The sequence below is a fragment of the Halichoeres trimaculatus genome, unplaced genomic scaffold (genome assembly GCF_033239565.1).
Source record: "Halichoeres trimaculatus isolate MK-OKI-2021-1 unplaced genomic scaffold, fHalTri1.1 fHalTri1_scaffold_8, whole genome shotgun sequence".
In the NCBI taxonomy this organism is placed as follows: Eukaryota; Metazoa; Chordata; class Actinopteri; order Labriformes; family Labridae; genus Halichoeres; species Halichoeres trimaculatus.
The window spans coordinates 18,206,095-18,343,385 of record NW_027437186.1 but is presented as its reverse complement, the minus strand read 5'-3'; the positions used below and the strand labels follow the sequence as shown (position 1 = coordinate 18,343,385).

General features: G+C 38.9%; 9 protein-coding genes and 1 non-coding gene across 12 annotated transcripts; 5 read left to right on the top strand and 5 right to left on the bottom strand.

The window, feature by feature from the left end:
• Window positions 1-18,545: 18,545 nt before the first annotated feature.
• mrps5 (mitochondrial ribosomal protein S5) lies at window positions 18,546-42,575 on the top strand. Its single transcript, XM_074676551.1, has 12 exons — window positions 18,546-18,617; window positions 19,146-19,298; window positions 20,435-20,560; window positions 20,795-20,908; window positions 22,205-22,324; window positions 25,541-25,575; window positions 36,258-36,348; window positions 36,585-36,631; window positions 37,165-37,222; window positions 41,519-41,581; window positions 41,814-41,950; window positions 42,046-42,575. The coding sequence occupies exons 1-12, from the start codon at window positions 18,569-18,571 to the stop codon at window positions 42,268-42,270; spliced, it is 1,218 nt and encodes a 405-aa protein (XP_074532652.1). The 5' UTR covers window positions 18,546-18,568; the 3' UTR covers window positions 42,271-42,575.
• A 524-nt stretch (window positions 42,576-43,099) lies between these two features.
• On the bottom strand, window positions 43,100-43,193 carry trnai-uau (transfer RNA isoleucine (anticodon UAU)). The gene is made up of 2 exons: window positions 43,156-43,193; window positions 43,100-43,135 (listed from the first exon to the last, which is right to left on the bottom strand). It is a non-coding gene; the product is annotated as a tRNA-Ile (tRNA).
• A 2,176-nt stretch (window positions 43,194-45,369) lies between these two features.
• Window positions 45,370-49,870, bottom strand: LOC141795348 (myelin and lymphocyte protein-like). The gene is made up of 4 exons (XM_074676191.1): window positions 49,778-49,870; window positions 47,541-47,708; window positions 47,232-47,357; window positions 45,370-45,444 (listed from the first exon to the last, which is right to left on the bottom strand). Exons 1-4 carry the CDS (start codon window positions 49,868-49,870, stop codon window positions 45,370-45,372), a joined length of 462 nt encoding a protein of 153 aa, XP_074532292.1.
• Window positions 49,871-53,599: 3,729 nt separating this feature from the next.
• Window positions 53,600-60,271, bottom strand: LOC141795347 (myelin and lymphocyte protein-like). The gene is made up of 4 exons (XM_074676190.1): window positions 60,185-60,271; window positions 55,068-55,232; window positions 53,874-54,047; window positions 53,600-53,760 (listed from the first exon to the last, which is right to left on the bottom strand). The coding sequence occupies exons 1-4, from the start codon at window positions 60,269-60,271 to the stop codon at window positions 53,686-53,688; spliced, it is 501 nt and encodes a 166-aa protein (XP_074532291.1). The 3' UTR covers window positions 53,600-53,685.
• Window positions 60,272-69,130: 8,859 nt separating this feature from the next.
• nphp1 (nephronophthisis 1) lies at window positions 69,131-76,133 on the bottom strand. Its single transcript, XM_074675721.1, has 20 exons — window positions 75,933-76,133; window positions 74,920-74,981; window positions 74,648-74,708; window positions 74,244-74,377; window positions 73,978-74,170; window positions 73,534-73,635; window positions 73,141-73,238; window positions 72,978-73,026; window positions 72,760-72,847; window positions 72,432-72,526; window positions 72,191-72,319; window positions 72,007-72,081; window positions 71,748-71,858; window positions 71,473-71,555; window positions 71,207-71,283; window positions 70,990-71,089; window positions 70,758-70,870; window positions 70,592-70,665; window positions 70,408-70,452; window positions 69,131-70,202 (listed from the first exon to the last, which is right to left on the bottom strand). Exons 1-20 carry the CDS (start codon window positions 75,996-75,998, stop codon window positions 69,927-69,929), a joined length of 2,031 nt encoding a protein of 676 aa, XP_074531822.1. The 5' UTR covers window positions 75,999-76,133; the 3' UTR covers window positions 69,131-69,926.
• A 1,721-nt stretch (window positions 76,134-77,854) lies between these two features.
• On the top strand, window positions 77,855-79,980 carry LOC141795045 (C-signal). Its single transcript, XM_074675791.1, has 4 exons — window positions 77,855-78,198; window positions 78,728-78,905; window positions 79,095-79,189; window positions 79,379-79,980. Exons 1-4 carry the CDS (start codon window positions 77,872-77,874, stop codon window positions 79,568-79,570), a joined length of 792 nt encoding a protein of 263 aa, XP_074531892.1. The 5' UTR covers window positions 77,855-77,871; the 3' UTR covers window positions 79,571-79,980.
• A 1,905-nt stretch (window positions 79,981-81,885) lies between these two features.
• pank1a (pantothenate kinase 1a) lies at window positions 81,886-106,890 on the top strand. 2 transcript variants are annotated; one of them, XM_074675637.1, is made up of 8 exons: window positions 81,886-82,957; window positions 94,774-94,920; window positions 95,166-95,371; window positions 96,016-96,269; window positions 98,328-98,504; window positions 99,119-99,242; window positions 101,601-101,726; window positions 101,821-106,890. In XM_074675637.1, exons 1-8 carry the CDS (start codon window positions 82,678-82,680, stop codon window positions 101,878-101,880), a joined length of 1,374 nt encoding a protein of 457 aa, XP_074531738.1. In that variant the 5' UTR covers window positions 81,886-82,677; the 3' UTR covers window positions 101,881-106,890. The 2 variants fall into 2 exon arrangements, with proteins under 2 accessions (XP_074531738.1, XP_074531739.1); XM_074675638.1 differs by lacking the exon at window positions 81,886-82,957 and adding an exon at window positions 83,507-83,702.
• A 2,577-nt stretch (window positions 106,891-109,467) lies between these two features.
• Window positions 109,468-113,062, top strand: LOC141795301 (monocarboxylate transporter 12-B-like). Its single transcript, XM_074676132.1, has 8 exons — window positions 109,468-109,601; window positions 110,543-110,646; window positions 110,942-111,085; window positions 111,322-111,417; window positions 111,579-111,735; window positions 111,951-112,436; window positions 112,505-112,764; window positions 112,899-113,062. Exons 1-8 carry the CDS (start codon window positions 109,468-109,470, stop codon window positions 113,060-113,062), a joined length of 1,545 nt encoding a protein of 514 aa, XP_074532233.1.
• A 1,479-nt stretch (window positions 113,063-114,541) lies between these two features.
• gpr155b (G protein-coupled receptor 155b) lies at window positions 114,542-123,921 on the top strand. 2 transcript variants are annotated; one of them, XM_074675818.1, is made up of 20 exons: window positions 114,542-114,668; window positions 115,156-115,366; window positions 115,559-115,706; window positions 115,824-115,953; window positions 116,050-116,228; window positions 116,332-116,484; window positions 116,669-116,736; window positions 117,103-117,274; window positions 118,236-118,391; window positions 118,491-118,574; window positions 118,712-118,835; window positions 118,927-119,011; window positions 119,151-119,238; window positions 119,457-119,679; window positions 119,865-119,942; window positions 120,248-120,399; window positions 122,776-122,871; window positions 122,968-123,032; window positions 123,114-123,251; window positions 123,724-123,921. In XM_074675818.1, the coding sequence occupies exons 2-20, from the start codon at window positions 115,209-115,211 to the stop codon at window positions 123,770-123,772; spliced, it is 2,346 nt and encodes a 781-aa protein (XP_074531919.1). In that variant the 5' UTR covers window positions 114,542-114,668; window positions 115,156-115,208; the 3' UTR covers window positions 123,773-123,921. The 2 variants fall into 2 exon arrangements, with proteins under 2 accessions (XP_074531919.1, XP_074531920.1); XM_074675819.1 differs by having other exon boundaries at window positions 114,542-114,674.
• Window positions 123,922-127,574: 3,653 nt separating this feature from the next.
• LOC141795070 (transmembrane protein 41A-B-like) lies at window positions 127,575-134,643 on the bottom strand. Its single transcript, XM_074675820.1, has 5 exons — window positions 134,069-134,643; window positions 130,341-130,491; window positions 129,796-129,957; window positions 129,326-129,464; window positions 127,575-129,221 (listed from the first exon to the last, which is right to left on the bottom strand). The coding sequence occupies exons 1-5, from the start codon at window positions 134,200-134,202 to the stop codon at window positions 128,986-128,988; spliced, it is 822 nt and encodes a 273-aa protein (XP_074531921.1). The 5' UTR covers window positions 134,203-134,643; the 3' UTR covers window positions 127,575-128,985.
• Between the last annotated feature and the right edge of the window lie 2,648 nt (window positions 134,644-137,291).

Here is a 137,291-nt window from a genome sequence, read left to right as displayed (position 1 = left end):
TAAAGGGAACCCTGGCAACCAGAACGTCATTTTCCTAAATCATCAGTGTTTTTACCAGCTACACAAGAACAATAATAAATTCTCTCAAAATATCTTAGTTTGTATAAAACTTAAAAAAATATTTTCACTCGTAGGTCGCCATTGTTGTTTACGCCGCAATGACGTCTGTGTAGTGATGTCATATGGTTGCACCGGTCTCAATCTCATATAGGATTTAACCTCACGATGCAAAGTCATGTCGTCTGTTCAACCATTTCAGTTTGAACCCAAAAGAGACGTAAGTGAAAATTATAATACTGAAAACAGACAATCAAACTAACTTAAAAATGAAGACGAACGAGGACGCGAAGAGGCGAGAACCGGCCAAAGTCGCTGGTGTGCTTGCGGCTGCTGCGTAGCTATGTCAACGGAGAGGGAGAGCGTCTGCTGTAAGGAGGGTCACTTTCTGTCATCAGCCGTTCAAGGTAACAATATCTAACTGTCCTTTGATTAAATTAATGCTATCAAAAATAATTTCAGTCACTAGAATCCTCTGCTGTTGTGTTTTTTGATGACCGACGACTTGATGTTGTCCAATGGAAGTTGTTTACGCCCTCAAGCGATTTCCCACAACTTCCTTTTTTCTTGTCTTTTGGGAAGCTGTGTAGACTAACATCAGTCTCCTTGTTTCCTTTTGACTGAAAAGTGCACCCAAAAGCAGCGCAATGTGGCATTGTAATAGTTTTTTTTCGCTCCTGAAACCTAGTGACTTACGGCGACTAGTAGTGAGTAAACGGCGAAATCCAGACGCTCGGCACCAAGTAACCAATCTACGTCATCAACCAAGAATAAATCAATGGCTGCGCCCATAGGATAGAAATGGTGTTTTAAACTGTATTTCTTTTAAAGAAAAAACAATTCTTTTTGTCTTTTAACAACAAATTCTTGTTTGAGACAAGTATTTAAGCATTTTTATGCCTATTAGTCCTTACAGTTGGGGTTCCTTTTAAATATGTTCTAATATTTGAAGCTGAACAGCTTTAAGCTAAGTTTTCTGACACAATCTCATCCTTCACTTATTAGAACTAGACAGACACCATCTCCAAATGCCAACATGTCTGTGTAAATGCAAATGTACTGTTATATTCTAATCACGTCACACAACAATCCTTGAACTGCTGCCTGCAACACTACATACACACACAAATGCACATGCATACACACAAATACACACAGACTCAACAATTGTTTGCTTCACTGAAAGTTGGCAGAGGAGAAAGGTGAAGAGGAGCTTTTACAGAGATAGTGGCCCTATCTCAATTACATGAGTTTTTGTGAACAACTGACCCAAGGCAACGTTTCTGTTGACTTCCAAGAAGTCCAACACAAATTTGAGAACCCATCTCCAAAGGATTCCCGGAAATGCACAACCAGCTAAAGAGCTGACCACCACATGTCTACACAAACAAAGTTTATGTTCACTGGCTAACAATTTGCAAAGCTATGAATGAATTAAGTTAAGCTTGAGATGCACAGAATGCTTGTGTGTGTGTGCGTGTGTGTGTGTGCAGGTGTGTAGGATGGAAGATTAAACTGAAACTTAAACTAATAATGGGGAGAAGACATAGGAGAAAAAGAGATAACAGTAAACAAAAGTTTAAATATAAAGATGAATAAAGTAAATAGGAAACTAATGTGTTAGCATAAACAATTAGAATATCTTAATCTTACCCTGGAGACCAAAACAGAGATAAGTAGCAGAGGACACAGCAATTTGGAGAACTAATTTTTTTTTTTTTTTTTTCGTTCACTGATGGTCGAGAATTACACCTTGATTTAAAAAAGCACTAAGGGTTACATAAACTTATTTACCAAATTTTGTAAAAAAATAAATAAATAAATAAATAAATGAGAAAATAAAACATAAAAGTGGTGGCGTTAATACCCAAATTCTATTTTTCACTGTTTTCACAATGGTTTACTTTATATCTATATGTATAAGTAGGTTATATCAAATGTAACCTTTTATAAATTTAATTGTAAGTGACGTTTGGTGGAATAAGATACTGGGGGAAGGGGTGGCAACTGTAATGTATCAAGCAACTTGGGGCCATAAGACATAGCTTAGCTTACTACATTTCTGTAGGTTATAACTTCAGAAGCCAAATGTCACACAGAGTGACTGGTAGCTTAGCTCACTGCATTTTCCAAGTAGCTTGCTCAAAACTTATTATTTGACACACGCACCAACAAAACACCATGTTTCCCTAAATTGCACATCATAAAAGTGGCGACGGCGGCCCAAATACAGTTCAAAGACTTACCCTACTTGTCGTCCACAGGTACCTCGCGTAACTGCTGGAGTTTAAATGCCTCTCAAGAGTCTTAGTGTACCGTCTCAAAAAAGTAAGCTGCTGGTCTCCCCTTGTCGATTAACTCCAACTTTCCATGAAAAGCGTATCCAAAAAAGGCGCGGGATTATGTTTCCAATCTGTATCTTGCTCGACGCCGACCGCATGACATGAAAGGTTGATAACTGACGTTCGATAGTTACTTTGTGTACGCTGAAGCTAGCTCGTGATTGGTGCACCCAAATATGGGCGGGACATGTCATAAAATAAAGAAAAAGAAAGAAATCAATAAATGAATCACTCGCTAGCACTAGTGATACGATTGGTCAATTTCGCTGTCTTTAAAATTCGTTCCGTCACTGAACTGCTTTTACTTACAAGGCCCTCAATAATTTTATTGCTGGTCCACCAATCACAGAGCTGGAAGCTTAGCGTTTTCCTCCCAGCAACAGCAGAGATAGAAAACTCATGGTGAATAGGCAGACAGTCTGCTTATTTTCACCTTTATAATTCATCACAAACTGAAGAGGTAGCATTTTTACAAAAAGACGTGTGTGTCATTGTTAGATTATGAACAATCAAACGAAATTTTAAATAAAAGACTTTTTAAAAAATATATATATTTTTGGCCGTTTTTAGCGTAATTCCCACATCAATTTACTTTTTAATGCTTTACTAGTTAATATCTAAATTACCATTGCTCGAGTGGTTATATGTAACACTTAAAAAAAACTGACTGAATTGTCATGTACAAGGCCTAATATTTACGATGTGAGTCTTTTGGCTCCTTGTGTTCACTTTATCAACCCTAAGTCACCTTAGGTAATTATCAAAGATAGATGACCAGATGCTTTAACAGAGTATAGTTTGTAATGACTGAATATAGAATGTAAAATACCTAAAATTGAAACATTGTTAGCCAATGTTAACAACTATGCAGTTAAGTGGCATATACATAGCAGGAGCATTATTTTTTTACATTCTTCTAATTACTCAGGCTGGTAGGCTTGCAACCAGACCATGGTGTTCCCCCAGCTTGAACCCCTGCAACTCAGAAAAGAAAAGGTAATAATAGATTTTGTGGTAGAGGGATGGATAAATTGATGAGCCTTGTTGATGATTTATTTAAATGTGTTGTTTCAGCTATCACAGTTCTCTTCATCCTGTCACTCAACACTGCTGTCCTGTATAGTGTTTGCCATAGTTTGGACATATTTGGAATGATTAGAAGTTGTAGTTTTGTTAAATTGTACTACTAAGTTTTTATAGCATCACTCTCCCTTTTAAAAAGTATACACACACTGATTTCTCACAGATATGTCTTTCAAGGTAAAAAGAAACATTTATAATAAACAGTATTCCAAGCTTTTGGAGAGACCACAGATACGTCTTACATAAGTCTGGCTGTTCCAGTTGGTTCTTATATGAAAATGGGAAGTTGCATAGTTGTCTGAGGATTTATCCCACAGCCTTTTACATTTCATTAATAGGCTTTTACAACAGATGATAAAATTCAAAGAACTTATCTATGACCCTGATAAAGCACTCTAAAGTAAGGTCAAGACTTCTTCAGGCATTCATTGGCATTGGTTCTATGAAAAGACCTTCAAAACCTCCTGCTTTAGATTCCCTTCAGCATTAAAAATCTTATGAAAAGAAATTTTATCATACAATCTGTGTTCATATAGGCGTGAGTTTGGGGTTTTATAGAAAGATATGCCTGCATATGTTTCCACTGATATTGGAATGTGTTAAACATGGCATTCACAATCCTTTGAAAGAATTTTCAGCAGGCGAGGCTGTCTATTAAAGCTGAGTACTGCAGAATAGCTCAGGGGTTAAAAGCAGAGAAGAGAAAAAGGAGAGTGGGTGAGGGAGTTTATGTAAGAATACATCACAAGTTGAGAATCCCTGCAAAGTTAACCCCTGTGGCATTGCTGTGAGGTGTGTGATTAGATGTGTGACTGTGTGAGGCCCTAGATGACATTACGGACCTTTTAAGATCACCCCTCTGCAGCTGAGAATGAAGATTAGCTTTTCAGACAGGGCTGGCAGTACATCCTGACAGTTTAGATATAGATTAAGACAGATTTAATGGGTGTTACCTCAGATTGCTAAACAGCAATTATACCTCAAGATATGACACAATTTGCAGTCACGATGGATCACAGCTGTAATTTAACTGTGTCCTGTAAGGTAGAAGATAAATTGTTTCTGCTAAAATCTCTGTTAAGCTTAACTTGAAGAGCAGGTATTATGTTTTACCATATTGTTAACATGGATATAAAGTAACAGTGCTGGACATCCATGCTAAACATGCACATTTTTAACCACTACATATTCAGATGTCGTAGAAACTAAGCGGCACATCTTCAAGAATTTTATTGAGATAAGTCCACATCTTTGTGGACTTAATGCTGTGGCAGTGTTGTGCTGAAACAATTCCCTGTTTGAAGATAAAGCTCATTCTGATGCCAGAGTGTCATTACCATCACTCATTGACTACTCTTTGGTGCCTCATACATACAGAAGATATGAAATGGAGTAGGGTTTTTTTTTTATCTTTGGCACAAAGTATGCATTTAAGTTGAAATGCAGCAGTCTTAGGTGTTAAAAAGATCATTCAAAACAAATTTGCTTTTGGAAATCTAAACCTGTGGGTGTCCTTCTTAAAAAACAGCCCTGGACCCAGCCCTGTAAATGCAAGCACAATGCATTCATGTCAACACAGGGCATCATCTGTTATAGCTCTATACAACTGGGTTTGATCAGATGTGTTAAACACTTGGTTCATTAAACAACAAGATTTATTTAGATAAAGCCATTTTAAAGATCTGTTAACGTCATCCTCACGGTACTGTGAAAATTCATAATCTTATGTTAATCTGTGCATGGTTGTGAGAAATTGTTGGCTAAACAAATCAATCTGCAAAACAACCTCTTTGATATTTCACCAGTTTTTCCTTTTTCCTCTAACTCTGTGAGGATCCAATCTCCCTTCTGTCAGGAGGAAGTGTGGCGGTGATGGAATCCATAAAGAAAGACTCTAAATACGTTTTCGAATCATCAGGAATCTCGACCTTAACACAAATGTGTCCGCAGCAGTGATAAGTTCAGTGAATTTCATTTATCCTTCCTGGAGAGGGAAAGGTGGGTGGGAAATGTAAAGATTAAATGTCACTCCAACATAACATTGGTTTATCTTGGAGGTTTTCCATTTTTCCCAAGGACATCTTGTTGTTACAAAGACGCCATCCTGTGAGTTTGTCAAACTTTGCTGGTTGCATTTATACATGCTGCCCACTGAATCCAAGTTTTAATCATTATCATTGTTTTTTTAGACAAACTTAAGCTCAAACTGATGCTACAGAATTATGACAACTTTTTGCTGTACCATAGGACCGCTTCCCTATCCATGAATCAGTTAGAAATACCTCAGTCACACTTTATCATATGAGGACTATACACCTCCCTGTGACATAAAGAATGTTTCTGCTAAATGAAAACGATGATGGCTGTAAAACACTTTCTCCTGAAGTCCAACAGCCATTATCTGTTGGACTTCAGCCATGCATCACACACGGGATGTTTAATGCGACTGCTGGTTTGTGCTGTGTGAGTCATTCTGGATGGACTGAGCAGTATGACATGTCCTCTCTGGATTCATTATTGATCCAAGCTGGACATGATTAGATTAGAAATATCACCTTCTGCTGTGCTCTAGTGTGTTCTTATAAATATTTGCAATATTATGTTGGTCCTGTTTTATTGATATCAGTATTGTCAGCACCACTTATCTTTAAGTTTGGTTGTATTTTTTTCTCTTTCAAAGCTGTAAACAGCAGATCAGAGCATTGCAGGCAGAGGTGCGATAACAAATGAGCTATCTGATGGCAATTGCTGACATTTAAAGCACAAAAAAATGTCTAAATAGAGCATACATTTAGGTTGACATTATTGTATGGGTCAGACTCTTAGAATAAGACAAATCACATAATAGAGTTGTACCTTCAGGTCTCTGGTCAGTATCTCAGCAACAGAGCAGAGCTAACCTGGATAAACTGCTGGACAAGTTGCTTGTAAAGTTTTGATGCCCCATTTTGCATACTCATGTGATAAAGTAAAGGAAATTGAAAATTAGTGTTTTATCATCATAATTTTCCTCATTTAATCAGTCAAAGAGAGGTGTTCACTCCTCAGTAATAAATTGTGTCCCAGGTGTTTATTTTCAATGACATGCTACCAGAATCAGGTAATGCTACTTATGTAAACAAAATCATAAATATAACAAGAAATATTGCTTATTATTTTAGGTGAAAAAACGTGTCTTCTCTACATCCACCGACCCAGATTTTCTCATCATTTCTCCTTCACCTTGTTTTGTCACCATCATTTAAAGCCTGCTTAAATCACAGTCCTATTTTTCATGTTGAAACAGACGATTGTCTCTCCGTGCTGCCCGTCCCTGCGTTGTGTGGTACCCCCTGTTACTCAGCTAATTGTGAGCCCACAGTTAAAAGTGAAGCCATTTTTAGGTCTTCATAAAATATTTATCAGCCTACATTATTCAACAAGTGTAATAAGTGCAGAATGCTGGTTAAATGAATAATGGAATGATGGTCATTTAGAAAACACATTTCTCACCCAATCTTACTGCTAACAGCTTTTTTACATGACTGCAGGGTTTTCAGGTCTTTCAGGGCCACGCCAAGCTGACCCAGGCAGTGTAAGGTTATGGTCTAACTTGATAATGTGGTTTTAAATGAAAGAAAGAATCTGGGTCTGTTGTTGTGATGAACTCCACTAATGTACATTGTCTATATAAAATTAATGCCATCACGTCATGTAATGTCATCTTCCACCATTTATCTGGGTCCAGGTCGCAGAGGCAGCAATGTCATCAGCAGAGTGCCCCTGTCTGTTTGCAATACAGACCGAGCTCTCACTCTGGAAATACAGAGATTGAATAGACTGTAACAACAAACCACTTCATATTCCTGGAGCACCCTCGACATGATACCCCAGGACACGGTCAAAAGCCTTTTCCAGGTCCTCAAAGCACATGTGGGCTGGTTGGGCAAACTCCCATGCACCCTTGCAAAGGTATAGAGCTGGTCCAGTGTTCCAAGCTCAGGAAGAAAACCAAATTATTCCTTTTGAATAATGAGGTTCAACCAACCGTCTGACTCTCCTCTCCAGCACCATGGAATAGACCTTACCAGGTAGGCTGAGGAGTGTGATCCCCTTGTAGTTGGCGCACACCCTCTGGTCCCCCTTCTTAAGAAGTGAGAAGTGATTGGGAGGAATGGCACCTTTAAGTTCAAAAAATGGTGTGAGTTATACACAAACTGTGACTAACACAGAAGTCCAACAACTGAACACCAGATTAGTTCAGATTGGGCAAGCCATTCCTCCAAATCACACCCCTCAAAGTCCCGCTGTCATTGCCCACGTGAGCGTGGAATTCCCCTAATAGGACAATGGAGTCCCCAATTGGGGCATTTTCCAGCACCCATCCCAAGGAGAAGTGAACTGCTGAACTGCTGTTTGATACATAAATCGGACATCTGGATTAGGAAGAATTGGGATCGGTCCACACGTCCGGGGTAGTTTCAGAATAGGTTTGGTTCAAAAACCCAGATTATGTCTGGATGGGATTCAAACAGGCAACCTAGAAAAGGTCAGGATTGAATCCTTACCAGACGTCCAGATCAGGGTTCAGATTATGTTTGGCCCACACGTCCAGGGTAGGTTAGGAATGGGTTCTCTTCAGACAACTGGATTGGGGTTCAGATTGGGTTTAGTCCACACATCTGGGTAGGTTTGGAATGGGTTCGGTACAGACATCTGGATCAGGTCTGGATTGGGTTTGGATTGGGTTCGGACCGGTGATCCAGAAAAGGTCAGGATCCCCATGTCCAGGGTAGGTTCAGAATTTGTTCAGTCCAGAGAACCGGATTAGATCCGGATCAAGTTTGGAACGGCCATCCAGAAAAGTTCTGGATTGGGTTCTTTCAGACATCTGGATTAGGTTCAGATGGGGTCTGGGCCGGATATCTGAATTAGGTCTGGATTGGGTTTGGACCAGAAATCCAGTTCAAATTTGGCTTAGTTCGGGCATCAATCAATCAATCAATCAATCTTTATTTATATAGCGCCAAATCATAACAAATGTTATTTCAAGACACTTTACAAAAACATTTGCAGGTCTAGACCCGTAAATGTTAATAAAATTTTATTAGTAGAAACCCAACATCAAGACAAGATAAGGAGTCTTATCTTATCTTATCTTAATCCACCATGAGTACAGGACTTTGCAGCATCCAGATTAAGTCTAGAATGGGTTTGTTACAGACACCCAGAATAGATCGGGGTTTGCTTCGGTCAAGATGTCTGGATGAGGTCCGGACTGGGTCTGGATGGGGTTTGAAACGAATGCCTTGATTAGGTCAGGATTAGGTCAGGTCGAGACATCCAGATTGGGTCTGGGCTGGATGCCTAAATTAGGTTCAGACTGGGTTTGTTCTGGATGTCTAGATTAGGTTAGGATTTGATTTGTACTGGACATTTTACAGTGCAGCTGCCAGATACAGTAAAACATATATTTTGACCGCAAATATCTTTTGTGGTGGGAGGAGAACAGAATGTTGGGCAGAGGTTTCAGGATGGCATCAAACAAGATTTTTGCTTCGTTTTAAAGCAAAACAGCTCCTTTTGTGGGATTTGTATTCAGTGACAGCATTTGGTTAATTAATTTAAGAGTTGAAAATATCTCAACCAAAGTTATCCAGACTGTGATGTAACTTGGAGACATTTCATATGAGCCCAAACAGTGTCTCACAGGGTCATCTCCATGTCAGGCAGTGTTACTAATGATGAGTGATCTGTGCTGTGGCTGGCTCATCATCACTGCAGGTAAAAATGATGACGCTGTGTCTTAGGTTTAAGCTGCTCATTCACTCTTCCACTCCCGAAGTGAAAGATGACGCAGTGACTATGACATTCAGAGAAGCTGGCAGAGGAAGACAAACAGAAGATAATGAACAGTCATTCCGGAGGAGGGAGGAAGTTGGATGTGTGGATCAGGTGAGGTTGTGTGTTAATGTTATCTGGCGATATAGTTTACCTTCATCTCTTCCATACTGAGCAAATAAAATGAATGATGATGAATGATAGTGGTTAGATGTAAAATGTTCACCCTGTCAGGATTCTCATTTGTCAGGTCACTCATTTAATTCATTCTTTCTCTTCGTTCCCTTCTTATGAGATCCACTACCCTCTTTTCCCTGCTTATCTCTTTTCAGTGTTGTACTTTTGCAATTTTCTTTCTTCTTGTCTTGCCCTTCCTTAAATCTCCACAGGCGTCCATATGTTTTTCTCTCTCCCTTCCCTCTTTCTTTCGTCATGTCTCATTAGCTCTTGTCTCCTCTGCCTGGCACCTCAACACACGCACTTCCTTTTGCTGTTTCTTTTCATCATCCCTGTCAGCCATCCCTGTCCGCTGCTTTTGTTGTTTTAAAGCCATTTAATTGACGTTTAATCTGCCTGTTTTTCTTCGGGTGGTCAGGTCCAAAAATATACTTAAGCACTCACAATTCCCCTGTTTCCCTTGCACTCTTTCATCCTTTTCCTCACCATTTTCCTTCATCCTCAATCTCTCTTCTCACTCAAATTGCTAAATGCTTTCATTTACACCACTATTTCATTCGCCCCTCCTCCTCTAAAAACCCTCACCCTCCTTCCGTCAATCTTTTCCGACCGTCTTTTCTTCTCTTACCTAAATTATTCCCCTACATGCTTTCCCCCCCACTTCTCCCAGTCATTTTGCTCTTTCACTCATGACTTTATTTTGCATCCCTGTTGCTTTAGCGGATTTTTAAAATCTTGGTCTTCTGGTGTGATGTTGATGTCAAGCTACGTATTTCATAGTGTATACATCACCTTGCCTGTTTTAGTGTTCAGGGTGAATTCTTTCGCCTTTGTGGACAATCTGTTCAGCCTCTGAACATTTCAGTTGGTGTTGCCGTGAACCCAGTTGGATTTTTTAATGTGTAAGCAGATTTTTTTAATGGTACTAAATTCTAGCCTTGAAGCCCAGTTTTTCAGGAAATGAGCAACACCATCACATTCATTTTAACCTTATGAACCCTCAAGAGCAAGTTGCTCACAGATCCTGGTCACCTATTCATTCATTTATTATCTGGTTCCATGTTTCATCATTGGTGCACTGAGTATCTGTCATTTGTCAGTGCAGAGAACGGTAAACCTGCAGCTTTCCATGTCTGCTGAAACAAGATTAAAAACAAGGCAAGGAAGGACTTGGTGACAATTATTGGTTTGCGCAGTCACAGCCAGGTGTGCTGTCACCTCTTATCCTATCCCCTGTGGGAAGAACAGAGAAGGAAGAGAAAGGGAAGAGGAGGTGTCAGAAAGGAGACAGCAGGGAGTTAGAATATCGATCCACGTCAGGTAAAGATGACCTAAAGACAGGTCCATGGAGAAAAGCCTTTGACTCACTCTCTAACTAGGTTCTTCTTCCTATTTCCTGCTGCTCTCAGCTTTTTGTGTCACTGTTTTGTTTAAATGTAGGATTTCAAAAAGTGCCATGATACAAGAAATGGATTTCTTATCATTACTATGCAAAAACTAGACTGTATCGGTATGTATGCTTAACTGTATTTAGGACACATAGAATTTTATTACCTTAAGTAAAACTCTCTACTTAATTTCCAATTCTGTCAAAGACCAAGATTATCTGTTAAAGACCAGCTCAGATCACTGCGTTCAGTTTGGGTTTACTACAAATGATAGGACATTTAAAAATTCAAGGATGTATACAAACAAAATGATGAAGCTAGTGCCACAACACGGAACACTAAGACTGGGGAAATTTGTTGCGCTCAAGCTCAAGGCAATGCTATCCCCCCTCCTTTGTGATATGTTGTCGAGGGACTACCGTGACAGACTGAAGAAGTAAATAAATAAAGTAAAACGAAAAAGAAATGTTGGTGAGAAATAGCCAACCTACTTCAGCACTGTGGTGAGTAACTGGCTTGCCTGGCCCCTCTTCCTCCTAACATCATCACATCAGTCATGATGACTGTTGGGGTAAAGTCTGGTGCAGTTTGTTGTGTCTGCTGGCTAAGTCACAGGACAAATAAATGGCTCTCTGATGGCCTAATCTGACACACTGACCACTGTGGCAGACAAAAGACAATCTAGCCTTTACATAATTTGATTGTTTCTGATTTAAGTTGTTTCAGTCTCGGCCTCTAGAGATTGCTGAGTACACATGGCTTTGTAGTGTCACAGCCTTTAATGGGCAACAGAGTGGTGTCAGTCTGTGCAAATTGGGAACACCTGGCGTTTGCTTTATGCTAATAGAGACATGACATTCACCAGTTTTAACACGTATGTGTCTACAAGGCGAAGCCGGTTATTTTCAAAAATGAATAACTCCCCTCATAACCCCCCACCCAACCCCCAATCATTTTTTGTGGCTTCAGGGATATTTTTCCTATTTTTCTCCTATGCTGTCTGGAGATCCTACATGTAACCATGACTGCATTGTTTACATGTGAACTCAGCTGTTAGCAGCCTGTAGCACGTCAGTGCTAACTGGTGTAAGGCCTGATGTCTTCCCACAAGGTGAGGAGAAGGAGGTGAGGACGACACGCTGGTTCTCAGGTGTGAGCTAAGAAGTAATGACGTGGACCTCTTCTTCCATCCACTGTTATTGGGAATGTAAGATCTATCTCCAATAAGATGGACGAGCTAGCCATGCTAACCCAGCAACAGAGGGAATACCAGAGGGCAGAGTAGCATCATGCTATTCACAGACATGGCTAACGGAGCTGACATCAGACATCAACGCCACATTGGAAGAACTTCACCTGCTGTGAGCAGACAGGATCCAGGAGTTAGGGGCTGAACAGACTGCTGAAGAAGCTCAGTCCTGGACCCTGTGGAGGTGGAGGCTGGCTGAACTGGACAATGATGGTCAAGCTGTCGTTATCTATTTTTTATGGACCTTTTTGCACTTTCTATACACTTTCTTACTTTTGTTTTTCTTGATTGCTTCTGTGACTTCAATTTCGTTGTACTTGTTACCGGCTACGTGGGAAATATTCTCAGGGGTGCAGTGCATGTGTTTGAACTTTATTAACTCACCTTTTTTCTTAAGGAGAATGTCAAGTACTGTGAGACTCTGAGTGAGTGTCTAGTTTCTGTTACCAGTTGTCATCCCCCACTGTGTATTCTAGTGCTTTTAAACCGTCTGAAGTTTAAGACAGTGTACTTGTAATTTGTTTTTATTTTGTTTTATTTTGGGGCTTTTATTGCCAAAATCCAATGTCCTCAGATGCGTGAAGTATTGACAGTGATGAGAGTAACTCAAAATTACAGGATATTCAACAAAAATGACAGTGAAACATTCAAAACAGCAATTTCACTCAGTCAAACTGAACAATAAAGAGATGATGCCACATTATGAACAGTATCTTTTGACTTTGAGCTGTTCTGTGAAAACACTTACCAAAGAATAACTACAACAGCCGTCACAAATCAAAGATACACAAAGTTAAATTTGAAAAAGTAAACATCTTCACGGCTCCTCTTTTACTTATTACCCTCGTCTATTCTTTTTGTCTTCTCATTTTCCTACCCACTCCAGTTACTTTTGTTTTAATCACAAATTTGCCATTTTTTGCTGACAAAAGTAGCTGAGTATTCTCACACTCACTGCCCAGCTGCTGGTTTCCTGCCCTGGGAGAAACAGAGACAGAGAGAGATCTCTTTTCTTTGGCAGGCATTGTGATGTTTGCAAGTGAGTCTTTAATCTCTAAATCCACCTGGATGTGATGGATGATGATTGGACAGTTTAATCTCTCTTTCTGGTCCTTTTCCTGCATCAACACTCACCCACTTAGTGGCTATGGGGTTTGAGGCCAGATAAGCTTTGCTAGTTTTATCAGTGGTGTCAATTTTAGTTTGTTAGTCATCTCCATAAAGATCAAGAAATATTGTAATAATGCCCTTTGGATTTTTATTTTTATTTATTTTTTATTTTTTTGCAGTCCCTTCCTATTTTATCATGTCTTTTGCATTTTGTGTTAAACAAAAGAGCAGGACCCACATGCAGATGAAAAAAATAATTAAACAAAACAAAACAAAACAAAACCAGAAAAGCACTCAGAGAGAGCAGACCTCAGCCAAGCATATTGTGATTGTGACCCAACACTTTAGTCCTACTTTAATGTTATACTTCCTTTCAGCAGACTGTGCTACAATTTGGTGTTAGTTGCAGGTTTGTACAATTATTTGTTTCCTGACAGTGTTGAAAATTATGATGACCCAGGACAAATTTCATATTCCCGATCTTAGTATCCAGAATGTTGCTAGGATCTGGATCTTGCTTTTACATCTGTTAGAAACTATTGTGACCTTGTCTTGTATTGTTTTGCAAAGCAATCCAAGCATTTAGCATGGAGTTATATACACATATGGTGAAAACAGCCCTATCTCACAATGATAAAGAATCCTTAAAAAAAATCCTGGATCCAGGCGCTGATCCTGATCACCTCCAAAGTTTAATCACTTCTTCCTTATCCCATTTTGGACGTTTCCTGAAAATTTCTTACAGATCCTTTTGTTACTTTTGTCTTATGTTGTCCACAGTCAAACAAACAGACAGACAAACTCTCCATAAAACATAACCTTCTTGGCGGAGGTAACAATATAACAACAACAACAACAACAACAACAACAAAAAACCCTTAAAACTCCTCCTCGTTGTGATCGTATGTTCTTCTCTTAAAATGCTCTGTATGCTTCACTGGCCTCTATTTGATGGAATTTTTACTGAGGAAAAATTAAACAAAAAGATAGAAATCATGTTTTTGCATTAAATAGAAGCATTACCACTTGTAGCTGTTCTAGAGCTGAACATTTTGCCTTGGGAAAAATGCTGCAGTTAGTTTCTTCTCCATATTGACCTCTGCTTGTTTCCCTCAAAGTTGATAAGAGAAATCCCACCCCTCTTGATTTTTGATTGTGTCTGTGATGAAGAGGTGACACTGATTAGCACAGCAGTATTTTTCCACTACCACTGTGAGGGCTGCAAGTATTGTGCTGAGGATGTCGAGCACTAAAAAAAAAGCAACACTGCATTGGTCTTGTAAAGACAAAGGGCCCTGCCAGCACAATAAGAACAAATAAATCTGATATGGGGCAAAATGAGATTATCATGAACATCTTTGGAGCAAAACTGTGCAGATATTCAAGGAAGCCAAGTTTCAAACGAAAAACAGATCCTTTTATTTATCATTACAAAATAAAAACTGCAATGGCACTGTGAGAAGAGGAAGGCAGTGAGGAGGCATATGAGGAGGGTGAGGCAATGTTTAAACTCTATATAAGAGTGAAGTGGAGTGTAGAGCACAAGAATAATCATTGTTCTGCTGGCAAAATGGATTTGAGGTCTTACTTTAAGCCCAGAGATTTTAGTTTTGATGAAAAATGTGTCGTTAAAGTTCAAATGATAAGTGGAGTATGAGAGAGCAGGTCTAACACAATGTAACACCAGTCAGTCTGAGCCCAGTGTGTGCAGAGTGCTCAAAGACTGAAAGAGCTTTTCTTCTCCTTCTGTCTTTTTATACAACAGCATTTAAACACACCTACTTAATTTGGAGAGAAAAACAAATAAATTGAAGCCATTTGTTCTTGATGTCTTTATTGGAAGCCCCAGCACACCCGTGATTCACCTACAAATGTGTTTTCACTTGATTAGCCTGATTAGACCTTTTCCTCTGACTGTGTGCACTTAAAACCTCTCCTTTCTGAGCACCTGTGCACCTGTTAGGCAAACATATGTGTCATAACTCCAGCTAAGATTGTTTTAGTATGAACAGTAAAGGAGAGGTATTATTTTTTCGAATTTGTTAGCTGTCGCTCTGGTACCCTCTTTGAAGCTTTCAAGGATTTAGAGCTCAAACCCCCATTATTCTCACAGTAGTGTTTTAGGAAACCCTTATTTCATCCTCCGTCTGAAACACTGCATCCAAGTTGTTGTCGCTTTAAGCCCTTGGCTTCACTGGGGCCCTGTTGGGATAAGAGCTATAGATGAACCTTGGTGTTTGAGGCCCATCCCTCCAGAATGTAATGAGCCAGTTGGGAGATCTGTTTGCAATGACCTTGTCATTTCAGCAAGTCCCATGAAAATCTAATGAACATCTCATCCTACTTTTTAAAGACACTTTGAGGGGGATCTGTTTTAAGACTCCCTCGCCACCTTGTGGAGTCTCCACACACAGTCATAAATTACTTTTAGCGAGGCGTGTGTTTGTTTTGGTATTGGCGAGGTAAGGTATTTATCAGTACAATTACATAGCGCGACCAATTGAAACGTGGCATCAAGTAGCCGGCTATATGTAGCGATACCTTCAGCCTGGTGTTCTGACATATCTGTAGGCTAACATGATAACAAGTAAACAAGTTTGTAAGTAGTTTGGTAGCTGTTTATATTCAGCGCAGCTGGCAGTCCAGTGCTCTCAGACATGTCAGTAATGTGTAACTTTAGTAAATCCTGGTTAGCTATGTCCTGCCAGTCATCTACCAAGCAGAGCTAACGTAACCCCACTCTTCATTTTATTGATAAACTCTCAAGTTTGAACAGACCACTGCAGAATAACTGTAGCATGTGGGTTAGAATAAACATTATCACAAACAGCTTAGCCCCTGTGTTATAAAGTGATACAGCTCAAGCTAAAGGCTAATTAGCTTTTAGCTCTTATAGTTTTCAGCAGAGAAAAGCACAGATTGCAGCATTTTCTTCTCTTCTCTTTACTAAACTTTGGCAGCCAGCTTGGTGTTGTCATAGAGACCTAGACGTGTCATAAATCAATCCGGTCCTGGTCAACCAGAACTGGAAGCTGATTAGTAGCAATTTGAAATAACCTGTGACCAGCAATATTGGCGCTGATAATCACATTTAAAGTGTGGATTACAGTCAGGCATGTATCAAACTCCTTACAGCCCCTTTAAATAGTCCACTTTGAGCAGTTCAAACACAGATTCAGGGATTTCTAAAGTTTTAGATTATGTAGCTGTTTAAACATCTGCCCTTGTTTTGTATTAACGTCCAGCATTGTGACTGATCCATGTTTACAATATGGAAAAGCACGATACCTCCTCTTTAACGAATACCTCCCAAAACACAGCTGCATGAAGTACATCTCTCCTGGTGGTCTAACTGCCGTTCATAGCCCATCATCAAAGCATGAAATGAATCAGCCAAACAGTCAGTTTACCATTCATACATCCGATTTCTTTCAGTTTGAAAAAAACTCACTGAGTTAAAAGAAAACAGATGCACCAGCCAGATTTTCTTTTCTAACTTTTGTATTTCCAAGGCAAACTTTTTTGACCTTTAATTTGAGAATCACTGAGCAGCACTCGATTTGCCTAGAAAAATACTCTCCCACTCCACACTCCTCCACTTGCTACTGTACAAAACTCAGAAAGTGACTCAGGCTTTTACATAAAACTCTGAATGAAGCTGTCATTTAGGGGTACTTATTTTGAAAGGAAGAAGTAACGACATTGATTCTTCCCACCTACTGCTGTCACACAGCTGGGTGGCTGTTTCTTCTTCAGCAGGTTTTTGATTGCAGCTCTTCATCGTATGGGAAAAAAAGACTGTAATATCCAGGAAATTACCCTGAATGCTGAAATATTGAGACACATACATAGATAATAACCAGTCACTTTGCTCAGAGGAAATCTTGTCCAGAAGCTAGAAATTGTGATTGCTGGCCTGCCTCACATGTTCACCTATAAATTTGTGCTCAAGGCTGGTCATGCACCTGACTTTCACTCAGTTCAGTTTTCTTTTCTAAACCACTTCCATCCATCCCCCCCCCCCCCCCCCCCCCCCCCCCATCACACCTTTCTACCACCTTGTTTCCTTGTTATAATCATCGTGTTTCCTGTAGTCCCCATGTCATAATTAATATAGAGGAAAACATGTGACGACAAAGGCTCTTGGGGATTTTATAAATGCAGCCAATCAACAGACAGCCTCCTGGTGAAATCCCCCTAATTTGTTTTTCCTCTGATTTTCTCTTTCCGGAAACCGAGAGCTCTTCAAAAGCCCAAGCATATCATTCTTGATGAGATTATTCACAGCGTGGTTCATACAAATGATGCAACCCATCATGCTTGCAAACACAGCTTAATAAGCAGCAAGGAAATGGGTTCAGTTTTGATACATAAACACAATTAAATCTAACTGGTAGATTTAGCTACACAGCTAAGAGATAAACTCTGTGTCACTAATCCCAGTCCATGTGAGAAAGTACCAGCTGTAAAAGCTGCAGCCGTGATAAAGCTGTGCACACAATGCAATACAGTGTGGGAGGTGAAGATGTTTTTTGTTGTTAAACAGGAAATGAGGGCGAGAAAATAAGGAGGAAACACTTTTAGAGAGGCATATTTTCCATGTCATTTATAGTTTGAGAAATCTGAAGGTGAAAATAGTTTGTCAAACACTTATTATTTTTCATTTTTCCCTTTTTCCATTCTTAACTGAAAACAAAAATATTGATTTCATATGTTTTATGGCTTAATTGAGCTATATTGTACTGCATGCACACACTAAAAACTTCTTTCAACACTAAAAGGCTGGGACCATTACAATGACAGACTCACAGAGAATGTTTCTTTGAAAAACATCCCTTTACTCTTTCATGAGGTCTACATTTGGGTCAGTGCTGCTGACACTTCTATGGGGCAGGGAAATTGTTTAAATGTCTTTTCTTATTCCTACATTTGTTGTGCAGCTGACTTGGTTACTTGGATATCAATCTTATCAAAACTGCATTTGGACCACGAGAACTTTACCCCCAAGACTGAGGCAAAATTTAGAATTTGACTTGCCATTAAAAAAATGATTTAGTGGTTAATGATTGATTGATTGATTGATTTAACCTGGCAGAAACTTGCTTCTATAGTTTTTTTTCTTCATGTTGTCATTTTTATCAGACAAGTTTCCCCTGTTATTATTATTATTATTATTATTATTATTATTATTATTATTATTATTATTATTATCATTATTATTGCTGTGTTGTTGTTTTTTTGTTGTTGTTGTTAAAAAATGATTTCCACAAACATTTTAGTATTTTTGGTCAGGCATACTTCAGACGCCTTGTTGTTACCGAAAGACCCCTCATCATTCCAACATGGCGGCGTCCATACGGCTGTGCTGTGCCCTCCGGATCTCTGTCGGAGGTAATATATTTCTCCTACTTTCATCCCAAACTAAATTAAAAACGTTATTTGTTACGGAGTGCGTTACCTGTATTTATGTTTGTGCTCATGTTTTCGGGGCTGCGGTTCTGTAAACTGACTGTAGACATGCTAGTCGCGGTATCGGGATGTCATGGTCATGCATGCTGCGATACAGTAAATTTGTGCTTATGAACGTACAAATTGCACGAGGTGACTAACAAAGCGTGTTGCAGGCGTTAATTTTTCGGGTTACACAACTCAAATCTCACCATGCAATGTGTATGCCTGTCCTTGAAGTGAACTGGTGTTAAATCAGTCAATAACACGTCTATGTCATTGAAACTTGTTTGTTTTCCTCGTTGGCCTTCGACTTCTTTATGTCACAATCAGACGTCCTTTATTTGTATTTATACACATCTATTGTGATCAAGCCTATCATGGCTTTTCCCCAAAACATTGTTTTAAATTCATGTTTTCGTACCTCTGACTGTGTGCTAAACCTGAGCGATGGATGTCCGTCTCTTCCAGGCGTGGCCCCTCTGCGCACCTTGGGGGGAGCTTTGCAGGTATCCCAGTCATTGAACCGAGTCACAGCAGTACCTCTGCAGAGAAACCCTGCTCCTCCACTGGTCCACTCAACTGTCTGGCAACAAACGAGACATGGCAGCTTTTTTAACAAGTGTAAGTAAATGTAAAGGTTACTTTGAAAATCCCTTTCCCCTTGTTGTAGTTGTGAAATCCTTTTCAGATACATCACTCAAATTACAGCCATTCACCATTTTACTTGATGCAGTTATTTGTTACAACGAGGCCTCTACATCTTTTCAGTTGGAGGTTAATGTTTTATTGCTTCATGTCACTTCTGTCGTTAATGAATTAGTTGTTGCTATATGTGTTTTTCATGTGTATATGTGTTTACAATCTCTTTATTTACTTTATAAAGCAGATTATTTATAATTTTATTACACAGGACTGGGTTTATTCAACATCATAACTTTAGGGACTGAGTATGATTATTTCAAAACCCTCTTTTTTAGAACAGTGGGTCGTGTAGACCTGCAAATTTGGTCAAGTGGGTCAAAGTGTTAAAACCAATAGTCTTATAGCTTAGCTTTGGGCATGCACCGATCCAACTCTTCTGGTACTGATACTAATACCTGGGCTTTGGTTCTCTACTGATACTGATACTGATAATGATTCAATACCAGTGTTAAAATAATAACCTGTATCTCTTATTGTGGGATTAAACTGATAATGTTTTGATTAAAACACAACAAAATGACTACATATGGAATTAGTGAGGTTGATAATCTTTGAAAAGATATTGTTTAAATGTTTTCTGGCAGTTTGGCAAAAGCAATGCTTCAGAATTTACAGAAATCACTATTCAATGTAAACTCTTTCTACCCTGTGAACTACATCAGAATTTAGCCCTGGTGTCAAGTTTGAATCAATCCTTCCCCAGTAATAACTGTTTTCAGCTTTCAGGAGCTGGATTGGGCCAATACCTGATACCAGGATCAGGACCAGTGCATCCCTACTTAGCCTAGCTTTGATTTGCTATTCATAAAAAAAACTAGCAGCACTGACACAGCTATTCACACTTTGGTTTGTAAGCTCTTACAGAAATGTAAAAGATCATGAGCTTATTGTAAGTAACCTGCAGTAAGATTTGTGTGTGTCACATGATAGACATCTTTATTTCTGACACTTGCAGCCCACTGAGTCCATCAAACTTTATCTTAAAGATAAAAAATGGGCAAGACTCACTCATCTCATTGGCTCCTTCATTTATTTGTCTTTGTGTATCCTCACAGTGACTGCTGAGGAGCTATGGAAAGGTGTACTGGCAGAAATGGGTCCTGGGGCGAGGAAAGGCAGAGGAAAGAGAACCAAACGCAAGCTGAAGAGGGACCTGAATCGAGGACAAACCCTTGGAGAAGGTGAGATAATGTCTGTCTTTCTCATAGTTTCTGCACTTGTTCAACTTTACAGTTTGCTGTGATATTTACAAGCAATGCAACTACACAGTTTCTCATTTCAGTGAAGTTTGGTGCTGGAGCCTTTACTGACACCACAACCTTGAATATCTATACATTAAGTTCATCTTCTTTGTAAAATATCCTTCGTTATTCTTCCTTCAGTTTAGCACAGCCTTTGTTTACTTTCACCCACAGGTCGCGGAGGTTATCTGTGGCCAGGTCTGAATGCTCCAGTGCTGAGGGATGGGACGGTACAGAGCTTGAGTCGAAGAGGCGAGTCTGAGCAGCTGGAGATGCAAGCTGAACTAGGTATGAAGTACAAAATGCACTGAATACACCACAGATTGCTTCAGTTTCTGGAACATGCAGAAATCTATGATTCCACAAATGCATTCACATTTAAATTAAAGAAACTGAAGTCCTTAGTCATAGTTTTCCACTTGGAGCCAAGTTAGAGTCATATTTTGCAGAGATATGTGCCAGAATTTTTTTAAATGAATGGTTTAAAGACTGTGAGATCAAAACAGTTCTTTTTTTTTGCAAGGTTTCAGAGCAATTATTTGACTTAGAGAGTATTATAAAGAGTCACTTGGAAGGAGGTTTTCATAAAAACACAAAGATCCCTGTTTGAACTAGTATTGTCAACATTTGTGTGTATCCTTCATGTTCAACAAAGACATCAAAAGCATCTGTTCTTTATAATGCATTTAAAAAGCTTGTTTTTTTGGTACATTAAATCCAGCACTGTGCACACAGTGTTTCCCCTCGGCACAGTGGCACACAATGCCAACAAGACCCCCACCTACACAACATACTTGTCTAATCTACCATCATCAAATATGATTGTTCTTAGATTTTTTTCTATTTAAAAGCCATTGTGCGGTCTCTCACTGTTTCAAGCTGATTCACTTCTGGCAGCAGAGTAAGAGAGGCACAGGATGAGTCCTGAGAAAAATACTTTTATGCAAATTGTGTGCGTCAAAGTTTTTTGGGAACAAGGTGTTATTTCCTCTGATTCTTTCCCTCTGCTTCTCTAAGCTTGTGATATTTTTATAATAATTCCTCTCAAAACCACAGTTTCACTGTGTTCGTCTCATTTGCACTTTCAGTAATTCACACCATGTTATGATTTTTCACTAATAACTAAAATTTTATTTTATGACCAAAAAATCAGCACACTCAAAACCTTTATCATCCTCCTGCCACTGTGCCTGAAAAAGGATCCCTGGGAAACACTAACACAACTATGAAGACTTACACAGCCGTGTTCATGGCTTTCTGTTGGCATCTTGTTGCATATCTTGGCTGTCACTGCCACCTGTCAGTCTGTCAAACAGTGTGGTTCAGACCTGTGTTTGTCACTGGTCATGAAATCAATATAACACTGGCTAAAAGAGAACCGGCTCCTGAGCAGGTAACCTCTTCATTTGGTTGCAGAAAAAGCAGCAGCACTAGAGGTATTAGACAGAATGCATCACTCAGCCTCCGCTGCAGTCTCAAATGTCGTAACACACTCAGATGAACAATAACAAATAACAACTTTGATTTGTATCAAATTATGTCTTCAACTCTATTTTTGGTTCTGAATTTTGTGTCTGTCTGCAGTGCGTCAGAGAGACGAGTGGGAGAGAAGGAGGAAGACGAGGATAAAAAGGGAACGAGGATGGACAGGAAGTTCCTTGGGGGGCGTCAGTCTAGGCCACCCTGACCCTGGACCCAATGGAGGTAAACTTAACATGCACTGTTGAACAAATAAACGCTGTTGACGTCATGTGTCACATTTGGGCTGAATTTGAAGATCTCAGTCCAACAGAGTATGAGTGTATGGCCTCATGGAGGGAGCAAAAGGGAAGTGACAGTCAAGTATGGCGGCTTGTTAGGGCTGATGAAGATAAGAATGTGACCAAACTGTCAAGTGGGACAATTTCCTAATTTAGAAAGACATCTCTCTTTCTCTCTCTGTTTCTGTGCCGCCTTTTTCTTCTTCTTCTTCTTCCATCTCTATCTCGCATTTGTCATCCTCTCTCCCTCTTTCCATTGCCCCACCACCACCACCACCACACACACTCCTCTCTTTTCCCTTCTCTTTCTGTCTCTTGTAAAATATTTGGCCTCTTTCCCTGCTCCTTTAGTCACACTCTGTCTGTCTCTCCTTCTGTCTCATCTTTATCAGCTCCTTCATTTATCTCTCTCCTCCCACACACTCCTTTCTATTTTTTTATTTTCTCCTTTCTTGGCTAAAAAGCCCAAATGATCATGCTGTTTCTCTGCCATATGTTATATTTTTAGTATAGCTCAAGTAAGACAGTCTACCAGTTTGTTTCAGACTGAAATGTCTCGACAACTGTTGGAAGATTTCTGTGGTTTTTTTTTTCTTTACTCATCTGACTTTTACAGAAAACTATTGTTATCCTTCCAAGCAGCATCAGCGTTCTCTGTTTTCAGTTATTGCTAGCTGCAGACTCTGAAATTCTGTTTCTGTAAAGAAAACAAATTTAATTTTTTAATCTTTTAGAATTTAGATATTGGATTTGTTATTTGACTGTTGCACTCGTGATGTCTGGGCTTCAATTGAACTCCTTCCTGATATGACATCAGTACAAGGACACGTCTTAATGTTGTTTGTATTTGGGTTTAGTGCCAATTGTAAAAACGTTAGCATGCTTAAATGCTCTTCCAACAGATAACACGGCTGATGATTTTGTCTTAGCCCTCTCAGTAAAAACAGTCTAACTCCTGGAACACAGACTTCCTCATCAATGTCACTTATTGGTCACAGACCAATCAGAATTAATCATAAGTGGGACTAATGATACGATCTTTATGAACAGTTATAGCAGATCAGTACAGAGGAAAAAGTAACTACACTTGATTTTTAAAGTACAATTTTGCACAGTGGCACAACGTTAAGCACTGCAGCCTCACAGCAAGAAGGTCACTGGTGTGGAGTTTGCATGTTCTCCCTGTGCATGCGTGGGTTCTCACCAGGTACTCCGGCTTCCTCCCACACCCCAAAAAACATGTTGTCAGGTTAATTGGTCACTCTTAATTGTCCGTAGGTGTGACAGTGTATGTGATTTAGGGCTGAACGATTTTGGAAAATGATCTAATTACAATTTTTTATTAAAATCACAGTAGAATAATGACTGATTTAACTTCAAGCCTTGTAGATCATTCATTGTAATGATCATTCTTTACCTTGAGTAAAATCAGAGAAAGGCACAAAGCTCTACAGAACAAGAGGCCTGGTACGAACAATAATATGAAAAATAAATATAAATCCTCTCTTCTATGAATATCACACTAAATAAAGAGCAGAAATGTAAATAAGACCAAATCTCTGGCTCAACCGCTAAAATACGTCAACATGTGGAATGCACTTTTTTATAAAATGAAGAATGAAACACTGTGTGAACTTAAATATAAATAATAATTGTTTAAAAACCTTATTGATCTCTCATCAGTAACAAAACACAAGCTTAAGTAAATGCGTTTTAAACTTCCTTTTTTTTTTTTTTTAATTGCAGCCTTTGCGATTTGAAAATTGCACTCTGTTACATTGTGATATCGGTTTAAATTTGATTAATTGTTCAGCCATAGTGTGAATGGTTGTCTTGTCTCTGTGTCAGCCCTGTGATTGACTGGCGATCAGTCCAGGGTGTACCCTGCCTCTCGCCTAACGACAGCTGGGATAGGCTCCAGCCACCTGCGATAGCACAGGATAAATGGTTCAGAAAATGAATATATGAATGAATGAATTTTCAAAGTATAGCGCTTCTGCTAGGTTGTTACCATTTTTTATTAAATGAAAACAAATATTAGGCATGCAGAGCTTTTTAAAACAGGTGTTATAACAACTACATAGTGAAGTTGACGTGCCACAGCACAACTTAAGCAACCAAACAGGGTCGGGCCAACCACCTTTGTTGGGCTCTTAGCCTTGTCATTTTTTTCTTATGTTTTACTGACTTGATGTGTTTCTGTAGTGTAACCTTATTCTCCTCAAGAACAATCTTGAAGTTAATGTGGGCTAAAGATTTTAATATAACAAATAAAATTGTAGAAGGTTTTTCTTGCTGTAGCTGGAGTATTGTCTCCCAGCACTGTGTCTAAGGTTGAGTCTATTACTGTTGTTTTAAACTGTCTCTGAAGCACATAAAGGTGCTTCTTCAGTCTAATCAACCCCTCACTACAAACCCAGAGCAACATCACTGCTTAATTCCTCCTGATTCACTGAACACGCTCCTGTTCCCAGACTCATTACCTGCTTAAACTTTGCTCTTTGCTGACAGACAGAGTTCAGACAATTTAGCTCAAACTGCTGACTGATGAAGGCTGAGGCTCTGTACCCACACGACGTGTTTACTCCTCTCATCTCCTGTTCAGCCCTTTCTTTCTATCACCATTTGTGTCTCATCATCTTTCCTTTGTCTCTTATTAAATCTTGATGTTTCCTGCTAATAAGCTGTCGCACCATGATTTATATTTGTGCTGTCCCTGCTTTCTGTTCAAACATTCTCTCTTAAATTCACGCTCGAAGAAGTCACAATGGGCTTTGTGATTGTGATGTGCAGAGTGTTGTAACTAGGTTGGTTGTCTCTGATCAGGTTCAGTTTCTCACAGATGGTGGGCTAATGTCCCAGCTGAGTGTTTCATGTGTGTGTCTGTGCATCTGTGTGTGTGTGAGAGAGTGTTTTCTCCTTGGAGCCTCCGAGTCAGCTCTCTGTTGTTTGTCGTTAATTGGTTCGAAGTGAACCGGCTGCTGCTGGGAGACAAACATCCTTCAGAGGTCACTGACAATGAAAAGTGTCAACCTGTTACAAGGACTTCTGGGTATTAGTTATGCTTGCAAAGCCAGGTTTTATCTGTGTAGATTGTCTGTGTGTGTTTGTGTTAAATGTGTTTATAAGTAAAAGCTTTTTTATTTTTCTACCTCCACAGAAACTTATGAGGACTTTGATGCTCGTGTCATTGAGGTGAGTGTTCCTCTTTCCTCTGACTGAACAGACCACAAACAGAAACAAACATGGAGCTGAAGTGTGAGCTACAGTTTTGTTACTCAGTGGACTTAAAGACCTGTGATCCCCATTTTTTTCCAAACAGTTTCTTTTTGAGGTCAGTCTTTTTTATTTTGAGGATTTATTTTTCAGCTTGTGAAATAATTGATCCTTTATGATTTCTAAAACCCTTTTTCTCTTAAGCAAAAGGTCTTATTCTGCAAAGACCAGTATCCTTTTTTGTAATAATTTCCCAGAAGACTATTAACTTCTGCTAACTGACTATTGAATAATATAAATAATTTCTCAGTATGAGTGCAGAGGTTGTTTGTAACATGGATACATTTTATACATTTTTCGCTCAGATATTCAGATTTTTTTTTTAGCAGATTAAACAACCAAAATTTGTGAAGTTAACCTGAGGCTGGTTTCTTCTCAAGGCTGGCACACATAACAGGATTCTTCAAACCTTCACACCTTCACATTTAGAGAGCACACACTTGATGATAACAAGGGACAGATCACACAGATCTCTCTCTTCTGATCTTACAGTGTGTGGTGTGCACTCTGAAGCAAACCACACACAACCCGATTCTTCAGCAGAGTATCAGCTTCTTCATGCTCAATATTCCCAATCTCGCGTAGAAAAATGTGACTTCAGTGTAAACAAATGTGATGGATGAATGGGAAAAAGCGATGGTGATTGTTTTCAACCTCTTAGATTTAAAAAAAAAACAACACAACAAGAAAAGTGATTATGGGAAAAGTTGTGGAGACAGCGGAGATATGGGCTGTGTATAAACAACAGTGCAGATTGGTGGTGAGTTAAGTTGTCAGAAGTATTACAGATAGATTTGTTACTTCCTCTTCGCTCAGTCAGCTGAGTCAGCTTGTGTCTTGATTGGCTTTGCTTTGGCACACGTGACATTACACTCTGTAAGCGCTCGGCTCCCCTCAGAGCACCCCACACACTACAGGATTTTTAGTCGCAAATATTAAACATGTTCATTATCTACGATCTCTCAATTGGAGACCTTCTGAGCGGCTCCGACCGGAAAAATCACACTTAGCACCCCCCACACCACAGGAAAATCAGCCACAACGTCATTTACAAACATCCCACAATCGGGCCTTTGCTGGCTTTGATCGTAAGGGGAAGATCAGACTAAAATCAGCCTGAGTATTCTGTAGTGTGTACCCGCCTTTCTGTGCGTTACATCCTTAAACATGTTTTCAACCAGGGTTCCCGCAGATCCTTGAAAAGTCTTAAAAGGCATTGAATTCATAATTCTAAAAATAAGGCCTGAATTGGCATTAACAAGTCTTAAATCCAAATTTCAAAAGCCTTAAAAATTCGAACACATTGGTAAGATTTATGTTAGTTTAAAGTTAAAAAAAATTAAGTAACATTTATCTATTTTCTAAATAATTTCTTGATTTACTCTCGTGGTAACATCGCGTAATCACAATAGCGGAACTAACAAACGCTGATGTGATTGCATCAGGAACTTTTAAAGCAGACGCATGTCTTGGTTCTACCTGGGGGGGCCGGAGAGAAAAAAATTAGGAAAAATGGCAAAAAAAATCCAGAAGTGGCTTAGGAAAATTGATTATGGCAGCAAAATTGAGAATTAAATATGAAATTAAATTTCAAAAACCATGTAAAAATTCCAAAAATTGTTTTGACAGTGGCCAAAAAAGATGAATGGGGGCAAAATAGGCATAAAATTGTAAAAATTGGGTTAAAAAAAGGTAAAAAGGCATGTTTTATGTAAAATAAACATTGGGTTAAAATAGCCTCTAACCTGGGTAATTCATGTGGTGTTTTTGTTTGTTAATTTTGTTTGTTTCAATTGTGGTTCGTTGTCGACTTGTTTTTAAATTTGATTTCCAACGTCATTAAAAAAGTCTTAAAAAGTCTTAAATTTAACTTGCCTTGAGCTGTAGGAACCCTGTCAACTGTCGTAAAGTATATGATAGGGTTCGATTTAAATTGAGATTCTTCAATATTGATTTTTGCAATTTTCAGTTTTCTTTTTAACACCAGACCATGGGAAAAAGTTAAATGATGATAATGTCTACAGACTATATCAGGAGCCATGTTTTCCCATAAAATGCACACCAGGTGGGTCAGAGGGAAACGTTTCACCCTCTGCTGGAGAAAAGTGTGACCTTTTTCCAATCCATTTTATAAACAGACTGAAATGAAGAATTTGAATTTGACACAAAACAGGTTTTTTAAAAAGTATCCCAATTTTGATATTGTCAAACAAAAAATCTCCCTATATTGATTTTTTTCTCCCACCCCTGGTAAACAAGTAGATCTAGTTTGAAAGAAGTGCCATGTAACTGATTTACTTTCTTTGTTTCTGAGAGGATTTTGTCAAATAATTAAATTTGTGTGTGGGTAGCAGAAAAAAGTCTGCAAACAAGGCATCAGCCTGCAGTGTCCACAAATAAATCCAATGTGGAAGTTGAAAAAGCTGCAGTTCACTGAGTGTCCACTTGGGGCTCAATCCGAAAACAGAAAGCTCTCCAATCTGCCCCATTTTTCCCACAGTCTAAAACTTGTTTATTGCAAAGTGCAAAAAAAAAAACTCAAACAGATTGAGGCCCCAAAGTGTATTTCTTTACATTGGATTTATTTCATATATAATATTTAACAACTAGAGTTTGGTGTTTTAGCTGTTTGCCTGGCCTCAACTCAACCTTTCTTACATTTTACAAAGTGATCAGGAGTAAGTTTAGTTTGCATTCCGCCCAAAAACTTCCATTTTAGGGATCCATTACACCTCTTCAGACACCAGAGGTAGAAGCCACCAAGACGACATCATGTTTTGAATAGTCTACACTGAGAGCTAAACACCGACACTATCACCAGCTGCTGGATAATACGCTCTTACTTGTAGAGGAATGTGCAATGATAAGATCCATGATGATAAAATCTTCACTGTGACATTGAGTAAATCGATATCAGCTCACAACCCTGTCATAGAGAATAAAAGCTCTGACTGAATCAGATGGTACAGAATAATAACACAGAATGCCTCAGAGGGAGGAACTGTTTTCAGGAAACTCCAAATGATGGAAAATCCAGTGTTGCGTGTGCACATGGATGGTGTTGGAGGCAAATACGCTGCGCAGGGATTACAGCAGTTGAGCATTAAATGTCAGGTCATTTTGCTGCTGCAGTGTGAGGAGATCAGATGAATAATAACACGTTTTCTTTTTGACCTGTATTCTTAGGGTTTCTAGAGGCACAACAGTGTCATTTCTGCAAAGTCACATTTTCATCTGCATTTTCACTGATGTCAGCTTCACAGAAAGGAAGCTTGTCAAAGACTGTGATGAAGAACTTTTGTCTTTAGTCCAACAACAACGAAAGAGTGTTCGACATAGAAGTAATCTCAGAGATGGACATGATTTATTATTTTACACTTTGCAGTTAAGGATGAGGTCTCTGTTTGTATTCAGACAAATTTCTAGCGTGTGTGTGCATGTGTGTGTGCGTGTGTATGTGTGTGTGTGAGAGAGAAAGAGACAAGATAAGCTGTATGAATGGGCCCAGTTCATTTAGATTCACCCTCAGTCGTCTGTATTTTACCTTAATTCAATTAGCACTAATGGACCCTCCTAAACTAATGCAGGTAATATACCAAGGTCACAGGCACACACACACACACACATACACACACACACACACACACACACACACACACACACACACACACACACACACACATGCATGCCAGGGAGCGTATACACTGTGCAGATTCATTCAGAAGACCCAGATGTTCCTGTTCCTTAGGACACACACACACTCACACACACAAACACACGCACACGCACAAACACACACACGTTGACTTGACATGGATGCATATTTACACACGTTTCGATATACACATTCACTGCATTGGTCACACACGGTTTCTACCCACACACAGTAGGAGTGTGTGTGTGTGTGTGTGTCACATTGATAGTCTTCCCCAGTCCTCTCTCCTGCATAAATAAAAGTGGTGTCACAGACATTAGGCTTCCCCCTGGAAACTGACGGACGCTTTTATGGTGCCATTGCCTTCTATTAATATATCCAGTCTCTGTGTGTGTGTGTGTGTGTGTGCGTGTGTGTGTGTGTTGGGAGGATGTGCTCCACTATAAATTCAGGCCTAATGAAATGAAAAAGGCTTACTGGAATAAAAGGCTTGTCTCCCAAGGACGATGACGCCGGCATGCCATTAGTGAACAAGTCCAACAGGAGGAGGTTGGAGGGGGGAGAGGGAGGGGAGGGTAACAGAAAAGGGCCGGTAGAAAAGTGGAGAAGACAGGAAGGTGAGGAAAGTTGTGAGAGTGAGTTAAGAGTTCAAAGAAGTTGTGGGATAAACAGGAAGGTGAAAGGAAAGTTAGGGGACAGGTGAGCAGGAGAACAGGAGTGATGGAGGTAGAGTGTGTGAGACGCAAACAAGCTAACAACCCAAGGTTAATGACATTCATGCTAGCAAGGAAGTACATCATAACACACTCAAAAAATGGACCAATTCTCAAGATATTTTCTATATATAACAGGATAATATTGATAGTTGAGTAATTTTGGAAGATCTCTTTTTGATCATTTTTACTAAACAGTTTATAACTTTCTTTAGATTTCCTGGACAATTTAAATTTGCTGTAATAAAAGTTGAACATTTTCAGTGCCTTTATTAAAACTATTAACGCCAAAACTGTTCAAATGATAAAGTGGACCATTTTCAGTTTCCCTCTAACTTAGATGAATATATTTTTCCAATAAATTCCATGTAAAAGCTTAAACAGTGACCTCAGTTTTCCAAACTTAAAAGGCAGAAAACAGTTCTCAAGAATCTCTCTCTAGAGGCTATTTTTTAAAATCCCCATAATCTGACCCTCTTTCTGTTGATAACATGCCAAAAAATTACATTTTCAGTAATTGCCTACATGCAGACAAAGCATAAGACAAATAACTTTAGTTTCATGTTTCACGATTTCAAATCCAGGTTTGCAATGCAGTTCTTCAAGCTTAACAATCCAAATCCAAACTGTCTGAATTAGATACATACTTCCAACTCACTTGCCCAAGCTAAGTAATTCAATTTATGTCTGAATTATTCAAACTAAGTTTCTCCTGGCTTATTTTTCTGCCCATCTTTATCTAAAATTGGACCATATATTGAAAGCACTGCTGTTTTTAATTTATTGGAGATCCCTAAACTCCTTTAGAGGATTGCTGTTACATATTCACAGCAGCAGAAATACAAATCTAAATCAGTGACAATAAGTCTCAATTTCATCTCCATACGTAACTGTTTACGTAAATGCTATGTTAGCATAAATTGAAATTATGCAAACATTTGGGAACTTATTAAACAGGATCACATATTAGATAATGATATGTTAGAGCTGTGGCAGCAACTCATTTTTCCCCTGAATGTTAAAATGATCATTTCTGCAAGTGTAGACATGGATTTGTGAAAATAATAAAAAGATTGAAAGAGAAACATCCACTGTGATGAATAATTTTACTTAGCACAAAAAATTAAGAACCACCACCTTAAAATTTCCATCAAGTCTCTGTCCTGGTCTAAGGAGGATCTGTAATCAGCCTTTAGAGAGATGAAAAAGAGGGCGCGGGATGACAGAGAGAAGGGGGGAGGGAGGGGGTTAGAGCCACAGACAGAAAAGTGATGTTCATGGCCTCTCTCCAGCTGCTGCAGCCACTTGGACTGGACTCAGTGATTTCATTAACAGAGATGGACCGTTGTCAGTGTCAGAACAGGGGTTTTTATCTTTTTTTCTCTCACATTGAAGTCAACAACCTTGAAAAGTTTTGCTGAAAGTAAACAGACAAAGGGCTGGATGAGGGCAACTTTTGAGAGAACTTTCAATCAGATTAAATGTTTTAACAGCAGAGCAGGAGTCACAGAGGCATGTACCAAACAATAATATCTTAAGTAAACTTGATAAACATAGAAAGTATTGTATCTGTTAATGCAGGTGAAGTAACACTAAACAAAACTAACAGAAAACACTTTAAATGTACAATGAAACCCCTTTATTGGAAGCAGTAATGAGCTGTTATAACTACAGAAGAGAAGACGGTTATTTTAAAGCCCTGTTATTGCAGAGCTCATTTATACGAAGCCTTTGTGTTCACACAAGTTTCTTCCAAATTACAGTCGAAGTTCAGTTTAATGTAAAGTCTAATCTTCTTTAACTGAATCAGCTGTTCCCACAGAGACCTATTCATCACTTTAGTTTCATTTATTTTTGTCATCTTCTACAAACAAAGACACATACCCATATGTTTTGTTTACATTACTGGGACATAGTTTTTTGATTATATAGAACTCAAGCAGGTGTAACCTCTGAGGCCGCATTCGCACAACGCCAAAAATGGTCAAATCCAATAACATTTTGATAAGTTTTGGCTTTGCGTTTAGATGAGATCGCGTTGCATTTTGCATTTTGCATTTTAAACACAGAACAGAGCATTTCAGGGTGAAATGCTGACGTCACCGCATGCGCACTCGCAGTTTCAGGTGAAGGAGGCTCGCAGGCACAACTTCCAGTAAAGCCATTCGGGTCCAGTTGGTGGCGGTAATGCACCTCAAGGTTGGATTGCCAACGTCTCACACAATAAAACGGCAGAAAAGGAAAGAACAACCACAACAATGATGGCCGATTTCGGAGTAGTATATATATGCACATTGCCAACTACTGGCCTGACATGGCCACTATATCGTTGTGACTTGTCCTCTTGTAGTCGTATGATCATTTTCACACCGTCCTCATGTTAACGCGGGTGGCTTTTGGAAACGCAAAGGAAGAATCTTTGCGGGAGTCTTTGTGGAAACGTGGCCTAAATCTGAAAATTAAAGCTCATGCAGAATTACCTTCAACTTGCATCATTTCTCATGGCCAGCAGGGGGCGACTCCATTGGTTACAGGAAAACCTTAACGTTGTGTTATCACCAATCGCAAACAAATGAACTTATTTGTATGAGTAATTTTTTTTAAAGTCATTTTTGGGCCTTTAATCATAGAGGAGAGGGCAGTAAATAGAGTCGGAAAGGGAGCAAGAGTGGGGAACGACATACACGAAACAGGCCACAGGCTGGACTTAGACCCGGCCACTGGCTTGAGGGCAAACCTTATGGGGTGCGACCTAAACCACTAGGCCATCTGGGCCCCAGTAAATTATATTTAAAGTCAATGTTAAAGTGTAGATAAATAAGAGCTCTTGCTCCAAGCAGCAGCGCAAATTAAGCAAGTTAGAAATATTCACACAATTGTATTTGCACAAATTGTGCGATCATGTCCAGAGGGTAAAGAAAAAATTTTGCGACTTCTGGATTTTTTTTAACCCCAGTGTCTTGATTTCTGTATTTTGATCTCTCATTTCAAGCTTCTCTAAATTAGGGATGGGTACCGGATTAGGTACTTTTATAGGTACTGACCGAATTCTGTCAAAAGTACTGAGTGAAATCAAAAGGTACCATGTTTTAGGGCTGGACAATTAATTGGATTTTAATCGTGATTTCAATTTTGGCATCTGACAGTCATAAGAGTTCCTGTCATAGCTCTTCTGTGTTCCATGTGCAGCCACAGCGAGTGTGTGTGACTTATGTGTATCAATAATACTGTATGTGCCACTTGCTGGTTCTTTAAAGTTGTGTTTAAATCAGTACTGAAGTTTTTGAATGAATGAATAATTGTGTATATTAATTGTGATTTCAATTTCACTTAAAATAATCAGGGTTCTTATTGTTACCATAATCACCCAGCCCTACCATGTTTAGGTACCTAAATGCATCCTTGTGACTGTGAGGGAGAGGAAGAGTAGATTTTCCATACTAGACATGAACACAGCATTGCAAGGTTATATATTGAAGAGTTACTATGTTACATTGAAAAATTTTTTATTATTAAACAAACAGATATTTTTTACCACATAAACACATAAAAGTATCCAAAATTGGTTGCGTTGACTACCGGTACTAATAAGCAGGCATCAGGATTTGGTACCGTATCATTTCAAATGTAAAGGGACCCATCCCTACTCTAAATTCAACACATTACATTATTTAGTTTATCTTGGTTCCGTTTAAAGTGAAAGCAGTTTGATCAGCTGATGAGAAAAAAACTCCTTTTTTCGTTCTTTAATATCCTAAAACAATGTATGTGTCTCAATTCAGAGGCTGTATCTTTTGACCGGCAAATCTGAAGACCAATAGTGTTAAAATGAGGTGTCGCAAGCTGTCAAACCAAATGACTCGTAACTTATTGTGGCGCCATGTTTAAAGACAGGGACAGCTGGAAATGCCAACAGAAAATCTATCACTCACACAGGACTTGAAAGGATTCACATGAATTGGGAGCTAGCTATTATCAGATGCTGATGTTAGCCTGGTCATTGTTAAATACAAATGTTAGCTGTTGTATTAGATAGGCCAAGACTATAAATACAGAATTAAGAAAATATTTAAATTAAAAAAATAGTTATTTTAGAAAAAAACAGAAGTAAGAAAATAGAAAATATTGAAACATGTTATTCAAAAACATCAAAACAGGCCGAGAGAATAATTTGGCGGTAAGAAATGACACTAAGTACAGATTTAGAAAATGTATGAAAGTATTGATTCGCCAATGTGCATCAGTAAAGAAAATCCCTGTTCAGTTTGGTGTTGGTGGAGTTTTGTGCTCTCACTGCTCCCTCTGCCCCCATGTGGAGGAAATGCCTCCCCTGCACTGCTGCATACGGTCAAATACAGTGAGAGAGATGTGCAGCAACAGATTGAGAAAATAAGAGATGAAACAGAAGTGAGAGTGTCCTCCCACAGCCATGCTGTCGTTCATCCGGCAAAGAGAAACTCAGCCCATCTGCTCTGCTGCAAACGCAGCTCCGCCAAAACTGCTGCATGGATGTGAAGCCAAAAGCTCAAAATCACTGCAGACATTTCTACACATTTCTAATGCAAACTGGCTGTGAGTGGCTACACGTTGTTCTAAAACAGGAACAATGTTTAAGGTTGAATCAGGTTGAGATCTTTACAGAAGACACAAATTTTAAAATGTGTCAGTGTTGATGTTCTTATGGACTGCCTCTTGTCAAATTCTTTACTTGGTTGGACACGAGTGTTCGAGCATCCAGTGGCACACCAGTCTGTGTCTGTGTGTGTCTGTGTGTTTGAGCCTTGCAGGGTTGTCTTTTTGAGTGTTGCAGTGTTGCGTCTCCTCTGACCTGGATCCCTCTGCGGTGGCCCTGCAGTTAAATTACAACCTCTGCACTGAGCTGTGTGTTACATAACACAGTCAGGCTGCAGGAGCATCTTCACTTTGAAGTTCCTTTAGCTGAAATTCAACGCTGCTCCATCACTTTTGCTCTCTGTTTTGAATGAAAGCATGGTGATGGAGTGTTTGACCGCTGTAGGTCCCTGTTTCAGGCACTTAGGCTGTACTGTGGGCACAAACAGATGTGTAGCACATCCGGATCCAGCTTACACAAGCACACATGAGAGTTTGATTTTAATGCTGTGGATCACTTTGGAGGATCTTTAGAGAAATCAAATCTAAATCAATGGTCTATCTACCACGACAGGTGTTTAATCCACTACTTTCAATGCCTGTTTATATAACCGCCTCAAGGCCTTGACTTTTTCCTTGTTTGGCCTGACCCTGAGCAATTTTACAGTGAGATAATAGGAAATATAACAGTATGGATGAACTGCTGTTCTGCCTTGAGAGATAGATCCCACTGAATATTGCTGTTAGAGCTTCCAAACAGATTTAGACGCGCGTGATACAAAAATAAACTTTACTTTTCCTCAGGTTTTAGTTTAAGACCAAATGTGAGCTGAAGAGAGAGTCAGTATCTAAATTTAATGCCCTCAAAGATCAAATGTGTTTCAAACAAGACGGTAGGTACCGTGTCTTAAATGCTCAAAATAATTGTGATGGTTATAATTAAAAAATGTGTTAAAGCAAAATGTCTGTCCATCTTGTCTAATTAGCTGAACTCTGTTTAATGAAGTCATGGGTGATAAAGACTGCTTTTGCTCAGCTCATGCTAGCTTTAGCATGTCTTCATCTGTGTGTGTGTTTATGGATTTTAAAAGTTTTTGCTCTTTCCATTTCCTTTAAATCATACATTTTTTACCTTTACCCCTATCCTCTATTTGACCTCCCTTCTTCCTCTCCGTTGTATCTCCTCTCCTGCTCTTTTTTTCTTGTACCCTTCCTTATTGTTTCCTCTTTTTTTCAGTCAATGTCTGCTGCTTTCCCTCTTTTCCTTCCCAGCCTGTTTAATGTTTTAACCTGCCATAAGTATCTGCTTTACCTCTCCTCAGATACATGCCTTCATCCTCTTTTATCCTTTACTCATCAACCTTGCATCCCTTGGCTGCTTCCGTCCATCTGTGGTGTGTCAACTCTGCCCCCTGGTGCTTTAAGAGTGGCATTACAGATAATTGCTCATCCACATTGTTGCACACGAGTGGACAGTGTTATGTGTGTGTTCTTGTGATGGATGGACAAATGATGGACAAACACACTCGTCTTGGCACAGATCACCTTCAGCGCTCAGCCTGGCGTCATTAACCAAATATCAGAGCTCCTCATGTGTTTGTTTGATTTTTGTTGTTTTGCAGGTGAAGAATGTGTTCAACATGACAGCCAAGGAGGGCAGGAAGAGGTCTGTTAGCTGTCTGGTCGCTGTGGGAAATGGAAATGGAGCTGCAGGTACAACTCTTTGGCAAATAGAGCTTCCTTCCTGTGTGAAGCTTCAAGAAACCTGTAGGCCTGTTGTAGGAATTGACTTTCAAACTCTTCTTCTTCTTCTTCTTTAACCTCTTACAACACAGTCTGTCAGGGCAGCTGTATCTAAAACACCATCATGATTCAGCCTTCATATCAAACCTGTTACTGCAAATAAACCACATTAAATGAGAATTCACGTGTCTTCTCTCCCTCACCAGGGTTTGCGTTGGGTAAAGCTGCAGACAGAATGACAGCTCTGAGGAAGGTAAGGCTACAAAGTCTCTGTAAATGTTCTTTGAGTCATTTCAGGTCATTATCCCAAATGTACACAAATTTAAATTCCTTCAGTTTGTTCTGATTCTTTTCTGAAAAAATAAGTAAAACTGAGGATTGAACTAAACTGTTCTTAGCAATTATACTATCAGAGTTCAGCTGTTCGAGTTGAATGTTTTAGCAGTTGTAATGAATTTGATCTATGATTAGACACTTTGGCTGGACTAACAAACTGATAATTCTGCCTCTTTCTAAGCTTTAAGAGACATTCCACTAATTTGGGAAATTAGCATTTTGATTTTATTAGTATACATGCAGTGGACCTTGGGGTGTGGATGAAGCTGGGGGCCAGCACCTCTTGTACATTGGACAGCTGTATCCTGAGCTTTGCCCTGTGATACACCCCCCCTCTCACTTTCTCACGTTTTCTGTCTCACCTCGTTTTGATGAAGACAGAAGCTTAAAAAAAATGCTCTTGCATTTCAATGAAAAAAAATCTGTATTTTTCTTGTAACTGATCCACAGGCCAAGAACAGAGCAATCCACTACTTATACTATATTGAGCGATACAACAACAGTACCAGTGAGTATTTCCTCTCCATCCTCTCCATCTTTCATCCTCTCCTTTGCAACTTCCTTTTTTATCCTCTACTTTCCTCCACAGAGTTGTAAATCACTTAAAAACACACATTCAAGATGTTGCTAAAGCTTTGTTTCATTTTTCTACTTAGAAACAAAAAAGGCATTTTGGGCAGAAATACAATTTGATAGACACCTGTAATTATTCATCCATTATTCAAATAGTTTCCCATCTCTCTGCAGACATAAGGAGATAGAGATCTATTCAGTGGCTGTGCAAAGTTGCTGGTTAGATATGATTTAAGGATGGATGGGATCTGAGCATGTATTATAGTTTAATGAGCATAGTTTGCCCTTTACCTCTTAGCCCCAGAAAAGAAGGCTTTTGTTATTTAAGTAATAGCAAGAAGCTATCAGATAACTTTTAAACACTGTCTGACTGTTACCACATCATGACCAGTGGTCAGTAAAAACAATTAAAGATGATTTAAAGACCACATGAACTGTTCAATATTTCATTATTAAGTGATTATTAGAATATTTGAAAAAAATCAACTAATTTTTAACAAAAACCTGGGACTTTGTTGGATAATGCTCAGGCCTAGAAATGTAAAGTATTCCGCCTGAGATTTGACTTTAGAAGAACTTTAAAAAAAAAATCTTGATTTTAGTCAAATGTTTTGTCACTTTGAGAAAACCATCTTAGTTATTAACAGGTTTTGACATAACCAGCCATAAAAGCTTGCTTCCTCTAATCAACTGTGATTTAAATACACCCGTTTTGTAGTTCTCCATAATTATTCCATCATCTGAAAAAAAGTGTTTGAAACTCTTAGGATTACAACAAAATGTTTTCACTATCTTTGACACATACATTGGAAAACAAACTACAAACATTAGAAACAGTCACCCATCTCTCACACTTTATTTCTTTTGTTTCTATGATTTAACCAGGAAAGTTCAATGTAGATTTTTGCTGTAAAAGTGCTTCATCTGTCGGTCAGGTAATGTTGTCTATGAGAAAGGTCAGTGGGACTGGTCTTAAAGAATCAGAGGCTGTGAGGTTTGCTTTCCCTACCTCACATCTCTAAAACTACCTTTGGTTTTTGTACTTTTGTTTCTCTGTCTCTCCCTCCAACCACCACCCGACATCACCTGCAAGTACTCCTACAAGCAACATTATGTATAATTTATTGCTTTTTGCATAAAATTACGAGGGTTAATAAGCAACTGTGTACTTTTCTTATTGTAAAGCTCCCACTTGGCTTCTCCTGCTGCTTCGGCTGCTGCTGGAGAGCCAAGCTAGATGATTTAATGTGTGTGAGTCATCAGCCTCCACCGCGCCCACCAGAAGAGAAAGTTACCGTGTTTTTTTGGCACAACACCAGATGAGAAGAGTGTGTGTGTGTGTGTGTGTGTGTGTGTGTGTGTGTGTGTGTGTGTGTGTGTGTGTGTTTTAGGTTTTCTTTCCACTCCGCTTGGGCTCAGAACTGTGGTATATTTGATTTTTGCAGGTTCATGTCATCCCAGCTCTTGCTGTGCAGGCATCTTTTTATTTATTTTAATTTAACCTTTATTTAAAGCTATGGTGTACGATTTGGAAGCTTTGCACATCTTAATAATACCGGTTACAGGGCTGTAATGGTCCTATGGTCCAAAACAACGAAAAAAAACTTTCAGTATATCCGCTGCAAAGCTGCATACGAGTTGACCTATCCGAACCGCGCATGGTATTCTCCCTTGGGAAAGGCTGTCGTGGCATGGTATATGCGGTTCGGAAAGGTAAGTGAGTCCATCCAATCCATCTCCCTCGCTTCGCACCGTCATGCCCATGGTCCCACCTCGTCCTTCCCCACTACCCCTCTCACGTCAGCTAGCTGCTCCGCTACCGAAGCGTCATGGAGCCAGAGAAGACCGACTGACTCCGAGACAGCTGAGTTTTAGTTGAACAGTGAAACACTCAGTTTGACCTTTCAGGCGGAAAAATTATCACTTTCTCTAATTTCCTCACTAGCGGCCATGGATCCAACACAATCACAAACATTTCTCCCCCAAGCCACAGTGCCTCTGTATCAACAAAAGAAATAAGTGTGATCTTACCGGCTGTCCGTTCAGCTCATGGATTTCGGTACACACACAGCTCAGTAGATAGCTTGATGAGAAACCCGAACTGATTTGACCTGCTCACATTTACCGTCTCCTTTCCTCCTGCTTGATTCGACACAGCTGAGCAATTAACGTGCACATGAACCAGCTGACAGGACGTGTGCGCTCGCCGCAACAGTTACACATAGGGCTAAACACAAACTAATTAGCTTTAACAGTGGATACTACTATTCCCACTGTAGCCAAACTCTATCGAACTACTTAAAAACCCACCGGAAGCGCTCCAGGGTGGAGACAGGTGCCTACCTGCTCTGGTGAGTGCTTCCTTAATAACCATAGAAATCTTAGACAGAGTTTGGCTGTGTGTTGTGCGCGTCACGGGGAAACCAAGGCTGCGCATCACGTATCAGCTGGCAAACAGCTGTTTGCCGCAACAGGTAATGACTTTGTCTACCACAGTTGGAGATGTCAACTGAATAACTCTGGTTAGTCTGTGCCTATACTGGCTAATGACTGAACGCTGCTGGTCGGAACGGGTCGGCTCTGTCAATAGATTTTAGCATAAGTTAGCCACACATCTTTAGCATCATAAACGGAGCTGGTGAAGACATGCTGACAAAGGTAAAGCCTCGCCCACAGTCGGCTCTGCTCTGATCAGCTGGCAGTGGCAAAGCCAGACCTGCTTCGCCGGCTAATTCATGGTTTTGATTGCGCTGGTCCAATTGAAAAAGCTACCACTGTGTGTTACAAGGAAGATGACTGTCTTGTTTGTTACATTTTCTGCCGGCCAGCTTCTTGCTCTTTCGGAGGGGGCGTGTTGTTAGGAGGCAAAGAAGGGTGATACGAGCTGGGGGGCGGGATCTTAGAACACGGAGGGGAGGGGTGAGTGAGGCTGCGTTTTTCAAATGTGTCTCATCAGCCAAACTGGGTTTCAGATCGTAGACCATAGCTTTAAGTAGATAAAAAAGACTTTTTTTGAAGGGCGACCTGGCCAAGCGGTCATCAACACACGTCATTAAAAACATATCTGCAGCCTGTCTGACCCACCACATCATTGGTTGTTTGTTTACTTCTTTCGTTTAGGTCTTAAAACCTGTCTTTGTTATGGTTTAGTGTCAAAGTTGTACTGTTTTAAAAACATTTCGCAAAAGAAAAAAAAAAAAAAGGCTGTCTCAGGTTTTTACAGTACTTGGTCGGAGAGACTCTTTTATTTCTGTTTATCCTCCATGAACAGAAAATAAACCTAAAAACCTCAGGATCAATTAAGAGGTTACAAAAAGGAGGACGCAGTTTTAGAAATTGTTTCTATCGGATGTTTGAGCTTCACTGACCTTCCAGTTATTGTTGTCAGCTCCAGTATTCCCTCTGAATACTTATGCAGCTTTAGTTTCAGTGAGAATCAATATGAGGCTAAAATGAAAAGAAATACATTTAAATTCTAAAGCACGTGTAGTTGTTTCTGGAAAAACAAGTTGCATCTTTTTTTGATGGCAGAACAACAAAACAAACCTTTACCAGCCATTCTGAATTAGTTTTTCATTGTGCGCTCAGCTTTGAGTTGACAACAAAGAGACTGAAACAAATGGAATTTATAAGTGTGAGTCAGAGGGATTATGTTTTTTTAATCTGCTGTCCCTTCTCTGATTCACTGGTCACTGGTCACATAAAAGATGCTCAGAAAAGAACCAGGGCCTCTCGTCCATCCTCTCTCTTTAGTCCTTGTTCCATAACTCTTTTACTTGTTTGCAAAGCCAGGTTTATTTGGTGTATCATATGCAGACTTGATGTCAGGAGGGTGTGGGGAAAGCAGACGGCTTTTAAGAAACAGAAAAAGTTAGCCCCCATCGTGGAGTAGTTCTCCAGTCTTCTCATTCTTCATTCAGTGGCTCACAGCCCCCACTCAGGGGCTGAAAGTGTCTGAATAACTAATGAACCACAGCTGCTGCTGCAGGGAGCGACACACACGACCATGTGGAGGGACATCTGGTGGGCAGGTAGAGAAACACAAGACCTGAGGGAGAACAGGAGAAAAGATGCACAACAAAACACAAATGTCTTCTCTGTGAAACAAATGAGAGAAGATGATTTGACTTTCTGGAATAATTAGGTCTGTTTGTTTTGACTCAGTTTGGCTTTTTATCCTGGTTCAAATCCTGAGAGTGTGATTCAGTCATGATTTTTTTCTCTCCAACAGTTTATCATGACATTGATTCAAAGTTCAAGAGGACAACGCTCCGCATGAAGAAGCAAAATGAAGGTAGGCTTTTGATTCATTAAGCTATATGACATTAAATCCTGTGAAAGTAATAAAAATAAAGGTGTTGATTTGAGTTTTTCTTTCAAAGAAACTTCTGAAATCAAAGTGGGAAACAGGAAGACACTTATTTTACCTATAAACCCATATTGATTTTCTTTATTAAATTTCTGTTTCTTGTCCCCATACACGACTCAGTTCCCTTGTGCTCATTTGATCCTGACTCTCTCTGCAGGTTATGGTTTGCACTGTCACCGAGCAGTCATCACCATATGCAAGCTGATCGGGATCAAGGACATGTATTGCAAAGTGGAGGGATCTGTCAACCTGCTCAACATCACCAGGGCCCTGTTCAAAGGACTATCCAACCAGGTGAGGAGGGGAAGTCCTGGTGCAAGGGGTCCTTTCTGAAAGTAGTTTTAAAACTTAATTTTTCTAACCTCTCCCATGTTTTCTCCTTCCTGCAGGAAACCCATCAGAAACTGGCTGACAAAAAGAAACTCCACGTGGTTGAGTTTCAGACACAGCGAGGCCTTCTGCCCGTGGTGGTGGCAAGTCCTAAAAAAGGATTACGAGTGGACCCCGAGCCCGAGGATGAGATCCCAAACACCAAGCTGCACTGGGACGATGTGAAAGCCGCACAGGGGACCAAACGCTCGATCTGGGCGGGTGTCAAACGCACCATCTGGTAGCGTGGGAGTGAGATGATTGGATCTGGCCAAAGGACGGATGAGTTGACTCACAGAGGCCACATGAGTCAGAGACAGGGGCTCACATTAGGCTTTAAAAGAAAACATGAACATATGCGCAACAGATACATTTTTCAGTTTGTCAATCTAAGACAAAAGCCTCAAGATCAGGTGAATTTGGGGGCTTTTGTCACCCTGTGAAATAAAAATGTTCAGGATGTAAGATCTTCCATGCAACTACAAACTTATCGCTCACTCATTCTTGTGGAATTGTTACAAAATACTGTATGTACTTAATAAATAAAGCAGAGATCTTTAAAAACTGTGATGTCTGGTCTTTTCTGTGTAACATTCAGTTGCACATAGTGTGTATAAACTAATGAACTCTTATGAACAACAGAAGGCAAAGAATAAGTCGTGGAAATATGAGACAAAAAAGGTTAATCCATTGCTCTTCTTATACCTGTTTTTAAAGGAGAAAAACATCATTGATCAGATCAATGAATCACTTCAGTGTTTACTGATCTGTAGCAAGGAGCTGATGAACCTATGACTGCACCACCCTCAGTTTGAGCTGTTATGTAACTCAACCTTAAAAATGAATCAAATGTGTTTAAAGAGCACATTCCTGTTTTCAGAGTCAGATCTTTGGACCAGAGAGGAAAATTTCACTGAAACAAGACTTGGACACATTCCCGTTGCTATTTGGATTAATTTCAATGTTTGTGCTTTTTTACTGCAGCAGTGATTTAATGACACACTCTACAATACCACATCCAGCCAACAGCAGCACAGTCTAACTATTAAACAACACAGCTGGGATGAACAAACATGCTCCAGGTGAGGCTCGAACTCACAACCTCGGCATTGCTCCACAGCGTACTGTCTTATAAGTACCGCGCGCTAACCGATTGCGCCACTGGAGCTTGGAAGTTGCTGGGGTCAAATCAGGATTGAACGTGGTGCAGTGATGATGTTTATGTTTACGTTTGGAAAACAAACTTCTTTTCTGTCAGATTTCAACCAAAGATAGGGAATACATTCATAAGTTTGTCCATGAAACTTTTAAGGGGATGAAGTAGATCATTGTTTGAAGCTGATGTGAATGTTAGGAATAAACATTACAGTAAACTAAATGTCTCTTTACTCAAAGCTCTGTGATGGTGTGATCTCTTCTTATGAGGCACAGTACACTTTAGAGTAATACTGAGGTTGTGAGTTCAAGTCTCACTCAGAGTGTTGTGATGCTACCCTAAGTATCATAATTCAGATGAGGAACATACAAAGATGTGGTTTCTCCTCTGTAGAGAAGTTCTTCTTTTATTTTATTTTATTTTTGTTAGGTCTTCAGACTTTATCCAGCCATGGTTGGGGATTTGTCTCTGTTTGGGTTATATCGAAGGAAAAACTACAAAATATCCTTTCACATACTGAATTGTTGTCAGATTGCTTCTGCTGCTTCTAGTCCTTGAAATTGATTTTCCCAAATGTCTCACTGGCTTTCCTACTGTGAAGGTTTGCCTCTGACTGTGAATATTCTATCATATATTTGTCTTCAACATTCAATTTAAACAACAATGTAAAGTGTAGATATTGACCTACAGTTCTATGCATGACTGCACTTACACTGGACAATCATGCTGCAGGAAGTGTTCATTTTTAAAGCAGTTACTGTAAAGATTAATGTGTCAATGTACATTAAAAACAAATCAAACTTAACATTAGTTTTATGCATTCGTATTAAAATGAGGGTTTGATATAAATGAAACCAGAACTCAGTCATCTGTAAGCTTATTTTGGTTTAATATTGGAAATAAAAAAGCAGATTACACAAATATTGGGCAGAAGTCTTTAACCAAAACAAAATAAAACAAAACATAAAAAAACTAGAAGTTTTAGTTTCTGAATTCCAGAGATTCTGATTGACCAAAAAAAACACGTGCAGTGGTTAAACAAAAATATCAATCAGTAAAAAGCATTTTACAACTTTAAAAAACAAACAACCACCTGACTGTTTGTAATTCACAAAGGTAGAAAGCTGTTTGCAGTTTTTAGAGCATATATTTCTACAATGGGTTAAAAAAAGTTTTGACAGAAAAAAATCATTGACATTTTTTAAGAGTCACTTTTTTTTGTTTGTTTTCGTGGCTTTGTCTCCAAAGAGGTCAGTTAGCTTAGCTTTGCAAAGGACAGAAGAGACAGGACAGAATGCAGAGGGAATCAACTGACCGTGCCTTTTTTTCTTTTTTTTTTTTAAAGGAACAAATACCACCCTTTGAGCAGCTGTAAAGCTGTCTGACAAATTCTGTCTACAAAATACAAAACTGATGAATCTATCAAGTTGTCTCAAGGAGGAATTCAGGACAGTCACAGAAATCTTTGTATCCAGTAAAATAATAACAATAATAATAATAATAATTATTATTATTATTATTATTGTTGTTTCCAGTCTTCATGCTAAGCTAAGATAACTGGCTAACTGGTGTAAAGGAGCTTTCACATAACATCATCATCAGTGAACAACTTTATCTTTATTCTGTTTCAGTATCACCATCATTGAACCATTATTAACATCTTCGAAAATTACATTTTGTTTCAGTCCATTATTTTTTTTTTGTAATAAATGCTTGAAAAAATGTTAATTATATCAGCTGCAAAAAATCATTGTGGTTCATACTTGATCATTTGATGGAAAATATTATATCCGTCATTTCAGTATGTCGACAGTTTTTCCATTTTCTAAAGCTCTTCAAAAAAGCATAAAATACTCTGTCTTTTACCCATAGTCGCTTACTGGAAAGGATGTAACAAACTAAAAATAATAAACTCTTGTAATTTTGTTTGAAAAAAAATTAAAACTTTTTTTGCTTTCGTTATTAAAACTTTCCGACATGATTCATAGCATATTGTAATTCTTTAAACTGTACATGACCAAGAATTTTTCTTCTGTTGTTTGTTTTACTACACACACACACACACACACACACACACACACACACACACACACACACACACACACACACACACACACACTTGACTAACAGGGGCACCAGTGATAAACGTCTGTTCTTGGTTTTACAGCTTTAGGTTCAGTGTTGCTCTTCAGAAGTTTTTCCATCGGATGGAGGACATGATGGCGTGCATGAAGTAGAGTAAAAAAGTCACGAAAGCAAAAACCTGAGATAAACACAAACACAGTTATGAACACGAGGCACAGGTAAAATCAAAGAACAGTGAATACACATCTTTTGTGTGCACCTGCTCTGATTTGTTCAATACAAATGTGAAAGTGGTTTGACCAACCCGCTACACGTTGCTGCTCTGCTTCAGGCTGACTTAATGACAGATTCAGATATTGTCAAACTAGCTTGTTTGCTATCTTGAAAGTATTCACATGATATTGACATAATTCCTAATTTTTCAGTTAATGTGAACCAAACAGGCTGTTAGCTTAGCTTAAAATAAAGAACAGAAACACAGCTAGCCTAACTCCTGCACTCCGAAGTCTTTTTGCTAAAGTTGTTGTTAGCCAATTTTTGGCCTTGCTAGCTTGTCTCTCTATCGGTCTTTCATCTTTGGCAAGGCTCTTATTTCCATTTAGTCTTGAAAACAGCTTTAAAGAGTCAACAAGCATTCTTCAAAAGTGAGGAGGTGATTTTTTTTTTACCTTACGATAGAGCAAAGCTAGCTGCTCCACATAGTTTCTATGGTAGTATTGTGAGCGAAACAAGCCTCCCTGCTAACTTTGGTTCATATACTGTTTGACAGAAGAGGTCTGAAGGTCTGGTCTTAAGGTGGTTAGGGCCTTAACTTGAATAAGGTGTGATAACTAGTGGAAGAAGCTAACCACCATTGCACCAAGGTTATAATAGTTTTGGATTTGTCATTGTAGTTTAGTTTTAGTTAGTTTTGACATTTTATTTTCCATTGCAGTTTAGTTTTAATTAGTTTTAGAGCAGGCATTCTAGTTTTTGTTTAGTTTTGATTTTTGCAACAAGGCTTAGTTTTAGTTTAGTTTTAGTTTAGTTTTAGTTTTTTCATACCTTATTAACCAGGTGCAGGATTCAAAAAGGTCAGAGTAAATATTTTGTCATACTGTTTATTTTCAAGTCCAACATAGTGCTCACTGCTCAGTCAATGCTGATACTGAACTGTTGGCTGCTGCCTTAAACACATGAAAATAATATAAACTTAGTGTAAAAAATATAAGCATACATTATATAAAATAATGTTGACATAAATTACATAAAAATAATATAAACATAAATTATAAAAAACAAAATAATATGAGCTTTAATACTTGGACTCTGTAACAATTAAACTATTACAGATGCTCTGATTCATTGCTCCACTACGTTTCGTCGCAGCACAGCGCACAGCCAGTCAGTGCAGTGAACAAGCTCGTCCCTATACGCTGCTATGATGGTGCTGTGCGGCACTGACAACTGCCTAAAACTGTCTGAAATTGGTTGGGAAAATGTGTAGGGTTAATTTAAATCCTAAAGGCTATTAATATTGTCAAAAACTATAATTAAGGACATTTTGTCTATCATTTTAGTTAGTTTCAGTTAGTTTTGTGAACACAAGATACAGTTTTAGTTTACTTATCGTTTTTGTTTTCTTTTCTAGTTTTTATTAGCTTGAGTTAACTGCAATGTATTTTAAATTTTAGTTTTCGTTTTTAGTTTCGTTTTAGTTAACTATTATAACCTTGCATTGCACTTGATTTCTCACGTCATTAGTATTTTTAGCTGGTCTTATAGCTGCAGTTATGTTTGGCTCCTCCCACAAACCACAAAAATAACCAAACTCGTTGTAAATGAAAGAAAACATTTTACCAATAGAAAACAAAAAACTGCAGCTATCAATTCTCTAAGTGAGGGATTTTTATTTATTTCTTTATTTTTTTTTAAATATTGTGCAGATGAACATCTGTTTCTTAACAAAAATAAGTTGTTTCTCACCACAGCAGCGATGTCGATCTTGTAGATTTTCATATCACCTCCTGTTTTCTTCCCAAAGGTGATGTGAGCCAGAGCCACGCCCGCACTGAGGTAGAATATAGCTGCCAAGCCGTGGTAAACATAGTCCTGGTCATACACACACACACACACACACACACACACACACACACACACACACACACACACACACACACACACACACACACAGGCACAGACAGAAGAGTTGAAACAAGATTAGCAAAGCCTGTCGTTTCAGCTTGCTGTTTTCATTAAAAGATGTCAAATGTTTTTATCTCTATCATTTCTCACAGCAGCAGCCCAGCCAGAGCCGTTCTTATGACATCCAGACACAAAGATGATCAGCCAGAGGAAGGTCATGACGAAGCAGAAGACAGACACAAACATCACCCAGCCCAGTGGGTTTGGAGGGTCCACGTGGGTTGATGCAACCAAGATCCAAACCAAACCACCAAACACCTGCAGAGATGGAAAGGGAGAGTTAGTGTGAGGATAAATCCTTTATTTTTTCCTCTTGAGGCATTTTAATGGCTGTCATTGTCTGCCTGTGACAGTAGCTTAAGGAAGGTATTAAATCATGTCTGAGAGATTTTTGTTTTACAGAGGACCATGCCCTGAAGACATGAAATCAACCATTATGTCTTCTGATCTTTCTGGTTTCAGCTCCTCAGGCGGTCTACACTAACACCTGTATGACATGCACACGTTCCCTATGCTATGAGGTCTGTTGTCCCTCCTTGATTTTACCTCTCATGTAAGCCATAGCTAAAAAAGAGGCATAACCATCTGTTGGGAGATCTTTGCAGCCTGTGCAATTGAAGGTAGACAAAGTGTACTCTAAGCCTGTACTTCAAAGTGTGGACCTGTTTCTGACAAACCAGTTTTCAGTCATAAAACCCTCAGAAGAGGCCAGAGAGTCAGCGCTTTCTTTTGTTTTGGCCTCCTTCACTACCTCTATTTTTATAGCAACTTGAACAGCACTCAACACATCACCTGTATTATTGCTGAAACATCACCCGGGGGCAGACTGATTTACACAGACATGGATCAGATAATGTAGGCCAAAAAGAATATTGGATATGTACCAAAGGTTTTAAATTTTTAGAGTTTCCCACTAAGTCAAGTTTAGCTGGTGCTTTAATGTATGCTGTTCAAACTTCACCAAACTTAACTCTCAGAGAAAAATCAGAAGAATGGTAAAGCAAAATCTGAAATGAGTCATAGACATATATGCAAAGGCACAAAGCTGCAGTGAAAAGCAGTTAGAATACATAACAATGACTTTAATCTAAAAGCTTCTGAACACAGACAGGGCACTGTTTATTTTTCTCAGACTGCTTTGGATTCAAATGCTAACCACATCTGAAATTCACTAAACATATTTCACATCCAACCAAACAGCATCCATGCAGCAGGTAATTCACAGGGTTACTTTTTAGAGAAAATAATCATAAAAGTAAGATCATTTCACTGATATTCTGCAATTGTATGATAATCCAACACAAAGAGAGCTAGAACAAGACTACTTTGATCAAAACCAAGTGCCTTTTGTGATTTTTCAGGGAAAAGCAACAGCTACAGCCCCCAATCTTATTTTTTAACTCCATCCACAGAAACTGTTGTATTTGCTTTATTGCAAGGCATTTAACCAGCATCTAGCAGAACGATAGTTAGACAGTTTTATCCAACTGTGATGCAGTCCACGGTGTCACAAAACTTTCTTGCACTCTGTGGATGTTTGGTATTTTGGTTGCCTTATGAGCAGTAGATGAGTAAAGTAAAAGAAAAAGAGCAAAAATGAAGTAAAATAACATAAAAAAGTAATAATAAAAATTTTGGTCACAGACACACAACACCTTCTTCAGCCAGTTTTTCCTCCAGCAGTCATATGAGCACTTTCCCTCTTTTGTCATCATTCAGAGCAGAAAAAGAGTTGGCCGCATTTTTTCCTTAGATTAGTGACACAGACACAATGTGAGTGAAATATGAGCTGTGAAAAGACATGGCTGTGAGAGGAATATATGTCATCATCTCCCAGATGACCAAAATGTACATTTTTACATGACACAGTTATTTAAAGGGTTTGAAATCTGTCCCTACCTAAATATCCTAAGAAAAAAAAAAGTTTGTCTCTATTTAAGAAACTGCCATTTGATTTATGAGATACAGTAAGTACAACATGTCTATAGTTTACTTACTCAATTTGTATATTTTCAGGTTAAGAAGCTGGTATTATCATATGGAGTTATTTGTTACCTTTGCAATGTGCAGTCAAGAAAGAAACTACAAAAGTAGTGGTAATGTGTCTACAAACTGCTTTTTTCCTGTTACAATCAACCTTTTTGCACATAATGCATAATTTTGTAAGGGTGTGAGATCTGTCAAACTAGTTTTATCAAATTTATGAAAACATCTTATAAACACATTCACTGCTGAATTGTTGGGATCAGTGCAAAAAAAAAGAGGAAAATCTCTTTGTCACAGACTTCAAGGTCAGCGTATCTGTCCCCTCTCCGTCTTCCACTCACCAGTTCAGGCAGGTAGAATATATCAGGGGCCGTGGTGCAGATCCCCATCCCGCTGGGCAGGCTCCCCATGGGCTGAGCTGAGGTTGCAGCCATCTCTGCCTGTTCCTTCACCCTGTGCCGAGTCTTCACAACACCCTCTCCTCTGGACCAACAGAGCACCAGCAGGTGTAACTGACTCTTATAGCTAACCCAAGATAGCAGACAAACCCGTTCTGCTATCCCATCCCACAACAGCTCCTTGAAGCAGACACACCCTCCATCCTTCAGTACCTGAGGCTACCTGTGTTTAAAGTGAGTTGCTGACCTGTGAAGAGATTTTGTAAGAAGCAGAAGAGGAATTTTTGTACCCTGTGGCTACAGTTAAACCTGTGTTAAATGTTTATCTTTGTCACAGCTGAGTAAAGATGGAGTTCACTGAGTTTGGGGTTATGTTGGCTGTATGAGCCTCTGCGTTGAGTTAGCCAAGTGCCTTTAACCTGTATTTGTACTGCACACAGGAGCTTTAACGGGAGTGTCTGCTGTCGGTGGAGTCGTTGCTTACCGGCATCACCAAGCATCTGCTGCTTTTATTTACTGTTTGTGAATTTCTGCTGGTGTTGTGAGCACCACTGTTGCTGTACATCTTTATTTACAACAGGTTACACACTCAATTATTGATTTAGTGTGTAACTCATGGAATCACTGTGTGTGATGTGAAATGGTCATCTATGGTGACTAACTGAGGTGCCATTGAATTATTATATTTTTTTTTCTTTTTTTTTCCTTTTTTTTTTGGGGGGGGGGGGGGGGGGGGGGGGTTAGTAGTAGTAGTAGTAGTTGTGGTAGTAATAGTAGTTGCAGAAGTAGTTTGGTGTTTCTCAGCTCCTTGTTTTGGTTTTACTGCTGTCGATAAATTACTGCACTAATCAACTCAAGCAAAAAAAAAAATTCCATCTCTCTGATGACTGTAAATAATTTAAACTCAGAAACACACGGGACATCTACGCAGGAGTTGATTCAATATTAAACCTTAGCTTGATAGAGGCTAAATAATATCAAGATTGTCTCCAAGTGACATCTAATGTGTAACGTTTGAGGTGTATCTACATTTCACTCTTTATACATTTTTTTCAACAACCTAGAAATGTATAAAGATCAAATATGTTCCTAATTTTGAAAAAAGAAGACTAAGGAAGCCCCAAAAGGTCATGATTAAATAAAAAATGTTAAGTTTTACTTTTATGAACATAAAAAAATAATTTTCTGTTTTCTTGAGATCTAATGAAACAAAGTCTATATATATATATATATATATATATATATATATATATATATATATATATATATATATATATATATATATATATATATATATATATATATATGTATACACACACAATTTTTTTTGCAAAATGTAATTATTTTGGGTGGTCTAAAAAAAACCCAGAAAGTACACCACTCTACCTGTGCCAACATTACTGAAGTAAGAGAATTTTACTCCTGTGTTGTTGTGTTTTTTTTTAATGTTTTCATTGATAGCAAAAACACAAAGAAACTCAGAAATGTGCAAAACTTACCTCAGTCATGTGGAAAACAGAATTAGTTGGGTTAGCACTCCCTTAAATGACCAGAAAATTATGTTGTCATGGGAAAACAAGATTTGTTTTCTTGAGATAACAAGAAAACAAGTTAAGATCTTGAACTGTAAATAACTTGGAAAAAAAATATAACGTAATCATAACCATGAATCATGAGGTTATATCACGTAATTTTATCAGATATAATCCAAATTGTATTATGAATTTGATGCCAAGTTAGGAGAAAAAACTTTCAAAAACTTAAATCAACTCTTATCTAGTGAGTTTTATTGTTTGTTGCAATTTGAAAGACTCTCTTCCTTACCACAAATGGGTCACAAAGTTGGAACATTACATTTATTTGGTGCATATCAAAGATTCACAAATATAGCCTACCTGTGATGTGAAATCGTATTTTATTTACAGTCTTCAATTTTTAAACATTTTCTTGTAAATTTTAAACAAACAGTGCCAAACAGCCTTCTGCATCATAATGGGTCTCTGAAAAAAGGAAACGGTGCACTATGCCTTTGCACTATAAAGGGGGGGAAAAGAATGACAAAGACAAATGTTTTAATTTTGAATTTTTTACTCATATTTTACTCATGAACAGTTCTTCATTTCTGTTTCTGTGTTTTTTGGGTATTCAAAAGGATTTTATTAACAAGTAAAACATTGCATACTAAGAATACATGTATCAAAAGTCTCCCATTACTGAAATGCTTAATTGTTAGACTGCTGATCAGACACAGTGTTAACTTGACTAAAGTAGGTAGGGATTGGATCAGTTGAGGCTTGGATATTTCTTCTTTTTTTTTTTTCTAGATTTAGGTGAGTGTGTCATAATAAAAAAGATTTAAAAATTAATAGATTAGATATACAAATTTCTCATCATTTATTTATTTTTTTGTATCATCAAATGAAAAGTTGTGTTCACACCAGGCAGCACATTTTTAAAAAAAACATATACCTTTATTTGACACGCTAGTTGCTTTATTCACTTGTTTGCACAAGTTTGCTACTTTTCTGACCTCAAAAACCACTCGTGCCATCCTAGCCAATCAGTTTAGAGATCCACAGGTAGTGTTTGAATGGATGGACCGCTGGAGGTTTATTTATCTAAAAAATATGAGGCAAATGGAACAGGAACAAGTCTATGAGGGGGGCTGGTTATTTGGTCAGGTCTGAAAGCCTTCACCAATTACTTGGTTCCACCTATTGGTTGCAGTAGCAAGTTAGCAATGCCATAACAGCATAACCAGCTTCACCTGGCAATGTCACCTGGCTCAACCATGTTTAATGACTATGGACTAAAGTGGTGTTTGAATTAATCTCCTTCCTCCTTGTGAGTCTTTTGGTACTTGTGAATAGAGTGAGTTATTTGCGGAAATGAAGCAAGTTAGGACCAAACATGTTGGCATTTCAATTTCATTTAAACAAGTAAATTCATTTATTATTGCTAGGTGTGAATACAACATTAGAGGTGCAGTGTTTCTTTAATTCAACTCAGTTTTTTGTAGCAGATAAAAAACCTCAGTAATTCACCTTTTGTCAAACCACAAACCCTCACAAACTGCCAAAATACATAGAAGTACCATATGAGTATTACTGCAATAACTGTGAAGGGCTGTTTTTACAACATGAGTCTGCATCAAAATCTTGATTCTGTCATCCACTGCAGTATCAAGCCAGGCAGATGTATTGATTTTTTTTGCAATGACCAAGTTTTCAGAAAACTTTCTTAGAAGAAGATCCCTTTGCAGAGTTGCAACAATGGAGAATGAAACGTGCACTGAAATTGTTGGCAACCCAGAACATTACTGAAACATTCTTTTAAAAGTTGCAAAAACTTTCAGAACAAAAACAAAAAAAAATCAATTATGTTTTACATACAAACCACAATAAAATAACAAGTTGAAGAGTCAAACAACTATTCTACTGCCAGGAAGGAACTGTAGTGTGACCTGGAAATGTGATGGACTGAAACTCCAGGGAACTTCTTATTTTGAGAAAACAACACAAACTTTTCTTTGATATTCATTTTTGACCACGTATTGTCGTTTGTGCCACATGGCTCATTCCAATGTTTAAACAGTTGTTAAGATGTGCTGAACTAACTGCTCCTTTCTGTTCAAACAAAGTCAAATGAAGGTTGATTATGTTTTGGCTAAATAATAATGTTTTTCCTTTATCTTTTTCTTTTCTTTATAAAATCTGTGAAAATAACAAAAATAGAAAAGGCCGCTCTGTGTTAAGTCCAATGACAGATCAGCTGCTGGTTTGGTTCCCTCTCCTCTTCCTGTTCGGACTTCCTGTTCACGCCTGTGATTGGTCATGTTTTTCCTTTTTGAATTAAGAATTTTTCCATCGGATGGCGGAGAAAACAGCATGGAGGAAGTAGAGAAGAGTGGCCACAGAGCACATCACCTGAAAGCACACGGAGATGTATGTTTGTCAACATGAGGAGATTGGAGCAGGCTTGATGACGAGCATTTCTCAATCTTTGGGTTTGTACATCTGTGTGGGTGTGTCTGACGTACCACTGCAGCGATATCCAGGCGGTAGGTTTTGAGATTTTCACCTGCACCTAGACCCGTAAGAATCGGGATACCTGACACGAACGACATGCCCCAGCCTTTCAAAACCGTGATGTAGGCCAGATCCACTAAGGCACTGAGGTAGAACACTGCTGCCACAAAATGATAGATCACATCCTGCAGGGCAAAGGAAAGCAGAGGACAGTCAAATTAAGAAGTGGTGAAAGGGGAAATAGAAATCAGTCTTTTATTTACACATTTGACTGGGCTTCCCATTTATGTTGTTATATATCTATGCATTTTATAAATATTGAAGCTGCTAAAGTTTCTAGTAATTTCTCTATCAGCATATGGATTTTTTTCTATAACTATTGCTTATTTTTTAATTAATTACTCTAAGCTTTTCTAAAATAGCTTTATAGGCTTCGAAACTCCACATCAAAAACAAATGTGTGATGTCACAGACTACATCCATGTATTTTACTATCTATGAGAATACCACTTGTCAACCCATAAAGCTTGTTTTAGTATAGTCCTTTTTTTTTTTTTTTCAAAGATGTGTGTTCGTTTACAGAGCAAACCAAATTTTTGCATTGTCACAAAACACACTCTGAAACCAGTTTTCAACAATAAGTGTTTTTCAGTTGCTCAAAACACTTATTCCAAGTAAAGAGCTAATTTGCATCTATAGTTTAACATTTAGATTGGAAACATCATATAAACAGGGGCCTTCTCAGAGAAATTGTACCAGACCTGCAAACTTTTTGAGCTAACGTCAGCTCTGTGTCCTCAGTGAAAACATTTAACTTCTGTGAGCAGTTTGATTGGTAAACAAAACACAAACTAAAAAAGCAAAGTGTGTTTAAGTGTATTCTCTTTGGGGTGAAAGTTTAAAGTGTAGATTTAGTCCCTCTTATCTGAGACAGTTAGCTCTGCTGAACCATGCAACGACACGGTTCAAGTTTTAACGGATTTCTTCCACTACAGCCTTCTTTACTTCACTCCAGCTTTATGAGGAAAAAAAACAAACTTGAAAACATGATAGGCTTCATTTTTTTAGATTAAATGTCCTTTCAAAGTAGTGAAAACACTGAGTTAATGACTGTCTGTTAACCGTCTATCTTACTATCAAGTCCGTGCTCAGTTATTAGAGTTATTATGACACAGCCAGTTAGTCTTATTGTGGGCATGTCTCACCAGAGGGGGCCAGATGCCAGACTGGTTGGCTCCGCAGAGAAAAATTAAGAACCAGAGTGTTGTCAGCACAAAGCAGAAGACAGACACAAACATCACCCAGCCCAGAGGATTGTCTGGGATGACACGAGTTGATGCCACCAGGATCCACACCAAACCTCCAAAAACCTGCATGGTCACACAGAAGAAGGAAGGTTTGGTTGAAAAAGATTATAATGTCTTTTAACTTAAAACAGTATATTCAATATCTTTAGAAATGACGTCATGACATAATTCATACCTTAGGGAAACACATTTGTCAGAGTTATTTTGCCAGTATCCAGACCTTTAGCTGCTAATTTCTCCACTACATTGATTAATAAGTCGTTTTTGGGTCTGCCCGAGTATTTGAACGATTTTTCACTGAACATAGCTGCCTGTTTTGTCTAAAAGTGTTGCTATGAATTAGCAAAAGCAGGAAAGATACAGGCTAGATGGTTAACAAAAAAGCAACAGAAAAAGGATTAAATTCTCTGTTTCTCTGGTGTTCCAACATTTAGCATCATGTGTCAGTGACCATTAACTTGACGCAATTCAGCCTTCTTCTCCTGGCTCCAAACACATGAGATATTTTTCAGCAGAGTTAAAACAGTAAGTGAAAAAAATGGTCAAGGAAAAGTGGTCAAATGAAAAATTATAAATGGTTTGCTTTTCATCTTTTCAATACAGTCATAAATTGCGCACCTGTGGTGACAAATCTCTTTAAATTTTAGATGAACTGAGAAACAGACTTTATTGTGTTCATTTCAAAAAATTAAAAAGTACTTCCATTTGTGCTTTCTGATAATAATAAAAAAACCTGGCAGTGTAAAATAAGGGTTAGATCAAACCAGGCATTTGGAAACACCCTTGTACACGTCTGTAATGTTGCCACCCTTGAGTTTACAATATTTCACTCTTCTCCTTCAACAAACAGCATTTTCAGTCTCTGGCGTTTAGTGTGAGAATGAAACCCAAGTGTTTGTGTTCTGATAAGAAGCAGTTTGAAAAACTGTAGAGGAAAAACTATCAAGTGTCATTTGCTTTTATTGTGCAATAGCTGTCAAAGTTCGACGGTTTAACACATTTCTGTAACTTCAACATGGAGATATTAAAAGAAATGATTCACTTTTGTCTGTTCTCACTACCTTTGTCAATCACTTCTGTGCAGCTTGCAGACTTTCCCGCTGTGACGGCTTATTGCAGGGGTGGTCAACCTGCGGCTCGCGAGCCACATGCGGCTCTTTGTCTTTCGGTGTGCGGCTCTTTGATCCATTCATTATTGTTATGAGTAGTGGTGTACCAATCAATCTAAATTATTGATATATTGATGTTGTGGTCAGTATTGATCAATACTTGGGTGATGAGATTGATACTTAAGTTTCAGTTTCTTTTCTCAACATCGCACATGTGCTCATAGCTATCTAGATAGATAGATAGATGGATGAAACTTTGTCTCTTCTGCAGTAAAAACAAAAATTTGTCTTTGACACGGCTCCAAGTATGCATTGAAACACACTTACAAACGCAATAAATGTCACTTCAAAATTTGGAAATCTTTTGATTTTCATCATATGTCTTTTACTTTATGTGTGAGAGGAAGTGTGTGTGTGATGTGGCTCTTTGTAGTACTACGGTAATTTTTGTGGCTCTTGGTCTCTGACTGGTTGGCCACCCCTGACTTATCGAATCAGTTAAAAAGAAGAAATAGTCGTTGCTATCAACACATGAGTTTTTTCCCGCACAGACAGGAGAAAACAATGCGGCATCTTCTGTCCTTTAAGCATTATTTTCAAGGTTAGCAGTTCATTTCTGCACAGGCTACAAAGATGCAGCTACAGCAGTAAAACTCCCTCATAAAAACTCATGCCTGCAACTGACATTTTAGGACGTGTAGATGACAGGACTGGTAACCTGCTGGTGTGTGTGTGTGTGTGTGTTTGCTGAATAGTTTATCTGCTCAGACACTTTTCATTTTGTTGGTTGTTAAACATGCAGAAAAACCAGGCTTCACTCAGGTGTGCAAACAAACCAGGTATCAGGAAGGATGGTCCTTGAAAGGTTCAAGATTCCAACTTTCAGTCTAACTACGTATGAAAGATTTTAACAATAGACCTGTAGGTACAACTTCAAATATTTCTCAGTGACTCATTATAAGTTGAACCCAGATTTTTTACCCCCAGAGACTTAAAAGACTTATTTGTCATCTATATTGTGTCTTTCAGCACATTGAATGGTTTCAAGACACCATGAATTCCCTGGACCTCTGTCATGATCATGTGAATTTTGATTAACTTTGGATCGAATAAACTTTCTCTCATTATTATTAAGGTTAAGTTTTAAGTATTATGTCTACCTTTCAATTTGCATATGCAGCATCTAAAAATGTATTGTTTTAGGTCTCTGATGGGGAGAACAATAAGTTAACATTAACATTAGGTCAATGGTCACTCCAAAACACCAGACCAAAGCATAAAGTTATGTGTTTCCGTAGAGCAGTTAATATCTAACTCCTTATCCTGTTTGGGTTTTTTTATTGCATTAGTCATCTTATGTGCATTACACTCTTTGATGGAAAGAGGCCAGATTATTCAAATACCAGAAAGTGCTCAAGCAGAAAAGTGTTGAGCAAGTCTGATGCAGAGATTAAAAATGCTTCATAACTTCATGCTTCAATTAGTTTACCTACCAGCAATTATTAAAATATACACTAATCTCTAAATCAGATATCATTAAATCAATTTAATTCGTCCTGCAGGTTAAGCTAACATTAAGGTAAATCAAAACATTCATAATCCTCTAAACCAGTCCACTAGCATTATCAACCTACATACAACAGACTTTGTATTACCAGCACATACCAACATATTCTGCTTTTGAAAAGCTTTATAATAGTGGTTTTATTGTATTGACGTTGACTAACTTTGTAATTCTGAACTGCTGCCTCATTCATCCAAATGTCACTGTTTGTTTAGTTTGATTGCTTTAGAAACACCAGTACATTTCCATACCTGAACAGCAGCCTGTTTTGTAAGAAGGTGCGTGGCAAGCAGCCAGTAAAAAAGACCCAAGACAGCAAGTAAACGATGTGGTTGGTTTAGATTTACACCTCCCTCTGCAACTTAAGCTGTTTTTCCACCTGTGTCACAGAGATTTAATCTGTCGTTCCCTGTACACAAACTGCAGAGTGTTTCTGAGAGATTCACTCAACGTGTTGAAGGATTTGTTGAATCCTCAAGGACCTAACCAGAGAACTGAACCCCCCTCTAAGGACAGATGGACCTTGGGTTAGGCATCTGTGAGATAAACAAAAAATGGCTTGGAGTGAATTATGCATGAAGAGAAACTAAACCAAGAATTAAATAATGTTTGACTTGACCAGATCTGGTTGGTTTTAAGTTCAGTGTCCTTCCTCTTTCTACGACATCCGTCTTTCCTTTGTCACTCCAGTCTCAATTTAGGGAAAAAATTATTATTGGAGAAGGCGGCAAAAATGCCTGTTATATCTTTGATATATCTCGCTAATATTCGATGTTTCCACCACCAAAAAGTTTGGCATGACTTAACCCTGAGTCATGTGCTTTAATTTTTAAAGACTAGCTCAAAAAGCCAGTGCTCAAACCCACCCATCTTTGGGGACATATAGTTTCCTTATGCCTCATGGTGGAAATATAATAACTTAGCTCTCCTTGAGTCCAAGAGATTGCAGTTAATGTTCTGATGTACTTTTAAAGCAAACAGGTTAAGCAATATAAATTTCAAAGCAACAAGAGTGCTGACCAAATGACTTTGATGTAGTAAACCGTATCTCATTTTCACCACTTTGACTTTAAAATGAGCTGAATAAAGTTCAAGCTGTCAGCTTTTGTTTTGATTTTGCTTGTGTCATGTCCCAGTACGTTTTTCTGTGACAACCTTGCAGGGGGGATTTTTTTCTTTTATAACGCATTCACTTTAACCACATGGGGTCTAAGTTATGCCAAAGAGTTGAGTAATTAAGATAATTAGAGTCATGGCTGATTTGACTTACAGGTATTGGCGATGGAGCTTCCAGTCAGGTGACAAATCTCAATCAATCCCTTCTTAGAAGTTATTCTCCAAAAACTAAATGGAGTCAACATTTATAATTTGGCAGCCATCGTCTTTTGGCTAAATCGTGACACTTCAGATTTAACGACTGAAGCTGCTTAGACTACGTCCTCTCTTGGTTCAAAGTCAGACATAAATCTAAACCCATGACCTCTCTTTTCATTATTGTTAAGCACAAGTGTGTATGTCTGAGTGTGTCTCATACAGATAGAGCAGTGCAAATAAACCTGAAGAACAGCGCATTAAATACTTAAAATATAACTACCTATAAGTAATCAGCAGAGAACAAAAGTTAACTTATTCGTAGGACTTTTTATATAATAATTCTCATACCTTTTCGAAGTTGTGCTTAAGTTTCTGTTGTTGTGTTGTGATGGCAACCTACTTTTTCACTCAAGACATTTTGCCCCATGGGAACAAACATCAGTCTTAACTCAGACAGTTGCCAAGCGAAAAAAAACTTGTAAGCCTGTGTCACATGGAAAGTAAATAAGTTGTTTTAACCTCTGTGATAGGATAAATAAGCTTTTACTGATCCCAGGTGAAGTCACAGCAGCGGCTCAGAAGTCTGAAATCTATACACTGATATAAGATCACTGTTAGCTGTAGCTATCATGAAATAGTTTGACTTATTGTGGTTAAGTTTTCAGACAACACCAAACCTCCTGACTCATCATTAATGGTCTGATTGTCACTCTGCTCTTTCACAGCTTATCAAACACTTATGCCTGCAACTAACATAACATGACAAGACTGGGTCCTTTCAGAAACAGACTCAGTTCACTGCAGAAACAATAAAGAGGCAAAGAAAGAGAGAGAAGGAAACAAGATCATTATCTAAGTGATGCTGACTGACACAATAGCAGAGAGTTTATGAAAAGGAAACAGAGATGTCTTTGTCTGTGTCTCTCTTAGGTGAGCAAAGCAAAGGTGGAGAGATTAAAGCCAAGAGGATTTTTTAAAAAGGGTACAAAAAATGTAAATGCTATGATAAAGAAAGAAAAGAAACTCACAAATTCAGGGATGTAGAAGATGTCAGGAATGGAGACAAAGATCCTGCCACCTGAAGGCAGGACATCAACCGCAGTGGTGGAAGCCATAGTCCAAAACACACTATGTATGTATGTATGTGTGTGTGTAATGATGATTTCAACTGAAATGAGCTGTGTATCCTGTTTAAATCTTCTTTTTAAAGGCAGTCTTTCTGTCTTTCCTTCCCTCCTCCAGTACCTCCCTCGAAGTCTCGTCCTCTCCACTCCACCCCATCCATTCCTCTACTCGAAACTATACCAGTCGGACAGGTGCCTTTCAGCTTTGTTTGTGCAGCAGGAGGATGTCTCTGTTCTGTGTGTGTGGCTTTAATGTGTTTGTGCCTACCCTCATATGTTTATAGTATTTGTGTGTGTCCTTTGTAAACGGCAGCGAGCCCGTTTACATGCACACAAAAAAGTGGTTGTAAGGCAATTTCTGCAGCTTTCATGTGGGATGTGAGGAGTTGCAGGTAAAACGTCATTGAACAAGCCGACTTAAAAAATGGATGACGTCACTTAAACTATACACTTTTATATTTGGGTCAGACAGAATTTATGGTTTCAGATAAGCTTCAATGTGGTTCTTCATTTTCCTATAGATGCTATGAAGAGGATCTGTTTTAATTGCACTCTCACCACCTTCCAGCTAGAGTCTCATGCACACTGTGGTAGATTACTTTTAGCAAGGTGTGTTTGTTTTGGAATTAAATGGAAATTGGATTGAAACAAATTTTCTTTGTTCAAGACAATGTTTTACTGGATGCAACGTGCTGAGATAAGGTATTTGTCAGTATAGTTACAAGTTACGGCTATATGTAGAGCTATTGGCAGCCCGGTCCCCCAACATATCTGTAGGCTAACGTGGCAACAAGTAAACACTGTGAGTTTGTATGATGTTTAAAAGCTGTCTATATTTAGCATAGCAGATAGCCTGAGCTCTAAGACATGCTCATTTATGTGTAATGTTGGTGAATCCTGGCTATGTCCTACCAGCCATGTACCAAGGCGAGCTAATGTAACCTCACTCTTCATTTTATTGATAGACTCTCAGTTTTGAACAAAGCACTGCAGAATGGTGGCTGCAATTGGAATTGCATTGAAAATGCCTCACTTTCTTCACAGATGAGCAGCTATCATCTATTACTGTTTAACAATAAGAATTTCTGGGAATCAGTGCCTACTATTCTGTATTATTGGCGTAGACTTCCTGCTTTCCTTGTTGTGTATACATCTCAGACACCAAAACTGTCTTTTTGTGGTCCATTACAGCCCCCAAAATAGCATTAATTTATATGATCCAACTACCTGTAGGTCTGAGTTAAGTGATAAACACATAGACACTCTGGTTCACTTCAGCAATATGAGCCTGAGAACAGAACCTATGTTTTTGTGATTTACTCACTGTTATGGGTTTTAGGTCTGACAAAAAATAACATCATATTTGTTAGGAGGACAAGTAAAATTTTTGTAGGGTCTGTCCTCAGCAGGAAAGGGTAACAAGTTGATAGATGTATGTTTGGTGAATGGAGTTTCAGATTGACTTATCCAGGAAGCCAGGAATCTGTTGTCAGGGCACTCCTACAATGCAGCGTGGAGCAGATTTATCGCTCAAGTGGAATATTTTATCTTGAACAGTCTGTTAGCCGAACAAAATATCTATTTATATAGATAAATATAGCATTGTCAGATAACAACCAATTAACACTGGCAAAAATCATACTAAAAGTATATTAAGTCTGCTGAGGCTTGTATATTTCAATACAATGGCATATAATTAGGACTTTTACATTGTTGAAAGTTTCCATAAGAAGCTGCAGTGTTTGTGCTGAGATTGTTGTCTTGACACTTTAAAGTATCTACCAGCCACATGGGAGCTCGACTTCATGATCTTTTTTTGGAGACTGTGCCAAATGTGTTTACATGGAAACCTACAGAGCTGCATTCCTGCCAAGTTAACCTAAAGGCTGGGAGAAATTGACGGAGGGAGGGAAGGTCAGTTTGTTTGTTGATGTAAAGGGCACTTGTAGGTGAGTAAGAAAGAATGATGGATCAGGGCAGTTAAAGGAGAATGGGCGATGGTAAACAGGGACACACATGTAGATGAATGGGTTTTGAGTGAAACGAGAGAACAAGCAAAGAGCAAACAGAGAGGTTGGGAGCAGTTAGAACATAATTCATTTCCTGTAATACCAGAGTTTTCTGAAATGTAATGCTCAAACAGTCTGCTTCTAACTATAGAATAGATTTTTTCTGGTTTTTTTTTTTTTTTTTTTTTTTTTTTAACTTTCCATTAGCATAATGTTACTTGTTTAATGAAGTGTAACTTAAATTGAGACCTCCACAACTTTTTCGTTTGGCCGTAACAGTCTGTGGGACAATTTTCTATAAATCTGGGTTTGAGAAACAAGGAAAACACTATGGATCAAACAATGCCTGACACCGGCTAACCTAAAAAAAAAAAAAAACACACACACACAAAAAAAACTACCCTTTACACAAGGCATCAGATCATCTGTACTCTGCTTGGACATTCTGTAATGTGTTTGCAGTCAGGAGAAAAGTAAAGAAAAACATCATCTGATGCTTATTTTTAATTCACAGAACATTTGATGTGGTGTAAGCTAATATTTGTTTGCTAACATAACATGACAGAGGGCTATTGTAGCTAGTTAGCACAGCAGGACACTGTTTTTGAGAGCTAATTCACTGCACCCCAGGCTGATTAGACAATCTAATAGACAAGCTAATAATTTAATGATTATAGTAAATAGAAGGCTTGCATTTAATCTAAGATTTGTCTACTCAATTAGCTAACTTTTGAAAGCAAGAAACACAAAATCATGTATGCTAGCCACTAACAGGACTAAGTTTGTTTGCTAACTTTGCTAATATTGAAATAATCCAAGATAAAGGCAGTCCACACACATTTTTCTCTGCCTGCTAAAATTATCCAAAGTCACAGTTCCTCCACAAGTTCACAGAATTATTATTTGGTCACACTAAAGTATTTTCGCTAATGGCACAATGCAGTAGTAGCCACAAAACTCACCCATGATGTATGAAGAACAGCTAGCTTACAGCAGTAAACACTGGAGTGCCACAGGCCACGAAACACCATCACATTTCACCTCTAACATATTGAAACCAGCAGAGTATAGACCTGACATGTTAGCTAGTTTAGCTAGGCACCTAGCTTCAGTAGGGCTGGTGTGTGTGACTGACATCAAAAGGTATACAGATTTGAAGTAACTGTGAGTATCAAATTATACTTTTCAAGAACAAACAACTGTCACACTTTGTGTATTGGTTGTCAGAGATGTAAAGTGTGAATCTGTGTGTTGTGTTTTTGTCACCTGGTGTTTTAACACATGTCACAGCTAAACACAGCTAAACACAGCAAGGTGGTTTCTAGGCAGATGGATTAAAACTCAGCACAATGTACAAAAGCTATTGTATAGGATGACTGAATCAAGTACGCAGTTAGTGCTGTGAGATAATCTTCTTTAGAACATCTTGTGAATAAAGTTTGTGTCTGGTATTGACTTTTTAAGCTATTTACATGTTTCAGATATTGGATGTTTGCAAAAGATACTGTGCTTCACATTAGTTGTGTGCAGTATGTTTTCATGATACAGCTCTGGACATTGTAAGGACTATAGATATTATGCTAGGAATGCGGAACATGATCTATTTATAACTTTTTTATTGCAGGGCTTCATTTATGTTGTGTGTGTGACCCCACACATTTTTTCTTACTTTTACATTTTAAGAAAGCCTCAGTCAGAAGTTTCATGAAATGTGCTACCATCACAATTAACTTTAAAAGGGCACCACAGACTTATCATTTTGTTCAATGAGTCACTCTGTAAGAGCAGCTTTCATGTGTTCTAATGGGGAAATGTGTGGTTCACAGGGAGAAACTTGCTTTGTTCTGGAGATGCTGACACACCCTCAGTCAACCTGTTCAGCTGTTAGCTGCTCTTGAGGTCAATGGAGTGTGTTTGGAGACCCTCCTCCTGCTAACAAGCTGAAGCTCAGTAACAGCACTAAATCTAAACAGACATGAGTGGAGGGAGACTTCCAGAAACTTGTGTTTATTATAGCTACAACATTTGCTCTTAAAACTTCCAGGAACAAGAGTAGGAAGCAGGGTGTGATGCAAAGCAGCTTTGGGGCAGGTGTGATAAATAGAAAAGAAAGCCCAACACTGTGGATGTGACGACCTTTGTCTCTTAAACAGAAATATTCAATCCACTTTTTTGTAAATGACCTTGCAGTGATTCCCCATTTATAAATGTTTCTTCTGATAAATTCTTCATCTGTAGGAAAGTAATGGATGGATTTATAATATATCAGGACTAGTTGTCAGCAGCTTCTAAGCAGTTAATCTATCTCTGTTTAATTTGGAGGGAAAGCCTGACAGGCGACTCCTCCTGCAGTTCAATGATCACACCCCTAGTATCCACGAAAGAGCTTTTTGATGTGGTTGGTCTCATGACAAAGTCTTTATATGTCTTCACAGAGGCAAATTTCCAATGTGAATATCTTGATCTACAAGTTCTTTGAGTAACATACTCACAGGAAGTTTATGGTATACCGAGCAACACCAGAGATTCCATATTTCTCCAATTTTGATCATTATCGATGGTAAACAGTATCACAACTCTTATTATTTTTTATAAATGTTTGTTGCAATACTGTTAGAGGCACACTGATTGTGTTCCTGACAAATTGCAAATATAGCACCACTAGGCTGCAGCACCTTTCTCTTAAGCCCTCTGACCTGCAGTGATCACAGTCATTAGCTATTAGTCAACACACCACACATCCTGTAGGTATTAAAACAAAGTTTAACAAATAAGTAATAATGTAAACTTAGAAATTGACTCTTACAGCTTGTAACCAACAATATGATAAATATGTAAACAAAAAAAGATTTTGGGGAACATATTAGCAAACATTAGCTTACAGTCACTTGAGGCATATGCTAGAGACTCTGCCGTTCAATCAGAACAGTGATTTTCAGTGGTAGATTTGTAAGGCAATACAGAGGGAGCTTGAGGCTACTGAAATGGCTCGAGGGGGAGGTAGCCAAGTCATTACTTTTGTCAAAAACCCTGACATCAAGCAACTGTTACTTTGCCCGTTTGATTTTTTCTTAATTGGTGCAGCTTTACAACCAAGACTGATAGCACCAAACCTGTCCAATCCCAATACCCCATCATCTCACATATCTTCTCTCCTCAGGTTTCACTAAAAAGAGTCATTGTCAATATATATTTTAAGAATTTGTTAATTTACTCTGGCTCCCTCTGTCTTCTTATTTGATGAAATGGGACTCCATCTTGAGATGCAATCACCAGACCAAAACACACAGAAACTGGGTTAAGCTTTACAGGCTGCCAACAAGTTGTGTTTGGCCAGCATCAAGAGAGACACACCTTGGACTAGCTCTTCCACTGTGGATCTGGTTACAGACCATGACAGTTACACACACACACACACACACACACACACACACACACACACACACACACACACACACACACACACACACACACACACACACACACACACACACACACACACGTCTATGGGAACCCCTGCCAGGTCTGCCAAATTACAATGGCTATTTGTCAGCGTGAGGTGTAGTTACACATCTTAACTCTAAAACATAAACAACTGTGACAAATGCGTCACGTTTTGCATCCTTTTTACCAAAATAACTCATTTATACACTTTTATGTTGAATGAGTTGCTCGAACATTTCAGGACTTACCTTTAGGAGTTGAGTAAAACCCTTATGTTGTCTAGTGTGAAATGTTGAATTTCAACCTTGCTCCAGGGGATCTGCTCTGCAGCTGAACCTGGTCCTTGCAGGAGGAAAGCAAACTCAAATTCTTCTCCAATGAATGACAGGCATGTATTTAATGGCTGGGATGGCCTTCATTTGTCAACCCAGAGAAAATGATGGCATGACCTGACTTTTAATGAGTGTGTCTGTTATTCCACGTCGACTGAACATGTATAATAACAAGTTTTTGGTTTTACGCTTTTAGAATTATAAGTGTAAATTCAACGTTTGGACAGGCAACAAAACAGAACTTGATCGTGGATAATTTCTTCATTTAATTCCTGTTTCAAATCTTCTGTTGATATGAGCTTATCAAGAAAAATACCAAGATCAAAATCAGAAACTTCTCTAGCTTGTCTCCAGAAGTCTTCTGAATTTAATTTATTTTCTTGTTATAATGAATCATGTAATAAATCTGTGTTTACTTTGTCAAACGCACCATTTCTTGCTCTCCTGGATCATCTTTCCAGCTTCTTTGGATGCTCACATTTTCTTGCCTAACTGGTCCTGACCTGCTCTGCCCTCCGCCCCTCCTCCTCTTTCGCAGACACAATGGTCCATCTCTGACAAGCATGGTGAGAATTGGGTGAGAGGGTCTCAGTGTTTCCAGGTGATAATAGCAATCATGTTCGCAGTCAGGTTTTCTGTCTGTGGCTGAGAGGCATTCCCCAGCACATAATCACCATCAATACTCAGTGATTTGCAGATGGGCCTCCTTGAGTTTGCCTGAAAGTAAGTTAACAGTATTTTAGCTGCATGGATGAGCCTGGTTCTCCCTGAAGATTAAATACTGATACTTGTTGCTATAAAAAGTTATCTCTGCACTTTTTTTTTTTAACTTTAGGTGCATTAGATAAGTCCTGTATATTTTGATAACTATCTTTGAAGGGACAGGTTTCCCACATATCCAATGCAAACCTAAACTGTATAAGCAAATACTGCATATACTGTAAGAAGTTTGGGTTTCCTTTTGTTTGTTAGAATTGCACTGATTATTTTCATCCCCAGGTTGCTTTTAACTGATATCTATTACTAGGGATGCAGAGAACAAAAAAGATTTTGGTGTAACATTACAAGATTGAAGTCATTACGTCACTAGAATACAGTTGGTATGCTAAAAGCAAATATTTATTAATATTGTATTGTATTTATGACAACTTAAATCTCACAATTCAACGACTTCAGTCTCGCTATACTATGATTATATCCTCAAAACCTTTTTTTCACTGTCCCTAATCTTTTATCATTGATATCTTCTAGTATATAAAGTATAAAAGTCATTTGCTGTAAGTCATACACTTAGTAAACTTTGGAGTCAAGTTCAGAAAAAAAATAAATAAATTAAAGGAGTTATTCCAGACAGCAAACCTTGTGATTAATCGTAGACAAGTGTGGGCTTCAAGCTGAATCTTTAACAGCAGCATCAGTGGCTCTTTTAGTTTTGTAGCACCAATGTTGTGCTGTGAAATCAATAGACCTCTTAAATGCTGTTTAGTTTCTTGCCAGCCATGAGTCACATTAATTGCTACTGATCCATACTGAGCTTAAAGCCTCCGTTAAGTGTAAAATGTGACTGCCTGCTGATAGGTTGTTTTTTCTTTCTTTTAAATGATCAAATAACTCAGAGGCGTCAAACACTCTCCTATAAGTGGCCTTATCAAATGTGTTGAACTTCCTCTTCATTCATCAGAACAGTGAGGCATTCAACAGGCAACTTCTCTCCTGATGAAGTTCGTTGCTGCTCACAGGTATCATATTACTTCTCACCTGATGGTTACACAGATTTTTTTTAACACTACACAACGCTCTCTGGTCAACCCGGGCACGGTCGCCATGACAACAACACTGGAATGTGGAAATACAGGATGTGTTATTATTCACCAGCAAACACTACACCCAATGATGGCTCAGTGTGTTTGTGCACATTTGGGAAGACTTGAGGTCAAGTGTTAGAGGGGACAGTTTGGTCAGTGGGGCAAAGTGCTGTTTGATGTGAAGAGCTTTATAAGTGTTGGTCAGGTTGTGGTTTGGTTTTATGGAGAGGGGAAGATACTTTGGTTAATGATGTGAGAGTCTGTGAAATCTGTTTTTTGTAGGTCCTTAAACATAAAATAAACATTGTGTGAGCTAGATTTGTGCTAGCACTTTGGGGGTACACAATTATTGTTATTATTATTTTGCTTGTGCTTGACTGCTGTAGAACCATAGAAGCTCATTAATACAGGATTCAAGTTTGAAGGGTTTCACTGGTTAATCACTATAGACTTAAAATCAATGAATACTTCATTGTATTCCCCTTTGATTGTACTTGCCACCCTGTTGGTTATCATAAAAATGAAACCTTACATATAAAAAAATCTAAAGTATGCCTACTGATTTATGAGCTGATATATTGTACCAGCCTTTTCCCTGATAATGTTACTATTGATGCAGAACTACAACCGAAATATAACCCAGCCCGTCTGCGCCCAGACTGATCCAACCTCTCTCTGCTCTCTTTCTTTTATACCCGGCTATAAATGGCGACAGCGGGCCAATTATTAACCCTGAACACAGCTCTTATGCTCTGTAACTTTACACTACAAACACACAAAGACATTACAAATGTTGAACTTGTGGGTGGAGAGGAGCAGAGCAGCTCAGCGATCAGAGGGTGAAAACAAGTCTGTTACAAAATTAAATTTAAAGCAAAGATTAGTTATAAAAGAAAAAAAGATTGACTATAAAAAGAACTTTCAAACCTGTAAAACTGTTTTATCACATACATCGTTTCAGTATCTTTATCTCTCATTACTGTAACCTTTCTTGGTGTTTACTTTAGCGCAGCAGTGACTCGTGGTAACGTTCAATGTGGAGCTATTATCCACTGATGATGTTTGCATTGACTACATTTACTCAGTCTCTTTTTTTCACAACCCTTCAGGCAGTATCTTCTCATTTTCAGTAATGAATGTTCAGGAATTCACATGGTGTTCATGCCGTCCTGTTTGTGTTGGTGAGAAACGTGAAATGATTGCCTGATAGACAATATCAAAACATACAAAGAAATGAGCTTTTATATGAGTATTAACTGTGTGATCTAATATAGTTTAGCATCATCGGACCACAACGTTACACTGGGTACACTCTTCAATCAGTATAATCTCTTGGGTTTTTATTTTCTATTTTTATCCTTGGTTGACACCAGTAATCCACATCCAGGTTGGGGAAGTTTGAAAGTACAGAAAACAGACTAATCTTTTAAGAAATGAAAACCATTTATAGAAAAAAAATCCAAAGACTACTGGTTCTATTCTCCAAAAGGCTTGGTTGGTGCTCTTCAATTCATGAAGGCAATATAGAATTGTATTTGTATTTTTTATTCTTTTTAAAAAGTGTGCACACCGAAGACATCTCTTCAGACTTTTGGGAAATTTGGATAATGTATTCCATATTTTATAGGATAAATAAATAAATGTGAAAAAAAAACAATGGCAGATGAAAATAATTATTGGTCCTGCCCTTGATTTACAGTTTCAAAAGTACAAATACCACCAACAATATCCTGTAAGCTTACAAATGAATCCGATATGTTGCAAAGACTGAAATCTAAACATATTTTTGAGTCTTATTTCTAGAGAAAAATTTCTAATTAGACTTGTCTTTACCAGTCAATTTTCTTAAAAACAAACAATGACTCAGTTTAAGAAACTTCACCTGTAAATATTTTGCACCCCATTGGCAGATTTTTTTTACTCTTTACACACAACTCAGGCCTCAATCTTGGCTTTTGAAATCTTGTGGTCAGACATTTTCTAGAATTTTTAGGTGAATGTGGCTTGTTTTAGTCCTGATTGTACCAATTCTCTCTCTCTTTCAAGCAATGAGATGTCACCGCACCACTTGGAGGAGGTCAAAGGTCAGTTCTATGACATCAAAAGCGAGATGCTGTTGCATAGGGTCTATAAAGAGCTCATTGCCTCCTGATTGGCCGGTGGTTTGCTGGCTCTGTTTGAGAGCATCCAGGGTGGAGAAGATGACTCTGGCTCGCTGCTCCTCTGAGGGTGGGTCGGCCCAGCGATAGGTGGGCAGCAAGGGTGAGTAGAGGAGGACATAGATGGACATGTAGACTTTACTGAACTCCTGTTTTAAATAGGACAGGTCTCTCTGCAAAGATAGGGACAAGAATCGTTTACACACATCTTCTAATGTAATATGCAGATATGCAGTGTATACAGTACATGCACACACACAGTTTCACTTCTAAGGAGGGGGAGGCTACCAGGTTACTCATACTTAAAGCACCCTCTAGAGGTTTGTATTGGCATTATGCAAAAACACACATTCACAAATATTCATTTAGCTCACTGACCTTCTGTGCCCTAGTCATGTTGGTTTCAACACCCAGCCAGGCACTCTGAAAAAAGGACAAACACAGTCATAAAAAATTACTTTTTTGATTTCACTCTTCTTTGTGATTACTCCACATCATTCTTATAGCTTTTTGATCTTTATTTAATCCGAAAAATGACTGAGTGTTTTTAACTGTGACTGACCCTGAGAGCATCCAGCAGGTCTGGTTGGTCTAACAGCTTTGGGAAAGTAGCAAGTATGGGACTGCATATTGGATCTGAAACAGTGAGAGAAATTATATAAAATTCTGTTTTTCATGAACTGTGAGCATCTATGTTTTGGATAGGAGGCAGTTAAAGTGTGCATTACCGGCATTCTGCATGGTTGGCCTGTCCAACAGGAGCGCATCAGCCAGAAGCTGCCTGTGCAGAGCCAGTAGGTGGACACAGTTCAGACTGTACATGAGAGTGTCAGGGAGGAGGCTGAAACAGGAAAATCTATAGCATTATGCACTGTAGCACATAAACAAAAGTCTAAAAATGAATCATTTATTGTTACTGAGACATATAATATCATCATCTGCACAGACTAATGATCTCACCTGAGCTGTGTTCTGGTCCTGTTGTTAACTGATTTCAACTTCACGATGAGTTTGGGCTGCCGCCTGGCATGTAGCATCTGCTGGAAAACACCCGCTGGAGCTAAGAGAAGAAGAAAGACACTGAGTGCATGCCTATGACTTCAGTTTTACAGTAAAAATTACTCTGCACAGACACTTCAAAACGACTTGATGTGACAACAAGTGGTGATCTTCTTACACCCTCGAGTGACCGTTGCCTCCACCAACACATCTTTCTCATGTGGAGTTCCTCCATTCACTGGCAGCTCATAGGTCCTACACACAGGTTGAATTAGATTAGGTTAGATTCACAAGAACTGAGAGCGAAATGATCAACATTTCATACAATTGGGTCCTACAGTCATTATCTAAAACATGACAGTTTTTGTACGAAAAATGTTCATGATGTGAATATGTTAGGGCTGCTGTATGCAGGGCATGTCTTGAGTGGGTTAATGTTTTTACCTATATGGAATTGGATTTCCAGAGTCATCAGTCAGTTTGAGGAAAGCCCAACCACAGCTCATGTCTCCCCTCTCACCTGTGGACTAAAAACACACACAAAGGATCAGACTGCTGATTTAACAGGGAGTAGTTCTGCTTCTTTCTCATCTATATTAAGAAAAAGAGATCTGGATAGCAGTTTTCTATTTTCTGTGTGATCAGATAAACCCTGTTTGCACTGACTTTATCCTATAACAATGTGGGTATCTACAGTATATACATGTGTAAGACCTTACATTCCTTATAAAGGTGACTCCCAGTTCAAAGAGGATACCAAGGTCAGGAGAGGAAGAGCTGCAGCGTAAGAAACAGTCTCCATCCAGGAGCGTGGGTAGGACACCTGCTACCTGTGACATTACAGATCAGCTTTCAGCACAATATTTGGTTAAGTGCTAAGGTCTAAGGGTGCTAGAGTTGGAAAAAATTGGCAGAGGTGACTAAAAAGACAAAACAACAACAATGTGTAAGTTAATGTTTATGCTGCTGTAACCATACCCGTGGAGAAAAGGTCCAAGTCTTGGAGTTTTTTGAGTTGTAAGTTGCCCTCACAGTGTGGATATTACTTAACACCTATTAAGCAAGAAAAACTCATTCAGAAACCTGTGATTGAAAAGTAGAAAAATTAAAAAATAAATAAAAAAATAAATAAAACAAAATTGAATGAGATACTGTCTTTGACCTTGGTTCCATCAGAGGCACAGATTCGGATGTGTCTGCTTAGCACCTGGACTCCAACACCTGGAGTAGGAATCATCCTGCAGCTCCACAGAGAGAAACAAACACATGTTTTGACCTGTCGAGCTCGCACCTGTACAACAGAACAAGAGAATTGGATGATTTGAGGTAAAAAATCTGCCAACATTATCTGTGTGCTTTATAGATACACTCAGTATCACACATTTGCAGAGAGGATGTCTAACCCTGCCAGTGTCTGGGTCCAGGAAGAGGTCGCTAAAGGAGAGTTTTGAGTCACTGAGTTTGGGCTGAATGTAGTGACTTCCTCTGTATGTTTCCCCTGGAAAAAATGATTATAGTATTTTAATTCCACTGTATTAATGAGTAGAAAGTATGAAACTCAGTCTGGTTATTAAACGATCATGCAAGAGCCTCTTTCGCTCTGTTTCTCTTAATGTTAAAAACACATAGAGTAAGATCACCCATAGGGCTTGTGAAATAAATCAAACACTAGAAATATTGTACAGTTGACATGAATTCGCTTTGAGAAAAATGTATGTGTCTGACAGAGACCTTCTTCCACCAGCAGTTTATTCAGGGTTGATGGTCTGAATCCTGATGGTATGGCCCCCATGGCAGCAAGCACATCTGTGGTATCAATCTGTCTCACACACAGATAAATACACCCATGGTGAAACTGATCAACAAACTCACCTGACTGTATATTTTCATTTTAAAGCAGCATCTCTTTGAGTTACAGTAGTTGTCATACCTGTCCAGTTTGTATTTACCTCAGTTAAAGCCTTTTTAACTGGACCCCAGTTGGAGTGTGAGATACCACTGTAGAAGGAAAGAAATAAAGACCTTATGAAAGCTGTTTTACTTTCACTTTGGGAGGCAGAAATACTGTTAAGAGTCTCCTTGACCAAATGAAAAAGTTAAAAAATAAAAAACCTCTGTTTCGCTCCATCTTCACTCAGTTCATCATCCTCTTCTTCCTCCTCGGACTCTTCCTCATCATAATCATCTTCATCATCAACACGAGTGCCAATCTGACCAAAGTGAATTTCATTTTACCACTGTTTCACAGCAACACATTCCTGTTTGTTAGATTTGAAATCATTACAGAGAGGTGTGCATATAGCTTTGAACCTACTACAGGTTTCTGTCAGGGTGCGATCAGATAAGACCTTTACATAAACTTGAGTTACTACAGCATTGCAAAGTTATGAATTCACAAATGGAAAAAATCACAAGTTGGAAACAAAGCTTCTATTTTGCTGTTAATAATATTTAAATGAGTTTTACTAAGCCAATACTTGTCTGATGTTTAGGCAGGTTATGTACCTTCAGGTAGGTTTTTGGAACCACCCCTTTGTTGCCTTTACTGTCCTGAGCCAGCCACCATCCATCTGCTGTCCTGTTGATGACTGTTAACACCTCCCCTGTCTGGAAGCATGACAAATGACGGACAATTCGTATAGCTTTACAATATATGAGAGTTCAAATAAGCTCTCATTATGCCTGTAAGCCTGTTGACATATGACCAGCTGGGCAAGAGCACCCCCTGCTGTAAATAGCTGAATACAAAGACAGTAAGAGAAATAAAAAAAGAGAAGTCTTTTTGTAGATATCAAGGTAAGATTACATTTGAGTAGCAATAAGGGACACATGCAACATTGAATAAACAGGGCACTGACAGAGCATGGGCCTGAGATCTGCATGTTGTTCACATGAAGCCTGACTATGCTTGAGTATCTACGTATGTTTCTGAGACAAAAATGACTTTACCTGCACAGACAGATCTCCCTCCTGTTCTCCTTTAAAGTCACTGAGGACTGTGTAGAGACGAGGCTCTGACTGAGTGGGTGGTTTCCCGGATTCCCTCTCATCATCATCATCATCATCATCATCATCATCATCATCGTCGTCATCATCATCACTGTCTTCGTTTTCATCCATACTGTCACCCTTTGAATCATCACTGTAAATATAAATGAATGGATTATTGTTGATGTTGACATTAGTGTAACTTTTTCAATCTGCAGTGAACTGACCAAGCAGCAGCACTAGGTCCTGGAGGTGAAAGCTCCTCAGAGAGTGTATTTATGCGCTCCAGCAGGTCCTGCAGACGTTTTTCCTCTTCCAGCTTCCTCTGATCATAGTTTCCCACAGGGGCCAGCTCATCAGCCTAAAAAAATCAAGAAAAATTCAAAAGTAGATATTTTCAAATCTACTTCACAAATACAGACAGAACACTTAGTCCAGAAGTCCCTGGTTTCTGTCTTTTTTTTTTTTCATTTTAACAGTAAACAAACACACTGCATGAATGAACTTATAATCAAAGATTTATCCGTCATTAAACAGGTCACATAACTGCTTACCAAAAATCTGTTTAACTTTCATCATCCAAGAGTTATTACAAAATTAATGAATTGGGTATGAACACCTGATTACTAACCTTAGTCAGATTTTTCAGTGTCTTCTGTATTTTCTCCGCTGATATCTGCAGCTCTTGACACCTGTTTCAAAAATGTTAATTATGATCACAGCAAACCCAAAGCATCGATTAAAACTGTGATTTATATTTACTTGTGGGATTATAAAAAAAACAAAAAAGAAGACAAAAGAAAGTAAACATATGCCATAACAGATCTTGTGAACATGAGGGTCAGCACTAGACTAGTAAGAAATGGGAGAGGGAGCAGTTCTGAGTCTATATCAGAGGTTTACCTTTGAAATGACTCCTCTGTGGATCCATCCTTACTCTGCACATCCTTCACCAGACTTTCAAACTTAAATGCAATGATAAAAATGTAAAATAAGATTAGGTTGGTAAGATTGCTGACACCACTGTAAAGTCCCTCCTTTTATATTTTTATGTGCAATGTATAATTAGTGTTATATAAACTCCTTTGCAATACGTTAATCTTGACCAGCCAATGACCTTGTTATTATGATGCTCTTCAGTGAACCTGTGCTGCTGGCCAACTTACGTTTCACATTTAGCTTAGTAAACATTCTTTTATTAGAGCTTCCAATGTAGTGAGTCACACTAGTTTCTCATTAGTTAAAAGCACTGACGATTCTTTTTCTGTATGCTTCATTGCAGGGCTTATTTCATTGTAAAATTTGCATATGTGTTTAAATTATGGGCCATGATTTTCTCCCTGGAAAAAAACCCCACTTTTACCATTCAACATACAGTTTAGACACAAATGTATTCCATTCTGGTCTGAGAAATTTATTTCAACCCCTTATTGGAAGATTGGCTTCTAATTGTTTCTTAAGCAATAAACAATCATAACTTACATATAACAACACTGTGTTTCTGATTCTTTAAGTTTTTGTTTCCACAGAGAATAGCACTAACCATATCTTTATTACTTGAGTTTTTTGCGATAGAAGACATTAGCACCCCTAAGCTTTGACCAATCCCTGAAAAAACGTTTCATTGCTGTTAGCTCATGCAGACTAACATTTCACATGACTGAAACTTGTATGTGATCTGTTGTAGGATATTCTCATCCTATGCCTGTAATTCGTGCCTCCTAAATGAAGTTATCGGACGGAGGAAAAAAACAGATGCAGAAAGTTGTGGACACTTATTTGCTTCCTCTGTTTTGGATTGAGAGTGGAAACTTGGATAAAACCAGCGCTATTTGAGGACGAGGAAAATTTGCAACAGCAACCAATTCCACGTTAAATCAATGTAGTGAACATATTGAGGTCATTCGGCGGCAAACCTGTTTTTTGATGCCGTCCACTTCTCCCTGGACGACTTGCAGGGCTCCTCTTCTTTTTGGTGGCATTTATATGCTCTTTAATGCAGTATATTAGCATAATCTTTGGCTATAATCCATGTGATAGCTGATCGCCTAGCAAGTTAGCAGACGCTACACTTCCTCTGGTCGCTAGGCAACTAGTTTCCGCTTCAGACTTCTTCTTCTTGGCGTTTTATGGCGGTTGGCAAATAACGTTTTGGTGCATTACCGCCACCAACTGGTATGGAGTGTGGATCGGGAATCTAACTGAAATGTACTTATTCTACTATCTAAAATTAATAATAATAATAAGTATTCTCATCATCAAATTTGCTGTCTTAAGATACTGAAATAGTGCATCATAACATTTATCACCTGAATTTCTCTGTAAAATATCTCTCAAGTCCAATCTCAACTTCATTTTTGTGAGTTTGAAAATAAGTTCCCTTCTTTCAACTTCATACTTTGGACAATAAAGTACCACATGCTGTTTCCTGCTGTTCACAAGAATCACAGTTTCCTGAAATATGCTTCTTTATTTTAAAAGGTGTGCTGTTAAGTCCAAAGTGACCAAACCTCTAATCTTGAAATTACAGTTTCTTCTTTGCCAGATCTTGCTCTGTCTCATCACTCCTACTTGCCTTTGAATTCCATAGTACCATCTGCCTGTTCTTTCTTCTCCCCATTGTTTTTGCCACCTTTCTTTCAATTTGTGCTTAATTCTGGTCTTCATCTCTGTTTTGCTAAAAGGAACTTGTATGTCAATGTGACTCTTTCTTGTTGCTTCTTTTGCACACCTGTCAGCTGTTTCATTTCCACTCAAGCCTATGTGAGATGGGATCCATACAAATGGTGTTCTTAGTCCCATCATTTGGATTCTGAATATTGTTTGTTGTATTTCCAGTAAAATATCTTTTCTGCTGTCGGAGTGTCCATATTTAATGCTGGTCAAAGATGAGCTGGAGTCAGAGCACATCACTGTTTTCCAAGGTCTGACCTCTTCAACCCACTGAAGTGCTATCAATAAAGCCATCATCACCCCAGTATACACAGATAACTCGTTATTGATTCTTTTGCAAACTTTAATCCGCTAAAATCATATGATTTAATCCATCGTCAACAGTAAACGATTCCTTTTGTATTCATGACAAAAATATGTAAAAAAAAAAAAAAAAGAAAAAAAAAAAATGTTGGCGGTGGTTTGATCTGTTTCATTTCTTTCCCGAAACACTTAAATTTGCATCAACTTCAACTCTCTTCCTGAAAGTGTAAATCTGATGTTCGCTTTAAAGGTTGTCGGTAAGCGACCGCCACCTAGACATTGTCTAGTAAAATTAAATATAATTACAAATGCTATCCGTCTAATATAAAGAAGATCAAAAAAGTTATCAAGTTATCCATAGTGTATGTAACATGAATTAGGTTATTACAACAGGCAGGCTTTGAAACGTATGCTGACTTAATTTTTTTCCACAGGGAATGTTCAGGGGGATAATTAGGGGTTACATGAAACCAGAATATTTTCTGCGAAAAGCATGCTACTAAGGCAATGTTATCCTTGGTTTAAAAGCAAGATTTTTCACTCAGATTTCCTGTGCTTTCAGAGTTTTGTAAGTGCCTTTCTCGTGACCTACAGAGGGCGTATTCTTTATGTTGTGAAACATGCTGCCTTCAGGGTTTTCACGTAAGCCTCAAATTTGCAATAAATAAATACAACAATAGCTTGACATGTAAATAATTCTCAGCCCGTTCAGGGTATAGATGTTAAACTAAAACCCCGACAGGTCATCGAAAGTTCCGTTTCTTCAAATGTCTCTCCTACTTTTCTTTTAACATCCACATTACGAGGATTTTAGGAGAGCCTGAATGTAGCAAACACTATTTCTCCTCATTCACCACCACTGTCACGTCATTAACTGTCATGGCGGCCCCCGTTGCGCTTATTCAAGGGGCCAGCAGAGGACTGGGGCTTGAATTCTGCAAACATATCTTGAAAAGCAAAAGCCCGGCTGCTGTTATAGCTACATGCCGTAATCCGGACGGAGCGGCAGACCTGCGGGGGCTGGCCAGCCAACACCCCGGGAGAGTGACGGTTCTCCGGCTGGACGTTACCCGGGAGGAAGACGTCCGCGGGGCTGCAGAGCGCGTTAAGGAGAGCTTTGGTCGGCTGGATCTGATCGTCAACTCCTCGGCAATGCTTCATCCCTCTGGAAAAGGAGAGACTAGTCTCAGGGATGTTTCTGCCCAGGTAAAGCAAGTTGACACGACAGTGTTAAGCTCCACAAAGTGTAAAATGAAAGATAGGGCATCTGACCTGCAGTGCTGATGTCACATGTGTCTACAAACATGGCGTGTACCAGGTTTCAGTCTGCTGGTTACTGAAGTCCTGCTCTACCAATAAGTTGGATCTGGTACCATCATAGCATGCACAGACCCTGTGTGAAATCTGAGTCATGGGATCTGCTTTCAAAGTCATGGCATACATCACACGTCTGATTTTGAAATAATCATTAATTTTAGATTACATAGGGCTAGTGAACTTTTATGCAGAAATCACAGTCATCAAATAGATCTATACTTAAAGAAGAAACCTCATGTAGGCTAATTACATTTCTTTGATTTTAAAGTGTCACACTAGGTTGAATATTGATTATTCCTTATTACGTAACTCTGGGACAAACCTTTCTAAATTAATTAATTTTCCTTCACCATGTGCCCCTCATAAATGTAACATGAAACTACTGATCTGTGTCGTTGACTTCCTTGCTGATTTTCAGGGCACCATTGCCACCTTGATGACCAACACAGTGGGTCCCCTGGTGATGGCCAAGTATTTCGCCCCTCTTCTCCAGAAGGGTGGAGGAGGTTTTGGTCAGCAGCCAGCAGAGAAGTCCAAGCAGCACAGTGGTATCATTGTCAACATCACTGCCAAAGTGGGATCCATTGGGGACAATGGTAGGAAATATGTTTCCAGGATTTGAGAAACACTACTTTTTAATTTTTGTTATGTAGACCACACCAGATGAAATAGATACGGTACATTGATTATTATAACCCTTAATTGTTATTTAAGTATTCTCATTTAAATATTTGAGTTGATGAGTGCATTCTGCTTCGGTTTAACTTTATCCTCTCTCCTCTCAGGCCTTGGTGGTTGGTACAGCTACAGAATGTCTAAAGCAGCCCTCAACATGGTGACCAGGAATCTTTCCATAGAGCTTGGTCGCAGTCGACCAAAGGTAAGTTTCATTGATGCTTAATGTTGGTTTTGTTAATAAACTAAATAAACGACACCATAGAGGAGACAATTTTTAGCATCTATGTCTCTTGCAGGGATACATATCATATAATAGGTGATGATTTCTCATTAGATTATGCAAAATATTTTTGTCATGTGAAAGCTGATGTTTTTTTTTCTGATTTTGCAGGTAGTGTGTGTGTCTTTACACCCAGGAACAGTAAACACAAACCTGTCTCGGCCGTATCACAGGAATGTGCCAAAAGACAAGCTGTTCAGCACTGAACACTCTGTGAACTGTCTGATGAGCATCATAGACGCACTGAACATCGAAAAAACTGGCAAGGCATACAGCTGGGATGGAACTGAACTTCCTTGGTAGAGTCAATAAATCAACAAAGAGGGGGTGAATTTACCTGAATACATTCTGGTGCTTGAGTCAAAGACAAACTTCTCCCTCTACCTCAACCTGCTGAAGTGCTCAAATTAACCTAATACTTATAATACCTTCAAAATGAGGCCTTTTTCCACCTTGGGATATGATGCTATGTGTGCTACACTCATTTAGTTTAGCAACACAACCATCTAATATGTAATTTCATTTGAAGGATTGTTTTTTGTTATATCAGTCTCTGTTACTAGTGACTTGTGTTACATGATTATACAATGACATAAATACTATCAAATGAAGGACATGTTTATGAATTAATTTAGGGGGGCAAGGGCTAAATCCAATGGTAAAAGGGGAGTAAGTATTTTACTCTTCTTTTTTTCCTGTCTGTTTCACTTTATTTTATCAAATGGATTCTGTCAAAAGTGTCTGAGGTTCACATCAATCCCACTTACATTAGTCACTCAGTTTAGCAGTGGGACTGGATGAAGCTAGCCTGACTCAAAGCAATGTAAGAAATCACACCAGACAGTAAAAAGATGAACATGTTTGACTGGTTTGTTAAGCCTGACAATAGTTTGAGTGTAAAAGTGTCAGGTTCTAGTTTTGCAGGGAATTATGTGTTATACTATCCTTTAGCTTGGCCCAGTGACCTCTTCCTCATCCGTGGCTTGACAACTTGAAAAGGACAGCAGAACTCCACACCGTGACAGGATGTGGCTGAAAAAATACAAACATGCTCCTCTTTTTAAAACTCACTTTTCTTAAATGTAGGGAAATGATAAGATTCATACTTAACAGAGAATGTTATACTTCTTACTGAAGTATTAGCAATTCAGCTTATGAATGTTTTTTTCCTTATAAGTTCAGCAATCCAATCACTGTCTTTGAAAACATTTAAACTCAATAAGACTGAAACAACCCCATATCTAATGCTGAATATGAAAAAAAAAGTTGTACAAAACTACTCTCATTTTAAATTTGATGCTGGGGACGTGTTTCAAAAAGTTTGCATATTTACTTATGTGCTGCAGAACCCCTGCAACCATGTCGTAAAATGCTACTCATGCAAGGACTTTGACTATTTACATGATGGTAGCCTGACTGACTAACCAATGAACAGTAGTAGAGCTTTAACATTCCATTTTTCAACCATTTTTCCCCATGTGATGAAACAGTGAACTACAACGCATTTACTTCTTGCAGACTTTTTAGAAATTAATTATTTGTTGTTGTAGAGAAGTGTTGTCAGTAGCAAAGTGGCAGGCACTGCTTACAGAGGAAGAGAAGGGAGGGAGGCTTAAATCCCTGTGGGCTGTGTTTAATTGCCCAGGTAATGACTGAACTCAATCCTGTTAAGGGATTTTTACACAACGTTGACCTGATTCTTTTCAAGTCTGGGTTACTGGGTGAATTTATTTTACTGCTATAACCACTCTGTGATGTTAACACGTGAATGAATCTAACTTATTTCTTATGGGAGACTGAGTTTTCCCTTAATACAGGGCTAAGCCCAAGTTTTTCAGAACTGTTAAAAATTCCCCCACTTTTCTGTCAAACATTTAGTGAGCAGATAAAGCTCACACAACATAGATTATAATTATTTTAATGACCACTTGATGGCAGCATTAGGAGTCTCTTTATGAATCTAAACTGTGGTTTGTAGACATAATGGAAATGATACTTTCACAGTGCCAGAGTTTGAGTTTGAACTAAGGTGGTTGATACTGTGGTAATAGCAACACATCTGCACTTGCAACCCTGAACAGGATAAGCAGTAGGAAATGGATAGATAGACAGTAACATGCCCTTAGTGACTGACATTGCTAAACCAATAAGTTTCAAACTAAGCCTTTTTAATCTTTTCTTAAAGTATGAGCTTCATTATTCAATTATTAAGTGCTACTGTAAGTATAACCTTTATATGTTTCCTTTTGTCTTTTCAATTAAAAATAATAACATGCACATTTACAACTGTTTTTTACTGTATGCTGCATGTTTATGGTACGAATATCAACTGGACTCCATCTTCCCTATTAATTACAATTACTATTAATTGTAGGACTGTATTTCTGGACTATTCAGAGATAACTAATTGACATTAATGAAAACTCTCGTTAAGTGACCTTAATATGTTTTGGTTTAATATCAGGTCTACCTTGAATATTAAATCATTGGGCCCCTAACAAAGATTCAGAGCAAAACATTATTACCAAATAAACAGGCATTAAATTTTTTATATGTAGTCTATTTGTGAATTTCAGAACTCCACACAATATGTTTTTTCAATTCTTCCCTGTGTAGTAACAAAGGCGCTTTTTCGATCCCATATGAAAGACATTGCTTTGATTTGTTGTGTTTTTGAATGCAGCTGCAGGGTTACTACAGTACATTTTCTTCACTGACACTGACTGGCAGCTTTGTGCACACAGCACACAGCTCCCTGAGAGCACTGCGGGGAATGAGGATGGTGGTGAACAGCGACTTTTATAAATAAAGCGCACACAGCTGCACGGACTGGTACTGCGTGCGCGTGTCTGTTTTTGTTTGATACACCAAGGGGGAGAAACCGAGGTTTATTGTTGTGCTGTGTGCGGCCCATGTCGATTCATTTCTTGCATTTCTTTGTGGCAAAGCGAATAGAATTACAGTGTAATTTTACCGCAGAGAGATAAAACCGGTCGGGGGAGGTAAACGAGTTCGGGCCTCAGCTTGAGGAGCTGCTGTGACGTAGCCGTCAACCAACACATACACACACCGGCTGCCGCTGCGCCTGCTACAGTCTCTATGTGGAGAAATGACCGCGAGTGACCTCAAAGGAAACACTGTATTTTTGCGACAACTCTCATTTACATTTTAGGTTACATTGCAGGTAGACGTTTTTAACTAGATATTCCGAGGTTATATAGGTCAAATTGAGAAAAATAATACAGCCTGACGTTCAGTCGCGCGACTATCTCTCTAGCTTGAAAGCGGCGGTGCTAACACTAGCTAGCTAAGCTCAGTGGCCCGGTCTCTCGTTGCTAGCGTCGGGCTCCTACATCCTACTGTCCTGCAGATGCTAAGCTAGGCTAGGCTAGGCTAGGCTAGCTTCTGCCATGGATAAAGCCAAGTCAATGATGGACAAGAAAGGAGCGACGGGACCCTTTCATGTCAACAACGGGCAAAGCCAGAGGGGATTTCACGGACACGTCGCAGTGGCCGCCAACGGCAGCTGTTGCAGCGGCAATGCATTCGGCACGAGCACCGGACCGAACAACGGACCGTTTGAGAGCATGCATCTGCTGCACCGCGGGGACGATGCCGAGTGCAACGGCTCCCCGGCCAAGAGATGCAGGCTACGGCGGAGGACGGAGTCAGTGAGACGACACAGACCCCGTGAGTGTCAATCAGCGTTGTCGAATCAAGTTTATAAGCCACTGTAGTAAATGTGTGCACATGACGTGATTGTTTTATAGAGGATGAGTGATTTTATGATAAGGGAACCTCGGGTATGTGCAGCCCTTTGCTGTGTCACAACAGATTAGCCGGGTTTGCACAACCCATGTCGCAATTACAGTAACAACCCCTCGCGTTGTCACATTATTGTGTTTTTGCGTTATTTTCCGTTGATTATTTATTTTTAAGGCCATAATCTCACACTTCAGGTCTTCTGATCAGATTAAATGGCAGGAGACTGGTTGGCAGATCTGTCCAATGTTCAAGCCTGCCGTCGTCAGGGAGACCCTTCTTGTTTTCACGAGCCCTCAGGTTGCATTTGGTGCCCTCTGATTGGTCGGTTCCCAGTGGTGAAAAAGCTCCTGATAAGTGGGCTTGGCTTGCCTCAGCCAATCGATACCCGACTTTTGTGTTCACGAGCCAGGGTGAATGTGCCGGGTCTCCGCCCCGGTATTTACCCAGCGTTTCAGGAGATGTGAGTGAATATCACCCGGGGAAACTTTGCATTTTTAACGCAGGATGTAGAAAAGTGTAGTTTTCTTCGCTGTGTGGAGTCACTTTGAACATCCAAGACTAAGAAGCTTTTTTCAACGTAGTTTTAAATACATTTTTAGATTATTCTTTTAATGCACATTTGAGCTGATATTCGGCATCACTATGAAGCTTATAAGTGAGAAGAAACCTGGTAAGTTAGAGTTAATTTGTGTCTTTTTGTAGGTCTATGCTTCAGATTTTTCTTCACTGATACTCTTATACTAAAATTTTAGTCAGAAAGCTCAATGAGAAAGTTACAAGTTTTCAAAAACTGTTCACAAATAGTATTTAAATATGAAGAAACAACAGATTTTACTCATTGCATTATACAGTCATGCTATTGCAGAGAGCTGTCTGCTGTTCACAGCACAGTTATTCAACAAAACTTCCCCCTGGAGTGAAATACCCAGGGTCTGTTGTTGTGATGGTCATGGTAAACCTTGTTTTTGTTTATAGGTTTGCAGAGCTACCATCTGCAATAGTAGGGTCCTTGTTGCTTAGTCATCAAGTCAGCATTCCTTGCATCTACCAATAACTGTGTTAGAGAGAGATGGAAACAGGAAGGAGGGTTAGCTGGGGACATAATTTGTAGTTTCTGCCTTCAAAGAAATTTTCGTCAACAGTGAAAAGCTGCCAGCATTTATCACATTCAGTGCTGCCTATGCCAGAAGTTAAACATTATCTTTTTTATTATTGTAACCCTGTAGTTACACAATTCTGTCATTGAGATATGGTTGTCAACCATTCCAAAGGAAGAACAAGACATCTTGAGTGTTCAAAGATTGTGTTCAAAGCAACATAAAGAAATAATTTGATATTTAGTTTAAATCAACACAGTAGTATCACATTTGTGACAGTGTTGTTTAAGAAATCCTTTTTCCCTGGTACAGTCAATGCATTATTATGTAACTTCAAATACAAGTGTTTACATTTTTGCTTTTTTTTTTTTTGAGACTCAGCTTTAGGCTGAATACTCTATAATATCCTCACAGAAGTGTTTGTTAAAGACCAACATGTCCTCTGGGTCTGACTGGTTATACCTGCACCAGACCTTTAAACTCATCTTTTGCCTCAAGTTCTGCTTATATAAATGTTGACTTGAGTCAATAAAAGCGAAACCATCAGTTGAGTGAGATGGCAAATTAAAATCTGAAATTAAAATGGTTGTTTGCAGCAGAAAGGATTTCAACAGTAACCAGTGATTTTATTTCTGCTGTAAAATGTGAAGGTTTATTTATTTTATTTTTCATTTTTTTTGGAAGAAAATGAAACAACAGAAGTCAAGACTGAATCACTTTGTGCTAAAATGTACAAAAACTTCTTTCCACAGTGACAGACTGTGAGACAAAACACTGTAGATGTACAGCTTGTACTCTGCATCCGCTATCTGAGAGAGAGGTTGTTTTAGTTGCACTGAAGTGATACAAAGCTAAATATACAGACAGAAATGGAAATATTGATGAGAAGACTTCCCTGATGAAGAATCCTTCACCGTCTTCCCTCCTTTAATCTGACCTTTACTGGCGTGGATGGTCAGAGAACTTGATACATGTGATGTTGTCACCACACACAACAGAAAGCCTGTAATGCTGTTGTTCTTTGATGTGAGTCATTGTTGTCTGGCTTTGGAAAGGGCTTGACACTAGAACTATCCCAGATTACATAATTTAAAGGGACTTCTCATTGGTAAACTTTGAAATGTGTGGTCAGAGCTCTCCTCTTTATGACTGAGTTATCCTTGGATGGAGGCCAGCTGTCCTGATAAACCCGAATAACACTCTAAGCTTTTCCCCACTGAGAGCTGACACTGGAATGCATTTCCCCCTGGGGATGTGATTTCTCATACTTTTGATTTTTTACTCTGCTCAGGGTTTCATGTGGGGTCAGATTAGGATAAAACTGCTTGTTGTGCCTTTTGTTTACACCAGCAGCAGCTTGGCTTTGGCTTCCATTGACTGTCTTTTGCAGTTGTTTTAACCCTGAGTCTGATCCTCATACTTTATGATAATGAAGGGGAAATGTTCACATGACAACAGTTATCATTTCTCATCAGTGCTTTCAGCCATAAAGGTTTTGTAAGAGTTATCTGAGCTCAGCATGCTTAATGCACAGCTGGAAATATTTACTTCCTTTTCTACCAACAAAACGCCAAACTGGCGTGGCTTCATTTTGGCATGCACTTGGTGGTCTTCCGGGTGTGGTCACTGGTATGTAGAATAAGAGAACGGGCAGAATCCAGCCAAGCAGGGAAGCGTAACAGGAGGGCGAGCTTTTTGTGTGTCCCCGTGGTAGTGGGACACACAGCTCTAAAGGCAGCACCTTAAAATAAAATCATAAAGCTCAGCAGTTTCAGTCTTCTCTCTGTCAGTCACAGTAACGTTGATGAGAGCAGTTCTGATTGAAGCTATCACAAAGACATCCTGGAAACATTTCAAAAATTAGGTTTTATGGCAAATATCTTTTTTTTATTGAGCAGTTTTGTCAGCAGTCTCGCCCATTTCCATGTTTTTCACATCCACGTGTGTGTTTTAGACTCATAGTGCTTGAAAAATCTTTTGTGCACAGACAGGAGGTTGGTCCAGTTGTGTGCAAAAATGTGGCAAGAGCAATATGATGTAAGCAAATGTTTTGACTGCAGTCCACGTTTTGTTACAAGGTCTCAGGATGGAGGGAGAGAATGAAAAGACAAACTTCTTGGATTCTGTATTGTGAGAAATTTCAATGTGACACAAGCAGTGAAGGTGGTTTTGTTGAGTAAATCAGAGGAAAAAGGTTTAACCCGTCAAGATAAAGCAAATCGGAGGAAAATTAAAGAGCTCAAACTCAGAGCTCAGCAGGAGTTTAAATGTCTAACATTAAATCTAAAGCTCTTTCTCGTTGGGCTGGTGAGTTGAGTAGCAGTATGTTGATTGACATCATGATCAGGGCGTGCTTACGGGTTTCGATGAGGGCGGAGGGGTTTTGAGAAGAGGGTGTGCCTGTGTGTCAGGAATCATGTAAATTTAGATGAAGAGAATCATTCAATCTCAGGAGAAACCAAAAAAAAGGCAGCTCTTTTTGTGTGAAACTTACTGCTGATTTTTTATTTACTCAGGGACAGAAAAGAAAAACCAGTAGGCAACTTGCCTGTTTTATCAGATATAGAAATCAAAGTTTATTCAGAGTCTTTATTTTTGAGAATGAAATGCAGCTGTGCAGGTGGGGGCAGTGGTTGCCATCACTTTGATGTTTGCTTTCTCTAAAGTATTTTCCCCAGTAGTAAATTAACAAGTATTATTGATACATGAATTTATTGTAGTTTTTTACAGATTTGATATATAAAAGATATATTCTGGTGGAAGCTTTCGAAATGTGAACAGGTTTCTTTTTTTCTGTGGGAGAAAATGAGTTGTGGACAAAAATAGACTTCTGTTTTGTTTCCATCTTTGGAAACAGTGATCGAGAATATCAATCAATTGTGAACTGTTTTTAAAGAGGCTGTGAGGAGTTTGAAGGTGATCTTGAAAAAGGCTCTCTTCTAGATATATGCCAGATCGTAATCCACACTTTAAAATGAGATTATCCGCAACAATTTTACAGGTTCCAGATTATTCTAAATTACTACTTCTTAGCTTTCATTTCAGGCCGACCAGGAGTGGATTGATTTACGGCACGTCTAGGTCTCTATGACAACACTACGCTGGCTGACGAAGCTGAGTAGTGAGAAGAAGATATGTAGCCCGAGTTAAAGGCTAACACAGGGGCTAAGCTGTTTGTGATAATGTTTATTCTAACATATGCAGCAGTTATTCTGCAGTGGTCTGATCAAACTTGAGAGTCTATCAATAAAATGAAGAGTGAGGTTATGTTAGCTCTGCTTGGTAGATGACTGGCAGGACACAGCTAACCAGGATTTACTAACGTTATGCATTACAGACTTGTCTCAGAGCACCAGGCTGCCAGCTGTGCTAAATATAGACGCTTACTAAACTACTTATTAACTGACAATATTGACTTGTTCTCATGTTAGCCTACAGAAATGTTTGAGCACTGGGCTGACAATGTTGCTACATAGCTTGCTACTTCAACATTTACTGGTGTCACGTTACAAACCCTAGCGCTACGTAACTGTAGTGACAACTACCTTACCTCAGCATTGTATCCAGTAAAAAGTTGTATTGAACAAAGAAAATTTATTTCTATCTGATCTCTATTTCCAAAACAAACACACGCCTCGCTAAAAGTAATTTACAACAGTGTGCAGAGACTGCAGGCCAGAAGGTGGCGATGGAGTGCAATTAAAACAGATCCTCCTCATAGCATCTTTAAACACAGGAAGCAGTGAGCTAATGTCACACTGAACAGGAAAATAAACCGTGATTATTTTTGAATAGTAACATGATATTCAATAAGCATTAGTCACATTCTTAGTCAAACTATTGGTGTTACTAAAAATGTAGAAAAGACAGAAAGTTGCTGCTTCTATCAGTTAAATAAGTGATTAAACAACTGATCACAATAGGTTTAGTGTTGTCAACAAAGTAAAAGAAAACAGAAGATTTGTGATTGTGATTTGATTTTGACCCATTAGTGGTGATGTCATGAGGATGCTCAGAGGAATTTACAGACATCAATAAGGAAATGTGGTGTGATGAAGACGCTCAGAGAAATTTACGGACATCAATAAGGAAATACTGAATGAGTCATAAGAATAACGAGTGGACACTTCTTGTACTGACTGTGTAACATCACTTTATCCTTTTAATACACTGTGTTCATCCGTCTGCGCTGTGTTTTCTCATCTTATCACACAAGTGTGCTGTGCACGAGTAGGTTGTGTCCAGTGCTCTTCTAGTGAAACACACATATTCAAACACACACACAAACAAACTCACAAGGCTGTCTGTGTAACTGTGGATCAAAAGTTGAGCCACAATAAACTCAGAGGGTATGTTAGACATGAATAGTTAGCATGGTGAAGGAAAGACACATCAGAGACCTTTTGGAGTTGACACTTCATGTGAAGCTGTACACACAGACACGTGGGGAGTTCGAGGTGGAGTCTGTAGCCAGAAACCTTTCACCTACATGGATACAAATCACCCCCACCCCACCTGACCCTGCTCCTTGTCACACTGCCCTTTGGCTGGACCCATGGTGTGAATGATTGGCTCGCTTTTTAAATAGAAACCTTGGATTTGTCAGACACGTGAGCAAACGCAGGGATCTGAATTTGTTTATCATCCTCATTTTGATAGATGAGGTTGAGCAACCGGTTTCCCGGCATCATCAAACAACCTCTTTACAAACAGCCTTCAGGTGATCACACTTGACTGCAGAGGATCTAAAGGCCAGGATCACAGAAACCTGAGCAGAAATTGCTGAAGCACTGTTCTCATATACTTCACGGGTTGTTTTATGATGATTTAGAGTTTCAGGGAATGTTTCCAGACATTGATGATTGCATTGCATTGATTGCATTGATGTAGCAATCTTCAAGTAGCAAATATAATCACTGTTTACAGTCAGTATACGGGTGTCAAGAAGACTAATGTCAGGCTGGATTACGTCATGATACAACAATGTGTGACTTCAGCAAGAGAAGGAAAAAATGTATATTTTTTTTATCACATACATGAAATAGGAATATTTCATGGGCTGTGTGTGCGTGTGTGTGTACAGGTGTGTTCTTCTGGCGGCAGCTGTAAAGGAAAATGTGATTGTCACTTGAGGCAGACACCGTCATGTACCTTGGCAAGCTTCTAACACTGTCACAACACCTCTGATAGAGTTGGAGGAGATCATATTTCTGTTTCCACTGTGTTTTTTTTTTTTCAACCTTTGCGTCGGTGCATGTGTGAAATCTTTGCTTGTTATGAACACAAGGATGAATCCACCCGACCTTCATAACCAAAAGTATCACTGAGCAGTTTGGTTAAAACTAGAGTGACACCCAGAGATGTTAAAGCAATAAAAGCAAATTCAGAAAAATTTGTAAGTGTGTCAAATCTTTGCTTCTCAGCTCATGTTTACTGAGATCAGAGAGGGTCAGTGGGTAAGAGGGCACTGTAACACAAAGTCATCCAAACATCAGAAGAGGTGACAGGTGACATTCATGCAAAGAAACTAATCACTGTGTAACTCATCAGTAAATATCAGCTACCAGGAGCAGGAGCAGGAGTGATGCCCGCTAGAATATGTTGCTTTTGTGAAAGACAAAGTGTGAACATGTAACCCTGTTCAACACTGCACACCACAAACCATGGCACAGTTTTGACAGGAAATAAGCACAATGAGGTGCAAAGAGGTTGTTATCTAATAACTAGCCACTTTGTCGACTTCTTTAACTTCTTTGACTTCTTGTTTTTGAGTCATTTTTTAAGAAACATCTTCAGATTCTGTTAGTCAAGTTTCATTCATATCAATACTTCCTGGTTTCTGTTATGCACAAGTTTGTATGGCTGAAGAAATTAACTGATCGCTTCAAGGTTGAACTTGCTTCTTGTCTGTAGATGCTAAGCTTAGACAGGGTGTCCGCGGGGTCTTAAAAAGTATTAAAAGTTGATAAATCAGTTGTGGGAAAATTAAATCCCTTAAAAGTATTAAAAAGTCTTGCTCTTAATGTTTTGAGTTATTAAATTTTATTTGTATTCAAGCTTTGACTCCAAAAGTATCCATGAATATTTATTTTACTCCTTGCGACTGTTACGAACTAACCTGACACCCCAGTTGGACAGTTCCATATATCCACCACAGAAATAGTCCATCTGGTTGGAAAATGTTTTCAGGGTCTGAACCTTCAAAAATAACCACACCTGGTGATTGGACGATCATCCTGCTCGTCACACTCATCACAGACCAGCGTAAGGATCTAGAAAAACTGCTGTTACTTTTTGTGAGAATGGGAATGTCAATTAATCTGCCTTAAGTTTCATTTATTCTTTCAAGCTTTATTCCTTCTCAGCTTACCTAATTTTTTTGAAAATGCAAACAACACTTGTCAAAGATCGGTTGCCAACAACAGCTTTAAGTTGTGATAAGGTCTTAAGACTTTTTGAAAGGTTTTTTAAAAAGTCTTAAAAAGGAATTGAATTTAACCTCAGGATTTCAGCATATACCCTGTTAGAGGCTAATCAAACATTCAACACATGTTCGCATGTGGTTCACCCATGGCCTTCAATTCCACACACACATCTGTGGCTCAAATCTGAACGTGGACTTTGGCTCAATAGACCAGACAGAATTGTTCTGTTCCCTCTAACTGTCTGTTGTGAAACAGTCACATCTCCTGATCGTCATGTCATGGCAGACTGAAGGCGCAGAAAGGACCAGCAGAGGTTATAGAGTCACCAGTCACATGCAGACAGCTCTGGTTTGCTGCCTGACACTTAAGTTCAATGTTTAACCGTGGTAAACCTGCCAGGGAGGAAATAAAGCACAACTTTCCGAGTGAGCTCAGATTTATGCAGAGCTGTCTAAAAAGAATCAAAAAGATTTTTTTTGATGATTGCTGCTTTAGTTCAGTGTTTTCAAATGTAAAAAAAACACCTCCACTTCTTTACACAGACTCTTCTTTTCCTCTATTCTTAGCACTCTTACATCTAATAAATCAGGGGCGTAATCAGCTGTTGGTGTAGAGGCACTTGACAGGTTCAGACAAAACTGGAACCTTTTGCATCCATTTTTTCCACTTTTCTGCAACACTTTCAGTTCTCATCTGAATATTAATTTGTTGCTTCACGTCTTTTTTGTCCGTAATGGGTGAAAATCAAAATCAGACTTACTTGTAATCATCTTCTGTAATTATGTTGAAAAGCTGAGCACACAGCATTTAACATATAGAAATCCTGTGACTTCATTCCACTACTTCCCAATGTTCTGTGTGTTTTTTGGCTTGTTATAACAAGAAATCAGCACTGATGTCACAGATAAATGCTCTTTTACTTTACAACTCTTGGGATTTAAACTTGAGATGTTCTCAACATTTCCATACACTGTGCAACACCTTGGACTACCTTTATAGTCAAATTATTTGTAGTACACCAGGGTTTAATAGACTGGTAGAACAGCAACAGTAACATTTTAGTGACGTGAGGTAGTTAAACAAGGTTGAAGCTGTGCCAAAGTACACACATACCAGTTATCATTTTCTCACCTTGAACCAAAATGAAAATGTGAACATGAAAGACTCAAAGGACGCAGAGAGACTCCCTGTGATTACAGCCTTTGGAGTTCATTGTCACAGCATGATTGTCAGCAAAGCAAATGTTTGCAGACAAAGCGCTCGAAGCTTCTTCTAACTGCTCAACCAGTTCATCGGTATGCCAATGACTGCCAATGAAAAGAGACGTAGATCAGTGCAGGTGGCAGCTAAAAATGGCAACATATAATTTCTATCCAGAATGCAAGTATTACTAAGTCAGCAATAAAATACTGGAAACATTTCAATTTTTCTTTATCATGGCAACTCATTATTCAATCCAATGTACTTTGTTTGACTCGATCATCATCCTTATTTGTTATTTTGTGCCCTTTTGCCTTCATCATACATAACAGCTGAAGAGAGACAGGAAATAAGTGGAGGAGAGCGTGGGTGACGACATGCAGCAAAGGGTTGTGATCAGGACTCCATCCATGATCTGCTGCAATGAGGGCTCTAGTTGCTGTACAGCTGGTGCACTCTTAAACTTTGGGGCCAGCTGTAGCTTCTTGATTAGCTTTTAAATGCTATTAATATATTGCTTAAAAAATCACTGCAACTTAGGTAGAGCTGAAACGATTCCTCGAATGATTCGAGGTACTCAATTACACAAATTACTCGAGTAATTTTCTCTGCCTCGCAGAATAGTTTGATTTTAAAAAAGATCAAAGAGTGGTATTTCAAATAGAGCTGAGGCCATATTAAGAGAGTTTTCAGACGCCTCAAGCTACCTCTTATACAAAATAGCAACTAGCAACAGATCTAGCTTCTTTTCTGGAGTTTGGAGACTAATGGGTCATTCTACGAAACAGGTGCCATTTGGGTCCGCAACATTTGATGAGACACAATACACAAAAAATGTGTCAAAGTGTGTTTACAAATTTTGGAGCTACCCAAGCAAGTGCTCTTATTGGCATGCTGTATCAGAAAATTCTATTTCTTCAAGAGAAAAATTTTCATTTGAAAAATAACTGCTCTTTAACTAAACAAAAATGTATTTTATCCGATTACTCGATTAATCGATGGGATTTTCAGTAGAATACTCGTATACTAAAATATTCGATAGCTGCAGGCAGCCCTAAACTTAGGGCCATCAGAATACCAATATTCTATTATGGGATGACAATACATAAAAACAGAAATCACAACTTAAAACTTTACTTGGGGTGAATTTGAGATGTTGCCAGTATCTTACAATAAAAGATGCAAATATTGCTGTATTATCACAATTTGTTCAACGCTAAACAAAACGCCTGCATGTTACTGTTTTTGAGCTGTTTGCAGCATTGTATTTCTCTGGTTCAGCGTCACTTCCCTCCCATGCAGGACTGAAAATGATACTCAAATTGAGTTAGTGTGATGGAGGAATAAGAATGGGAGATGCTGTGAGAGGATGACAAAGGAAAAAAAATCAGAGCTTAGAGATTGACAAAGGAGAAATAACATTTGAGAATGGAGGAAAGCAAATGGTAGAGTGTGATGTTGGTGTCGACCCAGAGGCGGAGATAGAGACTGAAAGAGAAAGAGAGATGGATGGTGTGTATGAGAATGTGAAAGCTTCATAGAGATGGAGAGGAAACACTGAGTGGAAGAGAAAATAGGAGGCTGAGGAGTGTGAGAGAAGCAGAGATGATGAAGGGGGGGTAGTTTGTTACCATGGCGACAGTGGCTCTTGTGGAGCTGTCTTTTTTTTTGTAGCTGGTTGTGCTGAAGATTTTTTTCCTGTACAGAACCCAATGTTCTTCCCAACTATTCCCTCCCTCCAAGCCTCGGTGCAGAAAGTTATATTATGTGTCACTTAAACCGCTGTGATAGAGGAGTTACATGCACAACGCAGGTCTGCTCTGCTCAACATGGATTTGACAAGGTGTGACGGGGAAAATTCAGTGTTAGAATTATTTTCCACAGCTATTTTATACTCTAAATACAATTAACCAGATTGTACAATCTCTCAGTTTTTTTAAAATTCAAACATCTTGTTCGGGATTTGTTTGTAAGTTTATTTTTCTTATCAGAAAAAAATCAGCACACGCTGTAAAAGTTATCTGCAGGTGTTGCAGATGTTCTTGGTCTTCAGGGCACAGCATGACCCAGCTCCAAATTCAGTTTTCATTGCATCTGATGCAATTAATGGCTCCGAAAGAACAACTACCTATCTAAAAAATGAAGAAAATAGAATTCATGCCAGCTCAGATATATATTAAGCTGTTTTGATGCTCAGATGTAATTGAAGCATGTCTCTCCTATTAACATTGCATCACATCTAGGGCTGCAGCTATCGAATATTTTAGTATTCGAGTATTCTACTGAAAATCCCATCGATTAATCGAGTAATCGGATAAAATACATTTTTGTTTAGTTAAAGAGCAGTTATTTTTCAAATGAAATTTTTTCTCCTTAAGAAATAGAATTTTCTGATACAGCATGTCAAAAAGAGCACTTGCTTTGGTAGCTCGAAAATTTGTAAACACACATTTTTTGTGCCTTGTACATCTCATCAAATGTTGCGGACCCAAATGGCACCCGTTTCGTAGAACGACCCATTAGTCTCCAAACTCCAGAAAAGAAGCTAGATTTGTTGTTAGTTGCTATTTTGTATAAGAGGTAGCTTGAGGGGTCTTAAACTCTCTTAATATGGCCTCAGCTCTATTTGAAATACCATTCTTTGATCTTTTTTAAAATTAAACGATTCCTCGAGGCAGAGAAAATTACTCGAGTATTTTTTGTAATCGAGTACCTCGAATAATTCATGGAATCGTTTCAGCTCTAATCACATCACTAAAAAAGGGTTAGGTAACTTGGTACATTTGTTTTAAATGGGTGAAAATTATGTTCTGTAAATTAATTTTTGTTCACCTGATTTCATCAAACATTTAAACACCTGACTTTATTTGTTACACTGAAAAGACATCTTTCAAGTTTCTTTGATTGTTGGCCTTGTCAGGTTGCTAATTTTAGTTACTTGATGGATTTACTTATTTAGTATTCCAAGTAAAGAAGTGATAAAGGAGGTCATCTAAATTTGATGTGTTCCCCTCTGCAGCCTTCCCCTGGTTCGGCATGGACATTGGAGGCACTTTAGTCAAGTTGGTGTACTTTGAGCCAGTCGACATAACTGCAGAAGAAGAACAGGAAGAAGTGGAAAACCTCAAGTCAATCCGCCGCTACCTCACCTCAAACGTTGCCTATGGTATGTCAACACTCCCATTTACACATACACACATAAGACCATGCAGATGTGGTAACAGGGACGGTCAGAAGGGCAATCAACAGGATGATACCAGGATGTGTTTTACAGTTTGTCCCTCTCATGTGTTACATAAGTCTTGATAAGACTTTTCAGAGATGGGGTTTTGACTCTGCTTTGAGACCAAGCCTGAATTTATTTTATACTGTAAACTAAAAGTTTCTGACTCTTTACACTTCTCCACACAGGTAAAACAGGCGTCCGTGACGTCCACCTGGAGCTAAGGAACCTAACCATGTGTGGCAGGACAGGGAACTTGCACTTCATCCGCTTCCCAACACAGGCTATGCCTCGTTTTATCCAGATGGGTCGGGACAAGAACTTCTCCAGCCTGCACACCACACTCTGTGCCACAGGAGGGGGAGCCTATAAATTTGAAAACGAATTCCGAACAGTGAGTTGATTCACCACAGAGATTAAGTGACAGCTTTCCTTCAGCATCCCTGAGTAGAAAGCGCAAAATCATCTACTCACTCTGCATTATCCCTCACTTATTTATCTTTAAACACACAGCAATATCAGTGTTTCTCTTATATTTTTGTTACAGAAATGATTAAGCAGCATATTAGTTAAAAAGAATAACTTATTGATTATCAACCTTACTAGACCATGTAAAAAAAAAAAAAAAGCAGATTTTAAAAAATCGTACTATTATTATATCAGTAAATATCTGTCTACCTGGTCTCTTGGTGTCAGATTTAAATTTACATATGTTTCTTGAGGATATTTTGTAGTGCTTTGAAATTGTATGTATGTGCCCTGGTGCCTGTTAACCTGAGTTCATTGACCCTCTGTAGTGCAGTACGATCAATGAGCTTTCTCTGCAGTATACGCTCTGAGCTTTTACAGCTTGTTCACACAAGTCTTTAAGTGCTTTCAAAAGTCATTTTAGCTTTAAAGAGCTGACAAATCAATGCTCCCAATGAATGTGACAATGTTTTACTTTCCATCATCTTCAATTTTTAAAGCCCTCCTTCAGATACCTCATACAGCTAAAACGGAATCTTCTCTGTATTTTAATCCCTGCTTGTGCTGCAGATGGCGGACCTGGAACTGCTGAAGCTCGACGAACTGGACTGCCTGATCCGCGGCCTGCTGTTTGTCGATCGGGTTAGCTTCAACGGACACCCGGAGTGCTACTACTTCCAGAATCCTTCAGACACCCAGAGCTGCGTGAAGAAGCCCTGCACCCTGGATAACCCCTTCCCCATGCTGCTGGTCAACATAGGCTCTGGGGTCTCCATACTGGCAGTGTACTCAGAGAACAACTACAAACGTGTGACAGGGACCAGGTAAGAAGGAAAGATGGTGTGGTACTAAGGCACAAAAACAACAGGGTTTGTTTTAAGAAAGAAGTGGAAAATAAGTCTGAGGCTAATTGGGACTGGTTAAGGTTGACAGTTTCTGTCTTTTTTTAATGGCAGGACATCATGGTTTAACGGTGCAAGAGGGTTCTCTCCCTCAAGACAAAGAGAGAGACTCATTAATTGATGTGCATCAGGTCTTGAGTGTCACAACATTTTTTAAAATCCCTGTGAGTTAGAGCATGGTCACACTGGCCATCCAAACCGTGCCTAAGCACGACTGCCCCCCTGCAGCGCTGTTCCCCAGCTGGAGAGTACGGCCAGCGGTCACACTACCCCAATATGAACCAGACTTTAGCGGGTATCAGACAGGCGCACAGCCCGCCTTCGTCATCATGAAGCATTTGTTTACATGAAGCACGATCTCATCAGAGTCAGCACAATGAGACACAGAGAGCACTGCTACAACTTTAGAGACTTTTCGACTTATATTAAGTCATTTTCGCCCGACACAGCCCTCTAACACCCCTGCTTTGTTTCAAATGCTAGTCGAGAGATGCGCTCGCAGTGATCATACGTAATGGATCGCATGCGCTGTCCGCGGGCTTGTGCTAGTGCATGAAGTAAACCGTGCCGAAGCACAGAAGCGAATCGTGCTTGAGCACGGCACAGCTGCAGTCACACTGGCCATTCCAAACGTGCTTTACGGCTGGAGCGTGCTTAGGCACGGCACGATTGGCCAGTGTGACCGCGTCCTTATTCTTACATGAAGCCTGATGACAAAACAAGGTGGATCTGGTTATACCGCTCTAAGTCTCCCCGACCACTTATCGGACTGTTCATCTGCACAAGCAAAACAAAGTATCATACTAATCAACGATAATCCATTTCCCTGGCTCATTATCTGTAAATCACTGAAAATTAACTCAAAGATTAATATTTGACTTGTTATCGTAGAAACAGTCTCAGTCCATCTCATGGGAGGAAGAGAAGTATCCGTTCTACATACACATTGGTTTGTGTTTGTTTTAATATTTGGTCAATGAGAGTTCAAAGTTGACAGACTGAAAATGTTTGTTCACCTTCACCCTTGGTTCAGTGAGCGTTAGCTTAATGTTTGGCATGAAGAAATATGTGCTAAAGTTGAAGGTGGCCAAACATTTTATATAGCAGCTGTAGATCTACCAGATAAGACAGAATCAAATGTTTGAATTCTAGCCAGTCGTTATCTCAGTTCACCTTATGTACCTTTTTGCCCTAGTTATGTAACAGTAGGAAGTGATTATGAAGATGATAAAATATCAAAGAGAACAAAAAAAGCATTTCAAGTTTTTTTTACAGTTATATCATTTTGAGTGCAAAGACGCATCTTTTTTATTTGTCACACCTTAATGTCACAGATCAACCTTGTTGAGCTCCTGTATGCATTCTTGCATGCATAAGAAGGACTTACATTTTAATCTGCCAGACTGCTCCTGAAAGAGGAAAACATGAGTTAACCAAACTTAGATGTTGTGGGTGTCAGGTCAAGTTAAGGAGGTGGATGTGTCAGGTGTCAACAGTGTGTGTGCTCTCTTGTGTGGGTTTTCACTCTTTTTGCAGAGCTTTTGTTTCAGTGCCTTACAGAAATGTTTGAGCTAAATGATAATATAACAGAACACAGGACAGAGGAGTGTTTCTGCACTGTAACCTGCTAAAATGCTGCAAAGTGCTGTACTCATGAGGGGTTGAGATAAGATAAAGCTTCTTATCTTGTTAATGTTGGGTCATCAGATAACATTAACAGGTCCAGACCTGTAGATGTTTTTGAGAATTGTCTTGAGACAGCTTTTGTTTTGATTTGGTGCTGTACAAATAAAGATTGACTGATTGATTGATAAACAGCATGAATGCTTGATCAATGATCTGAAGCAAATGCAGACCTTTTGTTTACCTCAACATCTTTTACACATAATTTTCCAACCCTGTCCCACTCCTCTCCTTTTGTCCATCTTTTTTGACCCACTCAACATTTCTGTGCCATCTTCCCCTCTCCCTGTGTTTCAGTCTTGGAGGCGGTACATTCCTGGGCCTTTGCTGTTTGCTAACAGGCTGTGAGACATTTGAGGAGGCATTGGAAATGGCAAGCAAGGGCGACTCTACCAACGTTGACAAATTAGTGAAAGACATCTACGGAGGGGACTATGAACGCTTCGGCCTGCAGGGCTCAGCCGTGGCATCCAGGTGTGTGTGATGAAGGATTTGTCACCTGAAGTTTGCTAAAAAAAACCCATGACCTGTTGTGTGTGAGCATGAAAAAAGAAGTCTAAACTATAATAGCAGGAGTTTGTAAATACAGAAATATCTTAATTAACATATGTGATTAATGCTGCACAGCTACAAACAACCACAACAGAAACACAAAACACACACAAGCAAATAGTTTCCTGACATAATAACTGACACTTTGACCTCGACTGGCTAATCTGGCTTTATTGTGTATACAGTAAATCTGTAGCTCTGTGTTCAAAGGTTCAACCTCACAGAGAGGATTTTATTACAGTCTGTAATTTAACAACACTATTTTCTTGTTATGTTTCATTCTGTTGTCAGCAGGAAAACAAAACATACAGAGAAACAGAACTCACATTTATTGACAACTAGCACATGTTTACTGTTGATCTGAAGGTTATTGTGACATTACCAGAGGTGCAAGCTGTGTGCTGTGATCTCTTATCTTTTTTCCTTTTAATTTGATAAAAGCCCCCTGAACTTCGTAGTATGTTGAAACGTGTGCATGTAAAAAATGTATTGGATGTCTCTAGTTTTATTCATTTTTCATATTAATTTTTCTTCAGTTTTGGCCACATGATGAGCAAAGAGAAACGGGACAGCATCAGCAAGGAAGACCTGGCCAGGGCCACATTGGTCACCATAACTAATAACATCGGATCCATAGCCCGGATGTGTGCAGTCAATGAGGTACATACACACGCTTGCATAAAAACACATGATCCTGGTCTGTCATCAGTGAACATAATATGCATGACAGTAATAATTTGTTTATACCGAAACCAAAGGGATTGCATTTTTCAGTAACCTGATCATGAATGCACTTCAGTGACAATAAGAAACATGAACCTCCATTGAAGAAAACTTTCAGTCTCTCCCTCTGCTACTTTTTTGCTCCGCTAAGCCCCTCCCACCAACGTTTCCAGCTATTGCCACAGCTAATCCTTTTTTTTCACTCTGCTAAATTATGTCACACTCTATGTGGTGAAAGTTACCCGTGTAACTGTGATTCTCTTATCTCAAGGTATTTTTGCCTAGTACGACCTCTGTGTTATTGTTTTGCCTTTCACACTCACACAAATGTACCTCTAAAATCAAACCTCTTTTGATTCTTTTTTTTTTACTAAGGACTTACTTCAAATCTTTCTTTTCCTCCAATGCCTTCCTTCTTTTGGCGACTTTTGCCGTATGATCAGTCTGGAATGTTTCTGTGTGCTGTGGGCTTCTTTACAGTGTTGCCTTGTGGCATGGCGATCAAGCAGCATTGTACAGGGCTATCACTGCATACAGAGCTGCAGCTAACATGTTCACATATTCACCAAAAGAAGGGTAGAGGGCTAAATAGAAACGTTGTTTCTCAGCCAGATTGGTTTTATTTGAATTTATTGGATTTTATTTCAAGAACTGATTCGTTTTAAGGGTTGAAGGGATAAAAGGCAGAACTTAAGCCTGAAAGACTTGTAGACAAAGTGACCCAACATATCATACCTGCTATTTTTAAAAAGTGAAAAATATGTTTTGACATTGCAAATGAAAGATTACAAAGTTTGCAGAAGACATCAGTGAGTGAATAAACAAACAGATAAAAAAAGATTGTCTCCCTCTTCTGGGTTCAGACCTCTGTCCCGACAGGGGTAACTAACCTCAAAACTGCCTATTATTAAGTCACGTATTGAGTCACTTTGGAAGCATAACAGTGGACTGGTGTTGTCTAGCCATTGCAAAAACACACCTAAAAAGCAAACACACACTACCTTGTTCTAAGTTCACACTGAGTGTTATTAAGTTGCATAATGGAGTTTACAGCATGAAGATAATCTCAGACTCAGTAAGGAACTACTGCTGCTTAGATTTTGAATTGTTGATCAACCATTTCCTGGCAACTTTGCCATTTCTTCAGTCAAATATGACATTAAAATATTCACATGTTAAATACATAGAAACTCCTCTTTCAATATGAATATTTCCTCCTCAGATGTCAAACAGAATCATGATTAAATGTAAAATTCCACCTGTCATTGTCATTCACATCATTACTGCTATTTCAAAAAGTACGTTTCTCATACAACTGCCTTAAGTATTCTTGAGTGTCGCTGCATGATGATATCCATATGAAAAACAAAGAAAAACAAAGGAGCATGTAATTTATTTCAATAACAAATCAGCAACAGTTGGAGATTAGTGTTGCTGAAGTTCCCTTGAAGAGGATAAAGCAGTGGATAGATGAGGAAAGTGGGGAGTAAATGCAGAAAATGAACCTGAGGATAAAATGTAACCCCGACATCCTGCTTGAGGACTTTCACATTTTTACTCAGGGCACCCAACTCACCCTGAAGAACAAGAAAAATTCGGAGCAAAAATTCCAATTGAGTTTTCTCTGTCAGGGTTAGTGAAGCCAGATAACAAAACACACCTGGGGCATGTTGAACTGTCTTCATAGTGTAGGCATCCCCAGCTCTCCAGCGCCACCATGTGGTTTGGGTGAGGTGTTGCATTTCACCTCCAGCACATCACCTGTTTCACATCAAAGCCAGGTTCAAATGGGATTTGAATTCATCCTGTGTTTAGGTTGGATTAAAAATGTTCCTCAAAAGTGTAATATGGAGGCATGAACAATGTTTACAATTTATTAACAGCATACATGAAAAATAGGTAACATCAAAACAAATGCATGATGGATCACTTTATTTTCATCTTTGGAATCCTATTATAGTTTTTCAGGATTTCTTTCAAAGCTTCTAACAGAACAGTTAGTGAGGAATACAGTACATGTGGAAGGTTAGAAATTTGGAGTCATGTTGAAGTTTGCTGTAATTCTTTATTTTCTTCTTATTTTCTTCTTATTTTCTGCTGTCTTCTTCTTTATTTCATTCAATTATAATAAAATACACTTATCTTATGGTATTATGTTCACAATCTAAATCTATCACTTATAGCAGGGGGATTAAACTTCCCCCTAAAACATGTTACATTTTCAGCCATTTTTTCCCATGAAATACACATGATGTGGCTTATTTATCTGACGTGTTCCTATCTTCTTCTTAACAGAAAATTGAGCGTGTGGTGTTTGTCGGGAACTTTCTTCGCATCAACACTGTCTCCACTAAGCTGCTAGCATATGCCATGGACTTCTGGTCTAAAGGACAACTGAGGGCCCTCTTCTTAGAACACGAGGTGAGAAAAAAAACTTGCTCAAACCTTTAAGATGTCTTCTTAAGTTTGTATTTCTTCTGCCTCTTTTTACTCATTACTGCTTGTGTTCCATCAGGGTTACTTTGGGGCTGTTGGGGCGCTGATGGAGCTGCTCAAGACATCAGAGGACCCATGAAGGAGGTCCTGGTATGACATCTGCTCTCCACTAGACGATGTCATCCAAATCCTGTACGCTTTGATGTCATCAACTCGCGATGCTGTGACGTCACCCACTTTTGACGCTGCTGATAGGTCCAGTTCACACAGGGCCGCGAAAGGAACACTTAGAGACAACACAGAAACTGAGAAAAGCCATTTTAATAATTTAACTCTTGTAAATAGAAATAACCTCTAACATTCATCTCCGAAATTTCCCAGAGTTCCCTACTATTATAGAGGTTTAATATTGTAATCTTTAATTTATGGTTTCTTTTGACTCCTGTGATCAGGCTGGTGTCAGGAAGCAAAGGATTTTACTGTTGTTGTTTTTTTGTTACCGTGTGTGTGTTTGTGTGAATAGCTACTGTAGCATTATGGAGGCTGTCGTGCCTGGACGACTATTTGTACAACAAGGCTGGATGTCTGCAAATAGGGGCAACAACTCTACCACATTAACCTGGACTACTGCTAGTGGTCACTGAGCTCTGAGCTGCAGTAGGAGAACACTTATAGGAATCGTTTTGGTTGCGGAGGTATTTTGTTGCACAAAAAGTTGCCCTAAAAAACTGCAGTCTCTGCGGAGTGCACTGAAGCCAAATGCTGCAACTCGTACATCTCATGCCTCCCTCAGATCAGATGAGAAGTAGAGAAAATCCCCATCACTTTGTTTTGTTGCTCCACTGCACATGGCCTTTTGCTTTTGGTTGTCTTGCCTCTGTTTGCCTGCATCAGAACAATATTAACAGCACCGTATTGCTCACATATGCACAACAAGCTAACCTGCTGATCTTAGTGTTAGATGACGGGACCAAGTCTTCCTACAGAGAGCACTGCAGCTTGTTCATTACTAAAATGTGTTTTGTGTGACGATATTCTCACCCTTCTGGTCTTTAAGTGTTCAGTGTTACACTTCAGCAGGTCAGAGGCCTTTTTCTTCTCCCTGTTGCTCCACTGCCACACTGCTGCCTTGTTTGGATGTTGCTGTGTGAGCTTTTAGACAGTAGAAACCATACCATTAGAAAGGTTGAGTACATATGTTGTAGATGCAAATGTAGAGGACTAGTGTCACCGGTTTGGGGCAACAGAATCGTATATGGTTCATTAGGGTAGTTATTAACCGCCATTATTAATCCTGTTACTAATATAGTTATGCGTGCCACAGGAAGCAGCATACCCCTGTGTGATCTCTCATGATATCAGCTGATCTGAAACAAATGGAAAAAAAAGCAGACGGTGCATACAACCAACTTTACAGATTTCCGCTTTGGTCATCAACTATTACTCCTGATCAGCCAGGTATAAGTCCTCTGAAACATCGGTAGTCTGAGCTTTGCCTTTCTGCAGGCCATGAAATGCCCAAACAGGCAAAGCATGAATAATGAAGGGAGGTTAGAATTGAAAGCTAAAAATTCAAACCCCATCCTACTATTCCCGCTTTACGCTTATTATGTGACAATTACACCGTAACTGTCGTGCCCCTTGCCTCCTCCCTTCCTGAATCTTTACATCCCTTCACCTCAGAGTAATAGATGGTGAAGTCTCATAACTGTCCACTGTAGCACTGTCAACATGCCTTTACTGTCCTACAGAGAAACTGTGCTATTTCCCTTTCACATTTTATGTAAATCATCTTCATCTTACACTTCTTTTTCACTCTGGACTTCTTTCTTTGAAAATGCCTCCAAATCACTACCTACATTTTTATGTCAGTTATTTTTTGTGTTTCTGAGCCTCATATAAAAGTATATTTTTAACAGTATCTACAGCACATTGATAACACAGTGAATGCTAATCAGTTGAGTGTTATACAACCTTTCTGAACTTCTTTTGAACTAGCCCTCTTCTCTGACAATTAATCTGTAAAATGATGCACAGGAAGGTAGGATTATGGCCTCATTGTTCTAAAAAAGGCAGTTATGTCTGTAACAAATGATGTAGTTGAACCTGCAACTAATACCATATTTATTTTTAATTTGAGTCTTATGACTTTCTTCATCACCATCAGCTTCAATAATCAAAATGCAAAAAATTGCGCATGTGTACAGAGTGATTATAGCAAAGTACTGTACATGTTGTGGAGTTTTGCCACCAGTTTTTAACTTCACTGTATTCTCAACGAGTTAAATCCAGCTTGTTTGCTCCTTTGTGGACATTGCAAATGACCATTTGGAGTGCTTGTTTCTTTGAATTTTAATTTGCCTTGTTCCAACGTCTGTTTGGATGGTAAAAGTGGCCTCAAGCTGTCCGGTGCCACTCATCTTAAATCCCCATTAGTTGCCTTGACTGTGTGTCTGCCTGTGTTCACCGTTCTTGTGTCCTTCAGTCTCCTGTGTGATATCAGTTCTCACCCGCTCAACTTCACCTGAGTATTTTTGTAACACTTTGCAATCGGATATATCTTCATATTTCACTCTTCTGTTCATTTTTTTTTCTAATTTTATTTGTTTTTGTTGTTTTTTTTATTTTATTTTATGTTGTACGTAAATGTCTGCAGTCTACATATATTTATCTTTTTTCTGATTTTCAGCAAATTCAGCTTTCACTACTCAACTGGTGAATTCATGTGTGTGAGCAATACAAACGAACCATGCTACTCCTGCAGCAAAACCTTCCTCGGGTATTACACATCATAGAATATAATTGGAACTGGATTTTGGAAAATTAGAGTTTTCTAAGTTTGTTTTTTTGTTTGTTTGTTTTTTGGTTTGGGAACATTTTCATAAAACTAAATACCCTTGTATGTCGATTTTCTTTTATGCTCCTCGTTTTGTGGCCAGTAGTACAGAGTGAGTTATCTCTTATGTGATCTTGAAAATATTGTTGTACAGAATTCCTTTTTTTTGCTTTGGTTGGCACAAAAGAACCAGTGTGATTGTTTGCGAAGGTGTAATTCCCTGCATTATTCTCTGTCAGGCTGAAGAAAATGTGCAGCACTTTATGACAGGGATCAGAGTCTGACTGCAAGTTTTACCTTAAAAAAATCTGTTGTCCTTACCACTAAAACCTTATTTTAGAACAGTTCGATATTCAGATGATTAGGCTATTCATTCATAGAGGCTAGCTTTAGCATTGTAGCTGATTATCATGTTTTTCAGCCCTGGTGTCAGTGCTTTATCTCTCCTGGAAATAGATATGTGAAGATTTTTGAAAAGGTTTTCACAGGGTACAGATGATGTGTTGAAGGGGTTCCCAGTGATGGTAGGATTGCAAGTTATACGATCAAGCTCATGTATACTAGTCTAAACAGTTCAGTGCCAGAGTTTACAAACTGTCATTGAAAATGAATGACTTTGATACTATTATAGTATTTCTGGGCCTTCATGATGTAACTTCTGCATTATCAGTGTTTTTAACTAATGAAACCTGTCATTTAAAGCGGTATCACATCATCCCTGTTGGTGACTTTCTGATCATTAGTCCTTTAAGAGAGATTTTCATGCTAAAGCTGCAACACAAATCCAGTTTAAAGAAAGAATTTGGTCATGTCAGTGATTTGCAGTTTTGGTTTCTCTTACACTGGGATGGCCTGTACTCTAATCAGTATGTATTCCTCTAAAGTATGGACTAGACAGCATGTAATCCTTCATTTACGATGAACTCTAACCGACCGGCTATGCAGTAACTCATCCATGGATCTCTTTGTCTACAAACTCACTTCTTCTCTACAGCTCCCAGAGTTTAACCTGTTTGTAAATGTTTTTGAAAAGAATATGCAACCCTGTGAGTTTTTCCCTCTGAGTTATCCTGTTTGAATCTTGACGGAGAGAGTTTCTCCTCCTGATGTTTGTCCTGCTGATTTACTTGTAAACTCCAGTAAAGGTGGATGCTTGCAACTGTATGTTTTAGGCCAAATTATGCACCAAAGTGAGCGTATCAAGCATTTATTTTTCATTCATACTTAATCTGCATACACTGTGGCTCCATTAAGTCATGACACCATCAGTAAATGGTTTTTTTCAACCTACAAACGTGGTTATAAATAGGCTGAAGCTCTGTGACAAGAATGATGTGTTGCCATTAGTCATGTGAGCTCCTGACCTTTTACTCTTTAATGCTTTGCCAGACTTTTCAGGATTTTCTTGAGGGTTCTTAATCTGGTCCAGCATCCTGTTGCATGACACATCCAGCCTTAAAACTGTCTTCTGGTATGCTTGACCCGCAGGATAGACCTTTTTCTCCTTGTGTAATTGATTGTACAGAGATTTTGTAAATAATAATAATATGATATATTCTACACCAGCAATCTGTCTGTTGATCAAGTTGTTTCAACTGTTCAGGGCCGGGTTTCCCAAACATGACCTGGCACTCCATTTACAAATCCAAATGCAGACAAAAGACGCTTTTCCCTGCAGCCTTATCACCTTCACCAACAACTTACAGTGATTAGATTGTGTTAGCTAATACTTTTAGGAGTCTGATTAATTCTGGTTGTTGTGTATTACAAATAATACTTTCCTCATAGGGACTAGAAATGTTTTTCGTCATCTTTTTGACACTATACGCCTACTGATTAATAACTTAACATTTAGTGTCGCTGTACTGAGAGGTTTTTTTTAGGTACAAGCTAATTAATCTGACACTGACTAAGAAAGAACCATCCTAAACAAGTTATTCTCTCTTTCCATGGTGATAAAAACTAATTGGAAATTAAAATGAAATTAAAACATACCATTGTCTTCACTTGGAAGTGTTTACACTTTTAATGCTGGCCACAGCCCAGTTGCCTGTTCTTTGTCTGCAGGATTATAGTGCTGGTTGTTTACACTGACTCCTATTTGATCCAGTGTCAGATGTGATAGGTTTGGGAAGCCCAGTGCTGGTTGTTGGCGTCAGTTCTGCTGCTGCGACTGCTTTTAAGCCTGGATTTAAAACAGGACGAGTTAAAAACAAAAAAAAGGTTCAATGAAAATGTCTCCCTGCCTTGTGCAATCTGTATGTACTGAAGTGAAGAGATTTTTTTTTCTAAAAAGGAATTAAACGAAAACTGGATGAGATATGTAGTCTGAGTGTGTCTTTACTCACAGATTAAAAGGGAAACACATAGAAGACATTGAGACAGAGAGCAAAAATAAAGCATACAAAAGTACTTTCATTCATGTAGTGAGGGTTCAAATTTTAAATTTTACATGGCATTGTGTTGCATGAAGAAACCCCATCTGTTAAGTTTCTTATATAATGATTTATTACATGATCTTTGAAGAAAGCTCAGATTTTAAGGCGAACTTGTCAGTTACAAAAGCCCTGAGCAGAAAAGCATCCATACATCCTTTAACTCTGATGGTCAGTAAGTGAAAATGTTTTCTTTCTTGTTTCCTTCTAGTATGATTTCTACTAATATATTTAAGACAACACATTAAGATCCATTTGAAAACCAAAGCTACATAAACAAATTTTGAGTAGAAAGTGACTAATCATAACTAACTAGACTAACATAATCACAAGTTAAATACATGTATCCTTATTTTTTAACAAGTGAAAATGTAAATAAAAATCAAATTATCCTAAATTAAGATGCTAATTTAAAAGGTAAAACAGAAACAAGGGATGTGTTACAGCTCATGAACAAAGTATCAGTTACTTTAGTTATTTAGCCAGCTGAAACATATCACTGCTAGCATCCATACGCTTTTACACTTTAACTTTGTTGCCACACAGAATAAGACAAAGATTCTCAGATATTAATTCTCAAGCTAAACAACTGTGTCACATTTAACTCTTAAATTAGCTTTTAGCTTTATAGCCAACTTTTCATCAGCCTGGTCTAAAGCTTAGCACCTCAAATTGACAGCTAGCTATTCAGTGTACCATTGAAACTGACTGAGATAGTGATAAATAGGGATAGAGATGAAGACAGAGACTTTTTTACATGAGGAGAATTATTATTACTATTATTATTATTTTATATTGATCAGAGTTCTATATATTTATTAATTTCTATCTTACTCTATAGTTAGTGTCCGTGCTAAAACAATAAATAATTATTTATAAATTAATTTTGATATCAATAATCAAAAAAAGTCCTGCAGAAACATTGAAGACTTCAGGTGGGAATTTACATAAGGTGTTGAATAACCTTATCTTTATCACAGTTTTAAAGTCATGACGTATGGGCTGCCAGACTGTAAATCATCATCATAGGTCGGCAATAAAATAAAGGGTGACACAGGGAGACACCAGGGGAGGTTTGGGGACTTTTGTTCCTCCCCCTCTCTCCTTCCTTCCCCTCCCCTCTTATCTTCAGTTTGCGGCTCACTTGTGATGCAGTACCTCCAAGGTGCTGCAAGATGGACTGCAGGAACTGTCTGATCAAATAAGTGTTTGATTGACTGTTGGTGCTGCTGCACAGCTGAGGATTTCATGGAGGAGCAGAGACTGACTCGAAGCTAAAGTAAGACTTTCCATGTTAACTAATTTTTCAAACAACTTGTATAAGTGAGGAGAACTTTTTCTCTGTCCACCTCTCCAGTGTTAGTAACTGCATGTCCTCCTCCCACTTTGAGCTATCAGTGGTATTCTGAGGACAAGCGCTCCACATCCTCAGACTGTTGTAGGCCCAAAATAGATAGGTTTCATTCATTGTTTTGTTGCTGTTGAAAACAATAAGGGAATATGTCTGTAGGTGCCATTCACTGTAAATGTAAAACTTTTGAAACAGTATTTAACTTTTTAAACTCATAGAATATTATAAATTGTGTCTAATCTTCTTTTTTTTTAAAGTTATTTGTGACAAACTTTTCTGATATTTGATTTACTTTGGCTTGGCATGGCTCGATTTTTGGTGAACATCTTCTTTGAATCAGTGCAAACCACTCTGCTTTCACGCCTCATGCCCCTGGGGACTGTTTTCCATTAGAGACTTGCTGTCAGTCAACACAAACTCACACATGCAGACTTCACAACTTGGTGGTACAACAAAGCACTTTCTAAAACGCATGTGTCCCTGATTCTTTATTGTTTTATATCCTAAGTTTTCTTTTTTCATGCCGCCATAATCTCTGCCCTTACTAGCCTTCTTATCATCACACTCTCACACACAAACACACATAACAATACTCAGCTTTTTCCTTCAGATTCCTTCAGTCTGATTGGGTATCATTAACGGTTCTAGTCAGACCAAGTGGCTGAGATGCAAAGCAGCCCAGCTGGTGTCACAGGCCTGTTCTTTTCAAATGGAAACGCAGACTGCTTTACCACTGCAGGTTTGCAACTGAAGCCGTTTCAGATACATTAAAGGGATGGATGGAGAGTGTGGAGCTTAGCCTTCAGCGTAACAATTAAATGCAAACAAGCAGGGTTACTTGTATATCTCAAACACCAAAACTGGCACCAAAAAATGTCTATCACTATTTCTAATAATATCTTGGGTCTATACTGAGCAGGAGGTGTGAATTAATACGTTTTCTTACATCCACATATTTGTTTTTCAATGAATGACTTAAAGGGAGACTTCTTCAGTTTTGAAGTTAGTCAATTTGTCTTACATTTACAGCCAAAAAGAGGAGCACTCAGGAGTGGAGCGACCTCTGGCAACTGACGTCAATCTGCCCTCTGATTGTCTGGAGTGATGGCGGTCAACAAGGAGAAGCTTGAAAATGGCAGAAAGTCATTGGAGGCCTCAGCCTCACAGGAAGGAGGCTGGGGCTGGATGATTGTCGCTGGATGTTTTCTTGCCACCATCTGCATCCGGGCGGTGACCAGGTGAATGTATACGTTTGTTGATGTGTGTGTGTGTAAATTTTGTCAAAATCCATTTTGTGAGTTTGAGGATGTGGAAGCAGCATCATGTACTGCACTTCGAAGACTTATGTAATCAGAATGAAGGTCCACAAACACCTTCAAATCCTGCAAATATTATTTTTTCCTTTTTTCAACATTGTGCAAGTTTTACACAGCAGAATCTCTATGTTGACTTCTTTGATTTGACTTCATAGATCCCCCCCCCCCCCCCCCCCCCCCCCAAAAAAAAAAAAAAAAAAAAGGCTTGATGGAAAAAAGAAAAAAGTTTGATATAATCAAATTGTTTTAAGGTAATGTCTGATCAGATCCGGTCTGGATGCTGTGAAATCTTGGAGCAACTTCTCCTTGGTTACATAATACCTTATCAAAACCATAAAAATAAAGGTCAGGGAGGACAGAGCTTTTGAGTTGTCAGATTTGAAGATCAGCCATAAACTGATAAACACCCTACTTAACTTTACTTTTCAGTTCTGTTATGATGATGCCCCCTTTGATTAGGTTTTATGATCTAAAACACCTGGCAGAGAAAAATGTTGACTGCCTTGAACTGAGATAAATGGTCATTCTACATTCAGGTATACAGTCAAGTCCCAGGCTGTCACACTGATATGTTGATTCTCTAAATGTGATTTCAAAACATGATGTCTTTTCTGAATGTTGTGTGCTGTTTTGGGAGCATTTTTTCTTCAAAATGGACTAAAATAAGTCCCATTTGAGGTGTCCATAGCTCCTTTTAGTCTCCCTCTTATTACCAAATATAACTTTTTCTCATTTCACAGTGACAGCATTCTGACACAAAGTCAGAATATAACTTAAGCTGCCTTTCAGGGAGCTAAAGGATCAATTCAGTATTATCTATATGAGATATCATAATTTCAGCGCTCTCCTGTCTTTCAATCTAGGTGTGTTTCCATGTTCTTTGTGGAGTTCCAGTGGCACTTTGAGAAAGACTATTCAACAACCGCCTGGATCCACAGTTTGGTTGACTCCACCACCATGCTTGGTGGTAAGATACTTCATGCAACATAAAATATTAAATAAACAGGACTGTCCACACACCTTAAAAAAAACAGAGTGAAACATGTACATTCCAACTCTGAATCATTTATAACTTCTTAGAAAAGAATTCCATATTATTGGCGTAATCTTGATTTCATTGGTACTCAAACCTTCTGCACATTCAAACAGTGATTAAACATTTTCTGATAAAAGTTTAAAGGCTAAAGTTTGATTCATTCATGTTCAGAGATCATTTGTCAATCAATACAGTTTGAGGAAACCCACACACTCTGTGTTTACAGCACCTCTGGGGAGTTTTCTCAGCAGCCGTCTTTCCTGCAGATCTACGGTGATCCTGGGAGGTTTGCTGTCCTCTACTGGTCTCGTCCTCAGCTCCTTCGCGTCCTGCCTGGAACATCTCTACATGTCCATGGGCATCCTCACAGGTTCACAACACAGTCAGATCAGTCTCACTCAACTAGCTTAACAATGCTTTGGTTTACACAGCGCCTCTGTGACAGGCTAGATTCCTTTATGAGTTGAGCTAAACCATGGTGTTTGAGGGAGTTTTTTTTTTTCTGTAAATGTATCTCTGAATGTCTGGTATCACATTTTCAAGTTTTGAGACAATTTGGCAACATCTATGGTTTTTTGAGACTGAAAGTCCCGTTATCCTCAACAGGTCTTGGTTTTGCCCTCAGCTACACACCTGCTATAGCAATGGTTGGGAAGTACTTCAGTGAGAGGAAGGCCCTCGCCTATGGAATAGCTCTGTCTGGTAGCAACATCTCAACTTACTTTTTTATCTCTTTTCCTCTTATTCATTCCTCACCTTCCAGTCTTTTAGTCCCTATTTGATCATAGTTATCTTTTAATGGTAGCCTCTATCCTACTCTTCATCATTCCATACCATCAACTCCAGCTTCGCCTCATCTACAGGTAATGGCATCGGGACTTTTGTCTTGGCTCCAGCTGTGCAGCTTCTTATTGAGCATTACTCCTGGAGAGGAGCTCTGCTTATCCTGGGAGGATTTGTTTCCAACCTGTGTGTCTGTGGTGCCCTAATGAGGCCGCTGGTACCAAGAGGAGGTGAAAGGTATGCTCAGCTCCAGTTCAGCTGTAGTACTGAATTGAATTTTTACTAAGTCTATTCTATTTCTGTTTGGAACTAAAAAAATTAAAGACCCCCGATTAAAGATTTTTTTGCTAAGCTGAGCTAACTATCACCTAACTAGCTTCCTGGTTTGCCTGATTGAGTTTCGTGACCTGTTTTGATTCTGTATCTTTTCTCTTGGTCTACTTTGTCTTTAGGTTCCGGGGTGAAAATGCTGCAAACCTAGAAAAGGATACCAAAGGCACTGAACAACAGCTAACTCAAGAGCAGAACAAACTGTCAGATCCCATACCAGCAAAGTGCAGTAAAACTGATGACTTCAAAAAAGAGCAATTTATGTATTTGAACAAAGCAGCAGAAGAAAAATCAATGGTTCCTCATGTGTTGGATGACTCTGCGAGCCCTTCCACTGATGCTTTACTGAACATAAAAACACCATCTAGTGGTCGCTTTTTCTGCCTGGAATCCACTGAGGAGTTTGGATTTCTTCTGTTACCCGACTTCTTGTTTCTCTCTGTGTCCCTCTTGTTCCTTGCTTATGGCTGCAGTACTCCAGTAGTTTACCTGATTCCTTATGCCCTCAGTGTGGGGGTGGGGCATCAGCAGGCTGCTTTCCTCATGTCCATATTTGGAGTCACTTGCATTGTGGGTAATATCACCTTCGGCTGGATCACAGACAGGAAGTAAGTAATGGATGGAGATGTGTTGTATTTAATTAAAGCCTAATACTGACAGATGTTTTTTCTTCTAGGTGTTTGAAAAGGTATCGCATACTGGCCTACATGGTGGCAATTAGCATAGAGGGCCTCTGCTGTATGTGCCTCCCCTTTCTTAACTCCTTCTCCCTCCTGGTTGCATTCTCCATACTGTATGGGTACTTTGACGGAGCATATGTAGCACTCATCCCAGTTGTAACCTCTGATGTTGTGGGCTCCAACTACCTGACCTGTGCACTGGGTGTGGTCTACTTCCTGCATGCTGCTCCATATTTAGTCAGCCCACCAATTGGCGGTAAGTGTTCACAAACTAAACCTGATGGTACATCAGTTTTCAATGCTGCTTCACAGCTGTATATGAATCTAGAATTTGAATGCATCATTTATGTAATCAGGTATAACAGATCTTCCCCTTTTCTCTGTCTTCAGGTTGGTTTGTTGACAAGACAGGAAACTACGCGGCCACCTTTTTCATCAGCGGAGTTTCCTTCATGATCAGCTCTGTGGTCTTGGCAGCTGCCATGTTTGTCAAGCACTGCCTGAGAAAAAGGTCTAACTCAGCCTCTGCTTCAGCTCAACACAGCATCATATGACAGTCGGATTGTTCTCCATCAGCCATGTGCTGATCACTTGTAAAGTGTGGTTTTAAGGTGCTACTGTTACATGCCCCATATTAAGTGATTTGTTCCTGGTCACTCCCCTGTGGGGCTCAAAAAGAGCAGAACACAGTGGAACCAAAGTTCTCTAACTTTTATTTGCCTTTTTAGATAGTGTATTTTTTTTCTTTTTGCTAGTTTTTTCTTTATAGTGACATTTTTTCCTTTCCCTTCTTTAAAACCAAATGTGCAAGCTGATAGCCATTGTACCCCAGCAAAGTCAGAGAGGATAACTGTTTTTAACATTTACTGATGTCGCTTCTATCATGCAATATTAAGAGTGATGTACCAAAGTACTTTTTTTATTTTTTAGTTTTTGTTTAATGTTTCCTCTTAAAAAAATCCTTAAAAATCCTTCAAGATCCTCATTTAATGCTTTTCCATGTTATTCGAGACATTGCATAATTTACTGAAGAATATCGGTGGATTTTTTCATTTGACTTTTTTTTTTTTTTTTTAGCTTTACATTACAAGTCATTCTATGAAAACATTCTAAATGTTATAGAAGGAAAAAAGCTTTTGGTTTGTAGGAGGTGGTAGCAGGTCCACGATCAGTGGAGAATGACAGACTTGTACAAATCTGTAAATAGACTCTTTATGCCAAACTTTAATGTTTCTGATTTACATTTGAATAAAAAAAATCAACCTCTGTTGCAGACTGTTTGTTTTTATAACTCTTTAACATATTTCTAATATCCATGAACATATGGAATGATGAATAAGTGTGAGCCTAACAGAAGAAAAAGGCCACAAAGTTTACCTACCAGTTGAGTTCACCTTGCCCGAGACCCAAGAGAGAGAAGTTGGAGCACCATGCCCTTCCCAGAAAGCCAAAATCAGGATACCAGAAAAGGTCGATGGAAAGTGAAAGAGAAAACCTAAGGGAGGAAGCCTAATTTTGTCTTCTTTGACCATAAAAGGTGATCAGCTAACACTCTTAAATCCATTAGCTCTACAGATACAAAAATGTTCAAATAATGTGTCATCACTAATACTTGACGTAGGCCTATTTATAGTTCTGACTTTGACTGATGGGATAATGTGAAGGCTATACAAATTAGACATAGTTTACATTCACGGTCAATAAAGTTTTTATATCAATAAAAAATATTCAAATAGAATATGATATATATTAGGTAAAATGTAATATTAAGTATATGTTAAACTTTCATATCAGGTGCAATGTAGAGCTGTGAAAGTATGATAAATGGAAACACTGAATCCCCTGCTGGGACGAGGTTACTTTTATCAACTTATCTAGATTCATTTGCTTTCTAGTTCAGTGTGTTTTTCTTTTTTTAGTACCATGGTTAATAGATTGCGGAGTCACCGCTTTCATCCAATCAAAGCTGAAGTTGAGAGCATAGCTTCACGGTGATTGGTTGAATTGCCTGTCAGTAACCTTTCAGGGCGTCGCCACTCGAGGCAGCTGTCAGATGCAGGAGCAAAGCCTCTCGCTTTCACGGCAAACAGACTCCAACATCCTACAAGACTCATGAATCTCGTTCAGTTCCGGGAAAAGATGGCTTTCTGATTCGCAGGGGTAAAAGTGAAGTATTTAACAATTCATTCTAAAAAATATCGACACATGTTGAAAGTGTAGCCTCAAATACCGTCAGATTTAACGAACATTTCTGTGATGTTTTTAGCACGGACGTAGCTAACGGTATCGGTCACCTGGTTGGGACAACGGATTTGTCAGGGACTGTATTGGGATTTTGAGTGTGTTTAGCGTCTAATAATACTTGTTCTAGTTTGCTACAGTGTTGTTACATGATAGGAAACGATGTCTGTGTGTTATTTGACTGTGCTAAGTTAGCCATGTTGTGTTCATGTTCAGGCGTAAACAGGGACCCTCAGTGAGACCACCACTCCAGTCTGGTGGTGTTTTTAGGTTTCCACCAACATCAGAACATACAACCCATCATCCGTCTACTCTGCAATTTGATACTGTATTTGTTAACATTGCCAGTTCTCGCTGTTTTTATGCTGCCATTGATTGGATGTTTGCTATATCTGCCTTTCCCCAGAGATCTGATACATCAACCATCAGCGACCTCTCTGACCTCATCCCATCCTCACCATGGAGTCCACCAACGGCTTTGTGCTGATCCACGGGAAGAACATATCCCACAATACTCTGGCGGGCTCTGCTGTGGTGCCCCACATGTCCATTGACAAGCTTTTCCCAGCTCTCCTTGAGTGCTTTGGCATCATATTATGTGGATACATAGCTGGCAGGTAGGATTATGAAAGTCTAGCTAAAGACAGAAATTAGTAACATGAATAACCCACTAAAATCTATAGGGATTCCTTGATGAAGATCATGTTACAGCTGCCTTGTGTTTCCCTGTTTTTAAGTCATTAGTTATTCTGCTATTTGCTAGTATTGGATCTGAGAGTTTGAAATGATTACTTTTTCTTCTCCTACAGGGCAGACATCATCACAGAGAGCCAGGCAAAGGGTTTGGGGAACTTTGTGTCTAAGTTTGCTTTACCAGCTCTACTCTTTAAGAATATGGTGCTGCTGGACTTTGGAGATGTCATCTGGGCATTTCTCTGGAGTGTGCTGGTTGCTAAGGTTTGTGTCTGCGCATGTCTCTCAATTCTATATCAAGACAGTTGAAAGAATGAACAATAAAAGCTCAGTTTTTGCCAGTTCAGATGGAACTGAGATGACTTGTTTCTTTTTGTGTAGGTGACGGTGTTTGTGCTGGTGTGCGTGCTGACTCTGATGGTGGCCAGTCCCGACACCAGATACAGCAAAGCTGGCCTGTATGCCATCTTTGCTACACAGAGTAATGACTTTGCATTAGGATATCCCATAGGTAAGGCAAGTTTGATTTAGACTTTCCATTCAGAAAACATTGTTTTTAACACACTAAGTATACAATCCTCTCTTTCTCTCCACTTTGTATTTGTAGTTGATGCGTTGTATCGAAGCACATACCCAGAATACCTCCAGTACATCTATTTAGTTGCCCCGGTCTCTCTCATGCTCCTCAATCCCATCGGCTTTGCTTTTTGTGAAGTCCAGAAGTGGAGGCAGGCCAGTCATTCACATCACAGCACTGTTGGCATTGTGGGAGTTGTAGTGATTCAGGTGAGTTATACGATAAGGTGAATAAAACAGACATAAAACACCTTGAAATTTTAAAGGCTTTTTGAAAGCTGTGTTACCAAACCCACTATTTATTAACCTGCAGGTGCTGAAGAATCCAGTGGTATTCATGGTGATCATAGGAATTGTAGCCCACTTTGTCCTCGGACAGCGAATCCCTGCTGTGTTATCAGAGTTCATAGATGGTCTGGCTAATTCTTTTGGAGGCGCAGCCTTGTTTTACCTGGGTCTCACCATGGTGAGTTTCTTAATGAAAAGATTTTTGTACTGTTTTTGGATTTATGTCTTTACACTAAGGTCTTACTTCATTTATAGACTAATCTTATTTTTATTAGAGCCCGAAAAGCTTTACATATAGTTTTTCACCGTGTGCATCTGAAGAATGTCATCAGTGTAAAGTGATCCTTTTTTTTCTGTGACAGGTTGGACAGCTGAGAAAACTGACCAGAGACACTGGGGTGGCCTTGATTCTTCTCATCACAGCCAAACTGTAAGAAAGGCCAGGATAATGCATATGCAGTATAAGGATATTGGGGATGACTTAACCTACTGAATACTGAATATAACAGATTTTTCAGTTTTTTACACATCACCGCCACCGCAGTGACGTACGAAAATGACAAGGTTTTAAAAAACTTCTCTTTAGCCCAAAAAATCAAGAAACAGAAAATAATATGGGTTTGTTTCAGTTTTTGTTTGATTTTGTCTATAGGAATATCACCATATGCAGTTGAGAATAAGTTTATTTGAAGCAGTTCATTAAAAAAACTGATGATTGCAGAAACTACCAGGGATTAGATGTCTCATTTATATGATTCCGTAGCTTAATAAATGTTTCTCTGTTTTTTTTTTCCAGCCTGGTGATGCCTCTGGTCTGTAAAGACATGGTGGATATTCTGGATGTAGGAGAGAACAGCACAAGTTCAAACCACACTAGTCTGTCTAATTTTGCTTTTCTTTATGGAGTCTTTCCAACTGCACCCAGTGTGGCCATCTACGCTGGACACTACAACATGGAGCTAGAGGTGGTGAGTACCTAAGGGTTTGGAGTCCAAGCCTAAAATGACATTTTCAATCATACTGAATCTGATGCTTTTCCCAGAACTTCAGGAAAACCTTCATCATGTTTCATTCAAGCCTTTAATCATTGTTGTTGTTTTTGTCAGAGGAAGATCACATCATTCATTTCTTCATTTATCAATTAATTTATTACTTATCCAAGAACACTTAATGTACTTTTTAATTTTAATTTTTTCATTTTCTTTTTTCTAATATTAACATATCAAGAAACATAAAGCACAACAAAACACATATAAACCAATATGAATATAGTATGGGCTAAGTTGGACATTATTTGTCAGCACATTTAATGCAAAATATAAATACAACACTTCTTCAAAGAAACCAACACTGTGTGAACAAAGAAGGCCAGTTTTCTGGAATTGTGGCAGTTAATGTTTTTGTTTTATGTCTTATTATTTTATTTCAGTAAGTAAAAACTTTAGAATTAGACTAAATATGTGTTGCATTTACCTGACAAGTACAGAAAAATATCTAATAACAAGATTTTAAAAGACAAAATAACACCTAAGAGGCTTGTTAAGAATAAGAAATCTGCCAATGTAGAAAGTGTACTTAAAACAAAAATAATGTATTTTTATAAAAATAAAAAAAACTATACAAGTTAAATTATCTTACTCCATTGGCAGGTTTCCTTTACTCTGTACAAGCACTTCAGACTGAATTTTATGTCTTTTAATATCAAAAAATAAGGAACTTTCCTGGTGTTGTCAGGTGAGTGTGACTTGTATCAAATCTAAATACTAGATTAGATTTGAGTTTTTACAGTGCAGATCTGAAAATGTCTTTTTCTTTTATTTAAGATGAATCTGTTTGTACTAAGTCTCAACAAGTGGCCTCTCATATAAACTCTGCAAGTTAACACCATGTCTAGTGTTTTAAATTTTCTATCTGTCGTTCTTCTGTCAGGTAACATCAGGGATGGTCATTAGTACATTTTTGTCTGCACCCATCATGTACGTGTCTGCTTGGTTATTAACCATCCCTCTGATGGACCCGACCCCCCTGGTGACAGAACTTGAAAACGTTAGCTTCAACATCAGCATTGTCAGCCTTTTAGCACTGGTATGTATACTCGGATTTAAAGATCCTTGTTCTCTTGGATTATTGTTGCAACACTGAATGATTTGATACAGGGTGAGAAAAAAGTCTTCTTTTTCTCAGGTTTGGACCATAGTTGTGATGTTGCTCAGCAGAAAATTCAACAGACTTCCTCACCTCTTTGCCTTAAATCTTTTCCTGGCTCAGGTCAGTCAGAAGCAGTGATGTTTTTTTCTCTTATAGTTGTGAGTTCATTTAAGTTCTTTGTTTTTATTCATACAGAAAGTTTATCAAGCATTGTAACTCTGCACTTTCACTGTTTTACTTTCACTCCACTTGTCTAGTTTTTGGTGTGTGTCAGTATGATCCTTTGGAACTTCTTGGTGAAGCAGGAGGGTAATTTGATCGGCAAAATTATCACCTTTACGTTACTCTATGGCTCTCTGTACAGCACCTACATTTGGACAGGTAAGTGCGTAGATTGTAAGTCAGCATTTTAATCTAAAATAGTCATCAGTGCATAAAGCTTCTGATTGAATTTATTCTTTCTTTTTAAAAGGTTTGATCCCTCTTTGTCTGGCTTTGACGAACAGAGATGACCTGCTTAGACTCAGACCAGGAGTATTCATGCTTTTGGGTTGGGGGTAAGTTATCACACCAGAACAGAAACAGGAAAACCTTAACCTTTTATTTTCACATGGCATCACTACAAAAACAGTATTACAGGGTATATTACCTCATCTGAAGTTAGGATAAGTAATGTGGTTGTGTGTTTTTGTGTAGGGTACCGTTTCTTATGATTGGGGCCCTTCTGATACTAGGAGAAAGGACTGATTCCATAGACTCTGCCTTTTTCTATGGAAGAGCTCAGGTTGGTCAAACATCTGCTTCAATTAAACTTTCCATCTGTTTTTCACTTTTTGGTTGTTTTACATTTTTTTAACATTACATAAACTGATTTTAGCTGTGTACAAAACTTTGTCAATGAGACCTATAATTGTGCCAAGCAATACAAACTGAATACAAATATTTCAAATATATACATTTTGAATCAGTCAAGGGAGTTGTGTTGTGTTTCTATCACTGTAGATTATTAGCACAGCAGTGGTGCTTGCAGTAAGCTTAGGGCTCGGCGCGATATCTCTGATGGGTCTCAGCCAAGGAGACAGGGAGCAGAGGGGCTATGAAGCCTTGAACAGAGCTGCTGTAACAGGCTTGAATGATGAGCTGAGGCCCCCTGGTGGCACAGAGGACTCACAACAGCATCAACAGCAGCTGACAGAAAATTCACCTGCATGCAGCATCAACTCAGGTAAAGAATGGTTTCATTTGTGTCAGTTGATTTCAGTTGAAGCAGTCATTTGTTACTTTATTTTTAACTCCAGACTTAATCAAAGTGTATCTGAATGGTGACAAGACTATGGATGGAAAATAAAAGTACAGATATTTTACCCTTTACTACTCTGCTGTTAAATGTTTTGTCTGTTGTGTTGCTAGACCCCCACAGTTTCTCTCCTCTCCAGTCCTTACCAGACATGATAGCCAGTACACAGAGGGAGCACACAAACAGTACAGGTAACAAACTCACATTATCATTTAAAATGTATTACCCAGTCAAATTTTAGGCAGAATCAAGCCAAATAATAACAAGGTTAAATCAAAGCATAACAACTGTTATCTGTCAAATAAATCAAGAATTTGAAGAAATTTGACATGTGGCCCCAACATGTAAACTTAATGGCACTGTCATTGTTACCCACATTCACTCACTTTATTTAATTATATTTTAAAAACTGTTATATTTCACACAGCTTGAAAAAAACAGGATGTCAGTTATTCTCAAACTTGAATCCATCAACCTTTTTGTATTTTTTATCCAGGCCACAGTGGGGCGCTGTTTGATGGGCAGACACAGGCGTCCTCTTCTGAGCAGCCGCTGGACCTGCCTCCACCAGGTCTTCAACCCACGGATGATAAACAGACAGTCAGACATGTGCTGCTCTGTCTGCTCCTCAGTGTCAGCCTGCTGGCAGTAAGATTATCATAGCCAGTGTGTGTGTGTGTGTGTGTGTGTGTGTGTGTGTGTGTGTGTGTGTGTGTGTGTGTGTGTGTGTGTGTGTGTGTGTGTGTGTGTGTGTGTGTGTGTAAGTCTGAGTGTGATGAGCAAATTAGCAGGAAGGGGAAAAGGAGAAGTCACACATTGTCACTCCTCTAGATGCATGTGGGTGCTCATGAAAGCACATACTAGAAGGTTTCCCCCAGTTTAAAAAACCTGCTTTGTAGTAGCCCCCAGCCTAAGATGGGAACTAACATTTTTTTCACAAACACTACTTTAAAATCGTACTTCAACATATTTGCCACAGTGGAAACATGCAGAGATATAATACACTAGGCTTCTTTAAGTGGACTTAAAGTGTGATCAGTTTTCCCTGTTGTTGCATGAATTTTTGAAAATGATGGAGGAATCAGTTGCTATGGGGTTACAGATTTCAAAATTTAAAAGGGACATATCATGCTGATCCATGATTTAATACTTACATATAAAATAATAAAGTTGAAAACAAGACCTTAAACCCCCTGAATTTTCAAAAAATTAGATACTGTGTTTTTTCTGATATCCTAGAACGAGATTTGATGCCTCTGAAAATAGGTCATTGACATTTGGCCTCGAGATTTCGACCTTCATGACGACACGAGGATCCTTTCTTTTTATTGGAGTAATCTGATAAAGCAGCTCCTCCTCTGTGAAGTCAGTTAGTCACACAACCGCCACCGAGGGATACACCCACCAAGAGCTGAGTATAAATAAAGCTCCCTACTAGCTCTGGCTAGCTTGACTGAGTGCTGGATGCAGGGACTCTGCTCTGTGGAGCAGCTCGGCTTTACATGGTGAATTAGCAGTTAAAACACTGTAGTTTTAGCAGATGTCGTAATACTTGTGAGACTGTGATATTTGCATGCTTGTTCTGACATGCACTGTGAACCTGGACCACAATAATGCGGCAGTAATAGCATAGTGATGAACTGACGGTAGAGGCGATCTTTAGACTACACTTTCAGCATGATGGATAAAACAGACAGAGAAAAGTGAAGGAGCAGGATGGAGCCCTGTTATAGAAATAGTTTATTGGTGAAGTCTGCCTATATTTCCACCTATAAACTATACATGTTACAGTACCGGTTTGACTCACCACACTGAAGCGTCCTGAGATGATCTGTGTTGAGGTGGATTTTCTTCCTCCTGAGCTGCAGAACCGTCCGGGTCTGACTCGGGGTCCATTACAAAAGGGCGTATCCTACACTCTGCCATTTTATTAGTGCTATCAATGCTTTACGGTGAAGTTTTGGCAAACAGCAAACTTGCTCGGTCTGCTCTATCCAATGTGGTGATTTTCTAAATACTGCCATGTTGCAAAAACTGCCCCCTGGCTCTACCCCCTCCGCCCCTCTGATAGAACCGACCAATCAGAGCACAAAGGGCTGTGACGTTGCGAGGTTACTGGAGGTCATTCTCGAAACGGAGCGTTTCAATGAGATCTCCAGAATGGCCTGAAATGAGAATATTGAGAACGCTATTGTGGGGCAATGAAGGAACTAAATGACTTGTACTGAGGGCAGAAATGCTTTACAGCATGGGTCCTCAAACTTTTTCCCGTCTGGGCCAAACAACTTTTCCCTTCTCTGACGAGGGGCCAGGGTCAGTTAGTAAAAAAAGTGTGATGATCGCAGAGATGTCCAAACGTAAATATTTATTGTTTCCCAGAAAGCCACACATAACCAAATATTAGTAACCCTTTCTGGGATCTTGACAGGAAAAAAAATCAGAATATAAATAATAACACTGTTAATGACATATATAACACTATTTATGAAATAAATAGTAATTAAATGACCCTTTTCAGGTTTTTTATTGAAAAAAAGACCATGAAATATTAACTTTCCTGTAGACTCCACTGTTTGCAGCTCTCTCTCATTAACTTCACTGTGAAAACCAGAAAGCAAGCAGGCTAAGAAACCTGATACAACAGCTACCAGCACAATACATTTCACTAACAGTATGTATTTTTTTTAAGGGAGGGGTTTCAGATAGGGCACGAACTGCAGAAAGGTAGAGTAAAAAGATATAATTTATGCACGCGTAAGTCTCGATCATGGGGCCGGGCTAAAAAAAAAAAAAACATAATGCGCCTCTGGTATTGTTCAGGGGGCCGGGCAAAATGTGGAGGCGGGCCGCATCCGGCCCCCGGGCTGTAGTTTGGGGACCACTGCTTTACAGGCATCCTAGTCTGGCATAGTGAAAAGGAGAAACAAGCATGATATGTCCCCTTTATGCATTTAAAACAGATAAAAATGGTATATACTGTGGATACTCTTTTTTTCTGATTGCTTTGTCTTCCTTTCTGTGTAGAACCTGTCCAGCTGTTTATGGTGGTTGTTCAACAAAGATCCAGGGAGACTTTACCTTGAACTCCAGTTCTTCTGTGCTGTGGCAAACTACGGACAGGTACCACTTAATGTCATTTATGGGTGTGCACATATAGACTTAGATTTAACTTAAACACAACTCTTTATCCTTATTTGTGTTCTTTCTGTTATCCAGGGTTTCCTATCGTTTGGGATCTTTGGTCTGGACAGACATCTCATCATCCTGCCCTTTAAAAAGAGGTGAGACTTTGAGATGACTGCACTCCTTAATCATAGTTTGTCGATTCTTTGAAACAAGAATACTCTCTCTGTCTTGGTTAGGTTATTGGGTCTGTGGCAGGGCACGGATGTTGAGGACATAAGTCCCTCAGGTGTGCCAGAGGAAGTCAGACTCACCTGTACACAGTTTGTGCGCTACCACAAAGATCAGTGTGTCCAGGACATTGTGCACACACGCAGGTAAGAAAGCAAGCCTGTGTGTCAGTGTCGTATCCTACATGATGTCTTCTTTGTTTTAAATGTTGAAATGTTGAAGTGAAGCCCTTTGGTATGGTATCCTATCCTTATTGATTGCTGCTTTCAGTTTTCTCTCCAAATTCTTTGCACGTCATCTGTCTGATCAGCTGTTCTACTGCTGTAACTGAAATCTATCCATCAAGTGGCGAAATTAATGATTCGATCCAATTTCTGTTAACATTTTAGCAGCAAGCATTAGGATATATTTTTATGTTGGATGAAATTTAGCCACTTAAATCTTTGTTCTACTAACTTTGTCTTGAGATGTTTATGATTCCTGATTGCTTTTCCTTTCCTGGATGCTAACACAACATCTTTCCTCTCCTTTCCAAATCTTCTTTCTCCTCCTGCTGCTTCCTCACTGCTCCCCTTTGCCTGCCCTCTTCCTTTCCTTTAATCTCTACCACCCCCCTAGTGGCTCAGGGGAGAGTGTGAGCGCTTCCACAGGTGAATCCTTCCTCTGATAACAACAGGTTCGTAAGAGGAAGAGGGAGACTGGAGCAGAGGACTTTGAGACAGTCTTCCTCAGATCAGCCCCAGCACCTTCACTCATATCATGATCCTCAGGAGCAACCAAACCCAGTGCTGCAGAATCTGCACCAAACTCAAGACCGAGCTGAGCTCCGTAGCCAGTGTTCACTTCCATTTGGAGCACAGCCTGAGCCTGAGGAAGGCCACCAAACTCATGACCAGGCTTATCTTCACCACCCACACCAGCATGGTCTTTCTTCGGTCCCACCCAGCCTCCAGCAGCCTCCTCTAGCCTGTCCAGAAACTGTGTTTCGCGGCAGTGACTTGGTGCACTGGCTGGTAGAGCGGGGATTGAGCGCTGGGCGAGCTGAGGCTGAACTGTACTGCGTTAGACTTCAGCAGGGAGGAGTGATCGGTCACCTGGGAGGTCAGGGCAGTTTTGTGGATGAACCTGGCCTGCTGTACTGCTTCACAGAGGGGAGCGAGACAGAGGCAGAGAGGATGAACTGCCCCATAACATGTTGAAGGAAGTAAGGGGGAAGAGGCAGCCACCGTGACCAAGTGTCAAAGCCAAAGCAAAAGTGCCTTGCTGACAGTTGCTGTGCTGATATTTTCAAAGGACAACTGCATACTGAGGAAAGAAATGATCAGACTCACAATTCTCCTTTGACTCTGTTGTTTGTGGTAGAATCAAACCTGTGTTTGATAAACTTATCTTTTGATGTGTGAGTTGTGTGTTTCGTGGTATTTGTGTTGGTGTGTGTGCTCTGACTGACAGGTGGTGGTAACTGTGTGAGAAGAGCAGGAAGCAGTAACAAGCGCTCCCTCTCCTGACTCTGGGCCTAATCCTAACTTCTTTTTACTCATCATCAAAAAAAAAAAAACATTTAACCGCTCTGAACTGAGCTGGCTTGAATCACATCTTTTATTTAAAGCACCTTCTATTCTTCTGGAACTCTGGGAGCCAATGCTCGTGCATTGAAAATTTGATGTGTTGAAGCTGCCTTCCATCAGCCTGTCATCATACATGTTGGTCAGGTTAGCCAATGAACTGCTCTCACTGAAGGCCAATGGCATTCATACCAGTTCATTCTGTTTTTTGTTCTTCTTTTCTTCATCAGCCTAAATCTGCCAGTTATTTCAGCATTTAATATTTTGCACGCTGTTTTTTAACCATGCTGGTCTATGTTGTAACCTTGCATGACTCAGAGCAGAAATGACCTCTGCTCAGCACTGAACTGTTTGCACTGACTAAATCACATTATTCACGTTTTGAAGTTATGCAACTCGCTGGATCTGTGTCTTGTGATGATGCTGCAGAAGATATTTGTTATCTTTGTTTTGTGTTGTTGTTTCTACTGCCAACTGGAATCGATTTTTGTTGAGTTACAAATGTTATACATTTAGTGTCTTTGGAAAAACAGCACAGAAGCCTTTCCCTCTGAAAGTCTGGGACTTTTTAATCTAAAAATGAAATATTTGCCAGACTTGGACTTAATTATTTAAATAATTTTATTAAGGGTACAGTAATAACAACTTTTGTTTGATACATTATGCTGTTTGGCACTTAGAATTGAATTGATCCACCCTATTGTTGATGTTATCTGATCACACGTTACATGTTGCATTAGCTCGCTATCCTATATTAGTGTTACATTGGTGCATATCTTTTTTAACCTCTCTTATTTGGGGGGCTGATTGGTAAAAAAAATATCTAAACAAAGATTTGACTTAGTATGAGCCACATTCACAAATCCAGAAGAATGTCACATTTCAATATCTTAAAAGTAGGGATGGGTACCGAATTAAAGTACCTTTTAAAGGTACTGACTGAATTCTGTCAAATGTACCAGGTACCGATTCACATAAAATCAAAAGGTACCATGTTTAGGTACCTAAATGCATCCTGGTGACTGTGAGGGAGTGGAAGAGTAGTTGATTTTCCATGCTGGACATGAACACAACATTACAAGGTCATATATTGAAGAATAAATATGTTAGATTGAAAAGAAATTACATTTTATTATTGAAAAAAAAAAAACATTTTTTACCTCAAAAAAGTACTGATAATTGGTTATGTTGAGTACTGTTACTGATTGCCTGGTACGGGGCATTGGTAGCTTATCATTTCAAATGTGAAAGGTACCCATCCCTACTTAAAAGACAAAATTACACCTCACTTGCTTGTGACAGAAAACTGTCCTCAAACACTGTTAAAAAGGTACTTGTCAAGTCTCTTGTCTTAATACAAGGAACTAAAAAAGTATATTTTTCTTACCGATTGGCTTTTTAAATTTTTTTGTTTTGCTTCGTACAACTAGCAGTTCAGGCCTCATTTGTCTTAATATCTTGACATAAGTTACTTTTCTGGACTTGTCAGGTGACAGGTCAAATAAGTAATATTTGAATTGAAATTTAAAAAAAAAATCTACACAAAACCCACTTAATAACATCAAGTTTGTTTTCTTGAGTTCAGAGCCTATACCAACATGTTTACATAATAACTTCCAACAAGTGGGTGGCAGCACTCACTACACTACTACTGATGTTTGCCCGTTAAAAGCTGCTGGTTTGTATTGTTTCCCTGAAGTTTATCATGTGTTGGCAGGGTTTGGAAGATGGATAGAGAATAATAAATGCACATAGGGATGTTGAACGGATATTGTTATGGATGAAATCCATCATAATGGTAGAAACTGACTTTATTTTCATTTAACTCCAGCAACCAAAGCATTACTTCAACATTTTCACCTCTAACTTACAGGTGTAGGCTAATATCCAAAACAAGATGTTACTTGTCCTCATCATAAGCCTCCCATTAATGATCTAAGTGCATGTATTTCCATCTCTCCGTCGCCACATTCAGCTGATATGATCAGACATGATTACTTCTGGTCCTTGTTTTTATGGAGTTGCTCAAAGTTGAGTGCCTGCCTGTGCCAATGTGAAGGTGTGTTTGTTTGCATGAATATAAATGTCTCTGGGTGTCTGTGTGATGTGTGATGTGTATGTTTAGGCAATCACTGAGAGACAAGAAGAGAGACTTTAACCTGAGGTGTCCTCTGAGCTGTTATTATGTAGGATTCATGTTAATTTTGGATATCTGTTTCAAGTGTGTTGCTGTGAAACAATCAGGGTCAGTGACTGTGTAATTATGAGAAAGGCACAAAATAAACAGTTTGCATCCAAAGTGAGTGTAATTCAATTCTATAAAACATCTTGAAAAAAGCAACAGTAACAATATATAACATATCAAACATAAACTAGCATTGTACACAAAATAACAGATTAAGAAGTGAGACTTTTTTAATACATATTTTCTAAGCAGATTGGATTTATTTGTTCTTTGTACTTTTTAGTTATAAAAATAAGAGATAAATTTCTGAAAGCTTGGAGTAACATAGTCATTCAGCAAATACATCTTTTTAAATTGAAAGTGTGGATTAAGACTTTCAGAGCAGACTTTTTGGCACTTTGGTGTCTGACATTCATGACACCCATCAATGTTTCTCTTTGTTGAGCCACACTGGCTGTTAAAAGTGGCTCTATTCCCAACTATAAAAATCAAGACTTGTACTTTAACTACACCACAGACTAAAATATTTTTAACACATAAATACATGTTGTTTTCAAAAACCACAATGAAAACATTCATAAACAGTCAATAAAAGGCTGTTTTTGTCATCCAAGGACACTTGAGACAAACTCAACCGTATCCCTGTGTTTGTATTTTTAAAATTAAAGCTATGGTTTGAAATAATGTCTATAATATCTTTATTGTGCAAAACAGTTAAATCTTAAACAATTTTACATCTATAATTTATCAATTTAACTAACTAAAAGAAAGTGCAGCAGCACTCTCTTTAAAACTAAACCTGTAGTTACAGGAGCTAAAGATGAGATCTTTTCTGGACTGACTTCAACTGAAGTTTTCTAAGCCCCCCAGTCTGATTATCAAAACCAAGATCATGTAAAATAGTGATATCCTATTTTTTAGATCAGAGATCAGCATCAGAAGAGTGAGATAGAGTCTTAGCGAAGGATGCACTGATCCAGCTGACACCTCGGCTTTGGCTGAAACTGATTCAACCTGACACCAGTATTTAACATTTTCGATCCCTAACGTGAGGTTGAAAATTGTGTTTTGGCAACTTAAGTCTTTCCTTACTTTGTAAACTAAGGGTGTGGTGAGTAAATCTCCAAGGCTAACAGGAATTACAGTTTCACTATAAACCTTAGCAATGGATAAGAGGAAGAAAACTTGTGTGAGATACCTCCAAACTGCTGAGCCACTGTAGTTACCTTCCCTCAAGCTAGTTTAGCTCTGCTGAGCAAGAATGCACATACCTTCCACTGTTGATGAACACAGAGCAAAGTAGAATAGATCTGCCCCATGGACCAGCTCTTTGTCACTGTCACCCAAACTTACGTTTGAGTTGTTAATAGAACAGATACCAGGATCGGATCAGTGCATCTTTAGTCTAAGCTGCATTAAGACACGTGCTTTGGGAAGTCTAAATTTGAAATACAATAAGATTCAATAAAAACCTCAAAAACCACAAATTAAGTTGACTTTTTAACTGTCTGATCTCAGCAGAATGACACTCTTGTACACTTTGCATTTATCACAAAGAGCAGATAACATTTAGAGTCCAGCCACTGTAAAGCCTATCTCATTTTACAACTGCAGTTACGATGGTCTGGGGTAGAAATCAAGACCATTATCTTGATTATTTCAATCCAGACAAACTGCATGATAGACAGTTTTTGATTGGCTCGGACATGACGTCGGACTGTACAGCAGCTGTACAAAGATTGTTTTTTTCTGAGACTGCATAAATCATTAAATCTAATGCAGAGAATCTTAAAAAGTTGATTAACAAATATCATTCATTATCACAGTTTTATCCTCGGAATTTTAACTACTTTCAAAAGCAACCCTTCAGTCTCACATTTTAAGACCTTATTTCACTGTAAATCCAGGTTTCTTTGGGGACAATCTCAAGAGATTTCCCCAAAACTCTCTTTGAGAGAGCGAAAACTCAGTCTTTTAGTCTGGTGTAACATGACCTGAGCACAGTTCCAAGCTTTCAGAGCAGATCATACGCTAAGTATGAGGAGCCTCCAGTGTGTCTTTAAAAATCAAGAAGTGAAAGTCGACAATCAGTTGCGTGCCAACCACTGATATTCCTTTTTCATCCCACAATCATTGTCTTTTCCTGTCTTGCTTGATATTATCCTTGCTGGTTCCGTTAATGTCCATTCCGTCCACCTTGAGGTGAGATTTGCTGTAGTGTTTGATCAGCGCACCAGGAAGCAGAGCCATGAGTGCGATGGCCAGGAGCTGGGCTAGCGTCCCCCAGGAAAAGATGTCATCCAGAGAGGAGATCTCAGAGAGGATGGAGCCCGTACGAACACAGATGAAATTGTAAGGGATCAAACCTGAGGAAGAGAGCAATAGCTAAGTGATCAGTGTGTGTGTGTGTGTGTGTGTGTGTGTGTGTGTGTGTGTGTGTGTATCTGATGATGTGTAAGTGTAGTCTCACCTATGAACACAGAGAAGAAGAAAATAGGCATAGGGATGTTGAGGACAGGACAGGTGATGTTAAGAAACCAGTTAGGAGTCATAGGGAAGAAACGGAGGAAAAGAAGGAAGAAGAACAAACTGCTGCGGTTTTCCTCCACCTGACAGACAGAGGGAGGAAAGGAGTACAAGGAAACAGATGTGACAGAAAACGAGCTGTAAAACAGGCAAAACAGAAGCTAAGATGACATGTTGCATGCGTCAAGAGAGAGGTTAGTGGAGAAAGGCTGTAAAAGATTTGATGTCCAGAGGACGTTAACTTAATCATTTGCCATCATAGTAAAAAAAAAAAAAAAAAAATTATATATATATATATATATATATTTTTTTTTTTAAATATACATTTTGGATCAACCATGCCAAAAGTATGCTATCAAGAACTGAGCCCCTGATTCTGGCATCAGTGTAGCTCTGTGAAAACTTTTACTGTACCTTCCTCTGCAGCAGGGCCACCTTTTCAGGAAAGACTTGGACCACATACTGCTTCCCAAATGCTGAAGAGAGCAAGTAGCAGAATGTGGAGCCAGATGTAGTAAGCAGGCAGGCCAAAATCAGACCCTCCCAAGGCCCAAATATTGCACCAGCCAACATATTCTGGAAGAGGGATTCGCACATAAAGACATAAGGTATTGTTCAAACAGCTGTGTTTTAAAATGACTTGGACTTCTTGTAACACTGATTCTATCATTTCCTTTGCTATTGTTGAATTTTGCACAGGAAAATTTATTATTAAGGCCACAAAGTGCTTCACAACAAAAGATAAAAAAAAACAGAACAGACGGGATCACTTTCATTAGCATTACCCACACAAGACATACTTTAAACGTATCTTTTTCCATTTAAAAAATATTGCTAAATTCAGACACATCCTGTCACAAAACGATGTAGAACAGAATCTGTCGTTTCTGTGATAACTTATGAAGAGGCTGGTCTAATAAGTCCCTAAAGGTTGCTCTTTGCTGACTTATCCGCTTTACCAGAAAGGAGGATCCAGGTATAGCAAAGGACTGTTTGTAGAGGTAGGCACTGCAGAACAGCAGCAGAACAAAGCTGTGATGTTCTCTTTTGTAAAACTTGAGCATCTCAGCGAGCTCCCGCAGTTCATCCAGATCTGACGGGAACTTCAGCCTGGAGAGAAAGACAAAGAGAAAAAACATTCTCAATCATTTTAGGTGAAAAAAAAAAACATTCCTTTTCACTCTCACAAGTCAGAACCAGAACTACAACCTGGTTCAACAAGTTATCAGTATTTTTTTGCCATTGGTCTATATTGCCAGCTATATTTTCTCTCTGAGATGTGGCACAACAAACCACCGCTAGGTGGAGCTGTAGCTCTGGTTAATGCAACTACTTATGTTCAAGGGTGCTTTACAATCCATAAAAGCATATAACCCCCCCCAACAGCCTCCCTGAGGGTTGGCCATTCAGGAGAAAGGGGGTTCATGGAGCGGGGAGCCTTAAAGAGACAGCAGCTAAAACAAAGCGTTACAGGCAGATGCTGAAACAAGGGTTTTCTAAAACAGTGTGAGAGGAAAAAAAAGGATTTTGTTTTGGCTGTAATTCATGTTAACACTACAAAAAACAGGATCTAAGCAAGTATTTTTCTCTTATATTTAGTAAAAATTGTCATATTATACTGAATAAGAGCAATAGTCACCTGACTAGTCCAGAAAAATATCTTCTTCAAGTTATTCAAAGGCAAGAATGAGGTCTAAATTTCTTATAACAAGTAAAAATATATATGCCAGTGGGAGGGAAAAATGTGCTTGTCAAGTTCCCTGTAATTAGAATTAATGCCTGAATACAAGAAAGTTTTTTCTTACCCCACTGGCATATTTTTTTTCACTTGCTCCAAGCAATCCAAATCTCATTTTTGTCTTCAAATAAATTGAAATAAGATATTTTTCTGGACTGGTCAAGTGACTGCCCCTCATATTAAGTCCAAAAAGACATTATTTTAACTGAAATAAGACAAAAACACTAGATAAAATTTCAGTTTTTTTTCAGTGAAGCCTCCTCTGTAAAGTCTTCTAGTCATTCTGTTTAATAATAATATTTTAATTTTGGTAATTGTGGCTTGTGTGTGTGTGTGTGTGTGTGTGTGTGTGTGTGTGTGTGTGTGTGTGTGTGTGTGTGTGTGTGTGTGTGTGTGTGTGTGTGTGCGTGTGTGTGTGTGTGTGTGTGTGTGTGTGTGTGTGTGTGTGTGTGTGTGTGTGTGTGTGTGTCTGTGTGCAGTTGGGCAGTAACGTGATACATTTGATTGAGGGACAAAAATAGCGTCACTGCCTGCAGACTTAAGCAGAGGGTAGGAGCACCCTCTCTCTTTCTCTCACACACACACACACACACACACACACACACACACACACACACACACACACACACACACACACACACACATATGTGTCTGTGTGTTTGTGCATGCACAAACACACAGACACGCACGCACGCACAAGGCCCCCCACTTGAAACTCAAGAGGCTGACTTCCTCTACCACCTGCTCCAACCTTAACTATTCCATCTTTCTATTGGTGGGCAGATGAGCATTCTGCTCATTCATTGGTCAGCAGGTTGATGATGTGCGAGTTCTCAGATACATGAAACTGTTTGAATGTATGTACAGTATTTAAAAAGGAGGAGGAAAATGTGTCATCGTGAGCACTTTTAATTTTGCTTACACATAACCCCTAGAGAAACACCCTACATATTCACACATGCACAGACACGCACGCACACGCACACGCACACGCACACGCACACACACACACACACACACATTGGTAATGATATACAGGGAAAGAACTCCTGGAGGAGAGGGGGTTTCAAGCATGAAGTCACTTCATCACAACTACGAAATGAATGATGCTAAGTGTATCAGGTTTACTCTTTAGAGATCTGCAACCAAAGCTGCAGTTAGCCTTTTTCATTGTGTATGTACTTTTTCAAATAAGAATTTAAAACTTAAAAACTTCAATGTTTCTCCTGGGTGTTTGTGATGCCCAAAAGTACTCTGAAAGTATCAATTCACAGAGAAAAATGTCAGAGAAAAGCTAGAGGTGTCTCAATATTGATAAACAGCTCCAAGGATTTAAAGCACTTAGGGGAATAAGTAGTGACATCATTTTTGTTTAAAATGCTTTCAAAACAACTTTAGAGAATAGGACTCATTACTACAGTTAAATGTCTTAGGGATAATGTGACGTAAACAAGACCCTACACAAAGCTTAAGGGCTGCTGTTTCAGCCTGAAGGAGTCATGACTGCATCACATACATTTTCCATTTCTTTCTTTTGAATGGTTTCCTATTTTGTCCAACCTTCTCACAACCAAGCAACGTTCAGTCACAGAAAAAGACCACCTCGCCATCGCCATTACAGAGACACCCACTTATGACAGAACAAACAAATGTTAACTTGGTGCACCCATGCCATGTTTAAAACACTTGATAAGTAACATAATAATATGAGTAATATCAGTTTAGTGGGTGCAAACACACACACACACACACACATTAGCTGATCTGCTCCTGGCATCAGAGCGTCTTGGTCGGCGTTATTCTATCATCTGCAGACATCGTCACACGGGACTGTCTGGCACATTGCAACATACCACTTACACGACTCATGCACACACATGCATCAAATGCGCGCGCACACACACACACACACACACACACACACACACACACACACACACACACACACACACACACACACACACACACACACACACACACACACACAGACACACAGACACACACACACACACAAAAATATGGTGATAACAAAACACTTTTTTTTGCACGCACAGATTTTAAGGTTTATTTCTAACCACTGCACAGTAACATGTATCTTATAATTTTCTATATTCAGTACCTTTACATTCATACAATCCACAGTGACCCTATCCCAGCATGCACAGGGACAGAGGACAGTAATGATCAGTCACAAATTGGCACGCAATCTCTTGATGTGAGGGAGGGAAGATTTGAAGGTGTCACAAGTTAAATATAAAGGATCACAACAACTTTGTTTCTCCTTCATTCAATGTTTTTAAAAAGTTCAGGTAGAGCAAAATACAAAGATGTCAACAGCACAAGCAATCAAGCATTTATTCATTTATGATGATGGGAGCACAGGCTGACACACTTAGGACCTGTTATTCAGAGTAACTCTAGAGATGGGAGATGAACACGGCTGTGGGCATTTCACAGTAACTTAAAGTTCACCTTATTGTATTCCAAGGGGAATATCCACAAATGTCTCACAAACCCATGAGTCATTCATTTCAAGTGGTGGAAGGAGGTGACTAACTAGTCTAACTGATGAAAGATTACCAAAGTGAAGGGTAAAAATAGTCTTGGAGAATAAAATCCATAATATCGTTCATTAAAGTTCTAAAAGAGTTTGCATCAGAATTTCTAGTAGCCTAATGCAAATATACAATCTCACCATATTATCATAACTAGGTCCTATAAATACACTGAAAAACTATTTTCATTGGCATTGGAAAAAAACTAAAGCAGTCAAGTAAAATGTAAGTAGCACAATAAGATACATAAAGAGTATTAATGGTGAATCTTAAAATTAAACTTTAGCCCTCCAACAGCTTTCAGTCAGTACCTAAAAACTTTTCCATCAAAGACAGATAAATAGATAAATGAATAAATGAATAAATGAATAAATGAATAAATAATAGACCCTACCTGTACTCCTGGGACTCCCCGTCCTCCCCCTCGGAGCCCGGGTGCTCGGGTCCCGGGGGAAGATGAGTCGACAGCAGGTAGAGGTAGACAGTCGCCGCGGCCACAATGGCAGCCAGTCCAGCCAAGGAGCGCATGTTGCTCCTGGTTAGTTCTCCCTGTTTCTCTCGTAAACTCCAGGTGGAAACTTTCAGACCGACTTAAAAAGAAGGGGGAACACCTGCTCAATGAAGAGTCGACGTGCTGTAGTTCAGTTGGACAACACCGAGGAAGGGGGGTGTCGCTTACCGGGAAACGGGTCGTATATGACGGTTGACATTCTGGCTGGGTTCGGCAGGGGGATCACATGGCAGCCGGACACAAACAACTTTCTTAATGCCGCGGGAACTGATTCTACCTATCTGTGGAATACCAGGTAAGGTTGACGTCTTTAAAACTTACTTTTTGCTTAAAACGTGTTAAAATGTGGCCCAAAAGGCTGCCGAGCAGAGGAATTGGGTATAACTGAAGTCTCAAACCTGAAGCTGTTCTTAGGGTGCAGGAGTGGGGGCGAGGTGTGTGTACTTACATAGATGAGCCGCTCGAGGGCGACATAGTAAAGGGCATGGGGTGATGTTTGAATTATCATAAACTCATGAACAGATTTTTTTTCGTCAAAAGGTCATTCCATCTTTTCTAAATATAAACTGTAATGTATACCATGCACTGCTATTACCATATTTGTTGTAAAATATGACTAAACAATGTTTAAATTATCTCAGAACACAATCTTGTTTTGTAGTGCAAGGCATAGAAGATCAATTTACACAGCAATAAAAAACTGTGATAAAAGTAGATTCTCAAATCTTTTACAAAGGAATGCTACAGCATCACACTTGAAGAATAGAATTTTCGACAGCAAAAAATCTTTTATGGTCAAAGTTCTCACTACATGGTTACCAGTGTAGACCTGGTCGCCTGATTACCATTACACGATCTTTGCCACTTTGTTGCTGGTTGGCTGAAGATTAATCTAACCATACGGTTTTCTTTGCTAAAATAGAGTTAATATAAATTCAAATAAAACTATCTAAACTTAAGCTGGTTGATAACACAGTAAAAAGAGAAAATGTGTTTTCTTTGTGATACAAGTTTTCCTTTCTTCTTCTTTTTTTTTTCTTTAGACTTAGTTTTGCATTGTATTGGGATTTTTAACTATGGCAACAATTTCCTATAATTTCATGTGGCCTTAACACTTGTTTGTGGGTTAAACAATGCCAGATCAAACTATTCAAATTTCTCTCAAATTGTATGATTACAATGAACTTATGTTAATTAATACATAACTTATATATAACTTGCATAGAATAAATTATTCCCTCACAAAGCTTGGTTGGTCTTGTTCCACAAAGATTCACTGTTAGTACTCACTTAAAACACATTTCTCTCAAAAGTGTTTAGAGAGGAAAATAATTGATAAGGCAACTTATAGTCATTTATTATAAACATTTTTATTTGATGGTCACTGAGAGATGTTGAAAGTTGTTTTTCTTCTTTACACTCATGGGCCACGACCATTCCCTGCTAAAAAATCAGAAAAAAATGTCACACACTTTATTCAAAACAATAAGCAAAGTCACAGCAATCTTAAAAGAGAGAGTGACCCTGATTTTAAAATGTTAATTAGTTTGGGTAGTTCAACTCAATTCACTATTGAGAAATGTAATGCCTGTTTCACTGAAGTAAAAATTAACAGCCAGTTTAATTAAACTAGGTTCAATCTACCCAACATATTTTTGTTGTGTTACTCTCACCCTAAATCCAGAAACTCCTCCAATAGGTAACAAAGCTTGAGTAGTCAAGTATGTTGTCAGCAAAGCAGCATTTTGACAAACTAACGCCAGACATTGTGATCAAGAAAACTAAAATTCAAACTTCCATCAATGAGAGTTCATCTTTTGAAGAAAACTCACCGTTTGTAAGGGGATCAACCTCTGGAGACTCAACAGTTGTTTTGGGATCAACCTCTAGAGAGTCTTCATCGGTTTTGGGGGAATCATCATTTTGAGAGTCCCCTTCAAGTGATAGGGGTTCATCCTTTGGAGAGTCTGTTTCCGGTGATAAGGGATCGTCCTCTGGAGACTCATCAGTTGTTTGGGGATCATCCTTCAGGGAGTCTTCATCAGTTGATAGGGGATCATCCTTCAGGGAGTCTTCATCAGTTGATAGGGGATCATCCTCTGGAGACTCATCAGTTGTTTGGGGTTCAACCTCTAGAGAGTCTTCATTGGTTTTGGGGGAATCATCCTTTTGGGAGTCCCCTTCGACTGACAGGAGTTCATCCTCTGGAGAGTCTGTTTCCGGTGATAAGGGATCGTCCTCTGGAGACTCATCAGTTGATTGGGGATCATCCTTCAGGGAGTCTTCATCGATTTTGGGGGCATCATCCTTTTGGGAGTCCTCTTCTACTGATAGGGGTTCATCCTCTGGAGAGTCTTCATCAGTTGTCAGGGGGTCATCCTCTAGAGAGTCATCGTTTACTGTTGGGAGTTCATTGCTTGAAGTCCCCTTGTTGTTTTCTGTGGGGTCATCCTCTGGGGTTGATGAACTGACAGAGTTGGTTGAGTCATCAAAGATTTCAGGTGTGGCGGTGTCCTCTGTTTTTTCTGCAACATCAGAAAAGTTGTTGTCAGTAACAAAGCTGAAAGATTTCTAATTTGAAGCCAGCCAGATTTTTGTAGACGAGAGTCAGGAGTCAAAATGTGAAAATAGACGCACTGAACTACCTTCCACAGCCTCCTCCACGGGGGAATCGATCGGCATCGCATTGAGCCCAATTGCAAAGGCAAAGAGCAGGAACACAATCCAAGTTTTCATTTTTGTTTTGACTGCACGAACAACCTGTGTTTAGAACAGCTTTTCAATTATGATGCAAATCTATGTTTCTCTTTACATCAGTACAGACATGTATTACTTACTTTTGCTTGTAAACCCAGCAGCAAGTTTCCTCAGATTGGTCCTCACTTGGGACGTAACTGTTAACGGTGGGTGTGTGTGTGTTGTGTCTGGCTTATATACTGCATTAACAGGCCACGGGCTGGGTGCAGCTGTGGGTTTTAAGAATCTCAAAAATCCAACCAGTTCAGTTTTCTTAATAATCTTCAAGTAATGTGACGTTTGAACCACTGAGTATAGAGTTATGTTGCAGACTCTCAGCTTTAATTTTTACATTGAAGAGAAAATATGG

What these genes read in the sequence shown, in the direction of transcription:
- mrps5 (XM_074676551.1), top strand. Translation starts at nt 18,569, where the DNA reads ATGGCGGCGTCCATACGGCTGTGCTGTGCCCTCCGGATCTCTGTCGGA. An exon ending in TGGCAGCTTTTTTAACAAGT is followed by an intron (nt 19,299 to 20,434) that starts GTAAGTAAATGT and finishes GTATCCTCACAG; the next exon opens with TGACTGCTGAGGAGCTATGG. An exon ending in TGACCCTGGACCCAATGGAG is followed by an intron (nt 22,325 to 25,540) that starts GTAAACTTAACA and finishes CTACCTCCACAG; the next exon opens with AAACTTATGAGGACTTTGAT.
- LOC141795348 (XM_074676191.1), bottom strand. Translation starts at nt 49,870, where the DNA reads ATGGCTGCAACCTCAGCTCAGCCCATGGGGAGCCTGCCCAGCGGGATG. An exon ending in GCTCTGGCTGGGCTGCTGCT is followed by an intron (nt 47,358 to 47,540) that starts GTGAGAAATGAT and finishes GTGTATGACCAG; the next exon opens with GACTATGTTTACCACGGCTT. An exon ending in AGATCGACATCGCTGCTGTG is followed by an intron (nt 45,445 to 47,231) that starts GTGAGAAACAAC and finishes TGTTTATCTCAG; the next exon opens with GTTTTTGCTTTCGTGACTTT.
- LOC141795347 (XM_074676190.1), bottom strand. Translation starts at nt 60,271, where the DNA reads ATGGCTTCCACCACTGCGGTTGATGTCCTGCCTTCAGGTGGCAGGATC. An exon ending in TCTTCTACATCCCTGAATTT is followed by an intron (nt 55,233 to 60,184) that starts GTGAGTTTCTTT and finishes GTGACCATGCAG; the next exon opens with GTTTTTGGAGGTTTGGTGTG. An exon ending in GCCTGGATATCGCTGCAGTG is followed by an intron (nt 53,761 to 53,873) that starts GTACGTCAGACA and finishes GTGTGCTTTCAG; the next exon opens with GTGATGTGCTCTGTGGCCAC.
- nphp1 (XM_074675721.1), bottom strand. Translation starts at nt 75,998, where the DNA reads ATGCCACCAAAAAGAAGAGGAGCCCTGCAAGTCGTCCAGGGAGAAGTG. An exon ending in TTAAAAAGGCTTTAACTGAG is followed by an intron (nt 72,848 to 72,977) that starts GTAAATACAAAC and finishes TGTGTGAGACAG; the next exon opens with ATTGATACCACAGATGTGCT. An exon ending in ACATGACTAGGGCACAGAAG is followed by an intron (nt 70,203 to 70,407) that starts GTCAGTGAGCTA and finishes CTATCTTTGCAG; the next exon opens with AGAGACCTGTCCTATTTAAA.
- LOC141795045 (XM_074675791.1), top strand. Translation starts at nt 77,872, where the DNA reads ATGGCGGCCCCCGTTGCGCTTATTCAAGGGGCCAGCAGAGGACTGGGG. An exon ending in GGGATCCATTGGGGACAATG is followed by an intron (nt 78,906 to 79,094) that starts GTAGGAAATATG and finishes CTCTCCTCTCAG; the next exon opens with GCCTTGGTGGTTGGTACAGC. An exon ending in TTGGTCGCAGTCGACCAAAG is followed by an intron (nt 79,190 to 79,378) that starts GTAAGTTTCATT and finishes CTGATTTTGCAG; the next exon opens with GTAGTGTGTGTGTCTTTACA.
- pank1a (XM_074675637.1), top strand. Translation starts at nt 82,678, where the DNA reads ATGGATAAAGCCAAGTCAATGATGGACAAGAAAGGAGCGACGGGACCC. An exon ending in AAACGTGTGACAGGGACCAG is followed by an intron (nt 96,270 to 98,327) that starts GTAAGAAGGAAA and finishes CCTGTGTTTCAG; the next exon opens with TCTTGGAGGCGGTACATTCC. An exon ending in CCCTCTTCTTAGAACACGAG is followed by an intron (nt 101,727 to 101,820) that starts GTGAGAAAAAAA and finishes GTGTTCCATCAG; the next exon opens with GGTTACTTTGGGGCTGTTGG.
- LOC141795301 (XM_074676132.1), top strand. Translation starts at nt 109,468, where the DNA reads ATGGCGGTCAACAAGGAGAAGCTTGAAAATGGCAGAAAGTCATTGGAG. An exon ending in GGCTGGATCACAGACAGGAA is followed by an intron (nt 112,437 to 112,504) that starts GTAAGTAATGGA and finishes TTTTTCTTCTAG; the next exon opens with GTGTTTGAAAAGGTATCGCA. An exon ending in AGTCAGCCCACCAATTGGCG is followed by an intron (nt 112,765 to 112,898) that starts GTAAGTGTTCAC and finishes CTCTGTCTTCAG; the next exon opens with GTTGGTTTGTTGACAAGACA.
- gpr155b (XM_074675818.1), top strand. Translation starts at nt 115,209, where the DNA reads ATGGAGTCCACCAACGGCTTTGTGCTGATCCACGGGAAGAACATATCC. An exon ending in TGCATTAGGATATCCCATAG is followed by an intron (nt 115,954 to 116,049) that starts GTAAGGCAAGTT and finishes TTGTATTTGTAG; the next exon opens with TTGATGCGTTGTATCGAAGC. An exon ending in TTTTCTATGGAAGAGCTCAG is followed by an intron (nt 119,239 to 119,456) that starts GTTGGTCAAACA and finishes CTATCACTGTAG; the next exon opens with ATTATTAGCACAGCAGTGGT.
- LOC141795070 (XM_074675820.1), bottom strand. Translation starts at nt 134,202, where the DNA reads ATGCGCTCCTTGGCTGGACTGGCTGCCATTGTGGCCGCGGCGACTGTC. An exon ending in TGGCCCTGCTGCAGAGGAAG is followed by an intron (nt 129,465 to 129,795) that starts GTACAGTAAAAG and finishes TCTGTCTGTCAG; the next exon opens with GTGGAGGAAAACCGCAGCAG. An exon ending in CTTCTTCTCTGTGTTCATAG is followed by an intron (nt 129,222 to 129,325) that starts GTGAGACTACAC and finishes TCTCTTCCTCAG; the next exon opens with GTTTGATCCCTTACAATTTC.